Here is a 123,904-nt window from a genome sequence, read left to right as displayed (position 1 = left end):
AGCTCCCATCAGTATTTCCCTCTACAGTCATCTGTAGATATTATGATTGTTGGGATGCCTCTTTTCCTAATATTTGCAAAAAATTGTACTGCTGGATGTAAGTCACTGTGCATTTATAGACCTGAGCAAGTATGCTTTAAGGGAACAGCCCCTCAGTTTCCATCAGAAATGCTACCTCAGTTTCCATCAGAAATGCTATTGCTAATGCACATGTTATAAAGAAACCTGTTTTATACCGAAGGATGAGGTTGTTTCTCACAAAAAAAAGTGGCAACAAGTCTTTTATTGAGCCATTTATTTCCCTTGCCTCATCACCCCTTTTCCAACATATGCAGTCAGGACCATGAACACCAAGTGCTGAGTTAGTGAAGTTGCAGAATTATGATTATTTGCTACACACTGCTTTACCTCCCTTGTGCAGGACTCTGGCAAAAAGCAAGAATTGAAAAAGGAGGTCCATCTAAAGGTGAGACATCTGCATGAGACTAATGCATTAACCTACTCACCACAAACAATTCCTGCTGCCTCCTAATCATCACATGAACATGGCCAATCTCCAATCATGATGTCAAAAATGTTGCTTTCCTGACATGTCTGCTCTTCAGTCTGAACCTGCATGCACCCACTGGCAGCTGAGTGCTTCAGAAACAGATCCATCAACTGCTGCTGGGAGCAGAAAGTCAGTCAGTGGCACTCCCTGTTCAAACTGGAAATGGAGATGTTTATTTCTCAATGTTGCAAAGATATATCTAACCATCCACCTCATAAATAATTTTTTTGCTTCAAGTCTGAATCACAAAGTCTCTGGGTCATTCCCAGCCTGGCAGCAGCTGGAAAGATGGAGATGTCCAGGTCTGTGTGTCCTGGTCCTCTGTGTGCAAACAGATGAATCAATGCAATTTTTACTCTGTAAAAGTAAAGGTACTTCCAAACTGGGATCTGCTCCTAAATTTGGTAAACTTTGTTTTTTGTAGTTATCACTGTAGGCAAGAAACTGAGACTGATGCAGAAAAACAAGGATTTTTATAAATCAGATTGTGTTCAGGGGTAAAACAATCAAAATAACTCACAGCACAAGCCTGATACTGTGTTACGAAGCTCGAGGCACTTCCACAGCTATAAATAAACCAGCGGTGTAGTAGCCTGCCTCCGTCACTCGAGCAGTGTGTGGAACTATTTTTACACGCAGGAGCGCTATTTGTGCCACCCCATCCCCTGGGGCATTGCCTCCGGCCACGACTGCAGCTGCAGCTGCAGCCAGAGCCACCTCCCCTCCCGGGCTGGGGACACCTGCGGGCACAGAGCATCCCCAGGGACAGCAGGGCAGACTCACGGGGACACTCCCAGAGAGCAGAGAATTCTCTGAAAAGGTGTCTTAAAAATTCTCTGTGCAGCTTTAAGAAAGACATCCACTGTGCATCGGCACAAACAACCTCACGGCATCACCTCCTATTTTACCTATTCCCAGAGGCCAGCTGCAGACAGATGTGCTTCCACTGATTGGCATCTTAGTGCACCAATGATTATTAACCATTGTTAAGACATGCTGTAGGCTAAAAGTAAGTAAATGCCAAAGGGGGATTTAAATACAATTTTTTTCCCTCCAAGAGTATTTGAAGGGTATTTGAATTAGTATTTGAAGTATTTGAATTTTGCCAATTTCAAGTAATATATTGAAATCACTTCTGCTTTTGGAAATAATATTTCATTTTTCAGGTGTTGGGGTCTCTTTTCCCACACCGGTGCTTGAAGAAGGAGTCAGAGCTCTTCATTGCTCAGTCTCAAGGTTGTTTATTGTATCTTTTCTATAAAATATTTTCTCCTGTCCAGCTGAGGTCCATTCAGCAAGACAGTTCAGGCATTCGGCCTGCCCCAGGGTGGTGTTATGTCTCTATGCTAAAAACTACATATACAATGTTTACAATTACTTTCCAACACCTATCACCTATGTTAGACAGTGAGCTTCTACTCTAAACCAATCTGTAAGTGCCAACATCACAGCAGAAGATGGAGGCCAAGAAGAAGAAGGAGAAAGGCTGGACATGCCCAGATCCCTCCATCTTGCCCCCTGGATCTCCATTCTAAAAAACCCCAAAATCTACTTTTTCACCCCATGATAAATTCACTCTCATTCTACTTAACTGTCGTGGCCTGCAGATCTGCATCTAAGGTTGGTAACTGGCTGCACGGATCATAATCAAAACCACAGGCATCTTGGGCTCTGTGCCAGGGTCTCTGAGCCCCCTGGCAGAGGTCTTGGCTGCTCAGGATGATAGTGGGACCTTGGAAAATGCTAAAGATAGATTCTGAAAATGTTAGGCTTTGTGTTTTCTCAGATCAGTGCATTCACGTAAGCAGTATGATAAATGATATAATTGTTAGATGTGATGATTGTTTAGTAATTAAATATAATTATTATATAATCATAGGAAGAATCATGAGAAACTACACTGGGAACTTAAGAGAGCTATGTTTAGCTAAAAATCTATGTATACAATAGAACAATATAAGTTTAATAATTAACATGTAAGTTATATAACGATAGAATATAAAAACGCGTTCCTCTTCAATGTATGGTGGGATCAGATCTGAGGCGAAAGCACCCCTGATTCCCAGAGCTCTTAATAAAAGCACCTACATATAATTGCCTGTGTGATTATATGTCTCCGCACGCTAACAAGGACAGCCAGAGGGATGTCCTGGGTCCTGGCATTTAGGTATCAAATTAAGTTCATTATTCTTTTTTTAGTGATACAAACTTGTTTTTAAGACAATACAAATTCAACTCTTTTCTTTCTTCCATAAAACACGATTTTGCAAACATTTTTGTAATGGCAGGATGTTAGAAATGAGAAGCTCAGCACAGTTTACGGAGGTAAGATTTGCTCTGACTCAGAATAGAGTGGGAAGAGATTCCAGCACAAAGGTGAGGTAAATCAATACACATCACCTGCTATAAAAATACAAATTCTACAGTGATAAGTGACGAGTAAACCTGGTTCAGATGCAAAAGAAATTACTGATAATTTTTTTTGTAAGTTATCTGAAGTAACAACATTGTTTAGAACCAACAGATGCCTTTGAAGCATTTGATAGGATCAGCTGTCTTGTAAAACTTCTTAAGCTAAATAACAGATTCTGTACTAACATCACTATCTGCTCAAGACCACAGATAAAGTATATAAAGGATGCCACAAAGCAAGGAAGCTGATTTCCAAATTGCAGTCTCACAAATCATCAAAATCACCTCAAAGTACCCTTCAGCTAGCTTGCTTGTGGCCTAATGTTTCTGTTCTTCACCTTTCAGACTCATAAGATAGCTTATGTAGCTTAACTAAATTCATTATTCCAGTCTTATTTTTTACTTGATAGCACCTCCCACAAGGATGATGGTGATTTTTGAATGGAAGATTAATGCACAAAGAACTTCTCATGTTTTGTTGGCAGACTTGAAATAATTTGATAGTTCCTTCTGGAGATGTTTATTTGAATACCTGCAAGCACTATTTAGCTTTCAAGCTACTCTTTGTGTCTCTAAAACTTTGTGATAGAAGTTGGAAACAAGAACTCCTAAGTGTGTCTTTATTTCTTTGTTATGATATTAGAAGAACTTGAATCTAGAATGGAGAAAGAGCCCATACAGTATTTCTACTACAACCTGAAGAAGAAATGGTGTTTCATGGCTCTGAAATTAAATCTAACTTCAATAGATTCTCGTAGTTCACAACTGAAATCTGGTTTTAAATTCTAGCACAACTTTGGCATTCAAAGCACGGGTATTTTAGTATTTGTTCAGTCAATCCTCAAAATCCACAGTGTGCCATGAAGATATAGAGCATGAAATATCATTATCAATGACTACAACAAGCTGTACAGTGCTACCTTGTTGAATATGAGCACACTATTGGCCTACTTTACTGCAAACAATTTCAAATAAAATTGAATCATCACATCTATTGCCAATGTAAATATAAAATAAGTAGGAAAGGAGACTCAAATAAACAGTGACTAACTGCAGAATAAATGCAAGCCTGAATTTATTGTTCTGTTTAGAATGTATTAGTTCTCTGCCTTTACAACTTCAGGAAGGCATCCAAGTTGTACCTACCAGAAAATTACTCTAATGGCTGACAAAAGGCTGGGGAGAGGAGTATTTGTGAATCTAGATCTGTGAAACCCACTAACTCCCCTGCTAAGGCAAAAAAAGCAGGTTCTGGATCATGACAGAGATGTGCAGACCTTGGAAGTTCTCAGGAAGCCTCACCACTGTCTTCAGTGAGCTCTAAGCTAAAAAGTTTAAGAGGTATAAAAACGAGTTCAGGATGAGGGGAAGGGAGGCAGTGGAGAACAGGAGGCATTGCACTGGATTCCAAGTTTAAAAATTGACATGGAGAGGGAAAGGGCAGTTAGGGTTTGCGCACAAATGAACCAACAACTCCCAGCCAAATGAAAACAAAATGCTGAAAAGTCAAAGATTCTGTGCTATTCAGAAGAGAATATTCCAATATTTTAGGTGTACAGTTGCAATGTTGGCATGGGGGTACATGGAGTGGGATGGAAAATCCATGTTAGGAAGGCATGAGAGCTAGTACTGGGCAAGGTGATGGCTCAAGAATGGCACACAGCAGTGTGAGAAGGGAGTTCTCCATGGATGAGCTGTATCACTGGGTCGGCTTAACATGTGTATGAGTGGGTTGATATGCCACAAATTCTTAATAACTTCAAGAAAAGAAAAAAGCATTTCAGATGGTGTTGAGGGAATCATTACTATAACCTCAGGCTATCCACAGTCAGATAAATCATTCAAATCCTGGATCATTCATACTCTTAATGTGTTACTGGTTTAGACATGCTACTAGTTTATAGAAGGTTAATGTGGATTGTTGGAGAATTAAATTCACTCCAAGTGTTTTCAACAGCCAGTAAGAAAGAATCCTTATTGTAGAAAAAATCAATTTCAACATGACAGGGCTCCTTTTTTCTTTTTCCTCTTTTAGATTATAATGTGCCAATTTATAGAGAAAATATACCAGTTTGCACAAATTCCTACCTCTTTGGTGGGAAAATAGAGGAGGGATTTATTTTTTCACCAAGCCTTTTCATAATTATTTTAAAAAATTATACACAACATTATTTTACTTGATTACTTAGTTATAACTTCACAGGACAATTATTCATCTTTGAGGAAAATGCAATAAGCATGGATGATTTATTCAACTTATTTGATTATTTCTGCTAAGTCTAATTCATTATCCCTGTCCTACAAAATATAGGGAAAAATTTTAAAATTAGCTATTTCTTTCTGAAGGAAAATATCCCAGTACTAAAGTATGATGGATTTTATACACTGGGTCATATATCTATATGGTCTGTATATATTCAGAGCACATGTTTGAAAATTGAGCTACTTTGAAATGAACACTGATATATTCTTTCCAGAAAATTACTAAAAGCTGATCTGTAGGTAAAAAATTATGACATTTATAGGCAGGGTGATGTGTACTGTGGAGGTACTTTCATTGGATTAGTGCACACTGCAAAAGTAAGTGAGATAAAGATATATAAAAGTAGTACCTTAGGAACATTTTTTTTTTCACTTCTGCATTTACACAGGTACTCCTCTGTCCAAGTGGCTGGAAAATTATGGAGTAAACTGAAATTACAAAATTCTTGAATGTTTTAGTAAAACTATCACAACACAAACACACTTTCTGAGTAACTAACTAGAAACCATGTATTTTGAGAACAGGGACATCATTAGGGAAATCAATCCCAGTAAAACCATCAGCATTAGGTGATCAGCCATTATTCCCCACAGGAACGTGTAATTTCAACTCTGCTCCTGTTGAGGTCACAACTGCTGTTCTCCATAGGGCAGTGGTTGTATTTACCCTCCTGTCATTAATCCACAGACAGCCTTTGGATGGGACAGTTGTTGAAAAGGCCTCTCCTATGTACAACATGACAGCTACACTGACTCTTCAGCTTGGGGAAGAATTCATAATCTAATGAATGTGATCACAAATGAGAATTATTTCTCATGGTCACTGCGTATTTTAAGAAAGGTCATGGGATCTTCAAATCCAGCAGCTGCTCTCCTGGACTATTCTACCTTATGCTGACAAACAAACAGAAGCTGTTAAACAGAGAAGATTGCTGAACTAGCCCGACCGTCTTGTATTATTTCTCCTTACATTTGTGTTGAAAAATATATGTAACTCCAATGTAACAATTTTCTTTGCTTTCTCTGATGTAACTATCTTATGCAGCTGATTTGGGATGATTAAAACAGCTGGTATACTGTCTGCATTCAGACACATCTGGATGATTTGATAATTAGAAGACTTCATACTACTTTAAAAGAAAGAAAAGGGATTCTGATAAACACCCCCCAGAAATTCACTCCTTTCTGGAAGCTCATGTGTTAATAACTCATATCTAAATAGTGTTTAACAATTCTAGTAGTATACTAACCTGCCCAACAAGCGCTGAATTTTCCTAAGTGAGGCTGAGAAAAGGCAAAATTAAAGCAAAACCTTAAAATGTTGTAGGAAGCATTAAAATTTATTACAAACAAGTAAAGTAGAAGTGTGAAAGAGCCTTAACTTCACAGATCTTATAAAACGAACAAAAAACCCTGTGCAGCTTATCGAACAAAAAACCCTGTGCAGCTTATCAGCATAAACAGCCATGAAGAGCTGGTAGAAAGCTCAGGTCAGGGCTGTGGAGAGGAAATGCTTTTTTCTGTGTTGCATAATTACTTGCAGCACTTGAAGATTTCATCCAGTTTGTTCATGACTTTTTTGTGTAGATTCTGTGATTCAGCAGTTTGGAAAAGAACGTATACCTGTTTCCTACAGGATAAAGCATGGCAAGTGATTTTTTGCTTTGGTTTTTTATGCATTTTAGAAGCGACTGTGGTTTTGGTTTTCACTATTTGATCACTGAGGCAAGGGGAAGAGAGAAGCATGAAAATACAGTCAGCAGAGCCTGTGCAGAGGGAATAGTACAGACTTCACAGAAACAGCAGATTCCCACCAACCATAAATTTTGGAAGCTTTTGGCAGCTTCTGCATTTCCCCTCATGCTTGAGAACATTTCAAAGGCAGTATTACAAAAGAAGACATGTTCAGTTGGAAACTGTAACTGGGGCTCCGGGGAGAGGGAAGGAGCAGCGCCCGCTGCTTTGAAGGACTCACTTCAAAGCCTTCCCTTTCTCCCTCTCTGCCAGGTAAGGATCACAGCCGGCTCATGAGGCACCGCCTCCCCATTTAGACAATAAGGAGGAGGATTAGTTAACCTGAGACTGCTTTACCAACCTGTGCCTCTGGCCTAAATACCAGAGTTAAGCACCAGGGCTCTGTGAATGCAGGACTCGAGGCAGGAACTGGACTGATACAAACCCGGTGCTGGGCAGCTTTGGCTCTAACCAAGTGCTTTACAAACATAGAGCTGCCGTCTTGCACCTATGAATTATGAATTTCTCAATATATTCATGGGATAAGTTTGTCACATACCACAAACATGAGGTCACAGAAAAGACCTAAGTAGTATCACCTCCTTAAAGCAATAATTACCATGACTAAACAGCAGCATCAAACCTACTCTTTTGCTTTTTCCCTGGGAGGATTTTCTTGGCTAGAAACTCCTGCTACATGCTGATGTTCACCTTGTCCTTACCCAATGGCATGCCTAGAGTGCAGAAAAGAAAATACTGAAAAAAAACCACAACCAAACCTCAAAATAAACGAATCTTGGCAATAAGTAAATGCTCAAATTTACAACTATTTGGGATTTTAAATCCTGGTATTGATTTTTCTTTCCACTGTTTAAAACTTCATTTTTCCCAGGGAAGTAGAGAAGGGAGGAGAAGAAAACTACCACTGTTTGAATACTCCTTTTGCTGAGCCTATCATCTTTGTTAATAGCCTGTAATGAATAACTCACTCAGGGATAAACATGCTACCATTATTATTTTGTCAGCAGAGTCAGTATGATTCAGAGGAGAGCAGTCATATGACTGTCACAGTTCCCAAATTGTGAAAAGATGTGGGAAAACAAAAATTAGCAGCTGAGAGAGAAGGCTTAACTTCTACTACTATGAAGAAGTGGGCAGCCTGTGGCTGATTTGGAATACACACACACACAAAGTGAAAAAGGAAATATTACTATCCAACAGAAACCATTCTAGAGCAGACAGGTTTCTTTTTCCTGAGAAGCCTTAGAATGACAGAGAAAAATTACTGTAAGTTAATCTATTTATTACACCAACTTGGCCAGAAAAAAACCAGAGATCTTTGACACACAATTCCTCTTAGGGTCTGAAATCATACTGACTTTAAAAGTGCTAACATTGTAAGAGTGCATCCAGGCATGACAGCTCATACTTCCTATGTCAGACTTTCTTTTTGCATATCTGTCTTTTGAAACACGTGATAAAAGAGTCATTGCTAATTAAATATCTGCACACAGAACACTGCCATGGCCAGAAGATTGGGACCATTCCTATAGATACCAGTCAGACACCACTGACATCTGCTGGTTTCTAGAAATCAGGCCTACTGGGGTCAAGACAAGTTGATTCTGGGCTCAATTTTATTGCTTATCAAAGGTCCCTTTGTGTGAGCTTATGTGACAGGGTTCTCCAGCTCAGGAGGGAGGAATGTTTACCAGCAAGCAGCAGGCTGAGGAGATTATTACATGCTGAGAAGCAACATGTGAAAATCTCCCAGGACTGTTAAGCTCTGGAGACCAGTCTTTCTGTTAAATCCACCAGAAGTGATAAATTCAGAACACCAGGAGCCTGCTGGCTGTGTACAAAGCCACAGCACACATGAATATCAACCATGGTTTGCATTAACTTGGATCATGCACAAACAGGTAGTGGTTGCTACATGCAAACAAAAACCCCACAGGATTACACATACACACCTGATGAAGCAAAGAGCTCTTCAAAGGACTTTGTAACCTGCCTAGGAGCCAGAGGTCCCAGGGTGGGGACTGACCTCCCAGTGTAACACTTGTGACTACTCCTACAGAGGAGTCATCAATGTTAGACAGTGTTAGACATGTGTGGTGTGAATAGTTATCTGCTATTATTAGCAGCTTCAGCAGCAAAAAGCCTTCTGTTCCTAGGGATGTGTATGTTTCCCAACTTGATCTACTATCATGGAAAGGGGAATTTATTTACAGAATCAAACATCCAACTATTTTATCAGTTATTTCTTGGCAATACTAATTCCTCCATAACTAGGACTGCTGCCGCCACTGATTTAATTTCTCAAATGACTTGTTCAGAAAAATACTTTCAAAACCCACTTCATGCAAGATCTTACTTCCAAGACTTGAAGGTTCAGAAAATGGGACTCCAATAGCGCATGACAGAAACATGCTTAGCCAACTTAACCATTTTTCTAGTCCATGCAATTTAGACTTCTCATTTGAACACCAGCATGCACAGACATTAATCATCACAAGAGACCAAATAAGTAGGTTAACACCTTTAGTTGCTTTTACCTCTGAAAGGCAAGTTTAGCAAAGCAAATACCTCTAAACAAAATGTCTGCTGCTGCCACTTGAAGATAAGATTCTAGAGAGCCTGAATCTTTGTTAATGTCTGCTCCATTTTAACCTTGTCCCTGGCCAAAACCCACACATATCAGCAGAAACCTTTCAAGTGTTTCCAGGAGACCTTTAGATTTTGGCACATAAAAGTAAGGCACATATGCAGTACACCTGCATCACTACCACTGAAAGTTGTACCATGCTATTATGCATTACTAGACAGTTGAAGAACTGCTCCCAGGAATCCTAGAGCTGTTAGGAAAGTGTTTAATGACCTCATCTGATGATTTACAAAATAAGCATTCATGCCTCAGGAAAGTCTCTTTAGTAGGAACATGTTGTCACTATTCTACTCTAATAATTTCACTTCTACACTGCTGTGATTTCACTGTTTGGTTCTTTAAAGTAACAACTCCATGGAATTAGAAACAGCCAACATTTGTGTTTAGCAGCTTTTCCTCATTTGTCCCACTCTGTTTTTTCAACAAAGAGATATGAACACAAATGGAAGTTTCTCTTTAAAGACAGACAGACCAACAATAGTTAGTTATGAGAGCAGGCTGCTATGTGCTGACAAAAATCAACTGCTGGACTGTTTACTCTGCTTTGCAAATTCTCCTTCAAGTGCCCTGGGCTGAACAGTAGCTTTGTTGCTCTGAAGGTTTCTGCTCACATGGCTTAGCAAGGTCCTGCCCTTAGATGCAAGCTACAGGATTGCACCTTGAGATTTTTTGCTTCATTTAAGTGTTTATAATCAGGAACTTCTGGAAATTCCAGTGACAACTGATTGCCAAGCCCTGACAATAGCTTCTTAAGCTTTGACTATTGCCTGACTGCGGCTTAACAAAGAAAGAATTGTAAATACCCTCAACTTTCTCATCCAGTAAATACTGAGATTCAAATACCCATGACAATTTCTTAAGACATTGTTGACATCTTAATAGAAGATTTCCCTTTTCTGTAGCTAAAAAGGAGTAATTTAATACTTTGAATATCTCAAAAGGGAAGCTATATCGCTAAAGTGGGTTAAGGTTACAAAGTACAGTTCTCTCTCATTTACTGTTTTTCTAGGCAATGTTTTGCATTTAAGGTGCATCAGTTTACTCCTGTTGCCAGAATGAGAAGTTGTCTTGGACTGAAAAACATCACCACTTAATGCTTCTAGAGGACATACATACAGAAGTTGAACTTTCTGATGAGACAAAATAAATTATTCTGAAACATCAGTATACATTTGGGTTAATAAATATCTTCCACTTTTCCTACCAGATTTTTATTGTCAGACAGAGATCATGTTGGAGATGTCAACTATTAACTCTGTTTAATAGAGAAAATGAAAAGCAAAGATGTCAACTATTAACTCTGTTTAATAGAGAAAATGAAAAGCAAAACTCTGACAACTTCAGAAAAATTCTGACAAGCAATAAGAATGTTTTACTTATATAAAGCAGAGATAAAAGGAAGCAAATTACTGTGATTTGGGATTTTCTAAACTTTCTGCCCCTCATGAAGCTAGTGGGAAAAATTTGATTAGAAATTACTATCTCAGTAAGTAGTACAGGCCATTCTCTTCCTAGAAGCATAAGGATATTTCTCAAGCCAGCAAAAGGAGGAATAATAACAGAGTTGCCTAATATTATTTAAACTACTTGAGATAAGCCAAAACCACTGAGCAGCTAGCATCAGCAGACAATCATCTGACTCTGGGATTGAGCAAGCCAATCTCCTGACTCTGAAGCTAAGTTAACATCCAAGGAAGGCCAGGATTTACCAGTGAGACTAGCCCTACCACTAAAGTATGTGGGAATAGACCTCTCAAACCTGAAGCAGCTTTATCATGTAATGACTCTTCATGAGTTCTTGAAATTTGGTTAAGAGGTCTGATCTGGTTCTCCACCTCCAATAAATACTCCATAAATCTGAGGCTGGACTCCAGAAGATAGGACTCAAAGGTACAGAGTTTTGTTCCTCAAGTGATATCACTAAAGTTATTTAAAAGGTTTGACACATGAAGATAAACTGTCTCTTCTTCGAATTTGTCAAACTCCATACTCAAATTATGAATTACATTTGGTTGTATAACTTAAATCCTTTCTACACCTGCTTTAAGATTTCTAAAAAAGGCTTACCTTTTACATGTATAAGCAGCCATCTTTCAAGTTCAATAGAACTATTTTAAAGAGTATACACATTCATTTTTTTTTCTAAAATAATTATTTTATAGTCCAAGTACTATGATTTTGGAGTAGGAATTATTGGAAAATACCTTAAAAATATATTTTCAAAATCTGTAACAAAATAATGACTCAATCTAAATATTAAATTCTTCCAATAGTCATCAATTAAAATACCAGTACTTATCTGTAGAAACAACACAGAAATGCTATAGAATACAAAGCAGTGTAAGTATCCATGAAAATATAAATATTATTTAATGGTATAACTTTAATAAAAATTTTTTCAAAATAAATTTAGTCAATAGTTTCTAGGACTTGGCCAGTCTCCACACAATCATATCTGAACTGAGCTGAGCTTCTGCTATTTTCAAAGCAGTTTTCTGGTACAGGGCACCATTCAGTGTTTGGTTCATACTTTGCACACTCTGTTCCCTCTCTTTCTGAAGTTGCTTTCTGAATTGCTGGACTCCTTCCTCAGTGTCCAGTAAAGAAGCCAGAGGAGCATTGATTTTCTTGCCAGACTCATTGCCCCACGTCAAGCTGTTTCCAGCTTTAGTTTCTTTCAAGAAAAGAGAATTCTTCAAGGTGAGCATTTCCTTTTCCAGAGCCAGTGCTAACTGTTCAGTAAGTAATGCTTTGCTTCCAGATCTCAGGAGTTTTACACTGAAGCCTGGAGGGAGAACTCTAGTGAGGCTGTGAAGGCACTGGAACAAGACAGTCAGATTTCTGTAAAACAAAATGATGATGGCGTCAAAAAAAGTATACTCTGTAGTTTCCCCCTATCGCAGAAACATCCTAGCCAGGTAAAAGATCAATCCAAACACAGGAATAAAAGATACAGAAAATGCAATCACAGCCCATAAACATGGGGGTCAGTAATGATTAACAAAATGGGATCAAAAGTGAATAGTGAATAGTCAAAGTGAATAGCAAGTAAAATCACATTTCAAAAGGAAGCAAAGTCTTAAGAGTTAAAATTTTACTGATTGATTGCTTAAACATTTCAGTCTTTCCTCTTACATAGAGGAAATCAACTCCTAATTTGAGGAAAAGACTGAACCTCACTACAAAATACACTCTTACCAGTTACACCTTTTCTTTTTTATTTTATAGCTTGAACTCTTCAAAACAGCAACATTTGTCAATATCCCAGAAGTACTTTTTATGTTATAAGCCTTAACCAGCTAAGTCATAAATTGTGGCAGCATTACTAACTTGCCTAACCTGGTTTAGGAAATATTTGTCCAAGAACCTGCATAAGAAAGGACATCAGTCAGACTCTTCAGATTATTTCCTTTTCATAATCATGGTAGATAAGAAATAAGTATAGCAGAAACATGTACAAAATGAGACTACATTTATATCGCAATACTAAACTAAAAAATTACTTAGCAATAAATTTAAATTTAATTTAACTTGGGGTTTGTGGTTTGGGTGTTTTTTGTTTTAATATTAATATATAAATATTTAAATATTTAAGTTTTTTTTTAATTAACATATTTTGAGGAAAAAAAATTAAAAATTACACATTATACTAAGAATAATGTAAGAAAAAAAGAATATAAAATTATGATGCAGCAAAATGAAGAGAAGGAATAGTACCAAGCAGGTATTAATGGAGACTAGACCTATTTGTAATTCAATGTTCCAGCCCAGACAAAATTAAACAACTCAGTTCAGGCTCTGCCATAGTTCTGATCTGAAAACAGGTCTGTTATTGGTGATTGTTACCATATTATCATAGTGGCAGCCTATTGGTTATTATTTCAGCTGCTGTTTATGGTACGAGTAAGAAACAGCACAAAAATAAAAAAGGGCATATGGAAGATGAATATAAGCTATGCTCTTCAAGTGATTTTACCTGCAATATATTGTTAGAACTCCTTCAAATGGATTTTTCAGGGCCCAATTAAAAATTGTACCATGGACATTTCCTGCTTTATGACAGAAAATGTTGTCCTGGCATTCCTTAAATGGCGTGCACTCCATTTCTCCCAGTAACCATGAACTGACTGGAGTCAATGTGCAGTCACAAGACACAATCTGAAAGGAGAATCTGACAGACGCTGCAAGGACAGCAAGTATATCCTCCATGGAACCTGCAAGAAAAAAGGTATTTGAACTAAATATTTCGATCATGCTGCATGCACTAAATGAACTTTGATTTTTGGCTCATATTCCCAGTTTTTTTGTGAAGGATTTGCACGTGACTTCAGGCATTCTTCGGGAATTTTCTTCTCACCTAAATTTTTATCCCTACTTCTGTCAAGCAAAACAGTTGATTAATGGAGCACCACCAGTATAATGAAAGCTCTTAAGATAAACATCACCTTGCCAAAAGAAGACTATTAATAGCCTGTGATAGTAAAATGACATGGCTTTAGCAGTGACAAAGCATTAAAGGAAGAAAAATTAAAATTCATTGCAAACAATAAAAAGGATATTTCATTACCTGAGCAAAAGCCCAGTTCAAAATCAATTCAATTAGGAATATTGAAAGAAATGAAAATAAATTACCTTAATATATGTGTAGATGAGGAAGAGTTTCAATTACTTTGGTATTATTTAAGAGGTAGTAGTATGTCAGAAAAAAGCTTCTGTATCTAATTACAGAATCTTATTTATAGAAAAACCATAGGCTTCAGCATTCTGTACTCAAACTTCAAAATTGTCCTTTCCAGATACCCTTCATCACCAAAGCTAGCAAAACCTTACAGCAACTCACTAAATATTTTTTCCAGTTTGAAAAATGTTCCATCTTCTATTTCCCCCAGCTTTAATTCCCAAAAAGTCTGTGCAGCTTGTGTTCAGACAGAAACTTAGCTAGGCATCACCTAGAGTAAACAGAAGAATATATATATTTATAAATCCAAAGTATATAAATCCATTTACCTGTACAGTAACTATTATCCCTTAGCATCTTTATTGAATATCTGCCATTTGAAATATCTTCCAGACTTAACAAAATTTTCCCACAGAGTACAGTAATCTTTTTGCTCTGCTGTAAACTATCATTCTGATGGTTTTGCTTCCTGGCATGCAAAAGAACTACACAGCACACACGATGAAATGCCAGTAGTGGTGAAAGGCTGGTGACAGCAGTGACTGTCTTCGCTCCATCCAGCTGAATCCTTGAAGATCTCTTAGGAAATTCTTTTTTCAGATCATTCTTGCTATGCAAGTCCAATTTCATCTTTTTTGGAGGAGGTTCAATTTGACTTGAGGAGACTGCCAATGCTGAGAAGGCTTTGTTCAGCTTAATGATTTTACTTTGACACTTGATAATTGGAGAAATCGAAGAGAAGTCTTGATCCATCACTAGAGATAAACTGACATCACTCAGTGACCTGTGAAAATCCATACAACATGACTGTACTTCCAGTTCACATTTTTGCCTTCTGACAAATAACCACAACTCTGCAGACATATACAGACATTTAAGACATAAATTCCAATACTATTCCAGATTAAGTCATAGACTTTGCAAAGAGGCTAAGTCCTTCACATGACTGCTTCATAAACCAAGTAAAAAGATTTTTCAAAATGTGGACTGAATTTTTGAAGAGCTTCTAGGAGTCAGACGCCTCATTTCAACCAAAATAATCTGGATGTTTAATTCAGACAGAAAAAGCTGAAAAGTCTATGTAACCTATAAAGATACTCTGTGACATTTATGGAATTTTTTTTTAAGATTTGACTTTCTTTTTAAGAAAAAACTGCAGAAAATATCAATTCTGCCCTTTTGAGGTCTAGAAACTCTTCTGACACTCTACATTTTTATAGATATTCAAACAAAACTGAATGCAGAGTAAAATAAAAGGTTTAAGATACTATTACCTTGAACATGCAGCAATTTCCTGAAATGTATGAACTACTTTATTTATTCAACACAGGGCTCTTTCAATGAAATCCTAATATTACTGCTCCAGATCCTCTCTCAATGAATATATTACTCTGTCAATCAATTCAATCTCAAGATGTCAGTGACATTTGAAAATCTTATGAATGTCTAATTTTCTTTACAGAGAAGTATCACCACCTCATAAATCAATCTTTGATATCACTGCAGTCTTGCATTAGTAGGAAGCATAAAAATAATCAATAAAGAATTACAGTGTTAAGGTTGGAGATAAAGCAAGTCCTTTTCCCCACAAACACAGGTTGTTGCACACAGTACTGAACTGGAGCTCAGAAGACCCAGGTTGTGCTGCTGGCCTGTCAGGTAATCTTGGACAAATGGCTTCTCCACAGATCTTTTCTCAACTGTAAAAATGGGGGAGAGGCTAGACTGTTGCTGGTTTTTAAAATCTGCTGAAGACTTCTGAAGTTATAAAGGAATGAAGCATTTCACTTAAAAAAAAAAGCAAAGGCATCATCATCAAAGCTAAAAGAACAAACACTAAAAAGGCAAAAAACAGTCTTTTGCCTCAGTGGCTCTTAAGAGAGGCTGTCAAGAGGATGAGGTTAACTTTCTTGTAAAGTTACAGCAATCTGGCAGTTGAGGAAGAATACAGCCACAGCTCCAGCAGAATGGCCAGGGGGGCTAACAGGTCAGCTCCCTCACAGCCACCTGAATGATTTTCAGTGGCATCAGTAGTCTTTGAGCTCAGCCTAACACAGCCTCAGCTATACTGCCTGTGGGAACATGGGTCAAAAGATAAGTTGTGACTCCAACAAAGTTTACATTACACAATTCACGTTGTAATTTTATATTTTATGTAATCCGCTTTTTTCGCACTGTTTCAACTTAGTTCCCTCTCTGTAAGGGAAAATGACATAAGTAGTATTTACAACTAGAACTGAGTAATTAAAATAAATAGAATAAACAAATAATTTTAAAGATGATACAAAAGCCCAATCAAATTATTTTGAAGGTTTAAGTATTGTGTGGTTGATTGTTCCACATAAGTTACACAAAATACAAGCTGTGCAAGCATTTTGATTAGGTACTTGACTAGAAGAGTTCAATTCAAAAGCTAAGTATTAATTAGCTGGTAAGAGAATTTAATATATTTTCTTTTGTGCTTCTTGAAGCAAATCAATTAGGAATGGCAAGTAGCTAACAGTAAAGCATCAGGAACTAAGCTAAGACAGACCTTTATTTACAGCACATACTGATGTCAGCATTGTTATGTCAACATGGACTACAAAGAGCCATAATCTTTGCCAAAGAAGACTCTTTTGTAAAAAGTCTCCAGTAATGTTGCAATTATACTCACACAACTGATTTCTGGCTGTATAATGTATTTTTCTGCACAGTGCTAGAGAGCAAGCAACCAGTAGCAAAAATACTGACAAAGCCACATTTAAAACACTTTATATGCACATGTTCAATATGAGAAAGTTCAAATTTACCGCAGAGCTTAACCTACATATTCATTTTCTATAAAACTACCAATGAAATTATTGGATAAGTGTATATACTCACAAATAAAATGATTCAGTTAGTTTTACTCCGACTACCAGGCTGTCACCCACAACACGCTGCCACAATTCCTCTGTGAAGTGTTCTGGGACTTCAGATGCCGATGATGTCTCTTTACTAAGAGAATCAGGAGGATTTTCTACATCATCCCAGAGGGAGACAAGGCCTTCCTTATAGAAAAATGTGGGTTTTTAGATAAATTAGGCAGAGATTTTGGGTATTTTTATACTGCATTACTTTGTGTTTTACCACAAGTGACTGCTGGAAGAGTTTTTAAGATAAATAAAATGAAAGATATATATAAACTAGTTTATTCTCTACAATAAATATAATTGAATTTTCTTAAAACACATTATATCATCATGTAAAGTACAACTTGTTCTCTCCTTGTAAAAATCATATATCAAAATCTTGACCTGTCACACAATTAATTGTCCAAAGATATAAGGTGCTAGAATTTATATTATTGCATTTAATTGCTCAATACTCTGTGCAAACCCAGAAAACTTGAAAGATGTCACAACAGTAACTGAAAGAGATCAACTCCATTTCAATTGAATGAGGTTTCTTTTGAGCAATGTATTAAGATTTTCTCAACCTCCATCACCTTCTCAGCCCACAGTTCACTCTGCCCCCATTATAAAATCAATTTTGCTCACACAGTTCTATGACAACTCCCTTTTTGTAACGTGAGATTTCAGACAGATATTCGATATCTAGGCAACTGTGGCAATTAGAACTGTACACTCCCCTCGTGTTTGTCACTAACTCTGTAAGAGGTTACTCCTCCATACCACTCAGTTGTCAGGAGGTATTGTGCACATCAATTTCAAGCAGAAACAACTAAATTTACTCCTAACTACATATATTGGCAAGTTAAGAAAAAAACAGACTTAAAGAGCAGATTAATGAGTTTTGATAGTGGCAACCCCTACAGGCAAAAGGGGTAAGTGGTTGATGGCAGCACCCTCTACAAACGGCTTGGCAGAATTCAGAAGCGATCTCTTGCATTTTACCTCTTTTGAGTTTGGTAGAATATGGGTTCTTTCTTCAACAAGATCTATTAATGCTCTGCAAGACTCAAGAATAACCCTCTTTTGGAGTCCTAAATGCTTCTGCAGCTCTTGAACAGAAGTCCAACCAGCCTGTAAAAGATAATCATTAGATTACTGCACATAAGAAAAGATATTAAAGCTATCAAAATATCTTTTCAGCTTTCCATTTTTATGCAAGAATCACAAATAGCATTTCTAAAAAATGTTCAAGTCATGCTACTCTGCTGTTAAAATATGAATCTCAGAATCTTGGTCTTTCAATATTAAACCTAGAGTTAAAGATAAATATTAGGGTAAACTTTATCAAATTACATAGATATTCAGATATATTTCCATAGATATATTTCTGAGTGATATCTTTAATTATTAATCCTGCTTCACTTTTTCAAGAAGAGCAGTTTCATCTTCTCAAGATTTATATTGATTATTGGTCAAGTAAATATTTTGAAGAGTTGACAGATATACAAGCAGACACACATGTTGGCTGTGTCTCTGTTAAATAAAACACAATGAAAAAATCCTCCAAAAAACCAACCAAGGCAAACCAACCAAAAAAACCCACAAACCAAGCAATAAAGAAAGAACATCAGGCCAGCTTCTCAGGTTTTAAGAAAGCTCCTCAAAAGCTATTCTCTGCAAAGGAACATCCTGAGAAGTCCAGTGCTGTCAAGGAGAGAACTGAACTCTGGAGTGCAAAACCAAACTTCTTTTTCACCCATCCCCTGAGAACCACCCCCCCCCAAACACATAACACACATAAATCCATTATAAGCCCAAATAAAAAAGCAGATCTTTTAAGTAAAGTGATGTCCTCTGCTCAAGCTGTACTGGCAAAGGACATTTAGACCAACAGCACTCATGAAAAGTTTTGCAAAAAAATTGTCACCTATCCAACTGTGAATCTAAGCACCAGATTCCAAGCAATAATCCAGGGCCAGACTTGACTCAAGAGATGAAAAGGAAGATGAGTCTACAATATCTTCCTAATTTAGGTCATCAGAACACTAAGCCATCATTCACTCTCATTGGAGCCAACTCCGGTATAAACAACTGAGAACCAGAAAGCAAACAGGGAAGGACAGATGTCGAAGGAGTCAAAATGGCCAAACCTTCACTGTTGTATCCTTGCTAACCAATCTGGCTTTTGCAAGCCCTTTTTCCGCCTAAAGCACAAGAAAAAGACCTGAATTCCACCACATAGCAAACCCAAGACTGAGTTGTGTTCCCCTCTGTCACAAGTAACAGGCACATCCTTCCTCCTGTATGCCAAGTTGTACTGCACTACAAGCATCAGCAGGAGTTACAACTTTTGTGCTGTTAAACCAAGAAAATAAAAGTAGATCACCTTAGAAGAGAAAATAAACATGAACATAAAAACAAGGCAGTCCAGAGCCAAAGACAATAGAGCTGCGAGTAAATCCAGAATTAACAGTCCTAACAAAACTGTCAAGTAATGGGGGGAAGAACAGACCAGCGGACATAAAGACACTTCTTTATTTCTGCCAAAACAATCAACTAAAACCACGAGAAACCCTGTAACCTCAACTGTTGCAATGGAACTGCAGTACTCTGCCAAAGAATGCCTTCTTCAGAAGAAACCAAAACACAAGTAAAAAAAAATTCAAAGGAGAAAAGGCTGGATTCAGGCCCAAAATACTGTATACAAAATTAACATAGAACAATTCAAAATTGATCAAGCTGATCTATTTTTCAATTTCACTGCCTGCAAAATGCAGTTCATATATATTACTAGGTATAACTTAAATACAACTTACATATCCAGTGGACTATAATTCATTCCTGCCAAAGTTCTCACGTGGTTAAGAAAACAGCTGTGCAGATGTAAAACAAGGGTTTAGCAGCAAGGATGCAAAAGGGCTGCATCTGCTATTTTATCTTGCTCTAAAAACACAAGATTCCATGGAGACTGTGAAAACGTTGATTTGATTGCAAATTTCTAGAACACCTTTATTTTGATGATAAATATCAAGAGGCACCACTTCGAGACTAAATAACCTTTGAAAATTCCCAAGCTAAGCAGAACCCATGCAGTATTGCTTAAAAACAAGCATCCTTGAAATTCAATTATATATCACAGTATAAAAATCAGCAAGAGTACTTCACTGTTCAGCAAATATAATACAGAACAATAGGGATTTCAACAAGTTAGTAACTGTGAGGTTAAAAAGAAATATCTGTACCTATTTCCAAATTCATAAACTTGACAACTTAAAAAATTTACAGCATTAAAACACAGTAAATTTCCAACTGCTTACAATGCTTGTGCTAGCACATGGCTTTGAAAATTAGAGATTAAAAAGATCTAAAAGCACAGAAATGTTAGGTCTTGGGAAGGATTCTGTGTCTGTAAGAACTATATCAGCACACAATAGATATAATATACAACCAGTAACTTGTTTCCAGCAGAACCAGTAACCAGTGCAAACCAGATAATTCATTTCATCCTGACGCAGATTCACAGAGCTGTACAGCTGGAAGCCAGTTGGTGTACTGAAAGAACAAAGTTATGGAACATAGAACATACAGCTGTCAAAGGCAGGGTGGACAAGCTCATTAGATTCGGGGAAGGAACAGCCAATAAGAAACAGAAACTACTTTCTGCTTTGTAGAAGAGGAAAGTAATGTAATGAGTAGTACAAGAAGTCAGTTTTAAAATATGACTGTCAAAAAAGGAAAAAAATGCAGAAACAGAAAAAGATACATTTGGAAGGAAGACTGCACTTCTGTTAAAGCCAATAGGCCTCTAACATGCAAGCTGTAAAAAAGTAGGATTGGAAGGGACCTCAAGAGGTCTTCAAAATTAATCCAGCTTCTATTTTCTTGGTCTTCTAGGAGGGAAAAAACCATTTTGTCTACTGTTCTCCAAACAGCTTTTATCTTTTGGATGATGCACTTTAGACATCTTTTTTGTCATTAGAACTAGAAAAGTCTTTTCTTTTCCAGTCTTATGTCCTCCTTTTATTTATTTATTGACTGGTAAACTATTGCCAATTCATTTGCTTCATTTTTAAAGGCTGGAAATAAAACTGCCACAATACCCTACTTTGTTTTCACTAATTCTCAAGTGACAGGAATCATTACCTCGTATCTAGTCTTTAAAGTACCCTTCCCAAAATAACAATAGCCTCACATCCTTGACTCAGTATGAGATTCATGTACTCCCCTAAAGCTTTTTTTTCTTTAAATGATCTTCCTATTTGTCAATTATTACCCATTTGGTAGAGGTTAATATACACACTGCAAAAGCACTCACACTGGTGAGTATGTTGGGAGGGAAACTCCCAAGTTTCCCCCAGTTTGTTTTATAAATTACTCTAGTTAAAAGAAAGATACATTTTAGCTTTATCATACATCTCAAAACTGTCCTTATAAAACCATTAGTAACAGGACCACGAACATCAGAGGTGGTGAAATAAGCACTGTCACCAATTGTGCAAATACACTCACTGGGAACCAGCCACTACGTGACCTGAAAGTTCTGTATGTAATGGGGAGCAAAAGAAGTAAACCTTCCAATTTTTTAAAGCTGGTATTTAAACATAGTAAAATGACTGCTAAGGAGCTCTGATAAGACAGCTTCAGCATTATCTCAAACTTTTAATTAAAATTAAGTTAGACCACTACAATTACCTAAATGCACTTATAACAACTGAGAGACCTGAAACACAGATTACTACTGATTCAAGAATAAATACTTAACCATGTTGACCTTTTCCCTGAACCACTTCTTCAATAATAACAGTATCATTAGCCTCACCCTCTAGATAATGCAATGAAACAGAACAGTAATTTACAGAAAACATGGAGGCAGAACTGTTGAGTACAAACCTGTAATCTTGTTTCAAGGGCTCGGACAGTAAGCAAACCATTCTCTTGCAATCCTTCTGCAGCAGGAACATCATGTTTATAATTGATACCACTCTGAAAGAGGGAAAAAACAAAATCAAAACCCTGAATGGATTAAAAAGCTGGTAAGGTACAGGCTATTACACAGCATTATAAAAATCTGGGAGAAAATACAGCAAGCCAGGAGAACCACACTATGTCTTTTAAAAGCAAAATCCTGTTTTCTGAAAGCAATTAGAATTTGATAGTACATAATGGAAAAACCCAATTTTGAGAAGATAATTAACAAGCACTATGGCCTTAATTAAATTAAGGGTTCTTAGCCAAAAGGTAACCATTGTGGCAAAACTATTATGTATGTAAAGCATTTTCAGCTGCATTAATTTCCCAACAGAATGTTGATACAATCATAGAAGCAAAATAACATCTTCAGATAATTTAAGATTACAGCAGGGAATATTGTATTCAAACTTCAGGGCATTTCACAGCACACATCCAATTTCACTTTGCATGAATACTTTAATGATTTGTTGAGATTTTCTTAATTTAGTAAGCACAGACTGAGTAGCTGAGAAAAGGCAAGCTCAACTTACTGCATAGTTGACCTGCCCAAGATCTGTTATTTTGAATGTACTTAACGCGTCTGTATTGGAGTCATCCTTAAAAAGCAGTAACAGCTGTTCACTTCCAGAGCCAATAAAATCATCCACCAGAACACACTTCACTTTTTGCCATTTGGAAGCCACCTACAGTAGAAGAGGTTTCAAAACACATTTATTAGAATAAACCTTGTATTTGAGATCTCACTTTGGTGAAGCTTGCTTTCCATTGAGAGAGAGCCTATTCAATTGTGTGAAATACAATAATATTTAGAAGCTTCAGGCTCTCACTCTCACCCCATCATTTAGAGCCTATGTAACTCTGCGAAAAATTAGCCATTTCTCTTTAAAGATCACTTTCCAGATTACAGGCTGCAGAGAAGATGACAACTTTTCAGTGTATTCAAACACCTGAACAGCTGAATGTTCTAACATTTATTTAGAAGCAGTAATAATTGAAGATCAGTTAAAGGCATAGTACCTTTGATATTGAGAAATATCTTTGTTTCACAATAGACTTAACTATGTTTGAAAGTTAAAGACAAATGTTTATAATAGTGCCAGCAACTAAATGGTACAAATTTTTATTTCTTGACTTATAAAAGTCTTCCTGGGAGACTACTACAAAACCACAACAGAAACTGTGTCTCTCCTGATTTTAAGAAACAATAGCAAGGCCTTTTACTGTCATTTTCATAAAACAATATTTTCTAGGAACAACTTTTTGTTATTAGGAATCAAGGTTCAAAAAGCTTTAATGTTCTAATGAGCAGTTAATACTTTGCAATGATATGAGGTTACTTCTAACATAAATCATCCAGGCACACTCATAACTGCCTAACTTCAAGTTTTCACACTACTGCAGTTTTCAATTAGCAACAGAAGCTTTGGTCAGATTCATAAATATATTACTAAAAGAGAAAATACAAGCTTCATTTTCAGATATATAAGCAAGCAATGGAAGCAAAACAATGTCATACTTTAGACAGGTTATTTTCCCAGCAGCAACAACAATAAACAAACAAGAAATCTAAAGAACTTAAACATGCAGGTTTTTAGTTGCATGACTTTCAATAAGACAATATATACAAAAAAGACTGCAGTAAAATGGAACTGTTTAAAGCCAACAGTACCTGTAAGCTGTCTCTCCTCTGTACAACACAGCTATTTCCAGAGGCAAAAGACACAGCAAACAGCAAATCTCTGCTGCTGGTTAGAGCTGGTGTTACTGAACACGGCTTTTCGTAAGGAAGCTCACAAACACCTTTAGGGGCACCATTTTGGAACCAAACGAGCTGGTTCTTGTGGGTTATGGCAACAAGTGATATTCGGAGCTGCTTCCTCAATCTCTCACTCCTGCAGACGTGGGCAGAAGACACCACTCTGCTGTAGGCATGAGGCATGAAGCACGTGCCACTCAGAAACTTGTGTGATTGAATTGCGTATCCAAAGAACTCACTGCCCCAGATGGCTCTGTCTGAAACAGAAAACCCATCTGGGTCTTCAGTCTCTGGCAGGCAAACAGTTCTTATCCCTAAGACAACAGTGCCTTCATCCACAATTTCACCTGTCCACACCACACAGGAAAGATGAACAGGGACACTTTGAACCACACAGGTGTTGGAAGAGACGTAGAACAGCTTGTTGGCATGTCTCCACAACAGTGATGGGCCAGCAAACAACCTGATGTCTTCTTTCAGCTCATAATCCAATTTAAAATAAAAGGATGGCTCAAATTGGTTAGAACTGTGAAGCAACAATAAAAAATATTTGATACTGTTCCGTTTTTTCTTCTTCATCAAAATGCAGGGAAGAATAATCCCTGTTCTGGAATCTGTTGTGCAGCTACAACAAATTATTTCAATTTTGGAGTGACTGGCTCCCATGCTGAATGCTCCAGAAGACTTCTGAACAAACAGCTTAGTGTCTCTGTTGAATGCCATCCTTCTGACACATAAATTCATTGTTTTTTCATCTGCTTCCTCTGCATGCTTTGGTTTTGACAACTGAAATACAAGGACTTCACCGTTGTAGGACAAGAATTGATCTTGCTCACCCAGAAGCATCTTGATTTATCTTTATGTATATTCCTCTACAAGAAAATCACGTGTCCCTATTTCTGTCAGGCTTATTCCTGTGTGGAAATTTTAACCTTTCTGGACATTTTCCATCTACAAAAAGCAAATAAGAAAAGAAAATTAAATTGGTTTGGGACAAGCTGAACTGAACCTTAAGGATAACTATGCATTGCAAAGCAATAACACAGAAAAATTTGATAATGAAGCCAGTGTATGCTTTAATCTCACAAATTAATAATGAAGTTAAAAAACTTTGTACTAAGAGATTTACCTAATAGAAATGCTTCTTTACCAAAGTATGAATTCTGTGGTTATCAACAGCTACACAGTGTAATATAAATGGACAGGAATCAAGCAACACACTCACAATTCATGTGATTGTATTGAAGAAACCACGAATATAACTGAGCAGACTGGAATGTAACTGTGCTTTGAGTTCTGATATTCAAGAGCCTTCTCTGGGGCATAGTACTTGTTAATAGCCATACTTAATTTTTTGTTACAATTATAAGGCCTCGAAGGAGAAAGTTCTCTGAAGAACCATCCAGTCATTTCGCGGCCAAGCAGACTCCCTCCCTCTCTCCCTTCTCGCCCCGGGAACCCCGAGGGAACCGCAGCCGTCTCACCAAGCTCCTCCACTCAACCTGCAGGACCCGCAACGACCGCTCAGGCCACGATACCGCCCGCTCCCGCACAGACACCGGCTACAGACAAGGGCAGCGACCGCGGTTCCCGGCCGGCGGGGCCGCTCCCGGCCGTGCCGTTCGCAGCGGGGCCGTGCCGCGGTTCCCGGCCGGCGGGGCCGCTCCCGGCCGTGCCGTTCCCCCGGGGCCGTGCCGCGGTTCCCGGCCGGCGGGGCCGCTCCCGGCCGTGCCGTTTCCCCGGGGCCGTGCCGCGGTTCCCGGCCGGCGGGGCCGCTCCGAAGCTCCCGCCGCGGGGAGCATGACGGGAGCGCGGGCAGGGGCGGAGCCATCGCTAGAGGCGGGGCCTGCCGGGCCCTGGTCTCCCTGAGGCCCCGCCCCCCTGGCGCCGCTTCATCCCCTTTTCCCGCCGCTCCTCGCGTTGCCGGAGCCGCCTCAGTGCGGGCGGCGCGGGCGGACCCGGTGGATCATGGCTGAGGTGAGTCCCGGTGCCCCTGCCCCCTCACTGCTGCCTTCCTGCCCGCCTGACGGGTGTTCTGTCCCAGCCGCCCCCGCAGCCGCTTGGCGCTGGTGGTCTGGCAGGGCGGGTGGCCGGGCCCTGCCGTACAGGTGAGGGTCGGGGGCTGTCTGGGGCCCCGGCCTTCCCCTTCCTTTCATGGCCCTCCTGTTCCATGTTTCCTTTCAGCAGCGGCAGGATAAGGGGGCGCTGATAAGCGAGACCCGGCGGCGTTTCGAGGCGGAGTACCTGCCAGGTGAGCGGGGGGCGGTGGGCGCGGGCTCTGGGCCTTGTCCGCTGTCACTTTCCTCTCGGGGCTCCGGGTGTCCTGCTTTCCCAGGTCTGGGAATGTCTGTGCCTTTTCACAGAATCTACTGGGTCGGAAAAGGCCTCCGAGATGATCGAGGCCAGCCTGTGACTGAGCACCTGTCAGCCAGCCCAGGGCCCTGAGTGCCACATCCAGGCTTTCCTTAAACACCTCCCGGGACCGTGACTCTGCCGCCTCCCTGGGCAGCCCATGCGAATATCTAATCGCTCTTTGTGTTAAGAATTTCTTCCTAATGTCTAACCTGAACTTGCCCTGGTGCAGTTAAGGTGTCCGAATCCATGGCAGGGTCCAATGCTCGGCAGGTTTCTGTGCTGGCTCTCGGTGCTCTGTCTGCTGGGTCGCTGTGTTGGGGCAAAGCTCTTGCTGCTTTTCTCTTGCAGGGTGTTTGGTTGGCTGGAGAGTGTGGCCTGGGACATTGCTGTGCTTGGTGTTCTTTGGGTGTAAAGCATGTCAGGGAAGGGAGAATGGAGGCATTCTGACCTCACAGAGTTTGTCAGAGCAGGAGTTGTTTTTCTGGAGTAACTTGCACTTGAATTTCATGCAGGCCATAATTAAGGTCATGCTGCATGTCCAACTCGGTTCTTAAGTGCAGGTGCATTTGAATTTGTAAATGAAGGCCGGGAGATGCTGGGGATGCCTAGGGGAGAGGGAAGACTGGGGAAAGCCTGGAGTGGTTTCCTTTTATTTCAAGGTTGATTTGCATTGCTTATGTTGGAGGAATGTAGAGTATGCTAACAATTGTAGTAAACAGTATGTTTCATTGTGACTATCTAGAGACTTTTTACTAAAAACATGCTTCTGTGCAATTTTTACTGCAAATACAGTAAAAGTCCACTAGTTGTGTTGCCTGCATCTCCTTTAATATGAGCCTCAGTTCTGCAAACAAATGCCTTGCTTTGATGTTTCTGATCAGAACTGTTGAGGTTACCTTGCTATCTATCACTTTTATGTAAGGGTTATGTGCTTCTTCATTGTAGTGGACTGGATATGTTTTTGGAAAACTTTGGAAGTCTTGAGGGTGGTACAACTTTGCCTCATATGGTTGCTCTGCTAACTTTCATAAAGGAGATTACTTTGGCCTTGTTAGAGATGACCTTTATTTCTGATGACAAAATTTTTTAGAAAGTCTTGAAGTAGAGCTTATTTTACCATTTAATATTTCTAAGTGAATAAAGATATCTTTGTAAAACTTAGGCTTGAACGAGTGGAGGCTTATCTTCAAGTCTAAATTTTTCTGCCTCTTAATGTTTTCGATTAGTGTATATTTTCATATGGTAGGTGATTCAACTTGCTTTGTATTCTGTTATCCCAGAGTCACACTCATAAATAATTTTTTCAGAAAGCCTAGGACTGCTCTGGGACAGTGGTTGTGGAAAAGGGATATTACTCTTTCAGTTGATCTGCTCCTTAAAATCTTGGAATTCCAAGTTTCTCTAGTTTTGATGTCTCTGTTGGGCTGGTTGATACAGCCATTAAATAACTGAATACTGTTGCAAGGTAAGCTGTAATCCTATTTGCAGAATTTTTGAACACTATTTCTCAGTAAACCCATTTTTGGGTCATGGTTTTAGGCTCTTGGCCCTTTCAAGAAAATAGGATTAAGGCTTTTTGGAGTTTGTGTTAAGATTCTGCACCAATTTTAGGAATGCCACAAGCAAATTAATGTTCTCATGACCACAATCAAGAGTGAAAACCACAGGATTTAAATTTTGTACTGGTCTATCAGCCTTTACTGTGTGTGTTCTAAAACATATTCTTTTATGCTTCTTAATCAAAGGAATGTGGGGCTGCACGTATGCAGACACCCTCAAACCTGTGACTTTGGGTGTAAAGGTGCAAATGATTGCTTCATACCCAGGAATTTTAGTCTGCTTTCAAAACTAAGGGCACTGTCAAGTTACACTGAGAAGCTGATCCTTCCTGTAAAGTTTAGTGTGGTCATAGAATTGTGGGCCTCTACAGAGCAAACTTTATTCTGTTTACAGGTGAACTGCAGGTGTTTAAGTTGGAGAAAAGTTTTCAGCCATTTTTTTGGTTTGGTTTGGTTTTTTGGGTTTTTTTAATGTGTTTTTTTTTTTTCCTGGAGGTTGCGGCTGCCACTGTTTAGTTTTCCCTCTGGGGAAAACAATATAACTGGTTATTCTAGAAACAGTAATTCTGATCATCAAAAATGAAGTGATTCTTCCATATTCTGTAACTCATAGTTACTAGTTTCCTTCCTGCCCCTCCTCATGCAGGAAGATTTGGTAATGGTCAAAATGCTGTGATGGCCTTACAGTAATGTTTACTTTTGTTATGAAATGAAAATTTAGAGAGTCTTTGAAATCGTATGGTTTCATTGAAGTTATTTATTGGCAGAATACAATTTTTGGTTTAAAGTAGAATCTACAAAAATATATAGCTGACTCAGAAAAGTCTAATATTCCAACATGTATTATAATTATTATAATAATATGGATAGTTTTCAAGGTTAGGTGGGAAAAGTTCTGTTCAGCAATTGGAAGCACCATAAATCTGTTTTTTTGAATTATACAGTTGTTTCATTTATGTGACAAAATCAGAAGACCTTGATAGTCAGATACAGTGTGAAAGTGTCAGAGAACCTTACTGGTTCATTTTCCCAAAATTTGTGGGAGAACTTTCTTGCTGAAGTTATTCAGCTAATTTGGCCATTGACCTGGTCTAGAAGGAAAGCTTGGCCACTGTTGGATTTTATCTGCAAAACAGTATTTATTATTAACTGAAATCTTGTGGTGTTTTTTTCCTCTTCAGTTAACTTTCTAGCTGGATTCTGAAAACAACTTCAGTTCTTGTGAGGAATGTGTGTACCAATAATGAAACCCTTGTATTTGAAAGGTTTATCTCCAATAGTGCCCTGTTAGCCCAATAGACTGGCAAACACTGTCTCATGTGGTAGGCAGACTGCACTTTGTCTTCACTGGTTTTGGGCCTGATTTTTGTTGTGCCTGTTTAGATTCTTTGTGACAGTTGGTGACGTAAATTATTTTACTGGTGAAAGGAACAATGGAAACAAAAGATTTTTTTTCTAGCACTGACTGGCACTAACAATGTTTTCTAGCAAACAAGCGTGTCTTTTTCTATAGTGAATTTCCATTCCTTAGAGGATTTCTAAAATTAGCTTTTATTTCTGGGCTATTACTTTCTATTTTAATGTTACAGTGGAAATTATTTACAATCAAGTCTTGTTTGATTTTTTTTTCAGTAAACTAGTTTTGTTCATATTTTGTTTTGTATATTAACTGTTTCTAATTGCCTGTTATTTCCTGGCCCTCCCCACTTACATCCTTTTCCTTTCTCCTTTAGGCAACTCTTAATTTTCAAAAAAGATTTTGCAAGAGAGGTTTCCCATCCTTCAAATTTAAAGGATTAAATTTCACAATGACCTTCTTTAAGCGAGTAGCAAAGGTGTTTTGTTAATCATATGAGCTGATTGCAAATAAATTTTTAGATATATGGGACACTCTTAAAAATCAGTGATAAGACTATTGTAGAAGACTCTTAAATTAATGTTTTGCATACTTGCATGTCTTTTTATGCTCTGAAAAGTCTGTTTCCACTGGTTCTTAGCTTTCAGGCTGAGACTGGTAGAAGGATAAGATGGGAAACATACTTTTGTAAAAGGCTCTGTAACATTAATGATTGAGCTTTTTATTGAAAACAGTCTTTATAGTCACTGACAGTGTTCAGCATTGCTAAAAGTTTATTTCACTTTGTGAATGCAGATATTTTATTTGTCTATTGCTTCTTGAGGTTATTGAAATGATTCCTTATTGGATGGAAATAGTGTTTGGTTTGTTCTTTGTCCCTGTCCCTTTATGGCTACTGACCTTCTTAAATTGTTTCTGGTCTTGCTGATTTTCTCATGTAGCAGCTGAAGGCACATACCTGAATTGTTACAGTACTTAGTTTAATGTTTGGCATCAACAGCCAATTAAAATGGGTTTCCTCTTGGTAGCCAGAGTCAGAGAAATGATTGTGACCATTTTAGACCAAGAATTGTTGTCTGGAATACCTTTAAGACAGTAGTTAAATTGAGTCTCTTTGTGTAAAGTAACACTTGACATACTTTTCTAAGTTGCTTTTTTTTTCTCTGCTTTGTACAATAAAGTTTTTGGGTTTGTTCTCTATTAAAAGATATGCAGGTGCTGTCTCTACCTAGCTTTATGTATGGCTTGTTCTGTTAACACTACTTTTCTAGATAAGAGTTTTTTTCTGAAGGGGGAGGTCATTCAGGGTTTTAATTCTGAACTTCTCTGGATTAATTTAGTGCGTGACTCAGCTGTGCTGCCTAGTTTTGAGTCCTGTGGTTATTCTTCTATATTCCTGCTGAATATTCTCAAATTTGTATTATTTTTCCTAAAGCATAAACACAGAAGAAAACACAGCAGCAGAGCACTGTTCTCCTGGTAATCACAGAACAGGTCAAGTTGGAAGGAACCATAGTGGCTTGTCTGGTCCAGCCTGTTCAGGCAGGGTCATCCAGGAGCCCAGGGCACAGGTTTGCATGCAGACAGTCCTTGGATGACTCCACACCATCTCTGGGCAATCTGTTGCAGGGCTTAGTCACACACTGTGAAGAAGTTCTCCCTCAAACTCAGGAGGCACTCCTGAGCATCTGTCTTTGCCATTGCCTCTTGCCCTGTTGCTGGGCACCTCTGAGAAGAGCCTGGGCCCGTCCTCTGCCACCTCCCTGCAGGTTCTGACAGACATTGATGAGGTCTCCTCTCAGCCATCTCTTCTCAAGGCTGAAGAGGCCCAGCTCTCTCAGCCTGTTCTCGTTAGAGAGGTGCTCCAGTCCCTTAATCTTCTTTGCAGCCCTCCACTGGACCTGCTCCAGGGGCTCCTGGCATGGAAATTAGATGTCAGTGAAAAAAAGAGTAATGAAGAAAAGGGATTTTACAATTTGTGTCTCAAAACCTAATGAAATCTTCTAGTGGAAGTATTGCAGTGAAATTTGTGTGCATTTAGTTTTGTGTATTTCTGCAGTTGTTTTCAGAGGTGTTCTCTGGTGTTACAGAAGATTCTTTATGTTGAAACATGGTAATTAAGTGGTAGAGTTTCAATGTGCTCATGGAAAGGACAGAAGTCCTCACTAAAGAAAAAAAAAAAAAAAAAAGGAAGGCAAGTAATATAAGAAGTTGATGTTCAAACAGCTTTTTTCTTCTTCCAGTCTTTTCTCTTGACCTCAAATGCACAATGAGAAAATAAAAGTGACTTTAACCAACTATTTTCAAAGTAAGGTTAAATACCTGGTCAATTTTGCTCACTCAAATTTTCATGAAGAGCTTTCAGCTAAAGGAATAAAGAGGGTTAATAATGGCCACATCTCCTTGCTGCTGTCACTCCCTTATGTGGAATCTATAATTTGGCAGATTATGCTTTTTCTTACTTTTTTGGATCTGAGTCTTGCTTAGTTTCTACAGTTTCCTGGGTCAATGGAAAAGTATTGAAGCATCCCAGTTTTGCCTCTTCCATGGCTGTGGAACTATTCTATGATACAGAAAGGTTGGAGTGTCTTGGGCTGAGGGAGTGACCAGGTTTCCAAGCCTCTGGACTATGAGATGTTACACAAAAGTCTGGCACTGCTGCTACACATGTGGTTTTCAGTGGCCCTTTCTGAACAGAAATATCTGGTAGTGCTGTACCTTGTGTTACCTTTGGGGTGAGTGCTGTGTGTTCTGAATACCTTACAAAATTCTGTTCATTATGGACTCAGTTACAGAGCTGTCTCCCTTCCTGAGGTGAGGGTGACTAAACTTAGTGTCTCAGTGTCCTAGTGGCAGTCCTGCAAGTGTGAAGAAGCAAGCACCTAATTCTCCTTTGAGAAAAGCATCAATATATGGTTACAGGTGTCTAAATGGGTAGGCTTGGAGATTGTCTGAGGTAAGTTACTTCAGTTTATAGTTCCACCTGAATTTCCATATGGGTGCCCCTCAAATACTGTTTCTTTTTTGGCCTCTTAGTTGTTGTGCAGGATGTATTTAAATTTTTTTGAGAATCCCAAAGGTCTTATTTTAACTGATTCTCTTTTAACTCCAGAAGTTTCTAATAATACAGCACCCAAGTGTTCCATGAATGATTTAAAATTAGAAACATTCTGATTATTTCACAGTATATTTTGAAAACAAGTTTCCAGATGTCTGTAGAATTATGTGGCATGTACAGATTTGAAGAGGAATTCCTCCTCTGAACTGACACATTTTCAATCACTGGGTTCTTGGAAAGACTCCATCAATTTTATATCACTCTGCTTTTTGTGTATGAAATAAGACACCTTTGTTTTGTATTCACATTCTCATTTTAAATTTTACTTATTTTGTGGCAAGAATTGGATCAAGCAGGTAAAAGTCATGTAGTATTCAGTACTCGGTACTGTTGTTCTGTCAGTCTCAAGCTAACCTGATTCAAATGCTGGCATTCTGCAAGTGCTTGTGGATGCAGGATTTGACTAGCTGTTTCCCCTGGTTTTAGGGTGTTTTGTAGCATATATGTAAATTCAGATTATGTGGGTCTTGTTGAGAATGTAGAGAAGAGAGGGAAAGATGGTTTTTCAACTATCCTTGTCTCTGAATGCAGCTTGCTTTCCATTATGTTGGAAGTTTGGATTCAACATTTTCTCTGTTTCTCTTTCACTTTCATTTTCTTAAAATACTCACAAAGTGAAATGTCTATGTTCTTAAAAATATTCTCTCAGTTCAGAGTTTGGGAAAACTTGTTAGTGGCTGAGAAATGTGTTCTGAGGTTTGTTCCATGTAATGTTATGTCAATGGTTTTAAATTACAGTTTGATACAAGGTGCACAATTCTCGCATTTTGACAGTTCTGCTCTCAGACAGATACTGAAAGCAAAGAGAGTCTCAAAAAGTGGTATGAAATGTTATCCTGTTAGTTTTTACCTGGTGGTGGGTTTTCTCTTTAATTACAGAGCACCCTAATCCCTTAGATAAATAAGATGCATATGGGACTGATCTCAGCAAAGTACTTGGCTGATTAACTGCAGTCAGTCATAGCTGGAAGCCAGTGTGTGTTAGAGTTTATCAAACCAAGGTGAAGTGAAATAGTTATCTTTAAGTCCTGCTTGCTTTTCTCAGACAAAACTTCCTAAATCATTGGGGAAATTACACATTTCAAATGAGCAGTTGAGATTACAAAATTTCACTCCCAGGATTTTTGCAGTTCATCTGTGGTTCCTCTAGAGCCACAGAGAAGTTAAACACTTCAGTTTGGTGCTGAGTGATCACTTCACTGGGCTCAGAATATAGGAAATCAGCTGTCCACTGCAAGTATGGAAATGAGAAAAGAAACTTCAATAGTTAAAAAGATTTTAGTGGATTTATAGGCTTTTGGGCAGAGGAGAAAGTAGAGGACTAAGATTAAGGAAAGTGGGATTAAATTCTAGGGTTATCTAAGGAACAAAGTGAAGTAGTGGAGTGTGGGATTAAGGGAGGGGGAAATTTGAAGCCTAATGAAGAAGGGAATATGGTAGATGATGTATGTGAGAAGCAGTCAGATGTGAAGAGATGCATTGGGGAGTGCAACTACAACTTAGTGAATAGACACATTTAAATTGGTATATTCTTGCAGTTATATTGACTAATTTATAATAGAAAACAGTAAAAATTTAAAGACAAGTAAAATAGATATTTTTGCATGTAGGCCAGTAAAACAACAAATTTTAGCAGAATGTAGTGGTGTCTTTTTCTTAACCCCTTCCTCAGAGTTGTCTGACTGAAATACACATTGCCAAACCATTCCTTCACAGTTCTAGATAGTTGTAAATGGCTCTGAAAGCAGTTTGTTATTGACAGAGGAACAGTTCTTTCCAGTTTGTGAAAATTAAATCTCTTTTATTAACAGTCTTAATTTTTTTCCATGGTAATCATGAATTTAAGTGAATAGTTTAAGAGCTTATGGTTTTTTATTAGTTAGCAGAGATGTGTATCAGCGTCTGTTGCTTTCAGAAGCCTGTTTCTATTATGGGCTCTTGATTTACATTCTATTTTCACCAATTTCTCAGAAAAAGGATCATTGATTTTAAAAAACAAGCTCTTGTTTAAGTGTATCTACAGTAGAAATAGGTCCCCTTAGCATTTGTTTTACTTTCCTGTTTAAAAATAAAAAAAAAACAGAACAGCAGTAAGCCTTGTTTCATCTGAAGTACTTCCAAAAGCATGTAAGCCTCTTATCATGTTGCTAATGTGATACAAGAAGATACAAGAAGCCTTAGAGGCTTTTCTGCTACTCTGGAATTGCATGTAGTTTTTCTTGGGTAGGGTAACAATTTATTACAAGTGTAAACTGTAATTTTTTTAAATGAAAACAATTCTGTTTAATGCAATAATGTATAGTGCATGCTCAAAACCAAGGATTTTATGTTTGTTGTCAGACATTTTATGGTCTAACATATTGATACCTGTAAGTTTGAGAACTCAAGCATGTACTTCTGATGTTTAGTATACACATTCATCAGTACACAGATTCTATACTATATGCTAATTCATGTTAATTGCACAAAACTTGTTTTAGAAAAATTACACCTGTCCCAAATGCACTTTGTTTTTTTTGTTGCATAAGGATCACAGAAAATATTTTTCTAGTGAGGGTTGTCAGTGAGAATATTTTTCTAGTGAGTAATATTGTAGTGTCGCTAAATATCATTGCAGCAGATAAATTTATCATGCTGTGCTTTGTTTCCTAAAATTTGAAACTGCAAGAGAAATCCTATGTACCAGGTAGATGCTTATAGACATAAACTTAACAAATCTCTGCACGTTTCTGAAGCAAATGCTATAGACACTAACTTATTTATTTCCTAGATAAATCAGATAAATATGATTCTAGAGATGTGGAGAGACTTCAGCAAGATGACAAATGGGTTGAAAACTACTTGATTTGGCGTCATGATGTTGTGGATGATACATTAAAGATGATTGATGAAAGCTTTCAGTGGAGGAAAGAATACACAGTTAATGGTAAGCTATGTTATACAGTGATTTTGAAGGTGTGTGTTGCTTTTCTCTTGAACTACCACTGATCTCTATATGTAGTTTCATTAAGTACCTCTTAAAGGTTTGCAAGTACCATGGAGAGCTGAGCAAGAACTTTCAAAAAATGGAAAAGAAGAGAAAAAGTATTTCTTTTTATGTTGACCAGTAGTGTCTCAGTTTTGTTGTGGTTCCATGTGTCCATTGAAAGGATGTTTAAGGGGAAGGAAGGAAGGAAGGCAGTTATCTCTTGCTTTGTCTCTTTGCATCATAGAGCTCTAAAAAAAAAAGCAAATAACAGAAAGCCTCACAACAAACAGAGCTGTCTTGTTCATTGTAATAGCACTGGTCTGGTACATTAAATAAAAGATCTCATTTTTGTGCTGTGTAAATATTTTGAAGGTGAACTCCATCTACAGGACTTCACTCTCTGAAGGATAGAGCATGGTGGGGAGGCTTCAGATATGAAAAAAATAAACATTTGCAGCATTTTTTTCTGTAGATTTTTTCAATTATTCTTACTTCATAAATAGATTCTACTCTGTAGCATGGGAACAAGATACTGAGAAAATTTGAAATCTTTACTATTTGCATTAGTTTAATAAAGGCCTTGGAAAGTGGCTTATAAAGATGTTTTGGGGGTTTTTTGGTAAACGTTTCCATTTTTAGTGACTTCTGTTAAATTACAATGTGATTATTAATATGATTACTGAAATAATATTTCATTTGGTTTTGCAGACTTGTCAGAATCTGTCCTTCCAAAATGGTTATTTGAAATCGGTGCTCTCTTTCTGCATGGATATGATAAAGAGGGCTATAAGTTATGTAAGTTATACAAAATAGTCTATTTTCAGCCTTTAATTATTGTTTTGTTTCCAGCATTTTATCATCTTGAAAAGTTAGCATTTTAAGAACAGACATAGATATATATTGGCTACTTTTTTTACTTAAAAAGGTAATTGAGTTATAAAGTTTTTATTTATCATAGAATGCACTGAGTTGGAAGGGACCCAGCAGGGTGATGGAGTCCAGCTCCTGACCCTGCACAGGGCAGCCTCAGAATCACACCATGGGCCTGACACTGACAGGCTTGGTGATGTGACCATTGTCTTAAACAAGAATATAGTAGTTTAATGTATGTTCTGTGTTTGAATAGGGGTTTCTCTTAGTCTTGAAATACAGTCTAGCTAACATGCTCTATTTAAAAACATTTGTTTCTTTACATGAAACAAGTTGCTTTTTACTTTAGTTTTGCAGCTGGAAGTAAAAGACATGGAGAAGAAATCTGGTTTTTACTACAGCTTTCCAAGTTTCAGGGATAAGAATATTGAGCATATCTAAAGTTATTTTCAGGCCTGTATAACTTAGATACTGTAAAGCCAGTAAAAATGGAAGCTACTCTTCACATTACTGCCCTGAATATTAATTTTCTTACTTCTTGTATAATCACTAACTTGGATTCAGACATTTTTATCAAGTCTTTACTTTGAATTATGCTGGTGGGTTTTGGTTTGTTTTTCATATAAACTCAAATCTCTATATGACTTAGTTTCTTTTATTCCAGAAGAATATATGCTAGGCTTTCATTTCTACAGTGGTGTTCACATCCTGGAATTTAAAATTTTATTTTAGAAAGATCTGTTGCTTTTTATATAATTCTTAATGCACGTATAAGTAGTTTTTCAAAACACATCAACTGCAGTGCTGTAGGAAACCTAAGAAGAGAAGGAAACATTAATTTTACAGCCATACTTATAATATGTGGTGAACATAGTATTGTCTGAAGACCATGTGATTTAATTTTAAATTATGAAATACTAATCTAGGTAAATAGTCTTTAAATACAGAAAAAGTGCTTTTCCACTTTATTGTTTCTTCTGAGGTATAATTCGTTGTATTTTCAATTTCTAAAAAATTATAGTACAAAAAGTGAGAAATGTGGGGGCGTGAAGAAGTGTGCAGTTGTTTTTCTGGCTGTTCAGTAGTCACAAAATCAGGACAAATATAAAGTACAAACTCACATGTTAATACATTTCAGTGTATCCTCTGTAGTTATTTGGATGATGTTTTCTGTTTGCTTGGATCTTTCCTTCAACTTTTGTATATGTTTTTGTTCAAGTTTGGTTCAAAGTGAAGCATCATACAAGAGATCCTAAACAGCAACTTGACAAAAAGAAACTGGTGGCTTTTTGGTTAGAACATTATGCCAAGAGAGATCATGGAAAGCCCTTGACAGTGGTATTTGACATGGCTGAAACTGGAATCAGTCACATAGTAAGTATTGTCGCTGTCTTGTCTTGATTGCTTTTGGAATTATTTAACCTGTGTTACAAGAAAAAAGGAAGTCACTGTGCAGTCATTGGCACATAAATAACTTAACAGTCATTGAGATAAGTGATATGGTAGAGCTTTTTCCCATGATGTGAGCAGTTTCCAAAATCTTTTGTTACATATTAAATTTTGTCTTCTACAACACGCTGAAAACTTGCTTTTAGTTTAGTGGCTGAGCTAGTTTAGATTGCACGGTTGAGATCTTGCCTATCCATAGATATTTATAGATTTAATCTAGCAACTAAAAATCTCACAGATTATCTATAGGTTAAAAAATAAAATGTATTTCTATAGAATAATTACATTTTTCTTATCAAGTGCCATGCTGTCCTGTTATTACAGGAATGACTGGAACTTGTATCTTTGTGCTTTTTTTTGTGGTGGTATGGCAAGAATTAAAGTAAGCAATAAACCCCATCCCCAAACCCAACTCCAGAAAGGTCGTCTAGATCTGGCATAGGCAAGATTATTAATGTTGTATTGGGACCTTGCAGCTGTGCAGTACAGGGCCACCAGCTTATGGGGAGGTAATTTGACAAATAAATATGGTATGATTGTTTTGCAAGGTTGGTGCTCCTACCTGTGCAGGGAGAGCTGTCTGTTCATGCTCCTAAAGATAATACTGGAACCACAGTTTTACGTAGCAGGAGTAAAGGATTGTAATAATTTCCTTGATGTGAAAGACTGATTTGATTTAGGTTTTATGGATTATATCCTGAAGTAGCTTACATATTTGAGACTCCCAGAGACAAAATCTCAGCAAGTGCTGTCTGTAACTGTCCCATTGTACAGTCTTGCTTTGTAGTTAGTATGTTTATCACACAACAGGAATATTTTAAAAGGCTATTTGTAACCATGTGGAGTAATTGATGAATCTGTCACAAAACTAAAACAACGTGAATCTCTTGAGTTCTCTTCCAGAGCATGCCTCATTCGTTTGTTCTGTTGCTATGGACATATACTATATCACTTTTATCACTGATATGCAGGAGATAATTCTGATAGCTCATGGCTTGTTGCACCAGTTTAGGTAACTAGAATAGATGCAGTTATTGAATAGTCTGTGAAATCTGCACTTTTAATTCCAGACTTTCCATCAAAATAATGGATCTATCTCTCTGCTATCTGATAGTGCTGCTTTTGGATAGGCAGCAGAATAGAGAGCAGCATCGTGATTAATGGAGATTCTAATCATTCTAATCTATCATTGTGTTTGTTCTGTTAAATGAACGATATTGCATTTGGTACAAGCAATAGACACTTGAGATAAATGCTTCTATTAGAGGCCTCCTTCTGCCTGTAGAGATGTCAAGTTAGTTTCTAGTTTCTGAAGCCACTTAAAAAGCTTTCAGGTTGTGGGTGGTCCCTTTACACAGTGTTATTTTTTGGCGGGCTTTTTTCACTGTGTCCACAAATGTTTTGGTAGTGTGCTTACATCACCCTAGGAGCTCCTTCCCCATTGTTACTGGCTGAGGCTTTGGATCCTCAGCCAGAAATGCTCTGTACTGTTTCTGAAAGTACTAGTAGTGGTCATTTCTGTTTAAAGGACTGGGAAGAGTACTCATGGCAAGCTTCCCACCTGAGTACCTTATTGTGGCAAGGTATCTCTTACTTTATTTCTATACCTGTTTCATAAAAACACTTCCTTGCCCTTTACTGTGTAATACAGTTCCATTATACCTGGATTTTGCAAAGGAGACTGACTGTACTATTTCTGTACAGTTGCTCATTGGATAGAAGCATCCTGAAAATGGGTGGTATAGAAGCAGCTCTTTTGAGCACTGTCTCTGCTCACAGTTTCTCTGCATGCTACCAACTAATACTAAACCTAAAAATTCTCTTCAAAGGAAACTTATTTTTTTTCCTTTGGAAGTATAATACTGAGTGCAGTAGTATATTGAACAGTATGTAGGATAATTACTGAAGGGAAATTTCAGTATATTGAGTACTCTTCCATCTGTCAAGCTTCTCTGGTGCTAAAGGTTTCTTTCTCCTGTATTTTTCCTGCACAACTTAAGTCCTGTTGAAACTCTGCAGCAGTTCAGTTCTCTTAGTTATTGCAGTGATCAGAGGTCTATTGACTTGTTTCCCTTATTATAAGGGGAAGTTGACCACAATCTTGCAGCAGTTTAATGGAGGAAAAAGCCTTGCGATGTGTTTTGAGGTTATTTGTAGTGTATATAAAATTTGATCATAGTTGACTACAATATATCTATCTTGTGCTTTTCATTAAATGCCTTAGCTAAGCCTGCACTTCGGCTTGCTTTGTGTTTATGCTGTGATTTTTTTTTAAACTTTTTTTTTTAGGACTTGGATTTTGTCCGGTTTATTGTCAACTGTTTTACAGATTATTATCCAAACTTCCTCAGTAAGTATTGGTTATTAAATATTAAGCATTGTAGAGTGGTGTAACAAGAGCATTTAATAATATGATAGAAGATGGGGAACATAAGGAGTTTTTTCATGTCCTTTCTGGGGTAACTTCATGGAACATTATTGTTACGATGTTAGGATATTCATGTCCTAAAATCAGTACAACTTTGTTTTGTGAATAAACTTTACTTTCATCAAAAATCAACTGTCTTTTTGTGAAGTAATGATGTTTATTACTAAGTAATAGTTCGTACTATGTTTATACCTGGTAAGAGCTATTATAAGCTCATAATAGAAAAGAATTGACCTGTTTTCCTTTGCTTGTTACTTGTGTAGAACCTGTACAAACTTTGATAGTTTGTATCTTTTAGGAGTCTTGAGTGGCCCTAGAAATTTATGGGGGGCAATGGTTTATTCTGAATATGAAAGTGGTGTGTTCTGAAAATTATTTATTCTGAAAAGGCATTTTTGTGTGCACACTTCAAAAACTCTGCATACTTGCCTGCTAGTTTTCTGATGCACAGGCAAACACTGCATAGTTTATGCTAGGTCATCTTAAATATGTTGTAAATTTTAGGTGAAAATGGCTGTGAATGTTGAACTTCCATACAGCAACTGCTTTAACTCTGAATATTAAATTTTGGCTTGCTGATCAAAATTCAAAGCTTTTATCAAATATCAAACTTAAAGGCAAGTGCAACGTTGTTTTTTGTACTTTGACATTCAAGAGAAAAAAAATTGGGACACCTAAGTGTTTTCTAACCTCTATGGCTAAATAAAGAATATTTGGAAAAAATAGATATACAAGACTTATTTGTTTTTTTGTAAAGTAAGGGGCGCTGAATAGATTTGTTAAACTTTCTTCTTTTCAGTAGCTGGTTTTCTAGATCAGGTTGAGATCTTGCCTTTCTTTGCCTTATTTGTGAGATGAGTTATTAGTAACAAAATGTCAGAAAAGTAATGTCCCAGGAAGTACATAAACAATGTATAACTTGGAATTTTAGAAACGTTAGCTGTCTGTTTGGAAACCAGGTAATAAATAGCAACTAGTTCATACAAAATTGCTTTTACAGGGAGGTAAACATGAAGGTTTGTAAAAGTGAAGATTTACTTTTTACATGAACATTATTGCTGTACTTGCTGTTAAATAGAGAAATAACCTAGCACTTGGTATTCAGATTTTTTTTTCTTTTCAGCAAAGATAGTAATATTTGAAATGCCATGGATAATGAACGGTAAGTTGGATTTTTTTTTTTTTCTTTTCAGATTGTGATAACTTTTAAAATTTAACAGCATAAATAAGAAGCATTGTTCTACTCTGTGTAGATACAGATGAATAATGGAGTTTGTTAAACATGCATCTTTAAATATTTCAGTTTAAAGGTTTCATTCTTTCAGTTTTTCCTTCTGTTATTGTATTTTGGATCATATTTTACATGAAGTCTGTATTCATCCTGTTGTTTTCAAAGGTTAGGAGATCTTGATAAATAATCTATCCTTGAATGCTGCTAACTAGAATCCTTTCAGCAATCCTGTCATTAGCAGTGACGGTGACTTATAACCAGCTCAAAACTACAATACACAGTTTAGGATAGATGCCTGACACTGGCTGCTGATGTGGTTACATTTGTTCTGATATAGATACTTTAATAATTAGCTGTAACTATAATGTACAGGATAAATACACTATTCCTCTGTTGTTGCCATATGAATACATATTTTTATGTTGGCCTTATATTTTTCCTGCATATTCATGTTTTACTGTCACTGAAATAACAGTGGTCTTTGTAAATGCTTCATAAATCTAAACAAATATCCTTTAAATCAGCCAGACATTTCAGCAAGAAAGGGTGTATACATCTTTCCCAACCTCCCTAATTCAGATTTGGAAACACAATTGGTTTTACCTGCTCAGTACTTCAAGGGCTAAATTCTAAGACAGCAGAATTGTCAGTTATTCAGAGACTCCTTCCATTTTCTCTGTAAATAATACCTTTTTTCCCTTGCATTGCTCATTCCAATTATAATAGATAATAACCTGCTTTAAGAGCAGGTTTTGCAATATTTTGAGGGATGTAACTCACTTGTGTTATGTAAGATCTACCAATACACTGAAAAAAACCTACAAAAACAAAATAACAAAATTGCTTTCCTGTTAACTCATGTATACCTTTTGTTTTGTTTGGTGTTTTGTTTTTTAAAGCTGCTTTTAAAATCGTGAAGGGTTGGCTTGGCCCAGATGCAATAAGCATGTTAAAGTTCACAAACAAGAATGACGTGCAGGAATACATCAGTGGAGAGTATCTGCCACCTCACATGGGTGGAACTGTAAGTATGAAATGTCATGTTTCTGTTGTGATAGACTGAGACACCTATATTCCATATGTGGGATTGAGGGTTGGCTCTTCACAGAGGAGAAATTTCTTGAAATGGTTTTGCCAATGATAATTTCAAAATCACAATAATGTAAAATAGGTGAACTTCATGAGAATTTGATATCTACATTCTTAAGTACTGCTACTATTTTTTCTGAATTACTCATCCCGTTATAAGTCACTGAAAACCACTTAGTTTTTCAGGCCTTCAAGAAAAATTATCTAAGTGTCATTGTACTTTTTTTGCTCTCTGGTGAATTAGAGATGGTGTGTGTTTATGAAACAAGTTCTATGAACAGAAAGTAGGTTTCATTGTCCTCTGAGACTTCTAGTCCAGCTCCAGAGCTATGATTCATTAAAGACAGTTATATTGTAGCTATTTTTCCTTTGCTGTCTCTAGGGCTGCATTTTAAGACATGGCTATAGAAGTTTCTTTTTGAAGAGTATAGTAGAGCTCCAAAGTGGTACAAGCAGCATCAGTTTAACAGAACCAGAATCCAGTTCTAGTGCAATCTAAAGAGTGGAACAGCACAAGCATCTTGCACAACAGGTTTCACTTTTCACAAGGCTAGTAGATCAGTATTGCATAACCTTTAAAATAAAATAGCAGAAAAATTATTCTTTAAAATATTAATAGGCAATTTCTGGTAGTAGAATAAGCCCACTTCAGGGGAGTTACTTTTCATGGTTCTTTTTTCAGCTTTTATTTTCTGAAGTACTTTTGGCGTTATGGCAGCAACCATGTGGAGAAAAGGAGGGTTGTGTTTCAGCAATAGTAGGGGAGGGCATGTTCCTTTGTATATGAATTCAGGGCAGTGTTATTGTGGCCAGGACATAAGAAACTTGTTTGGGGAACATAAATAATGTTACTTTGATTTTCATTTGACTGAGATTAGAAGCCTTTAAAAAGTGCATGTGGCTCTTGAAGAAAAGATACCCTTTTTCTCTGTGGAGAATTGCTGCCCCAGCTTCCAGTCTCACATAGGGACTTCCTCATTTGGAAGAAAGCTGGAATTATTGCACAGCAGGAGTGGGCATTGAGGGAAGGGCTGATGATGTCTGAAGTGGCTTCAGTAAGGGATTGAATGTTGTTTAGCAGTGGTTCTGGGCCTGCCTCCTGTGGTATTGTGCTATTGTTGCAATAGAGGGACAAGTTATTTTCCTCATTAAAACTGAGTATCTCCTACCTGCTTTTTAGACTATCTTGCCTAATAGTTCATTATGTCTTTAAAGAAAAAACTTGTGGTTTTGCTAAATACCCTCCTGAAGCATCTGATGGAACACACAGAGTTATTTGTAATCCTACCTTGGGCCTGAAAGGTCTGATTGCTAATTAGTGATTGTTGATCAAGCTGGCTCCATGTTGCCCATGTGAGAGCATTAACAAGTTTCAGAATCATGGGGGCAGCTTATCCACATCATCTGCCTGGGGTAAAAAGTTGCAGTGGCAGAAATAAAGTAATAGAATAGTAGTAAACTTGTCTGACAAGAAGTCCAGGGGTTTTAACAATTTCAGCAAAGCAGTTTTATCTCTGCATATTAAGAGCCCTATATTTTGAACCAGCACATGCTTTGTCCAACTACTGAGTTTCACTTGATGGGTGTTTTGAGCTGGTAACCTCAGAACTGTCAGAATTTGGAAGAATTGTTAGCAAATACCGAGACTCCAAAATTGTGCTCTGAATTTTTCTTCCCAAGATTTTTTCAGTGTATGCAGTAAAGCAGGTTCTTTGCATCTCTGATAGCAGGGAGTTTTTCACTGACCAGACAACAGACAACTTAATGCCCTTTCTCAGAATTTAACTTTTCTTGATGTGATTAACTTTGGCTTCTCTTGAGGCAGCTAGCTAGAGTACAATTCACCATTATGAGTATTGTCAAGCCTGGCTTTTTAAAATACTGTATCTGACTTGCAGAAATTGATTCCTTCCATTTTTCTCTCAAGTGTTTGGTTTTGTTTGTGTGCCAGGTTTGGTTTTTTTTTTTGCCCCCTTCTGATTTTCTCTCTGTCATCTTTGATTTCCACGCATTTTGTTACAGATCTTTATACTTACCATGAGCCTAATGCCAGTGAAGGGCACAGCATATCTGCATCCTTTGCTGTGTCCCCTACCAGGCTTCACTTTTGAAGAGCCAGATCTTGTCTGATGGATGCAACTAGTGGAGCAGATCATTTGACAGGCTAATTTGGGGTGATAACTAGATTCCACTGCACTTATGTTCTTTGTATTTCAGAAGAATATTTAGAGACTAGTTCTGGAAGTAACAAAAAAAAATCCATAGAATTAATAGTGTTGAACTTGGGAGTCAGTGATTACTTTGCTTAACTAAGGGAAGCGTCTGTTGGAAGCCTCCAACTTCAATGTCTCAATGAAGTTATCTTTAAGCATATTTTAAGTCTGTCTCAAGGTCACTCAAAAGATGAATCAGAAACTTTCCACAGCTTTAAAATCCTTTGATTGACTGTCAGTCAGCTGTGGAAGAGGAATATTACATGCTTTATTTTAGACAACTAGTGGGCAAAGGTGTCTCCAGAGTACCAAAAGCATTAAAACTAATTATGGAAAATAGAAACTTGGGTTTTGCAAGACTTTGGAATAGGAATTGGGTCTAAGTTCCATTCAAGTCCTCATCAGTCTGTTGGCTGTGGCTGTTACCATATTGCTACACATCACATATGTGGCTTTGAGTTGTTCTTGTCCATAGCGCACAGAGGTCATTTACTTTATAGCAGGTTTATTTTGGTAGAGCTTGTCAAAATTGCCCAGGCCAGATCTAGGAGCAAGCTGATGCTAGCCAGCCTGGAAAATTAGGGTTAGGTGCTCAAGAGCCACTTGGTAATATTTTTCATTTAGTAATAAATGTATCCTAACTCAGTGTTTTCTGGCTTTCCTGTCTGTTGTAGCACACATTCTGCCATTTCCAGCTGTTGGAACAGTCCAGTTCTTAAGGCATACATATTTCTGACTGAGCAGGGAGATTTGTCTCTTCAGTAATATTTTCTGCAAGACTGAAGTACATACCGTGTACACTTTGATACAAGACATGAACACACAGTAGGGTTTTGATATGTTGTTTTGCCCAGTCTTTCTCTGTCAGAAAATGGATTTAACAAGGATGAATTGATTGCGATTCTCTCTACTGGTGCCAATATTGAACAATGTGTGCAACTGCTGTGCTCTTCACCTGGGTATCTAAATTGATAGCCCACAGGTTTTCTTGGAATTACCTTAGATAGATCAGTGGCCTGAAGTTAAATCATGCCAAAGCTTGCATATGACTTCATGGCCACTGTGTGCATGTCATCTTAGAATATATCACTACTATGATTAAGACACCTCTACAAAAAGAGCCAAAAATAGTAGCATGTATTCTCTAGATCTGCTATAAAAAAGAGCCATAAGTTTATAGAATGGATGTATCGGGCATTGAATAAGTGTCTTGTTTACTTGGCTGAGGTTTTCACCCTGTTAGTAGATATGCCCATGTCACTGAAACGTAGGCACTGTGATAGGAAGTGTGGGACTTGGAACAGAATCTCATCAGTGGGACAACTCAGCTCTTGAAGCTATCAAGCTGCATGGATTAACAAGGCCAAGTAATATGTGCAGCAGAATTAATTTCCCTCTATTAAGGTCACTTTGTTACATGCCCTTCATCCAATGCTGGGAGGGAATGACAAGGCTTTGTTGGTTTGGGTAAGGGGAAGCTGGATATTTCTGTCAAATGTGGGATGTCAGTATTCTGTAAGACTACTGTGAGATTTCTTGTGGACTGGAGTCTTCTTTTAATAGTAATTTAGTCTAACTGATACCTAAAACTTGTCCTTCTGGTCCTTAATAGGATATTGTTTGAGCGAGGGAATACCTGTTTCATTCACCTAGAGGTCTTTGACTGTTGCTGCAAAGGAGTAGATGAGATTTAGACCTTGATTATAGATGAGCAGGAAGTATACTTTTGAAACACCTTTTTTGTAACTCCCTGCTGAGGGAGGCATCATTTATGAAGCAGGGCCATTGCTCCATTTTGCCTCACAGGAGTCAAAGCTGTGTTATTTTTCTCCACTGGAGAAGCTGACAGACTATATCAGTTTACTTAATGCTTAAAACTGCTTGAAAATGCAGTAGGAACAGAGATCCCTGTTCAAACACTGCCTCTAACATTAAATGTAATTAAAAAAATCTGGAGAATATTAAGAAAATTTCCAGTTGGCAAAAATTGTTTTTTTCTGATCTTCCAATGGAAAAGGTACCTTTGTTGTAGAATCATTGAGGACTTAAGTATTCTGCTGCTGCATTACTCAGATGTCTTAAATATGATCTTTAAACAGATTTGGCATTCCAAAGATTAGAGGTCTGAATTGCAGAATATGCTAGAGGTCTGCACACATTATGTGAAACTTAAGGGATTATTTGGGGTTGTTTTGGGCTTTATTTCTTTTTTTTAAAGTGGCCATTGTGAAACTAACATGCAAGGAACTACTCATGTTTTTCATCACTTTTGAAATATTTTCAGAAGTAGCTGTCATAACTTTTAAACCACATTTTTGAGAACTAAGACAAGAACTTCAGCAATTAGACTCTGAATGCTGATCCTTGATAGACCAGCTTCTGTAGTTCTGCTGTGAATATAAATACAAGTTACAGTTTACTGGCTTTGTTGGATGACTGTATTTATTTGTCTATTGATGATAAAATAGAAATTCTTAGTGTCAGCTTTCTGCAGGGGTGCAACTTGAAATGGATAAATGAAACATAAAAGTAATGTGAAACAAGAAACAAAGACAATATTTCCATTTAAAAAACCCTAGAGAAGGCACTTCTAATCCTCTTGAATAACCCGTCTTTTATAAATCCTTATCTTCCAGGATTCTTTCAAGTACAGTTATCCTCCATTGGTTGATGATGATTTTCAAACTCCTTTATGTGAAAATGGGCCCATTACAAGTGAAGATGAGCATGAAAGTAAAGAAGAGATAGATGCAGACACCAAGGAGACTGGGGAGCTGAATGAAACACAAAACCTTAATCAGAAAAAGGTATCTAAGTGAAGATTTAGGCACAGTGGGACAAGGGGCATACAATTTTGATTACTTGTCTTTGTGCTGTATGTTTTTAACAGTTTTTCTGTCTTCTAATTTAGCAAAAGAACACAGGAAAACTGAAAAATTATAGTTGCAGTTTCAACCTTGACTCTTGGTCTGTTAAGACAAGTTTCATGCTTCAGAATGCATAAAATGTGCACCAAGTATTTAGTCTGTCTCTTGGAATATAGTGAGTTGTACAGCAAAAAGAAAAAGGTTTCTGTGTTTTGTTTTCAAAGGTTGTCTTTCTGGTAGGTTTCTTTTTAATCTTGGGATATTTAGTGGTGATCATTTTGAAATAGATCTAGTTTTCTCTGATGCTTATATCAGTATGTACATGAAAAATGTTGTTAAATATTTATGCACTATTGGATGTTACTTTGTTTTCTTAAATTATTGATAAAATCTCAACATATACATTTTTTCATTTATTCTCAGGAGAAATTGTATTCCTACTCCATCAATCATGTTTTGCAACATAATCTTCCTGCAGTGTTGTTTATCCAGAAATAAAGGCATTGTTTTGCCCAAGTTTATATGAAGTGATATTTAGGAATATGCAGTAATATTAACTGGGGATATTGCTCTTGAAAATAGTAGAAAAAAATTTGAAATTCAGTACTTTATTACCATAATTAATTTTGGAATATTACTTGCAAAACTTCTGTTTAGTGGAGTAGAATACAGTTTCATTTACCATTACAGATTTGTCAGAAGAATTTGAAATGTGCAGCTCATTAAGTAGTCCAGCTGTTATTTGCAACTCGGCCAGCTTTAAAAAAAAAGATAATTTCACTGACCTTAAGGTCAAAAGGAAGCATTACATAACCATGGTTAGACTCAGTAGCTTGTTTTCCTTGAGGCACATTTTAGAAGCTATGATTCTCACATACAGAAACATGGAGAATTTCTCCTCTGTGTGTAAGTTGCCTTTTGTGCTTAATAAGGCTCAGTGTTTGCTGGCTTTTAATTTGCTTGGGTGACTTAGCTTTCCACTTAAGGTATTTTAGGTTTTTTACTTTTTTTACTCTTGAAATACCATAAAGCATATAATTCCCTTTTATTCAGTGTGACCAAGGTGCTACTCAATCTTTTTCAGTACAGGGAAACATGAGGGATAGACTTGGTTAGTAAGTGCCTGTCCTGTAGGTGCTTCCACTTTTGTGTTCTACAGTAATATTTTTTCTGGTAGGTTTATGTCAAACAAAGCCTAACATATAACTAGTGCAGTGTATTTACACACTAACATTTTTCTACCACTTTTATATAATTATTAAGAAAGTTCCTGTGTGGGATCTTTTTATATGGCCTATTTCGTATAAAGTTTTGTATTCCTTTCATTCCCATACTTCAAACTTGCATGAACTGAGTTCTCTTCATGTCTTTTCTCCGTATTAAGAGTGGAATAAAAAAGGAGACTAAGCAAACTCTTCAGTCAGCTGATCTGGAATCATGATATCACTAATTCTTTCAGTCTTCTGTACCCCCCCCAAGCACCTCCCCTGTTTTGCATGTATTTTCCTAATGCTGTAGAAGAAAACCCTCAGAACCTAAGATGTACCTGCAGCTTTGAAAACACCAATTCAATCAGCATTATTTCTTTTATGTTCTGCAATACTTCAGAGTTTCATCTAAGAGCAATGAAGATCTGTTTAGCTACCCTGCAATGCAATGAAGTGTGGAATTGGCACTGTGTTTTCTGTTACAGTGGTACAGTGACTGTATTGTTTTAATCTGTTTTAATTTCAATTTGCAGTGGATGAATAATACCAGTGCTCTCTAATCTTTGATGTGCTATAACTTAGTGTGTCTGGAGTGTTCAAAAACAGACTTGGCCAGCAGGAAAATATGTGGGGGAAAAAACAAAGCAGAAGTTTTGTTTCACACACATTTAATGTTTTATGTAATTTCTATTGTAAATCATTTTATTCAGTGGACTTCAAGCACCTTCAGGGAATGAATATATATAAGGCTTGGTCTATAATATGTAAACTGTTGAAATAAGCCTCATCATATTCTTTGAAATGCCTGCATGATTCTGTAAGATGTAATCCAGGTTTCTAGTTAATCATTATAACTATCATTTTTACTCAGATGAATTCTATAGAACAAATTTCCAAATCAGAGGAAACTGACAAAACAGAGGTCAAATCAAAAAATGCAAAGAAAGCATTAACCACTTTTAAAGGACCTTTATTACATATCAGGTAATAATACTTTTCTTAAATTTTCTTTTTACAGTGTTCCTTGGACACTTGAGTACTGAACTAGTTGGTTTTCAAAATAAACTTTTTTCAGACTGTTAAAAGAAAACAAATTATAAACAACTATTTAAGATGGATTTTTACAAAGCTCAAAGAGGAGTTTTTCTGGTTTTACAAGTTTTCAGTGAATCTTGTGGTGTCACCAAAGATTTGTATACTTTTTGTACAAATAGGTGTATATTCCATAGAATTTTAGAAGTGTTTTATTTATATTGAAAAACCATCTGACTAAGTTAAGCCTGTCCTTATCTGTACTGAGAGCAGTGGTTTGACATGTTTTGATTTCATTGGCTCAAGGAAAACCAATGTTTTTTCAAGACAGTTTTCACTGTCAAATCTTGCTTGAATTCTTTTGGCTTACGATAGTATAAATGTCTACAGTAATAATTTCCACCAGTTAAACTTGATTAATGGGTCCAATTTATTTTGTGTGGAAAGGGCTCTATAATGACATATCTACTCAGAAGGTTTTGTCATCCAAGATGCAACATCTTGCAATTATTTTTATCACTAAACCAAAATAAAGAAATCAATTAGCCAATATCACTTTTTCTTTTCACTGCCTTTTAGGTTAAGATGCTTGTTTAGAATTTGATTTAGATGTTAACTTTTATTTTCACTTTCAGTTTGCTATTAGGTGAATGAAGAAAATATCTAATTTTTAGGTAATTTCTTAGCTAACTTTTTAAGTGCTGTAATGAATTAGTTTTGGAATGAATTTTAATAATGACATGCTCATTAGCATAAATACATTTTATATGTGTAAATTTTTCCTAATTTTGAAATGAAGAACCTCCTCTGTATAGCCCTAGTTTCTTGTATGGCAAGGCAAATGTGTAGACTGCAGAATTGTGATTATAAAAGAACGTTGAACATTTTCTATGACAATCACAAATGCTAGATGCGTATTCCAACCACTTTTTAATTAAAAAAAGAAAGGAGCACAAATCATAAGCAGACAAGAAAAAAAATCCAAACAAGCAGAAACACCCCCAGAAACTTCCTTTTTTTCTGTTAAAATACTTCAAGCTGTCATTGAATAGAAGTAACTTACATGGACTGCAACACATGTAAGAGTATAGTCAAGTATAGAGGTGTTAATACTTGCAGCTTGCTGTCATGGAAAATAAAATACTGGTGTCTCCATTGTTCTTGCTGTTTGTTTTGTTTTTTAAGTAAAATCCTGAGTGCAGCTGTTGCTCTGGACATTTTACTGGAGCTGACTGAACCAATAATATATGGTACCATTCATTACCAGTTGTAGGCACCTATCAGAGACCATAAGCTCTGCCACCCTGATTAACTTGCACCCTTGCTCATCTCCCAGCATTACCCTGTGAAGGGAGCAGCCTGGAGCCTGAGCACACAGCTGAGGCACTGCAGCCCTGGCACCAGAAAATCGTGGACCAGAACTGGGTCCTCGTGCTCTTTTGTTTCTTGTATTTTTAGTCATGCTTATGCGTCAGCTGTCTCCCTCATTTAGACCACAATTGTGTTTGCCTTGTATACCTTACAATGAAAGGCTGCCTCTGACTTTCCTCCTCAATAAATGAATTTGTTTGGTCAGACAAAAAGCAGCAGTTTCCTTGTACTGTCTGGTGGAGAAGCAGCTTGTGGTGTGTTGTAGTACAAGAATTTCTAGTACAAGCTGGTTATGTCACACACATCAGAGTAAGGAAATTCCTGCATCTGTGAAAGTTAAAAAGCTCGAGTGTTTGTTTAAACAATCCACCCTCCTAATAGCTACATGCCACCTACCCCCAATGCTGTGGAACTTGATTTCACTGACAAGAACCATAGAGCCATGGTCCCCAGGGTTTTTTGGTTTTTTGGTGGTTTTTTTTGTTTTTTTCCTTTTGCTCAATGACCATAATTGGTAGAACAAGAAAGATAAGGCTCTGGCAGAATGTTCCTTCCCTTGATCATGTTTGTGGCTTCTTGTTTCATTTATGGTTCATCTTGCAATTGCTGTTAACACAGCTGCAGTAGTACAGTATTAAGATAGCTAAACTATGTTGTAGCTACAGCCCTTCCCTAGCACTGGTTACTTCAATTGGCAATTTGGAAATGAAAGAATACTGAGAGGAGGAGGGAATTACCCTATGAAGCAGTTTTAAACCATCCATTTTCTGGTTTCTGGCTTATGTGGCACACTTCCTTTTCCCCACCACAAAAGAAGTATCTTTCTCATGTGGACTGACTAATGCACTGTAAACCACCAGCAGCCCAACATCACAGTCAGCCCCAGAACCTGCTTTCAGCATGGGCGTTCACACTTGGCCTACAGCACCAAGGGCATTTCTGCTCAGCTCATACCCTGGGTTAGGTAGGAGAAGAAGGATTGGTACCATAAAAGGAAGTCTTTTGAGGAGGAGGTCAAACTAACATGAAATTGGCATTCCAAAAAGAGGACGTGGGAAAAAAAATCACGTGTTTTGTAAAATATATGCAGTTCAGTAGTGCAGAGTAGAATGGCAGTTCTTTGCGTGCTCCTCATGTGACATAATGAAAGTTCTTCGCTTGCTACTCAAGTTTCCTTTCAACTTGTATTATATGAGCATGCCCTAGCTTTTACCTACTAGTGTTCATTTGAATGCTTATCCAAATTGAGTTGTGTTAGTTTGATGTGGTTTAAAATATCTCATGCATGACTCTCTTAATTGCACAAGAATATTAAAAACAAGCAATAACTTTATTTATGCATGTGGTACCACAAGTATGTGAAGACTGACTCATAAGTACAAGTGGATTCAGCTGTCGTGGTTGAAATGATTGCCAGTTGTGGATATCTGCCTTCTCTTATGTGTGCACTATATCCATGACAAGGATGGATGTTCGAGCTTGAAATTCCTCCCTGTCTGTGACACTTTATACTCCTTAACATGAGCATAAATTAAAATCAGCGATGCTTTCCCTTACCACACTGCCCAAAGATGCAGTAGCTGATTGTGAGTATCTGTTGGCTGTTCCTGCTGTTACAGATGGCAGAAGTCAAGGGCAGTTATCAGCTGAGGCAGCCAGTTCCATTTGTCATGAGTCAACCCTGAGCTTCACAACAAAATTTCTGCTTTTTATTTTCATAGTTTTTTTTGATGAAAATCTGTTTATGCTGACTGTAGCTACAGATTAGAAAGTATTTTATTTTCCTGGAGGTGTGGTCAAGTTTTTTCTATGATGTATTGTAAAGATAATCTGAAGAAACTAATTATTTTTAAATTTCCTATTAGCCCAGCAGAGGAGCTATATTTTGGATCCAAAGAAACTGGAGAGAAAAAATGTTTGATAGTTCTCACAAACATCACTAAAAATGTAGTGGCTTTTAAAGTAAGTGTTTTATGTGTGGTCTGGTTTGCTAACTGTGTAACTTTTTCTTGTTTTTTGTGAGGAGGAAAATACCATGAAATCCATTTTACAGACAAATTCTTTTATTGTGTAGTGATGTTTGAGGCAGATCAAAGATCTGGCTGAATTTATGCCTACAGTGTACCACCTCAAAGGAGGTAATTAGTATTACAAATCTTTGGAGCACTGACTACAAAAGAGCTAAAGTGATGGTTGGTTTTTTAGTGAGAGTAATACTTTTTGAAAAAGAAAGACTTGAGCATTGAGAAGTCATCTTTTTAGAATGTTTCTTTTAAAATACTGGCTGGAATCAAGTTAGTAATACTCCAAAATGATGCAGATCCATCGACAAATGTCACCATCAAAGGAATTAGTAGTTATATTTGCTTCAGTATGATGAAGTTTACTTGCATCTTTGTGGATTTTTTCCCATGTTTTGCATTCTCTGCACATTAAAATAGCTTAACGTTTTCATATTTTCATATTTATTATAACATGTTCTTGGCTGATTTTAAATATGTATGCAAAAGAAAAATAACAAATGCAAGAAAACAAAGGATAAATGCAATTGACAGGGAGGAAAAGGAATATGCAAGAGTCCTATTATGCCTACAAAATGATGTATTTTAGAGATTTGTTCTAATAGTCAAGCTTTTGAGGATTAAGTTGTTACAGAAGGAGAGAAGTTATGAAGCAGTCGTAGTTTCTGCATGCACTTACTGTATCCTTCATATTTCTTGTTTATAGGTGAGAACAACTGCACCAGAAAAATACAGGGTTAAACCCAGTAACAGCAGCTGTGAACCTGGCACATCATTAGATATAATAGTTTCTCTTCATGGTGGTAAGTAAAACTGTAAAATAGAGCTTGTAAGAAATTTGGGTAAGTAGCATTAGACATGCTCTAGACACTGATGGTTGTGTGTGCTTGCTGGTGTGTGGGACTGACTGATGCCCATGTCTACCTGACTCTTGTATGAGAATGGTACCATTTGTTAGAAAAACATGGGTGTCAGAAAGGATTTGAGTAACTGCCTGTACTGATTTACTGCTCCACTCAGGCATAAGCAGCTGTTGTCTGCAACCCATTTTGTTTCTTGTCTTAAAAAACAAAAAGTCTGAGTGGCACTTGTCTCATTAGTTCATTATTACAGTGGGAGTTTATCTACAGTAAATCAGTTTCTTAAATTGCTGCAAGGAAAGGTGAATTAGCTGGAGAATATGTTCTTTACAAAATTTTGGGTTGTCTTTGAGCTATTAAGATGAAACTAGTTCTGTTAAAATGAACATACATAATTTTGGGAAAATTGTAATTAGAATTATTGACCTTTAGAGAATGATTTCCTAGTTTTTATTTCTAGCAAGTCAGCGTCTGGTGTCCTGCAATAAGCAAGTTCTTATTTTATGACACTTTTGTGCAAAATACTTCTATCCTCCTTGCAATATTTTAATTTTATCTAAGCACACTGTTGTTTTTTTTTTTTTTTTTTTTTTTTTTTCTTTTTTGAGGGCAGGTTTTGCAGCTTCTTTGCAGGATCGTTTCCTTATAATGGCAGCAGAAATGGACCAGTCCTCTGGAGCAGGTGTACCAGAACTGACTCAGTTTTGGAAAGAAGTCCCTAGGACCAAAGTGATGGAACATAGGTAAGCACATGGTTTTCTTAACAGGGGCTTGGGAGTTTTTAAGCTTTTATTATTTAGCTGATTTATAGCACTTGTGTAATCATAATCAATGAAGGATTCTCCAAATTCACTTGTGTGGTTACTGACCAAAATACATTGCTGAGACTTCTGCTCTGTTTTAACTGATTAGATGTGGGTTTAATGTATAAAATGGTATTCTGGATGGGCTTTTCTTTTCTTTTTTTCTTGTTATTCTCATGCTGAGTAAGAGTTAAGTGGAAAAAATATGAATGCGTGTGACAATACACAGGAACAATTGGTTTTTTAATAAGAATGTGTTGTTTGAGTTTTCTGAAAGGAAGCAGTCAAGGAAAGCAGACATATAAAGGCAAAACTATTTTCTAGACAATATTAAAAATGTTCCTTTTCTACTAGGGAAAATTAGAATTTTGTAGAAAATTTCTGTAAAACCTATCACATGTTCATATGTGTATTTTTGATATTTAGTGGTGAAAAAGTAATCTAGAAAAATTGCTAGAAAAATACATTTCCCCACAGACTTTTTAAAATGCACCTGTTGCTCTTCTCTTCCATCCAGTCACATTGGGTGGTATCACTGAACAGGTCTAGGAAAAGTTCCCTGCAGATTTGACTGGTTTTTTGCCATAGATTGTTCCTGGAGTTTTTCTCTATGTTTGTGGGGCTGGTTTTTATGGAGCTGCCTTTACCCCCTCATGGCCAAAACTACCATCGAAAAAGTATTTTGCGAGTCTTGATGCCTAAATCTTGTTCTGTGTTTGCTTCAAGGGCTTATCCCTTACTTCCCTTTTGATTAAAATCTACATCATGTGAGTGACCTTGAGCTTCCTTGCATAAGTGGTGCAATTTATTTGGGTTTTTTTTTTAAGACAGACCCTGAAACAATAGAGAGAGGTTATTTGATTACAAGTGTGCTGTGTACATTAGTTACTCACGAATACAAACCTGACCTTTACTTTTTGGTAAACCTAGACTAAATGTAGTGTAATTATAATTACTGTCTCTTAAATTTAAAAGTGCGGGGACTTTATCTTCTTAAGATGGATTGTTTACTCCTAATTATACAATGTTGCATTAAATTTGTGATTTTTGGTGTGTGTTCTTGTTTCCTTTTTACAGGCTCAGGTGTCACGTCATAGAAAGTAGTAAGCCCTCTTCTCTGACATTAAAAGACAATGCATTTAATATTCCAGCAAAAACTAATGAAGATTTACATATACAGGTAATAGCATATTCCTTTGTGCTGAATATTCAGCAAAATTATAGAATATGCTAGAGATAAAAAGAATTTTTACTGAACCTTTTTGGTATTTTGTGAATTATACTATTTGAATGTCTCAGCAATTAAAGGTAACTACATCAGTGATAGTGATTTAATTATTTTGTTTAATGATAATGATTTAATAATCATTAAATTTTCAGTGCAGTTTGCTCATTCTTCTTGTGTATATACAGATCTGACGTATCAATGAGCATCAGTAGTATCTTTTGCTTCTGAGTGTAAAGATGTCACCTGCTTGATGCAGGCCTTATTGGTTATCCATAACTTAAGATTTGAAGCTCCTTTAGTGGGAGAGATTCCTGAAATGTGTAGTGATAGAAAAGGTATGGCTGAGAGACCACTGAGAGAAGGCCTTTCCTTTCCTTTCCTTTCCTTTCCTTTCCTTTCCTTTCCTTTCCTTTCCTTTCCTTTCCTTTCCTTTCCTTTCCTTTCCTTTCCTTTCCTTTCCTTTCCTTTCCTTTCCTTTCCTTTCCTTTCCTTTCCTTTCCTTTCCTTTCCTTTCCTTTCCTTTCCTTTCCTTTCCTTTCCTTTCCTTTCCTTTCCTTTCCTTTCCTTTCCTTTCCTTTCCTTTCCTTTCCTTTCCTTTCCTTTCCTTCTTTTTCTTCTTTTTCTTCTTTTTCTTCTTTTTCTTTTCCTTATTGCCAGAATAGCTCAAAATTGCCAAGTGCTTTCAAGTGCAGTAATTCTGACTTAATGAAACTGTTCTATTTTCAGCTAACTCATTTACTGCAGATTAATAAAAGACTTGAGGAGCAGATGAATCGCTGCCTCTGGTTCCAGCAGCTGTCAGTTGTTTTATCACTGCTATCAGTTACTGTTGCTGCCTTCTGCTTCTACCTGGCATATGCCCAGAGAAGCTAAAAAGAATTGCTGTGCCCTGGATGTGCTGCTGCCTGTCATGGCTCTTTGGAGTCAAAAAGATTGCAGTGCTGCACTTGGATTCTGGAACTGCCAAAATGAGGTTTGTGAGCCTACAGCAATGAACAAGGAACAGTTTACTGGGGAAAAAAAAGATAGAAGAAATGAATGACCAGCAAACAAAATTACTGAAATTATTGTCTAAGTTGACACTTACAATAGGGCATGAGGAAGATGTTAAATCTAGGACCTATTTTCACTGTACAACTCAATAAAAACTACTGAACTCGAAGGAGGATACCAAATACAACATTATTTAAGACTGTTGTGCTTTTTTTTCTTCTGTTCAACTACTGTAAATACAATATTTCATTTCTTTTCATCATATTCATTCTTACATTCTGAATCACTCCCATAGAAGATGCAAGCAGTCAACTTAGTGTATTCCAAGGTTAATCTGTTTGTCCAGGAAAATTTACAGAAATTATGTAGTACAGGTGGATTTTTTATAAAATCAGCATATGTACGTACACATAAAGGACGATATTTGTTGTTAGTAATTATTTTGATAATTCAGACTCATTGCTCTTATTGGTTAAATTCCTTATTTTTTGCGTCTTCTAAATGAAAAGTTATTGTAAACATTTCTTAACAAGAAACATACGCACAAGACAAGACACTATTCCTATTGTCCTTTTTTTGGAAAGAACTTCTATTCAAATTACAGAAGGAGTGTGGGAGCTGACTTCTTTACTGTGATGGCCTAATATTGGTTCATAAAAAGGCTATTAAATAGTGTAAGAACTTACTCTGAGCTGTGCAATATGGTTAAATTACATATTAAATTATGAAAAAAGCAAGTCGAATCAGGAAGATTAAATACACTTGAAGGCAACATAAAAGTATTATATTTGCCATTTCACAGAAATTGTTGTGGAAATGGTGCATGAAGCTAGAAAGAACTTTGCTAACAAGGATTCTTTGTACTCATTGCTGTAAATATGTATATTAAAATGATGAAAACTTAAAAGGAGACTGATGGTATCTTTCATACTTTTACAATTTTCACTCTTTAGGAGATTTAAAAGAATTATGTTACTTGAATTAATTTTTGCTACAGATTGGCTTTGTAACAGATTTATTGGTTTTGTCTGCTGACTTCAATAGATGAGAAGTGATTGTTAAGGAAAAATAAAGGTCATACTCTGCTTCTGTCTTTTTGCTTACAGTGTGTTGGTGATGTAGGATTATTTCTAGAAAATAGAAAAAGGCAGTTTAAAATAATAAACAGATTAACTAATAAAGCCAGCAATATGATTACTAGAAAAATGCTATGTACAAAGCAAGGCTGCATAAATGTTTGGTGCACAGTCATCTGTCCTCTCTTAATTTATACAATGGTTTACCACATCTGCTTTTTCTTAATTTTCCACTAATCTCATTTCTGCCTATTTTGTTTCTCAGTATTTTGTATTCCTAATGATTTGACAATTATTGTTAACTGCTTATAATGAAGATGTTACTTGGGTTCTTTTTTATGTGCATGCAACTCAAATGCTTTGCTTACAACGAAATGGGTTGTTGTCTTAGTGAGAAAAGTAACAAAGTAATTTGTAACCTTAAGTTAACAATAACCATGCTATTAATATGCCAGTTCCTTAATTTGGATGGATTGAATAGCACTTTACTGTAAAATTGCTAGAAATATATTCTTAGAGTCTCTGCCAATATGAATATTTTAATGTTTTGGTGCTTTCATATATTTTCAGTATTTTATTACTTATTTTATTATTGGTATTTTCTTTGTATGAATCAGATGAACATCTTTTCTATTTTAATATATTTTAGAAAAATACAGTTAAAAAATAAATATGAGGAAATACGTAGTCTTGAATGTTTAGTCTTTTAAAAATAGCTGCATCTCCTGATGTTTTTGCTTTCTTGTTAGTCTGCAGATACTTCATATGGGAGAGGTGAATAGGGTGATGACCCATAGTCTGTTGGGAACAGAAGTTGTGGTGGTGCCTGTCAGACAAATGTGAAATAAGTGACAATGGTTTCTCGAACAGAATGCCTGACATAATCACACGGGCATGGTACTGGCATGTCAGTGGTACCATGGCACAAGGGATGCAAGTCCACACAAAGTGACTAGGGGCTTTTAACTTGACATGGACAACAGTCAATTTGCATTTTTCTTCTTTGAGAACATTACTCTTTCTATCATCACAGCGTATTTTCCCAGTATTTTCAAAGCTTTCAGTTGTTAGTAGTTTCAGATTTTGTGTGACAGTCCTTGGTAAAGGGTGTCACTGCAGAAGGTTTTGTGCTTAACACACCCTGAAGTTACAGAGTAACATGATTTGATACACAAAATCAAGAGAAGAAACAAAACCAAATTTTTTTTTCACACTATGGGAAACACAGTTTATAAAACTGAGGCATTTTAGAACTTAGACAATTCACAAAATAGGATTTGATTACATGAACTATCAAGAACTAAGATTTAGTTTTCCTTTCCCTCATTGTAGATTCGTAGTTAATTTAGGCTTTTACAGACAATTAAGAGACAACAAAGATTGTAATCCTAAAAATTAGCAATTTTTGCTCCAAAAGAACCCATACTCTTTTTCCTAGCAAGGAATTTTTGTACCCTCTTCTGAGCTTCATTGTTCTACTTTCCTATGTAAAAGATCAGACATTTTGTAGAAGAAAACAACAACAACATGGGGATGAGGGGCAGCAGGAGCAGGGATTTTAAATTACCTTTATATCTCATCAGTGATTCCCTGCTAATTTGAAAGAGAGAGAGAGAATGATTTGTCTCCATTGTTTGCCTTCAGAATCTCAGTTCATCCCTATTTCCAGTGGCACTGGCAGCATAAGGATGTGAGTGCTGTTCTGTTGGTAAGCTCAGTGTAAGTTCACTCATGTTCTGTGGCTTTGTTGTGAAAGTGGGCATTCAGTCAGGATAACAGCATTCTGCAAAGCCCATCGCAGGTGGCTGTGAGAATTCACCAGTTTGGGTCTGCTATAGCCCCCTGGGGTGTTGTGGCCCAGACATGAGGGGCCACAGACTCTACATAGACATTATGTGTATTGATTTAGGAAGAGCTAATCACTTCTAATCAGCCAGGAAGAGCAGGTTGTGCCCTTATTTCTGAGGCTAAATAAGACATTTCAGTCAGCTTCTGCAGTGCATGTCTTATTTTCCCTGGAAGATGGCTCACTGAGGAATTACCAGCCCGGTGCTGTGCAGTTGCTACATTTCCATTATGTTTGTGCTAGCACAGGTATGTGGATGGTAAGTGATGATTCCAATTAGGCTTTTCAGTATCCCTGTTTCCTTGGCACATTTCAGCATCAGCAGCTTCTGGCTCTGTGCCTCCTGCAGCTGATGAGAAACAACCTCCCTCTTTCAGTTTTCTCAATAGTTTCAGTGCCACTTTTCAATTGGAACCTCACTATTCTTGTTTTTGACACTTCTATAGTGGTTGCACACAGTAATACAATATACATGGAATGCAGAGACATAGCTCAAAACATAAAGCACAGGAAATCCATCTCTCCAGAGCATGACAGGGGTGAATTTTCCTTCTTTGTGGAGGAACTGACTGAAGTTCCATGAGCTGGCCTCTTCTGGGCCTGATACAAGCAGCTTCCAGGTAGATCTGAGCAATTACTGCTTTGCTGCTTCTGAGCAGAAGCACTGAAATTCCCAAGTTATATGAGCAAAAAGTAAGCAGCAGGACAGACTTTTTGCTGGTAGGTATCTCATCTCCTGGCTTTCTTTATTCCCAAAAGTGGTGCACCAGCCTATCTGTTTGTCATGTTCTAAGTCACTTCTGTTTTCCTGAACACTGAAGGAAGCACAGTGTGCTCAATTATTGCTGTGTGATTGCAGCTGATAGCACTTGTTGGCTTTAGATTGCATTAGGCAATTCCTTCTGGTGTTAATAATGAGTCCTTATACAAAACCCTTTAAGGGGAAAAAACCCAACTGTTTAGCAGTTGCCCATTGTTGTCTTCACCATAACCTGAGTGTAGCAGCAGCCCACCCAAAGGACTGCTACACTCTTTCTCATGCCAGTTCAGGGTCTCTTGATCTGTTAGTAATTCTTTATTCAGCTCTAATTCTCTTAATACTAGTTGTGCTATGCTGTATTGGAGTTGTTTGAAATGCTGGAAAACCTGGATATGAAACAAGAGTTTGTAACTTTTGGTTATTTATCTTTTATTTTCTTTAGGCAGCAATAGCATGTACGCATTATTTTACTGTCACTTGGTGGTTTTACACAAAGTATTTTTGAAGGTTTTCCTTTCTCTTAAAAATACCTTGTTAGAATGGTGGTTCATTATGTATTTCATTCTTCTTGATTATTCCATAAGGTAGGCCAGCACCTCATGGTGATTCAGCTTGCAAGAAGCATCAATTTCTTTGAAAGTATTCAAAAATTTTATTTTTTTTTTTATTTTTGCAAAAGCTCAGAACTTCCTTCTGAATCTACACAAGTTTACTCAACCAAGGAGCAAAAATCTTGGCCTGTGGAAACTTCCCAGAAGGAATAGATAGTTGGATATGTACTTTCTGTTACAGACCCAGCTACAAATAACAGCATTCATCTACTCATACTGTTCCAACACATGTCTCTAGGATACTGAGAAGGAGCCACAATAAAAATAAAAACAAACAATAAGCTTTCATTGCTGCTCAGTGAGAAAATGGACCCCATAGGTCAATGTTACCCAGACAGTCAGGAGCACAAAGTGGAAAAATGCTACATAAGGATATGGTCTTCCCCCAGCAGTCTATTTAAGGGGTGTCTCTAGAGTAAGTGCCCCCTAATTAGGCCTCAGGACAGGGATCAAAAGCAATCTTGACAGGTTCTGATTCACTGTGTTTTCCTTAAGTTTGCGAAGAAATGCAAGACAAGAGACCAAAGTCCAAGCCTCCACTATCAGTTCCACCATAAGCACAATCCTATTTTGTGTTTATGATGAAATCTAAATTAAAATATCCTCTGGGCAACCATGATGTAGTCTAATAAAGCCTCTGCGGCATTTAATTTTTCAAAATTGTAACTTTCTTATATTTCCTCAGCCCTTCATCTGTTAAAGTCATTGCCAGTTTTATTTTTGACAGCTTGGAGCTATATCTGAACACCCATTCTTCAAGCTGCAGGGAAAATGACAAAAACAAGGAACACCATTTAAATAAACATAGATTACAATATTAGTGTGAAAAAGAAGCATTAATAGATTATCTTTTAACTATTTTTTGTCTAGAATCCTACAAGTGATAAATTGCTAAATGGAAAAGCCTGGGCAAACACCACAGATACTTCATTAATCTGGTGCAACTACAATTTATAGATTGATGCTTGACCTCCTGGCATCTGAATTACTATAATTTCCATGCCCTGCAGTACATTTTCCTGTACCCAAGTAGCATTTATCGTATTTTCTTTTTTTCTTACAATTTTGTTTGGAATTTAAACTTGCTGGGCAGTTCTAGCAGGCATTGTGATTCACGTGATATGTCCTACCACTCACACTGGATGTGTGTTGAAGTGGAGAGTAGGTGTTAAATCATATGTTCCTAGCCCATACTGAAAGCAGACTCCAGTATTCCTGTGCTGGCTGTCCCATACTGGTATATGGATGAGGAATATGGGGAACTGGTACAGCCACACAGTTCTCAGAGTCTTCAGAGACAGATTCATTTAGTCCAACAAGTTCCCAAATTGAGGAGAAATTGCAAAAGCACCAGAGAAAGAAACTACTTCATTTCACTTCTTTGCCTAAGTGCATCTGGTGGAAGACTTGAAGAATTACATGATAAATAAAAGGTGAAATAGCCAAGGGATTGCCTACTCTAAACTGCACATTGAAAATACACAGTAGACAAGTTGATTTTATGCTTTGCCCATTTTCAGTGAGATTTACCTTCCATTAACCATTTCATTTTGGAGAAATATCTGAAGTTCCTTATTCACATAGACGCCATCTCACAGCAAAAGTGTAAGTGGAGCATATCACATTATGATCAAATCACAAAGTAACTCATGTGGAAAGTTGTATAAATGTACTTTAATGCTTTGCTTGACTGCTGCTCCCTGGGGCAGGGGGGAGCCTGCAGAAAGGTGCTACCATTCTGAGAGTTGCTGTGTGGGCCACAGGGGCTCCTGGGCTGCAGAAAGGGACAGGCATGGAGGGACAGAGCAGGAACTGGAGTCTCTGGGGAGAGGAAGTTGAATTTCCTTGATATGATGCAAAGAGAACCATGAAAATGTTGCTCCAGTTAGAGACAGACTGGAGGAAATGCCCTGACCTGCAATCCAGTGACACAGGGCAGGGAATTATTGCTGAAACTTTTGTTACCACCTGTCTCACCTAAAACCTCTTCCTCTCTTATAATACACCAATAGAGGCTGAAAACAGTGAAAACAGTGTTCTTGGAAGAGTGGCCATGCAGAGGAGACATACAGAGATTTACATCAAACTCTGGATAATCTGGAATTCAGTCATGACATGCAGTATCACAGTGCAGGGGAAACTCCTGCTTTCCTTACAGCCTCCAGGACCTTTTCCAAGCACTGTTTTGCCAGCATGTGTGAAGTTTCCATTTGGAATGTACCCAGCAGCAGATGTCCTAGCCTGGCTCTGCACATGAAAGTCTCTGCACAGGCAGAGTGTGCCCTGTATTTGTTGGCCCCATACAGGACTGAGGCAGAGGCTTTCAAACTTGCCATGGGGGGGGTGCAAGAAAAAGAGACACCTCATGTTTGCTGCATGCAAGCATAAAGCAGCTTTGCTGTCCAGCAAAGTCATCTCTGTGTAACAATGAGCAGGTGTCCATGTGAATGCCCTTGCAGGGAAATTTGTTGTCTCTCAAAAGAAAATACACATTAGGGTTTTTAACCATATTCATCAATGCAAGGATCTTTTTCTTGCCAAACTATCTGGACCAGTGGGCAGAACACCTGGGTTACAATGCCCCAAAACACAGCCTGGCTTTACCAGGAGAAGGGCTGCTCTTGTGTTTTCTCCCAAACAAATTTCAACCTGGAAGTGGGATGATGCTTCAAATACAGCTCTGTCACACCAGCAAAAATGGCCTTCATACAGGTATAATACTGGACAATTTTTAGGCTGAATAGTGAGTTTATCCTCAAGAGAAGTAAAAGGAGAAATAGGGGACTTTTTAGTGACCAAATTGCCATTTTTTTCAGTATTTCCCTAGTATCAGTGCAGGCAATAACTAGATACAAAACCTGTCTGTAGAGGACTACAATTTTAATTGCAAGAAAAACTAAATCATATAAAAACTGTAAGTACTGCAGATTGTATGACACTTCTATCTAGCTCAGCTAAAAAGAAAATAATAGTATTTAGTAGTAATTAGCAAAGCTGGTAGTACCTGTATTGATGTAATTCTCATCAAGCTATCATATGAATGGTCAGTTTTCAATTTTACAGTAAGGGAAAATAAACTACAGAAACGCCTCAATTGCTGGAAAGAGAGATATGCCTGAAACTGATGCTCTTCTTAAGTAAAGAACTTGATACCAGAAAGTAATCTTAACCTAAAATGAACTGATAACAAAAAAAAAATTAAGCAAATCACATTTCTAGGTTTTTTATTCTACATTAAAATATTTTTTCTTAATTTTTTAGTAAAATTTCTAAATTGTGTTTGGCTTCTCTAGGAAATGTATAGTTTTGCATCAGGAAAATGAGTTGCCAACTGTCTATCTGGAGACATACTTTTCTGGAGTAGGGATCTGTGTCTTCTTTGAAGTTAGGGATATGTTGTGCTGTTATTTACAATTGGATTTCCTTCCAGAACACATCTGATAACCCATAGCAACTCTGCCAGAAGCTGTGGGAGAAACTGATAGACAATTCCCAATATAGTTTGCAACATAGTGCTGGAGGATAAGGGAATCAAAATATTATGGAGTTAGAGAAAATATTTGATTGCTAAAGGCAGTATGTTGATAGGATTTAGACCTCGAGGGCCCTGTGTAAAGGTGGTAGATACTCCAAGAATTCTGGGAGTTGGAAAGCAATTTTAGGTTACTGAATGTAAAGGACAAAATTTTTTAGCAGCTGAAATGAAAATAATAAGCACCTCTGTTCCATGTGTCTCAGCCAAGGGGCACTTGGTGGTGCTGAAGGGAAGGATGGGGGCTACTGGCCCTGGTGCATCTTTGCTGGCCATGCCTGGCTCAGGAGGCAGGAGGTTGTGTGCAACAGGAGCCCAGCAGGCAGGGAGTTGCCTGCAGTCTTTTCTTTTTCTAATAGCTCTGCATCATACTTATGTAAATTGTCCCATAATTGCTAGGTGATCAAATGTATCAGCTTAAAAATCCAAGGCTGACTACAAGGAAGTGTTTTACCCAGCCTGGGAAAGCCAGCTGGAGAAAGGGAGTTCCTGAGAGCTGCGTCACAGTAGGGCTGTAGGGGAAAAGCAGCAATTTTCCAAAATCCAGGCTGAAATAGATCTGAACTCTCCTATCAGGTCTGCTTTGCAATCTGATTGTATAGGAAGAAGAAACATTAAAAGGCCTAAGCCTTAATAAAAACCCAGAGGAGACAGGACTGAGCTCTACTAATACCATATCTGGAAACATTCTATGTAGATATTGCATATAATAGTCATTTTACTGCCACAAAAGAGAAATTTTTTTTTCAGATGACTAAATTTTCAAGGAGTGATGTGGAACCCCCGAGTTTTAGTGCTCTCTTTCCCACAAGCCTGGTAAACAACTGGGATTACACTTGCACGTACGCTAGTGATATACTGATGTTGAGTGGTCTGTCAGCGCAAATCAGAGATTTCTTGGCTGTGGATAAGCACTATTCATAATTTATAACAATCATGATGCTGCTGAATGCAGATCTGTTTATTCTTCAGCGTGAGACTGAAAACTCTGGAATGATGAAGAGCTGTTGGGTCTCCCATTGCTCAGCACTCCGACCACAGGCTCTGACCTGTGTGAAAAGCAGAGGAAATCTCTCAAAGGCATGACAGCCAGTAATGTTCTTTAAGTGGATTGATCTAAATTAGACAGATGGGATTTGCACAGATGGAATAACCAGTGTCATTGGCAAAAATTACTCCGCTGCTTTAGTGGAAATGTTTAAACCCAGAGCTGGATAGTTCTCTTGCCACATCCACCAGCGACTATTTGTGCCAAGCGAGTTCCACGAATGTTTTAAATGCTGCTCTCTGTTGCATCAACAAAGTCTGTGTGAAGGCATTTCATTTCAGAGAGATTTGCAAAAATGACAAGCTGAGGAAATGAGTGCTCCTTTGCAATCCTTGTTGGCTGTCAAAGAGAAAAGCTCTTGAAAAGTCTAGCAGCTAAGAGAACCAATGCTAAATTTTCTGATGGAGAGTGAATGTGCTGAAGACTGCTGGCTACTTGAAGATGAAGAGTGGATAAGCAAGTTGGCTTTGCTCACAGATATTTGTTTTTTCTCTTTGTGAGCTCAATATGAATCTCCAGGGGAAAGATTGCCTTTTGCAGTGCTGTGTAAGGTAGTTTCTTCTCTCATGAAAATATGTAGACTTCCACATAGCAATATAAAACATTTTTGTTTTTTCCCACAAACTTTAGGAAATGGAACTTCTTCCTCTTAAATTCATTCAGATCCAAGCCTGAGAATTCTGAGGCAGAAAAGAACCGTTTTTGTTTACTGCCTCAGACATGGGTGCTCACAAATGCAGAATGCTGGGATGGATGGACTGCCTGTCTGACCTGGCATGGCTGGGAGAAACTGGGCTACAGCATCAGGAGTGAGTATCTGAGGCTCTACTGCATGGAAAGCTGGCCTACCCAGTAAAGGCACTGGTCTTCAGTCTGTGGAAAGCAGATTAGAGTCTGTGCTCCATTCCAGAGGGACTGCAGTTCCTCCAGACAATCTGCATCTTCTTGGAGGGGAGACTCCCAGTGCACACACAAAAAGGGAGGGAGTTTCTTCACACTGCTGCAGGTTTGCTGCCATGCCACAGAGAGCTTAGCGCTCACTGCATGTCCTGCTGCTTCCAGAGCTGGCAGGAGCTGGAGTTCTGCAGGGCAGGAGTGGGGCTGTAAAACAGGAACTGAGAGGACAGGGGGAAAGGGTGGAAATTCTCAGCCCAAACTCACAAGAGATCCATGCCTCTTCCCATGTCAGATGTCTCTTGTGCTCCCTGTGGAGACAGGAGGCAAGAGGGAGCTCCCATTTTCCCTTTAAGCAGCCTGACCTGACCAGCCCTGCTGGTGCTTGTGCCAGCACAGAGCAGTACAGAAGGTCCTTGGGCCCAGGATCGAGCTGAGCTATCTCAGCACGTTTATTGCTGCTGGATCTGGGGATGCTCATCTCCTCTGAGGAATTCCTGCTTATCCTTTCTTGCATTTGACACCTAAGGAGTCTCCCCTTCACCAGACCCTGAACAAACCTTGCTCTTCTCATATCAGCTCATAGTTTTGCAGAAATCAAGAGTAGCATCAGGGCTGTTGCACATATTCTGTTCACTGTTGCACAGGTACACATGCATACATCTGTATGTCTGTCTCTATTTATCTGTGCACTTCTATTTGCATAAGTACTTTATTTTTACCCATTTCAACAGACTCTGCAGCATAAATGTCAGTGGTTTCTGACATTTTCTATCAACAGAAAAAGAAAAATTGGGAAATAGCTGTCTCTGAAAATGCTTTTGTCATGACACCACTCTAGTTCTGCTGTTATTATATGAGAAAAGCATTCAAATCCCTTTTCAAGAGACTCATAACTGAGCCTCACATTATCTTGCTGCTGTTCAGGAGGTACAGAAATATGCAGAGTGCACCAGACACAAAACATGACCTTTTCTTCCCCTTGTCAAATGCAAACCAGCCTCCCCCCAAGCAGCTGGAGAGCTTTGTAGACCAGCTCAGAAATGTGTGTCACCAGCGTGAGCAGCTTTGTGCTGTGTCTGGGCTGCTCCCCCTGGGAGCCCACAGCAAGGCTGGTGGGAACAGGTCCCTTCAGCATTCTAGGTCTAACAGGGTTGCAGTGATGACAGGGAATCAAACAATGCCAGGGCCTCTGAGACACTCACAATTCTCACTCCACACACGATTCTGGCTGCAGCTGAAGGCCTTCAGTTCATCTTCTGCTGTTTCAAGAGGCAGCAAGGACAATCTTATTGCAGGCCCCTAACACGACAGCTTTAGCGACGAGACAGGTTCAAAGGCATTGGGGTGAGGTGGTGATGTGTCAAATGGAGGTGAAAATATTTTCTCTTCAAGGGGTGAAATGGAGGGCAGAGTGGGGAGAGGGAATCACAGCAGCAGCCAGGGAGAGCCTTTGGACACAGGGATGCAGGCTGGAACTGACAACTCCTGGGATGGTAAGAAGTTGGAGGAGATGCCTGGAGGTCAGAAAGTGAATTTAGGTCAATGAATCAGTCTGGTGTGTAGGGGTGAGCACAATCACAGGGTTTTCTTTCCACAGGATTCCCATTTACCTGGGATCCAAGGATGGAGATTCCAACTGTGTGAGGAAAGGCCTGAGCCACACAGAGTTGCTTCACATTAGTGTGTGATGCAAACACTACTGAACATGTCTTGTAAATTTTGTCTCATTTGAGAGTGAGTTCAAATTTCTTTATTTCAATACCTCAAACATGACACTTATATGGGAAAATTTTCTTCCAGCTGCACAGACTCATTTATAATTTAAGTTTTCACCAAATTGAAATATCATTCAAGTTTATATGAATTTAATGTACATTGTGGAGGGAAAATGAAAATCAAAACATTGAGAAGAGGCAATATTACAGTTCTAGGGGTTATGATCTTTCCTCTGACAACTTGACATCATTATTTGCAAAGTCATGCACATCCTAATAGCTGAATATATTTGGATGATCTGGTTACTTGACAATCCTAATCAGACACAAGGGGATCTAAGCTGTAACTGCAAACATATATAAAAACTAATCAACTGAGCCAGCCTGGGTTTCCCATAATTTATAGCTCAGATCTATCTTGCTTCTCTTGCCTAAACAGGGTCATGTCTGTTCTGTCTCTGATTGGTACTTTGAGAAGAGTGTATCCAGCTAAAAACAAACCAAATAGAGGTTGTGATTTCCTCTGCCTCCTTGTGCAATTTCCCTTAAAGGTTGTGTTCAAACCTGTTTCTTAAACAAGAGTGTTTATAACAGCATAATGATTCTATCTAAGCCTGGCAAGTGATAGGAAAATTACAGCAGAGACCTTTGCACTGGTACTTGGAAGTTATTTCACATTACTGTTCTTGTGGATTCTTTATCACTTGGAAATTCAGGAACATGAAGTTTGTTGTCTTTGGGAATGGCCTCTGCCACCCTTGTCAGGTATTTTCTGCTTCCTGGCAATCTTTAATATTTCCTGGACAGATTTGCTTAAGCGATTTACTGGTGTTTTAAAAATCTTCAATAAAGGTTTTCCTCTTGCTTGCTCTAATAATAAAAGCTGTGTCTTACAGTATTTTTTGTGAAACCAGTGGCCATTCAAGATTTTTTTTGCATTGCTTTTGTTTTCCATTTGCAATCCCATTAGTGTTCTCTGGATAAGGAAGCTGCAGGATTATCACTACAGTTAATTTCACCCCCTAAAGCGAGGATTTACTGGGAAACTCTGAGCATCAAATATTTGAACTGAACACAGAAAATCGGTCAGTTGAAGAGCTGTTCTCCATGGGGTGCTGGAGTGCAGCCATCCCTCTGCAGGTTGGACTCCAGGGGTGAGCCAGGTGTGGAGCCTGAGTGCTCCAAGGATGTTCCACTGCAGACTGGGATGCTGTGGGAAGAGGCATGAGACAGGGAAGGAGCCACAGGGATCTGCTGGGCCTCCTGGGGTGGAACAAGTCTAACTGGAAAACACGTTTAATGTTGATGTGAACAAAACACAGCAGAGCAGCCAGGGCAGCCACAGGAAGGCAGTGGGTAAGGCCAGAGCTGCCTCCTGTATCCCCCCACCAGATGGGGAGGGAGATGGAGCACTAAACTCACAGACATCTCACAGAGCCACCCTCAATAAAATCAGTCCCTTGTGGGTCTGAGTATGACTTCCTCTGGTGCTTCCCTGCATTTAATACTCTTTTTTTTTTATAGTGAAAATGAAATTGGGGGCATTAAACCTCTTCCAATTTGGTTCTTATAATAGAAGTGTCAGACTTCAAAGGAGTCATTAAAGGCAGAGCTAAAAGCAGCCACTGGGCTCAGAGTTGATGGGAAAAGAAGAAAAGAAATATAAAAGGTGTGTGAGAATATGTGTGTGTGTATGTGGAAGGGAAGCAGAGACGCAAAATGACAACAATGTAAAATGTAGTGAGAACAAGGACAGCCCTTCCCTTTGTGATAGTCATAATGTGGCAGAATTTGATGTTATTGAGTGAAAGCAAAGTGTACTGGATTTCATGATCAGAAATATTTGTCACTGAATCAAATTCATAAAAAAGACATGGTATGTCTCTCTTGGATAAGAACAGCATTCAAAATGTGAATGTTAATGTAAAAGCACGATTGTAGCACATACTTGAGCTTGTTTGAAATTATACTCTTAGTCATTATTTCAATGATCTTTCAGTATTTGGAATGGCTGGCTAACTGCAGCTTGTAATTACACAACTAAATCTGATGGTGTACTTCCTTTCTTCAGTGTCCAGACGTTGTTCAGAGAGAAATCAGAATTAACAGAATCTATCACAGAGCTCAAACGAGAGAGTAAATATGGCTAAAGTACAGCTAAAATAGGAAAAAAGTGATATAAATCATGTAACACACATTTCCTTTTTTTTTTTTAATAAAACTGTGCAAAATTCCATGTCCTGATGCATATAATTCCTACTTCAAATATCTCCCAGCATGTTAAAAGTGCTGGTTTTGATGCATATTGCCAGATAACAGACAGAAAATCAGAGAGGAATAGTATGAGAAATAGGGATGCCAGCAAGGGAAAGGGAACTGTAGAAAAAAAATTTTGGTATTACACAGATATGTATAAACCAATCTGGCCACAATATGTGGGAGAAAAGAGTAGTCTGGGTACCATACAAATAACATGTGTGGAAATATTGAAAATAACTGGGTATTTTATGCATGCATCATTATGTGTGTAATTAGAGAAAGATGAGGAAAGAAATTCAGTTTTCCTTTGCCACTGATATAATGTCTGGACTGCCAAAAGGCCATGCAATCAACATTACTAGCACAGACAGGATTGTAGGCTGGGGCAGCACTATTGAGACAAATAGGTAGGATATTTTTACTCACCATTTTTAAAATAACAGGAAAACTGATGGAAAACTCATTGGGCATAAGATAACAGCATCCTTGTGAAAAAAGAAAAGAGACCGGGTGTCAGTAAGGCTTTGTCCTGTGTTCCTGTCTTAATTTTATTGATTTGTGTAGGATACAGTAGTTTTCAATCTTGGAAGAGAAGGAGCTCACAGGGCACTTTGAAAATGACATTGGGCCAAGAAAGATAAAGGCAATGTCATCAAGAGATCAGACCAGAGGGCTGCACATCAGAAACCTCTGCATCCATTACTGTGACTTCTTGTGAGACCTCACTGAGCTTATTTCATCTCCGTGTTCTGACTCCCACTTTTCCCGGATATCACCTTTGCCAGTAGATTGTGTTGAAACGTTTTGAAAAGTGCAGAACTTCAACTGATTGCAACTTGATAAGAACTCCTCTCTTTTAGGACACATACTGCAAGAGATGGTAAAGTCTAGTCAGTCAATATGGTCAGAAGATTTATTTCAAGTTACCAAGATCTACAAAGGAGGTCCCCAAATTCCTGGGGTGCCAAAGAAAGTTCCCTGGTCATACCAGGAGTAACTATATCCAGCTGCATGTTACAAAAAAAGAGGAGAAACATTTCCCAAGGTTTTGCCAGCAGCTTGATGGTAAAATTATTGTTGCAACTCCACTAATTTTCCAGGGAAACAGACTGGGCTTTGGGCTCTGCTCTACAAACTGCTTAGGCATATTAGAGTCATTGGTAATTTCTAGATTCACAAGCCTGAAGTAATTTAAAACTTAATTTCATTTTCAGTGACTGACTGAGGTGAATCTCCCAACCTTGTATGAGGATGCCAGTCTTGTCCACTCAGTGTCCTGCTGGCATGGAGGAAGTGTGGGTGACTCTGGTAGGGGATAAAGGAGCATTGAGGCCTTCTAACCTCAAAACAAGTAAGAATGTCAGTTGTGCAAAGTATTTTTATATTTAATAAAATGTTTAGGATGCAAATAAATCCAAAATTTTAAAATGTAGGAATTCTGCAAAAATATGTTCTGTGTATTATGTACAAAATTTTGTACTTATGCATTGTGTACAATAATGCAGTTTCAAACACTGAGTAAAATCTAGGCTTACTGACTAAATGGCATCACAAAAAAAGCACACTAAACACTTGTAACATCAGGACTGCTCTCTTTCATTAAGTGGGAGGAAAACTGTTGTGAAAGGTGCTGCCAGCTGCTTGGTCAAATGCTTAACTCAGATAATTTGGGGAATGGAATGGAATGGAATGGAATGGAATGGAATGGAATAGAATAGAATAGAATAGAATAGAATAGAATAGAATAGAATAGAATAGAATAGAATAGAATAGAATAGAATACCTCAGTTGGAAGGGACCTACAAGGATGATCTAGTCCAACTGTAAGACCTCTTCAGGATAGACCAAAAGGAGCAAGCATGCTCTAATGGGCATTGTCTAAATGCCTCTTAAGCACTGACAGGTTTGGAGCATTGACCATCTCTCTAGGAAGTCTGTCCCAGTGTTTGACCACCCTGTCAGTAAATAAATGCTTTCTAATATTCAGTCTGAACCTCTCCTGGTGCAGTTTTCAACCCTCCCCATGCATCTTGTCACAGGAGCCCAGGAATAAGAGATCAACACCTCCCTCTCTGCTTCCCCTTTTTGGGAAACTGTAGAGAGCAACCAGTTTGTTCCTCAGCATTCTTTTCTCTAAACCAGACAAGCCCAAAGTCTTCAGCCACTACACACAAGACATTCCTTTCAGACTCTTAAACATCTTTGCTGCCCTGCTTTGAACCCATTTGAATTCCTTCACATCCTTCTTAAACTGGACCCAGAACTCCACACAGCACACAGGTGAGGCTGCACCAGCTCTGACCACAGTGGGATGATCACCTCTTTTAGCTGTTTATGATGTGCCCAATGTGCCCCAGGATGTGCTTTGCCCTCTCAGCAATAAAGAAGTGACACCCCCTGTCCCAGACCAAAGGGAGAGACAGGAACAGTCTTGAGGAGAAGCATACTTGCAGATTATCCCTAGACCAGAGTTCTGCTCCCCACATTGCTCTGAACACCAGGCTGCCCTTGCCTTTCATGGTTTACACGGGCAAGTAATTGGTTCAGTGTCTGCTGCAGTGACAGCCCAAAAAGCAGACCCATAACCTGAAAAAGCAGGCACATACAAGCATCAGCCACTACATTTCCAATAATGTCATAGAAAGGCAAGTTTCAAAGCTCAAAAATTTACCCTCTGTTTACAGCTGTATTGTGAAAAAATGTCATCATTTCTTCTATGTATTTTTTTACCTTTTGTGATGTGCTGCTTGGGGATATCTGCTGTCCTACACCTGGATGAATCTCTACTGAGAGTCACAATAAATCATTGATGGTATTGCAAGTCCAGGAACAATTTATTGTCGTCCAAGGATATTAATTTTTATAGTATTGAGAGGTAACAAAGGAACAGGCTACTCTGTGCTGCTATGGAGTTACTTGGCTCATGAGCCATGAACAGCATCATGACTGGAAGTCAAAACCTTTGGGGCCAGAACCAGTGCACGAGGTGCAGAGCAAGGTGGAACCTGTGCCCATTGCAGCCACACTGCCTCTCTGGGAAAGACAGAGAATGTGTTTCTTAATGGAAATTGTTTCATAATGGAATTTTTTAGAGAGAGATATTTCCTTGTACAGGTGGTGAGGTGCTTCCACAAATCTTGAGCAATTGTCTTTTTTAATCAAAAAGGCTGGGAGGCATGTTGGATCATTCAGAGAGTATTGTTCCTTCTCCTTGACAACAGAACATAAACAAAGCAATATCACTTCATTATTTTATTATATAACTAGCAATAAGAACACCAAATAACCCAGGGTAATATAAACAAAGACTTCACTACTTCCCACATTTTAGCTGGCACGCAGTTTTAACTCTATGTGTGAAAATCTGTTTATTCCCTAAAGAAAAAGACAGGATTTGACACTAACAATAAAAGTTGAATTTCCTAATATTTTATACCCAAATGCTTGACCTTAAATTTTTAAGTAACTGTCCTTAGGTATAATGTCAACATTAGCTGAATTGTCCATCTCAATTTTTTTTCCTAAGAAGCCTTTTTTCCCCATCATTTGCCAGTTTGTGGCCGACAGTCATTCTTGACATTGATTGTCAGGTTGATTTATATTAACAGGATCAAAGGGAGAGTTTTCCTAGGCTGTTCCCTGTGGGATATGTCACTTATTTCTGTAGCAACACTGATACAATTTTTAGGGGCTGCTTTCACCAGGTCTATGGCAAAGATGATAAATAACAATGACTACTCTCTGTAATGTTGGTGCTTCTTGACTACAGGTCCTTGTATCACAAAACTATGCTTGTGGAAATCCTTAATGACTTCAGTGAAAACACCTTCAAGTGACTTTTCTGAGTGCTAAGGATAAAGAAAAGGAGACAGAGCAAGGAACAAACTTTGTGACACTTTGGACTAGATTAATTAACTTGCCAATTACTCATATGTAATAACATAAACTTAATATTTTCTCTAATGTCAAATATTGGAAACCTCATGCACCATTTATCACAGGTCTGTGCATCCAAATGCTAAGCATAAATAATTTGTTATATACGGATCTCTTTTAAAAATCCAGACAGTAATTACATTAGCTTATTTGAGAATGGAGACACAAATGTTTCACCCATTCCCAGCTCCTTAATATTCCTGAGAGGTCCATTAGATGTTGCAGTAACTTAAAAAAGTATTGTGAGTCCTTTGATCCTGTTGGATCAGACAGATCATTGGTAGCATGCAATGGTAGAGCCATATTCCATGACTAGCAGAAATAGTATCTGAGAAGCACAACTAGGGGCATAAAACTTTTGAGTTTTAGTATTTTCCTCAATGTGCAGGTGTCAAGTCATGGAAAGGACAATAGAAAATGTATGCCAAGCGAACTACTGGGCTTGAGAAGAATGACAGGTAACTTTAACAAAGGGAATTTCACAGGTAAAGACATATTTAAGACTCTGAAAAATAAAGTAATATTTTCTTAGTATCTATGTATCTGTATTATCATTTGTTTTAATGGAATTGGTCTAAAAATATTTACCTTTACCCTTAGACCATCACAACTCTTAACTACACTATTGGTAATTGGTTTTGTTTGGGGTTTTTTGTTAACTTACATTATTGTGATGAGGCTTTGGTTTTGATTGTGCTATGAGGTACAACACAGATGTGTGCAGGAAATCTGTTTGAAATGCTCTTGTGACAAAGTGCCCAGACCATGGAGCAGCATTGCAGGATGTCCCGCTGTACCCAGCCCGGTCCCTGTGCCCTTGGTGGGGAAGCACAGCTGGCCTGGGGAGCTGGGGCTGTGGCACAGCTGCCTGGCATGGGAGCAGCATCTGGAAGGCAGGATGAGACAAAGCTGTGGAGCCAGGCCAGCACAGGCCACCCAAGGGGTGGCAGAGCTGCCCAGCAGGCCTGGGCTCTGATCCCAGCAGCATCTGCTGCTCATGGCTGAAGTCTCACCAGCCCAGAGATACCAAACCTTGGTAAGAGTCCATTGCCTACATGGAGATGGCTGCTGCCCGTGGAGATGAGCCAAGATATCCAGGATTTTGTGGCATAAAATGGGGTCTCGTGATCTAAGGCACGTGGGACACCCATGTCCTCATGAGGTGAGTGTAGCCATATTTCTCTTCACAGAGAAAAACAAGACACAACTTCCCAAGGATATTTTCTGGGTTTCACATTCTCTGAACCTCAGAGAAAGAAAAAAACAATTTTATCTCAATTTCTGCGCCTCTTCTTGTTCACAAGTGGAATGCACTGTGGAAGATTGTTTACCTGAAGGGAATTGGTAATTGGATTCTGGTGTGAGTGCTGTGATTCAGTGACCAATTGAATCCTGTGTGTGTTGGGACTCTTGGCTGACAGTCACAAGATGCTGTGCAGTGGAGTTGAGTTGGGTGCTTGTGCAGATTCAGTTCAGTTTCAGTGTAATATAGTATAGAATAATATAGTATAACAAAGTAATTAATTAGCCTTCTGATATCCGTGGATTCCTCCTCGTCATTTCTCCCAGATGTCAGGGTTGCCCTGATTTACTGTAGGTGAGCATTAAGGGTCAGGCAGGAACCTCCTGAGACCCATGTTTTGGCAACTAAGTTGTGCCTTGTGTATCTGGATACCAATTCCAAGCACTGCCAATCAGAGTACTGAATTTGCACAAGGAGCTGAAGACAGACATGAGAAATTACATCTTGTTACAGGCCAGTTGACCTTCTGGGTCTCTACCTGCACAGGATTTTGTGAGGAGAGATGAGAAATTCTCTTTTAAAAATACAGACAAAACATATGTAACAAAGGCCTTTTAAAAGTGCAGTAGCATGCTCAGGCCTGCAGCAGCTGTGCTCACCCTGGCAGGTATCCACTGACACACTGCGATAACTGGGCACAACAGGACACCATGGTGATCGAGTGGAAACATTGAGGTTTCCATGAACTCATGAAACATGAGCACCACTGCTCTTGTCTGCAAGGCTTTATCCATTTACAAGCTCCTACCTTCTCTAGTATTTCCTATGACAGAAGACATTTGAATATTGTTAGAGCCTTCACTGAGAGAAAGAGCACAACCAGGAGAGGAACAAATAAATCTTATCAACCAATAGAAGCTTTTCCAGTGGCTAAAGCAGTCTGGGATGTCCCAGGGGAGAGCAGGGGAGCACACAGGAATGCTCTCACTGTCAGCTGTGCATAGCACCTTGTGAGTCCTTGTTTTCCTTCCTCTTTATTTTTCCCCTTATCTATTTTGCAGAGCTGGTGAGTTGACCTCACATTTACTCATCTCTTACTGCAGAGATGAACCATTTCTCATCAGTTACCATCACCCTCAGCCATGCCAGCATCAGTGTACATACCAACAAACTTCCTTTCAAAGCTAGCTGATGTAATACATGGGAGTGAAAGGTAGTGTGGATGTGATGAAATATCCATGTCTTCACCTAACTATCCATGGAACAGCTAATCCAGAAAAAGTGGGGTGTGAGTAATGCCTGCTTGTGTACATTAATTGCCTCAATACCTGAATGCATCCCTTTTATAAAATTGAATTCTGATCATTTCTCCTAGTCAGAGAACATGTCATTAAAATAATTTCTCATCTTGAGAAAACTATGTTTGACAGACTCTCAATGATAATGCCATCTGAGGACTTTTGAAGAATTTAGTATAAAAAATTTCAAAAGAGTACTTGGCATCTGGACAGTGGATTGGTGCATTACAGTGTGAAATGTCTAAATCATGCTGCAGACAGTTTGTGACTTCATAACTAAAGGACAGTAGTTAATATGGTAATAAGCTGCCCTCTGATAATTCTTTACACTAAGTGACAAAACGTTCCTAATTTCTCCTCTGTAGCATAACAGCTACATCACTCCCAATTAATTACAGTGTTTCTCCCAGGAGAGTCAGACTTACATTAATTGTATCATGAATTATTTGGCTTCCCACCACGCAGGAGCTGAGGTAGTGCAACAGCTTAAAACCACCAGCAGGAAAAGGCACTTTGGTTTGTCCATCAAGTGCTTTAGTCTGAGGTAGCAGAGAGGTGCTGGTGTGTGCAGGGTGCTCTGCTGGTGCCTCCCAGTACCCCTGAGGAAGGCACACACGTCCATGAACAGGTGAATTGTGTGCAGTACAGCTCATCACTGCAGCAGCAGCACCCCTCAGCACCCCTCAGTCTGCTGCAAAGGCCACAGTGGGACAGGAGGACGTCTTGTCCTCCAGAGACATTTCCTCTGACTCCTCACAAGCAATATTGTTTGCTCTCTGAGGTGTGCAGAACAAAACTCAGCCTTTCTTTCAAAGTCATAAAGTTAGCAAGTGAAGGGAAAATGCAAAGCATCTCAAGGGAAAGAAAATATCCACCTTCATCTCAAGGGAAAGAAAATATCCACCAACCCTGCATATGAACTGGATTAAGAAGAGGTCTCTGTGGAGTATTATATTTGCAGTGTGCAGTGAGAGTTTCATTTGAAAGACACAGAAAAGGACTCTCTCTTGGTATCATACATATTCTTTAAATACCCCAAGGCTGCCATGCACTCCAGCCATTCATGCACCTGGTCTCCAACTCACAGGGACTCCCTCTGGGCATTCAAAAATTGCATATCAGGGAGAATACCTAAATAGCTTTTTCTTGAATATTCTCCACATTAGCTGTGCAGCAGCAATTTGTCCCAAAAATTGGGTGAAAAGATGAAAATTGAAATATTTGCTAAAGTACACAGGCCCTAGGCCTGTTTCCCAGCTGCCATCAGGCAATGTGAGCAATGATTGAACCTCTAATCCACCTGGGAAACAAGCATCCAGCTAGGAAAGAGCAGCAGCACATCCTTCATTTGCACCCTTGAACTGGTTCCCCTTCTGTTGAAAGGCAAAGGGCTTTCTTCAGCATTACCTAACAGGATGCTTACAACAGGATCCACAAATCCACTCCTGCCCTGGTCTTAAGGGATTAGTTATAGAGAGATCTTTACAATGCAAATTATATACTGAGGGAAATGGAAGTTTTAGTGTTGGTTACACATGCACAAGGGAGTAAGGATTTTCAGGATGGTGCAACTCAAAGAAGCCAACAGACATTCAAGACTCAACTACTACCAAAACAGGATGGACAGAAAATTTCAATGTATTCTTTTTTGAAAAGGTTGTCTTTTTTTGGAAACCTAACTCTAGGTTTTGCACCAATTCTCACCCAAAATCCTCTCATCTTTGACATTAGTTAATGTGTTTTTTTCCCTTTACATGAGCTAATGTGTTTTCTCTTTACATCCTCTGCTCTTCCAAAAATATATATTAATTCATGTTCAGCAAAGGCTGTGTTATCAATTGCAGCCATCTAACACTGCCTGGAATAACACACCTGAGCAAGATGTGCAGCAAGGTTTATGTAGCTTCTCTTTAAAAGCTTCTCCCCTTTCCATCTTGGGAGAAAGAAATAATATTTTCAAAACTATGTGACCAGCCTTGTTTAAGCACTGCACCATGGAAATGCCCAGCAGTTTTACCTCACATTTTTGGATATGAGCAAAACACTGAACTGAGCTCAAACATCCCAGTGTTATTGAACCAGTGGGACTCACAAGGTTTCTGCACCTTTTTTCTTCCCATCCTGTCCTTCACTGGGATGCTGGGACTCCTACACTGTCTGTCACACTTGCATCCAGGTGGCTACTGAGTTGTTCTTCACAGACTGGACTCTCTGTCTGCCCAATATCCAATCTTCCTTTATAAGGCAGAAAGAAAAGATTGTTTCCAATATAATTAGGCACGAAAAAATCACTGGAGATTAAATAGGGACCAGGACTTTTCCTGAATTTAATTGATAAGGTGGAAAGCTCCACAGCTATCTATAATTTTTCTTTGGTGTTTTGCTTTGTTACAGGTCTGGCCTACTGGACTCCTGTTCATCTATATTCAGAGTTTGGCCACAATCTGATTTAGACTGCCTATCCCATACTACCACTGATGGGAAAGGAGAATAAGGGGGAATAATGAGTGCATATCATAGTCTAGACTTGATATGAAATTCTAACGTGCCCAGTGCAGCAGACACGAATCTATTGTATATGTGACATGGGTCAGGTTTGAATTTATGTTTAGGGCTGGGTGTAGTATTGATATCAACTGTACCATACAGCTATTTGGTTTAGGAAGTCCTGTAAAGCCTGAGTGAAGTTTGGTGCTGGAGGGGAAGAATGGCTGATGGGCAGCCCTGCAGCAACAGTGGATCTTGTGACTGAATCATCTTTGGGATTAGGACTAAAATTAGGAAAATTGAGGTATAGGCTTAACCTTATTTTTAGACTTTGCTGGAGGGGAGCAAATAAGCTAAAAGGGCAAGAGAAAACTGAAGAGTAAATTGAATTGCTGTATCAGCCCAGGCCTGCAGTTCCACTGGACTCAAGTTAGGGTTAGTGGTGAGGAGCTTGTCCTCCAAGATCACCAGGGCAGTACATGACATGATGCCATCAAGGCTTAGTAGCATATCTCAAGTTCTAACAAAACCTAACTGCAAACCCAAGATTATGGTCAATGCCAGGTTACCAAAACATTGTTCATCCTTGTCACAAAAAAAAAAAAAAAAAACCACCAAAAAAAACCCCCAAAATAAAAAAAAAAATTGATGCATTCTGTTTAAACAAAACCAATTCTAAACATGAATCTGAAATCTGCCTCACCCTAAAATAAAGTTTCTGTTATGAGCTACAGGAAACACACCCCCTGGCCTGCCCTAATGGACTGAACAGTGTGGAACAATCAGAAATGCTTTCTCAAAGGATTCCTTAATCACAGCCTTCAGGTACAAACCTTAATCTGGCTCATCCCCTTTGTACTGAACTCTGTTTCTGCATTCTGAAATCTTGCAATTTTGCTGTTTGGTTGGCAACCTCAAGCTCAACACTATGCAATTTTTTATGCTGCCAGAGTTTGAGGAGTCATGAAAGAAATTGTTCTTCAAGTCCTTTTATCCTGAATACTGACCCAAATCCCACAAAAGTCAAGACATTTTTCCCATGCCTGGTAATAGCAGTACTAGTTTGAAATGTTCTCATAAAAAAGCAGTGTTATAACCTCCATGGACTGAAATGAGAAACAGAGCCATAAATCATTGAAGGCCCCAGGCTCAGTTTCTACGAAACACTATTAAAAAAAAGAGAAAAGCTGATCTCATTGGTCAACCAACCTTTCAGAATTCCACCAGAAAAAAGAAAACAGACTGGTCTTGCAGACTTGTTACCCTGAGATCTTTTCAAAATCCTTGACACTGTAAGGCTTACAATAGGTCTCTGGACACCCTGGATAAAGATCTAATGAGTCTTTGGACTCCAGTCAGGACAGAGGTGGAAGAGGTTGAGCAGGTTGGTTAACAGGTGGTTAGTCTTAAGGGTAGGTTTTATTTGGGGTTATAGTCTTTGTGTAGTGTCAGGGACTCAGCAGACACAAAACCACCTTGCTTTTTAACCTCATTTGTAATAAGCCTATATATAATACATCCCAGTGAGTGCTCTAGGAACCCCTAACAACAGTAAAACTGAATCCTATCGATTTTTGAAATATTAAAACTTTAAAAATTTATTGATCATGAATCCAACAGTTTCAAAAGTATTTCTACACCAGTTGATCCTACTGCACCTGGTTCTCATTCTAACCCAGCAGCCTCTAGCAGATTCTGGATATTTGTTCATCTCACCATCATCCACATTTAGTGCCTAACTTTGCATTTCACAATTCCCCTGCTGACAGCAACCTTTCTGGCAAGTCTTCACCCTAAACCAACCCCATCCTTTACATTCCAGTGACTATCTTCAGTGCTAAGATTATGCCATTTTTGCCTGTCAATATCTGCCTTGCCAGGTACCAGCAGCAAATCTGGCTCCTTTACCTTTGCTCTCTCAAATCCTAACAACATCCTGCAATGGCTGTGAATCGTTCACCCACAAAGAATCTCCCTGCAGTTGATCACTTCCCTTCAAAGCAAGCTATAAACTGTATTCTTCAATTCTGCTGGTCTAAACCTTTGCTTTTAAAGCTAAACCTAACCTTTCCCCTAACATCAGAGTCTGGCAATTCTTGCAAAAAAAAAAAAAAAAAAAATATATATATAAAATAAAATTTTATTAAGCCCAGACACATTCATGGACAATGTAGAGTCCAAATATAACATTGCATCTTCTGTCTTTGCCATTAAAAAATCTCCCTCTAGTCCTAGCTTTAGGTGTAAAGATATAAGGCTGACCTTTCATTAAACCAACCTAACACAAAGCTCTTTTCATCTGTCAGTGGAAAACCCAGTGACAAATCTGGTGGCTCAGCCCTTTTATCACTACATGTGCTCTTAAATGCCTTCTCTGACCTTTCTTTAACACTCCAGTGACTCTTGTTAACATCATTTAATTCACCCACACCACACCTCATCCCAGCTTTACCAACCTTCCATTTTCCATTATAATCTAGCTCCAAACCTAGCTTTATATTTTCTCTGGGCCAGAGCCTAATCTAGTCCCAAATAAAGTCTACCTTTAATATTAGAGACAAGTGACAGGCATCCTCAAAAACCTAAGCTGATCAATCACATTGGCATGGCCTGCCAACAAGCCTCCTTCAGGCTTGGGCTGCCTGAAAGCAGGATGGGGATAGTGATGTATCTCCAGTCTTAGCCATAGCCCATCTTGGAGCCAACCAAAAGTTACCTGTATTTGTCATTATCCAACATCACCTTTTCTCTGCAGGCCTTCCAAAATCTACCAAAAAGTTCTCTGGGCCTGTTGCCCCTAAGGCTGAACTAATCTAAACTCAAATGCTGTCTGACTTGAACATTGGTAGGATATCTAAATGGAAATAATCCCTGGAAATAATGCCTTCCAAACATAGTAAACTGTTGATGGTTGGTAACAAATTTGTGTCATCGTTTCATGGTAGCTTACACTCTAATTTTAACACTTGTCACTGTGTCACTGCCTTATCTCCAGCCCCTTCTAAAGGCTGAACACATCATTTACACTGCTGGCAGCAGATCTTGTAGTAGGCCTGCAGACTGTTTGGAGTCCAGCACCAATGTTACTTTTCCCCTTTTTCTGGCCACTATCTCATTCTATCTCCAAGCTCCACTTTGGGCATAACAATGGTGCAGAGTCCCTGGACTGCTCACAGGCCAGAAGCTGTTCAACCCCAACAATGAGCTGGACTCTTCTCCCTGTCTGAGCCCCAGCCAGTGTCAGTACTAACAGCACAGGCCTTTGGCTCTTACCAGTTCTGTGGGACAATATAAAAACCCCACTGGCTGTTCTAAATGCAGATTCAGGTCTCATTGGCTCCTGATTTGGCAGCAGCAGCAGGTGGTACAATATCTAGGATTCAGGATGTAGTCTTACTGTAGGTGATGCAGACACCTACCATCAGTTAGGGGATCTGACGTGTCCCTGCTGACAACAAAGCCCTCCATACCTAAGGTAAGTATGTACATATGCCCAGGTCACCATCTGTGGCCACCAGACTCTGAGGATCCAGAGCAGGTAAATGGGGAAAAAGTGACTACCTAAGAACAAATCTGTACTCGCAATGATCTCACATTCTACTGCAGGATTTGTGAGGCATGCAATACTATGACCAAGGTGATCCTTAATCAAAGCAGGCTCAGATCCCTTACCCAGAAGTTCAGTGGCCTGGATTGCCAAGCAAATTGTTTTCTATCTGCCATCTGTATGGCAGTTGTCTTCTGTTAAGTGGGCAGTTTTCCTTATATCTACCACAACTACTCCTCCCTCTGGGGAGACATCTGCTGATAACAGCTATTGAATGTTACGGCATGGCTGATAAGAACTACAGCATCCCATTGGGAGATGCTCTGCCCAGAGGGAGGAGTTAAGCATTCCTACCTGGATATAATCTTGAGGTTCTGGAACACCAGCACAGCTTCTCCACTGGATTTCCCAGAGGAACAGCTGCCTCTTCCACTGGACCTTCAGAGGAAGACTACACCTTTCTACAGTATCCCTGCTCCAGCAGAATCACACCTGCCACTCCAGGAGGACTGCAGCCACAATTCCAACTGGACTGCTACCAACACCCTGACCAACAGGGTGTCAGGTTGTATTCTACCTCAGTCAGTGCTGTTTTAGTTTACTACATTGTTTATTTTATCTTTTTATTTTCTTCTCTAATAAAGAATTCTTATTCCTGCTCCCATATTTTTGCTGAGAGTCCCCCTTAATTTCAAATTTATAACAATTCGGAGGGAGGGGGTTTGCATTTTTCCATTTCAGGGGAGGCTCCTGCCTTCCTTAGCAGACACCTGTCTTTCCAAACCAAGACATTCAGTCTACAGGCTTTGGGCTGCTGGGACAGAGGACACTCTTCATGTGAACTTGGCATATCAAGCCCCCAGGGCTGTGAGGCGGATACATACGGTCTCTGTGTGTGAGAGTGTGTGTGTGCACCGTGGCACACAGTGGTTAAAGGGGGTTATTTAGGGTGGTTTGAAAAGCTGCCTGTGGCCTAGATGACAATTTTTTTTCCTAAGACATATCATAGGGGAAATTTTGTTAAGCAACATCTTAACCTCTGTGCATAAACCTATATCTCTCTGTCATCCACAATTGAAAAACAAGTTAATTCATTTTGTCGCAACAGTTTTGATTGCCTCCACCACAGCTGACATAAGTGTTTTCACCTTTCCTTCCTGGAGGCAGAAGCTTTGCTGCCATATGCCAGGTGTCGATGCACATCACCCACATCCCCAGCAAGATGTGTATTTGAAGTGGCAGTGTAAAGAATTGACATTGGCCACAGGTAATCTCTGTGTCATGGCTTTGGCATGTCACCTGTCAGATGATGCTCCTTAATGGAGCCCGTTCATTCTTGCCAGATGGAGCACTGATGCAGACATGAGACCCTTGCACAGAGGCAGCTTGGTGTTCAAGAGGAAGAATCATCTGGGAGAAGGGGGATTTTCGTTTCCTCAGAATGAAGGAAACAGCTAAGCCCCGTTCTTGCTGAAGTCTCTGGCTGTCAGCAATGATGCTGAACTCTGGACTGAAACCAATGTTACTGCTTTTTCTAAAAAAGAAATAAAAAAATAGATAAAATGTGTAATTGAAACAGTTTTAGTAAACTCGGAAACTCAAGAAATCAAAACAGTGTCATGTAAATAAGGAATTTTGGTGTTCATGACAGCAGGTAACTTCTGTTGAATGATGGAGATATTTGCCAGAGTGAAATGGTTTATTTTTATCATAGCTCTCTTTCTATTACTACATTCCCTTTTGGATTGGAGGATTATATCTATTTTGGATTGGAGGATTACACCAATTTGTTTTGCTACATATTCAATAAAAATAAAATCTAAAATGACAATTAAATCCAAGAAAGCTCAGCTGGAGAGCATGCAAAATTCCTCTTTTCTAATTAAAGTCTGTGCAAACCACAGCTTTACAGAAGCACTGGGGAGGAAGGGAATAAAAGGAGCATGTTCCCATTAACACATTTACTGTTGCTACCTTTCAGGCCAAACAAATTACCACAGAATGTTAACTCAGAGCTTTAGCAAGCAGCAAGGTCTGCACAGTATCCCAGTTCTAGGAAGAGGAGGAGAAAAGTGAGGCTGAGTATGTGAGGGTGACATGTGCATCTCCTGCTGCTGGGTGCGAAGACCTTGCCACATTCCCTGAAGACCAGTGAAGTTTGTAGGAACTGAATTCAGTGGGCTTTGGGTGAGGCCTATGATGTGACGAGGAAGGCACAATAAAGACCAGATAGTCTCCCTCTTCAGTCTGGGCAGCAGCAATTGGCAGATAGAACTGCTGTTTTGGAGCCAACACATATGAAACTGGGGGACTGAATAGCAAATAAACCCAGTGGCTTTCTGTGATCACTCCATGGCAGGCTGCTGCCTTCATCTGCTCATGGTGCTCCCAATGTAGCCACAGAGGAAAGCCACTGGCACTCCTTAAAAGCCAAATAAATAAACAAAAATGCCAACAACCCCAGCAAAATCAAAGAACTCTCACAACATAAGAAAGCAAAATCCAGATGGGCAAAACTGTGAAACGAAAAGAGGGAAGAAAATGAGATGCATGGAAAAAGTCCAATGAACTGCATGGATAAAACTTTGCACTGCTGCAAATTGAGTGTGACAGGAAAAAAATCAGAAAAGGATACAGGCTCTATATTCCTGCAGAACAGGTTGCAATACTGAATCTAGGGACAAAACAGGTCACAGACTGCCCTTCCATATCAGTACTTTATGGTAGGTATGGATACACCAGTGAACAATGCTGGATTGTTTTATCTTAAACCCAAATTTACCTCTTTTGGCATCACAGCAGAATGTCTTTTCAGCTGGCTGTCATCAGTCTGATGTGGTAAGAAGACACTGTTATTAATGATAGGCTCTATTGCTAACACCTCAGTTTGCCTTTAGTGGACAGACAGAACAAGATGCAGTTTCATATGGCTAATGCATTTTACATAACCAGTGCCAAACTGGATCTGCAAGTCAAGGAATGATTGCAGAACACCCATCTGTGATGCTGCTGCCCTTTGAGCAGTCAGCATTTCCTACCAAGTGAAATCAATGGATCCACCCCAGGTTAGCCCTACAGGCTGCAGAACTTCTCACATCAGTCAGAGAGGTGTTTTGCACCAGTAATTTTACGATAAAAATGTTCCAGACAGTGTTCAAGCAACACTTTCCCACTGGAAGTGCTTGGTAGCTCCAGGATTTGTGCCTCTAAAAGAAAAACTAAGCACACACACTCATTCTGACAGAGGCTATTAAACTGCACACCTGGCCACCCACAGCTGTCTGTGAGGGAGCCAGAGCAAAGCCTGATGGAGGCACACAGCTATGAAGGGCACAGGCTCATCTCTCAGGCATCTTCTCTCCATGGACATGCAGCTTTTCTGGGCAATGTAACCCTGGCGGCTGCAGGAGAATCCCCCTAAACTGGTCAAGGTAAAGCTGTCTCTCAAAACAAAGATATTTAAGCTGACAGAAGTACTTGTCTGCCTGCATAATTCGATATACACTGTGGGTTTTGCTGGCATGCCTGTCATGGTGGGGAGAAAGAAGTTTTTTCCCCCTGCTGTTTTCATTGATACTGAGCTGTTGGCTAATTTCAAAGTGAAGACCACATTTAGGATTGCAAAATTATACTCTGCTTGAGAGAGCCTCAAAAAGGATGCCTCAAGCATAATATTGGGATTGGTGCTGATTAGCTGGTCGAGACAAAAATAGTAATGAAGCCCGTGAGCTCCAATGGAGGGCCTTTGCTGCTTGTCCTTCTCTAATGGCGTGCTGGCACAAACCACCTCTCCCCAATCCAATCTGCTGGTCTATGCATAACTCCAGTAGTTAACCTTGACTGTCTGAAGAACATGGCTTTAAATTTGATATTGTGTTCATTTCTAACCTTTGCTGTCGAAAAATATTAAATCTTCCCTCAGCCACTTGCTTTGCATGGTGAAAGACAGATGGTTGTGTTGGATCATTCCACAGCAGAGCAGATGTTGTAATCGAGGACACAGAAATTCTGCCAAATTAATTAGACTCTTCCACTGATCTGGATAAAAAGAACAGCTCACTGGCATTTCAAAGAGGTCTGGGTTATAATTTATGCCACCCTGCCAGGTTATCTTGTGAGAAGTATAGGTATGATGGGGTGTTCTTCTGTGGCATCATATCAGATTATTTTGAAATAGAGTAGAAACTTGGTAGGCGGATGTCAACTTTTTAATACATTATCCTAAAATTTATATAGGAAAATAATATTGAATTAGCAGGGTAGAAATCTGTATGATATATATGCTGCCATGTCAAATATATTTTTATTCTTTGGGGAACTAAATTTCCTTGTGTCTAGCGTTTTAGCTTACTTCTTTGTCAGCTAAATTTGCCACGCATAAATCCATGAACTATGAGATAAGTGCATTTTTTTGCAGAATGTCACAATCTTTTCCATTAGATCCATTAGTAGTACTCAAGGTTTGAACATCTTTTTTGCCTTACCAGAGAACTGTTTCAGAACACCTTGATTCTTGGCATAGGGAAAACGTGTGAGGAACATTGCAAGATTTTTGAAAAAAAGGTCTTTTATAGAGTAGGTAAGGCATGTACAAGTATGGTATTGCTGAGCTGCACACTATGAAATAGTGTTCTTCCTTGTGGACCATATTTCCCCTTGGTGCAACATGGAAGCAAATTCTCTTGGCAAAGCATTGGTATCCACAGGAAGATACTAAGAGTATTTGAAAAAAACTTGGTTCTAGAAATAAAACTTTGAGTAAGAAACTCACTGAGAAAGAGAAAGGGTCCCTGTGGTTTCCCTGGTTAGCTCCTTGCACTGTTAAAAGGGACCTGTGCACACAGATAAGTGTAAGACTTCTATATTTCTATTATGGCAAACAGAGGGACTTCATTGCAGAATTGTACTTGCATGTCACCATTTATGGGGTTTTTCCTCCATTAAGACTTAAGACACCTATTTTGATTACTATAGAAAAAAAGGTAATGTTTCCCAGTACTGTCAAATCTTTAATGCTAGAGTACATAAATAACCTTGGTTATTCTAGAGAGAATTTTTTCCTTACTATATATTTCTACAATACTAGAAAGAAATAAGTAAAAAGCCCATGTATGGCATTTTTTTATACCAGAGCACTGTTCTTTCTGTTTAAAAACTGAAACTAAAGGGCAACACTTTCAAGTTGTGCAGTTCCATTGATTTTCATAGAACATTGTCAATTAATACAAACTAAAATCTGGCACCTAAATTCATTGTCAAGCTACATAACAGTGTAAGCATGTCTGTTAACATGGCAGACAGTGCTTAAGTAGTTTCAGAAGCTGTGGCATCAAAGACATGTCTAGAAAACAAAAGTTAATGTTATAAATGTTGCGAAAATAGCACCAAGTGCTTGATGCTGTGGCTTATTAACTTTTGTTGTGTGTCCCATCTGATTCTCTTGGGAAATTAGGAGCTGTCAGGGATTTCTTGAGGAAGTATCTTATTTTACAGAATCCTATCCTTTCCCCTGAGCATGACTGAACCAAGCCAGGACAGTTTCCTTGCTCCTCGAGTCTGTCAGCAGCTGCAGCCTGTGCCTGGAACAGCTTAGTAGGGCCATGCCCTCGGGGTCCTCTCCAAGTTCTTTGCCCATCCTCTCTTGCTGACCACTCTGCTTCCCTGCACGTGGCTCCATCCATGCAGTTCCCAAACTTCCACAGCTGGGGCTGGAAGAGATTCCTGCCCTTCTCCCCAAGACACTTTGTGCTCAGCCCCTCGTGGTTGCAACACTGTTCTCCAGTCCAGACTCCAGAAGGGAAAAAGGTACCTGATTTCCTCTTGATTCAGCCAGAAGGAAAGCTCTTCCATCAGGTCACATCTAATGCCAGCTGTAGCCCAGGAGTCGTGGCACATTGCTGTCTACTGCTAAAGCTTTCAGCATCACAGTGCTGTCATCCATGGTGGAGCCCATTTCTCTGCCTACACTTCTGCCATCTGTCCAGATGCACTGTGTCTCATCTTTCATCCAATAACACAGAAACCTCATCTGGCTGCAAATTCAGAATTTGTCTAAAAGCATAAGCATTGGTTAAACTGGACTTTGAATCTGCAGCTCTTTCGTATTATCCCTACAGTGGCTAAGGGATAATATGGACTAATGATTGAATTATTCCCTTCTCCTTCCTCTGGTAAAAGAATCTATGAGCCAATACTGCCCAGCCTGCTGCACACACACAGAGTGCCAGCATCTTTTGTTAGCCCTTCCTAAAAGACATGTCTAGTTCTCTCAGGGAAGGTGTGCCTTCAGGATCATCTCCAGCTTGAAGGAAAAGGGCCAGGCTTGAATTTTGCACTGTTGCACTCGTATCTTTTTGAGGAAACAGATCTCAGTTTGGTTCCCCTGCTATTCCTCAGGTTATTCCTCAGCAGCATGAGATCAGCATGTAGCCCAATACAGGTTATTACAGGATAACACTTTCCCAGTTATTCATCTTGTCTTAGCCATTAAAACAACCCTTTGGGCAGCTGATCAGTCTCCCCAATAGTTTTACTCTGCTAACTCTCCAGGCGAAAGACTGCTATGAAAATACACAGCTCAACAAAGTTAGTTGCACTGTCCCACATCCCTTTTTACTATATAATGGCATTCTAGGTTGTAGCTTTTAATGCAAATTAACCCCCAAAAAAAACCTGAGTTGCTGAAGCCTGTCTGAAGATAAAAGACTCTGAAATGAAAAGACTCCAGTACAGAAAGGGAACAACACAGAGGGAGGTGTGCTGGCCTGGGCAAGAGGCTGGTGGCAGGATGAGGTGGTGCTGCTGGAGCCACCTCGCCCCAGCATTTCAGACAAGTTAAAGGCAGCCATCTCATCCATGAGAGGCAGCCATTCAGTGAAGGCAACCACAAAGACAGGGTTTCCTGTTAAACACACAGTACAGATTGTGAAATGATCATATGTAAATCAATGGAATTTTTTTTCATATACAGTCATGAAATGGTAATTTTTTTTCCAACTCCTTACTCTGCTGTAAAATATATGAACCATGCCAGCTAAGAGCAGCAAGACATTTTCTTCCCTGACTTGGGTCTATTGTATGCCTATTATATATTCAGGGAAACTGGAAGTTTACAGAGGCTTCCTAGAACAGGAAGTGAAAGGTATATCAGAAAATATTAGTGCAGTGCGAAGGGCTTTCTTCCTCTCATACATTCAGTTGTAACTAGTATATCCTTCCTGGTACCATGGTTTGGAGCAAGATATCACACCTTCATTTTTGTAAAGGAAAATCTGCACCTAAGTGCCAGTGTCTTACTGGACTAATCCATTATCAGAATGCCATGGAGCTGATAATGCTCTGGGCCACAATCCATCATGGAGCATGTGCACTGTCTAAGTGTTTCTACAAGGTCCCTTAATAAGCAGAGAGGGTTTCTGCCTTCCAAAAGCAAATAAATTTGACATTTTTTCAAGAGAACATGTTTGGATTCTTCTTCCTGGAATTACAAAGAATTTTCAGGGAGATGCAGAATTTATATTACATCACTATTTATTTTATGATGTAATTTGAGGCTCATTTTAAAATGAGCTGTTCCAAAATCCAGATCTGGTATTAAACATAAATATTTGAAAACCAGCTAATTAAAAATGTAATGCAAAATGTCAGAGTTTCATATAGTGAAAGATGTGAGAAGCTGTGTTCTCTCCCTATTTCTCTTACTTCATATATTATTATTCTCAGCTGAATGCCTGAGAACAGAGATACTTTCAACTAAATGATGGTCTTGTGCAGTGGGGATTGTTAGCTCTATTTTGTTCTTTTTCACTTTCTAGGTCAGAAGAAACTCTGGCAGATACTTGAAAAAAGATGCCCTAAAGACTGGAATGTGCTTTGTCTTATCATTCATTCTGGATACATAGATAAAACTGAAAAAAAAATAGCCAAGTCCTGAATCCCAGCATGGAGAGAAGCTTACTTTAATTTCTCTCACACGTTCCTGCTGTAGCATATCCATGGCAGGGGCTGATGCAGGGACCCCCAGCCTGCTGCCAGCAAGGTCAGTGAGCACCAGGACCCCCCAGCTGCCATGGGACAGGGCTCCTTTCTGGTCCATTTTCTGCTGTGGGACAGGGCTCCTTTCTGGTGCAATTTCTCTGCTCCAGAGCAAGCTGCTCCCACCACCCAAACTGGTTTGGGAATCAACTCGTGGCTCTTGATTCCTTACTGGTTTCACACCTGGCACATCTGTCTGCTCCCCCAGCTGGTGAGTCATGCTGCTTTGCATTCTGTGCTTGGCTGTGCTTATGCTGGCTTTACACAGTTGCAATTCAATTGACTCCAGTGGCATTACTCCTGAGGCTAGTGAGGGATGGAGATAAAGGCATCTTTACTCCAAGATGAATGCAGATATGGATTCACAGCCTCCTCGTAAGGCAGCTGTGGAAATGCCATTAATTAGGCTGACTATTCTCAAAGGATGCTTATAAAAAATGCTGATGTATCCACAAACAATATTTGGTTCCTTGACTTCTTAAGGAGAAAAATGCACCCATAAAGGAGTACTGATTCCCTGGATAACTTCAATTACATAGAGCATCCTGCTGCTCTGGATTCCTGTCGCTGACAGATGGTTTTGAAGACTGCTTAACTGAGTCTAGTACTGAGCTCCTGGCATACCTGGGACAAAGGATGTCTTCTGGTATAAAGGTTTCTGTGTGCACGTGGGTTTTTTGAGATGATGGGAGGCATTCTACATTTCTGCTGTGTCCAAATCAGAGAGCACTAAGCTCTATGGGAACAGGAGCACCTGAATCCTCCAGCACTGATAAGCAGATAAAAATCTGCTATGATAATGTCTTCCTGGGTACAGAGGCCTACTGGTTCCTGGACAGGCAGAGAAAAGGAAACAGATCCACCAGCTCAGGTGTGTGCCTGTCAATGAGCTGGGCTTTCCTCTGCAGATCCCTGGTCCTAAGGCCTGTCAGGTTGGATCCTGCAGCCACAGAGATGTACCTCAGCATTGGGACGTGATGCTGTGCTTTTGCAACATGAAAAACATCTCTGGGTCCCTGGGACTGAAAGGTCTATTTCGCTGAACATTGAACTGATGTGTTACAGTTCGTTCCTATCCAGAGGAAATTCTCACTGGCGTTAAATGGAAGAGAGATTGTAAAAGTAAAAGGTCAGGACAAGGTAAGGAGTGATCCTTTGGCAGAGCCTGGGCCAGGACTCAGGTGACATTAACTCCTGTCCCCATTCACTAGGGCAAATACTCAGTTTACTTCACATGGCTCTTCAGACAGGAGACATCAAAGCACCAGACACAAGTGGTTTGCCACTGTACAGCTTTATAAATAGTTCTGCTTGTTCCATAACCAGGTGCCAAACTAATTATCTGCCAAACTGCCAAAATAATTATCTGCTCTTTTAAAGTGAAAATGACTCTTTAATATTGTGTTCTTGTGACAGTCAGTCATAGGTACTCATACATTGCTACTATGAAAGAAGAACTGAGGAAGTTAGGGCAACATTTGCAAATTTGAAGACTTTAAAAGACTTCTTTCTTCTTTTTTTATTTTTTCTCCCTATAGGTCTAGTAAGTGCTACCAATAATCAAAAGTGCATTTAAGAACTTATGATATCTTCTTCTCTCAAAAAAGGATAGAAATCATATATGGTCCACGGCAACATTTTTATGGTAATATTTACTATTGTACACGCACCTACTTGAGGGCATAGACACTGGCTGGTGTATTGATTACTCTAGAGTAAGATGTCTTCTATTGCTGAGATCCCAGAAAACTACTGGTCAGCACTAGGAAGTTATTTCCCTTTGAAATTTTTTGTTTTTCTCCTCAAGGCCCCACCTAAATGATGATATTAAGGAAAATTTAATGATGAGTGTTTTTAAACCCCATGGTTCATCATTTGTTCTCCAGGAAAAGATCTTGCCTTTGATGGGGAACAACTCCAGTAAGGACTTCTGAACTCACTGAACTCCAAAGGATGGAGTTACCCAACCTGTTAACATCATGGAGTTAGCATCATGATGCATTAACATCAAAAGGGGAGCATTTTGTGTGAATAACACATGTCAGGAAATATCAGCAATCTCTGGGCAATGGCTTAAGACAAGTGTGATACTCTGGGGTGATTTTTGAGGCCAGGTGAGGGACCTGGGATCACCTCCCCAAAGGCTGTGTATTGCATGTTGGGGAATTCCACACCAGTGTCAAACACTTCCCCTTTCAACCCAAACAACTAATTTCTATAGATTGCATACATGGTCTTCCACAGACTCAGAAAAATGGGCTTTGTACCACTTATCTCTTTTTGAAACGCTCTAACATGTTTTAAAATATTTTCTTCTATAAATACTTTTATTCAACTGGAGTCTGCATAAGTTCAATTTAGTTTTATCTAAGTGAAACTTTTTCCTTTGAGTGCATCCTTCTCGCATGCTGCAGTGCAGTGTCCAGAGAGCTCATTTTGTGGCACCTATGCCCAGCGCAGCAATTTAGCCATGGAATAAGAAATGCTGCACAAATTTACTCCACTGAAAGTCTAAGGGAGTGTGGCTACATCACACTGAAGTTTATTTCAGACACACTTCCTCCTGTCATCTGTGCATTTTGGGTTTGCTTTGTCAGATCTTATTAGTTGTTATTACAGAAATCACATCAAATTATGCTGAAATTCATTCTCTTGTAGAGGCAGAACCTTCCAGAACTCAGCATATAATAACACCAGCATCACTAAGAAAATGGCCTGCAAGCATAACAGCAAAACAAAAACATTATTCTATTAGTCAACTGGGCCCAGCTAGATCAGATTAATAGATTCAGAATTTTTAGAGGTCTGTTAGCACTGGTTGAAACCTCTTGTGTGGCAACTCAATACATAAACCAGTCAATTTATTTTCACTGGAAAAGTTGTCCTGAACCTATATTACTTAGAAAGTGTTAGTAATGAATGTTCTTAATTTGAAGCTGAAATGCCTTTGATCTCACAACAAATTGAGATCCTTGAAGATGAAAGAGGTCCCTGCTGTTAGATAACTGGCAGAGCCTGTGAAAATAATGAGCATTTGCAATGAACTACTGAAAAGGGACTCCAAGCTTGGAGTGGGTGAATAAGGATATCATCCATACAGTTCGCAAAATTGCCTCTAATGATTTCTCACATTAAGCATTGTTTGAGAAGAAGGTGACAGGTTGATGTAAAGGATGAGCAGAAAGGACTCTCCCCCAGACTGCTCACTGTCTGACTTGGCAGGCACTCCAGGGTCAGTAGGACACAGCCATGCCCAAGGGGAATTGGGTCAATATTCCTGCAGGTTCCACCTCCTCACCCACTGACAGCCTGGGAGGGTTTGCTTTGCAGCGATGCCAAGGCAGGCAGACTTTCAGCCTGCAGGTCTGCTAGCAGCACGGTCATCTGGAACATTCTCTTCTGTTCTGCTTGGAAAGCCTTTCCTCCTTGCATGCCACCGAGTTGCTGCCCTTTGTTGATGGGATCCTGTCAGTGAGGCAGGCATGCTGGCTGGAAAATGGGTTGTTACTAGCTTGGGCCTGTCTGGTGCAGCTGCTCCGTTCATGGGCTCCAATCATCCCAGCCACAGGCTGGGCTCACACCGCACATGTCCCCACTGCCCCAGAAGAAGCCAAACCCCTCTGGTTCATCACAGCCAAGGGACCATTTCCATCTTCATCTGCCTCCACCACAGCTGGCCTTGTCTCTGCCATCACCCCTGTGTCCCTGCACTCCCAGGGCAGTGCAGCCCAGCATGGGTGCTCCCTCAGAGCTGCCCCTGCTGCTTAAAGCAGTGCTGTGAACTGGAAACTATTTACAGTGAAATTGTCTTCCTGCTTTTAAGGAAACAATCAGGGTTTTTCTTGCCTTTGCTGTTATTTGAGCAGAAAGTTCTCTTCAGACCAGGGAGAGCGGGGTGCTATGCAAGTGTTTGTGCCCTTTCATCACACCCAAATATTGCTCACATTTTGCTCAAGAATTCATGCATTCCTCTTGTTCATTCCTCCCTCAACATTGCAATTCTCAATTTATGATGGTTTATTTTCTGTGACAGTGGTCACAAGGGTTTTCAGGTGAGGTGAGAGACAAGAAGGTTGACTCCATGTTCAGAAGGCTTGATTTATTATTTTATGATACATATATATTACATTATAACTATATTAAAAAGAAAAGGAAGGAAAGGTTTCCAGAAACTAAGCTAAGCTAAGAATAGACGAGAAAGAATGAATAACAAAGGCAGCTCACTCTGTCCGAGAGAGCTCAGTCCTTAATTGGCCATTAAGTATAAGCATCCAAGATGGGCCAATCCAGACGGACCTGTTGCATTCCACAGCAGCAGATAACCATTGGTTACATCTGTTTCTGAGGCCACAGCTTCTCAGAAGGAAAAATCCTAAAGAAAAGATTTTCCACAAAGAGATGTCTGCAACAATTTTCCTCTGAGATGTCCAGCATGGAACTTGCAGGTCATGAATACAGGCAAAAAGAGAGCACTTGTAGCCAGATTTGAGATCTGTGAGGACTGTAGCCTTTCTTTTGGTGTTATTTTGGCCCCCTGGGTCCTGGGAGCTGTTGAACCTTTTCTCTAACACACCAAAGTCTCCAGCCCCAGCGTATGCCAGGGTTTGAGAGGAGGTCCTGTGATAGCAGCTTCACTGATATCTTTAGTAGTTGCTGCTCGTAAGAGTGTCCTTTGTAATAAATTAGAGGACTTTAAAATACTTTTACTGTCTCCAGCCCATCTACCAGCAAATGAAATATGCACAAGGACCTACCACTGCCAACTAAAAAAAGTAACAGAAAAATGCAGAAAACTTATAAAGGAAAGGAGGTTCTTGTTCTGAAAACACCCTTTTTAATTTGTAACGAAGAAAGACAAACTGAATGTCACAGAGGAACTGAAAGGATAGGTGATTCCTGGATTTCCATCACACCTTCTAGTGTATTCCTGAAAGGACAGAAGCATTGCATCACCCTTTTCTCTTTGTCACAGGGAATTCACTTCTAGCATTGCTCTTGCTCTCCCTTCAGTAACCTCTCCCTGCCATGGAAATATGTGGATCTACACACACAGACTGGATATATCCATATAGCCAGCCCCATGTAGCCCAAAGGAGCATATGTATTCACACACACCACGTGGTGTACATGCTGGTGTATACAATACTCAGAATACCCCAATCAGACACCCCTGGGGAGTGGCACAAGGGATTACCTCTCAGGAGATGGACCCTGGCACTGATGAGCCATCCCAGAAAGGTTCAGGCTGTAGACTTTTCACACAGGCTCTTATGTGCCATTGCCTAAAATCAAAAGAGAAAGAAACCTTGCAACAGTGTCAGAATAATAAATTAAAAAGCAGACCTTTATTGGAACCTTCCAGGTGTCCCAGTGGTGATGGGCACAGTTGGCACCAGATTTCTAGAATTTTATCAGGTTAATTAATTAGGACATCTAACAGGTACATCCAATAAGAGATTCAATTGCCCCAGTAACCCACTCCTGGGTTGACCCCTTGGAGTTGGTCCAAGGGCTTCTTTGCCCCTCTTCTTGTTATGACTTCTCAGATTCTGGTTAGAAAACAAAATGTTCTTCTTGTAGGTTCTCTTCCTGACAATGAGACCAACCAGTATTTCAGGAATGCATTACAAGGTTAGCTTATTGTTCTAAAATCTAGGGGCAAATGGTAGGAAAACCGCTGGAGCTACAGCCATGCATTAGCAGTCTACAAAGCTACAAATATATGAAAAATATATAAAAAGCTTAGGAACCAGCCCTAGGATTGAAGGCCTAATAGCAATATTTCAAGTTCTATTGATACAAGATGGCTTTGGCATTGACTTCCCTCTCAGCCAACAATACTCTATTTAGTAGTGACAACCCCATTTCCATTGATATAGGCAACCAGGGCAAATGAATCACCAGTCTCTACATATATAATTGTATTGTTCTTGGTCTTGAATAGCTGAAAATAGATGGGCATGTTTTATATTCCAGGGCATGAAGCAGGTAGATGATGACTGAATGCAGCTGGGAATTCATCTCACCTAGTTCAAGCAACATGTATTATTCATGTATAGTCAATGACAAGGATGAGTAGTCAAGCTTGAGAGTCCATTAAAAAAACAAATACAGATCTGTGCAAGCTAAATTGGTTGGAGCTACTTTGTGTTTTTCCAGACTGTGGCTACAATGAGTGGCTCTGATGAAGTCAAAACTCGTGATCCTTCTGAGGAGCCTTTGGGATTGGAAGGCTGGTAACAGCGGGGGACAGAGTCCTCACACATAACAAAAGCTCTGAAGACAGTAAGGCATGACTGCCCATGGTTGCCTGAAGCCATTAAATTTAAATGAACTGTAAATAAAGTTAAACCTAAAGGACTAAAGAAGGTCTAGAACTGTCAATTCAATATTGGCAATGGAGCAGACGTGTTCAGGCAGCATCAGGTTCTGAAGCTATCTGTGAGGATCAGGAGGCACAGAAAATCCACACCAGGGGCAATGACTGTTTTTCTTCTCTCTGGCTTTCAACTGATATTCACTCTGCACAAGTCAGAGCTTGCTTGGCATCTCTGACAAATGTCCACTGGCACAGAGACACAGACACATCTCTGACAAATGTCCACTGGCACAGTGACTGCATCCAGTTAACCCAAGTTAACCCAGCACTGCCAAGTCCACCTTGCCCCTAAGAGCCACATCTACATGTCTTTTGAACACCTCCAGGGCAGTGACTCAGCCATTTCCCTGAACAGTCTACTACAACATTTAACATTTTTACCCTTTTGGTGAAGAAATTTTTCTTCATATGCACTCAAAACCTCCCCTAGCACAACCTGAGGACATTTTTTCTCACCATATCACTTGTTATTTGGGAGGAGAGACTGACCCTACACCTTGCTACAACCTCCTTTCATGTTGTAGAGATTGATAAGGCCACCCCTGAGCTGCCTTATCTATAGGCTGAACATCCCCAGCTCTCTCAGCTGCTCCACATCAGACTTGTGCTCCAGAGTCTTCACCAGCTCCATTGCCCTTCTCTGGACAAGCTCATGCTCCAGCACCTCAATGTCTCCCTTGCACTGGAGGACCCAGAACTGGCCACAAGATTTGAGGTGTGGCCTCCTCATCACTGCCAAGTACACAGAGAAATTCACTGCCCTGACCCTGTTGGATTTCTGGTCCAAGCCAGGATGTCACCGGCCTTTTTGGCCACCTGGGCACACTCTGGCTCAATGGCTGCTGACCTCCAGGTCCTTTTCCACAGGGCAGCTTCCCAGCCACTCTGACCCAGCCTGTGGCACTGCATGGGGTTGTTGTGACAGAAGTGCAGGACCTGGCATTTGGCTTTATTGAACCTCATACAACTGGCCTCAGCCTGTCGATCCAGCCTGTCCAGATCCCTGTGCAAATCTTTCCTATCCTCCAGCAGACCAACACTCTTTGACATGCAAGCAGAGCAGCACCTGACATCTGTGCAAATGCTGTGGTTTGTGAGTTTTGTGTGACACAGAATGAGATTCAGCTGCCTCCACCAAGGTGTCCAATGCCCCTTGAGATGCTGTATGAGACCACATTTCCAGAGAGGTCTCTGCCTGCTGCTCCAGACTATCAAAGGGACTATGAATGCCCTGTGCCATATCTGCTGGCTTAGCAGAGATGTTTCAGATACCCTGGAGCTGCCTGGGTTAGATGTCTGGGTTTAGACAGATGATCCATCCCCCTCTACCTATGCCAGCCACTCTGGCACTCTTCCTCTGTGCCCTGCAGCAGCAGACATGCTGTACCCAAGCTGAAGACAGGATAGAGGGGAGGTGTCTGTGAGCTGGGGGCCATGTACAGAGACTGGAGTGACCCACACCACATCACCTTCTCCAGAGGAAGAGCAGTTATTGTCCACTTCAGTCTCAGAATGCTCAAAGGGGGCACATATATCAGGAATTGTAGAGAAGTACAGCAAGCCTTAAAAAATAGCCAGAGTTGACTTGTCAGGAAATTTTTAAGCTTTTCTATATTCATTATATACCAAAGGTCAGACATAGATCTTGCTGCAGGTTAATTCCTGTGTTAACTTTGTGGGAAGGGAGTTTATTTTGAGAATAGGTCTGGCAGATGGATGAATATTATCATCAGTCTGTGTTAATTCTTAAATTCAGAGGACAAAAAGAAATCCCTCTCTGGTTTGTAAAAAGACAAGAAATATGTAATATTACAGCTCTTGGTATGTTCTTCTATCAGCAGTTTATATTTTTTTCCCTTAATTCCCCTCCTCAAAGAATTACAAATCCTAAATAAATGCCTGGACCAGAAGTCACCCTCTGTCACAACAACTGGCCCACATAGGAAACATAATTGGATTCACTTTACAGTTCCTTGAGGAGGTAAGAAATTCAGAATATAATTAAGCTGAATTAATCTGTTTGGCATTAACATCCCCAGATTTAGCTTTAGCTAAAATAGGATGTTGTGTCTCATCAGATAGAATTTAGGCTGTCTCAAATCAGCCACCTGTAGTGCTGAGTAAATGACAGACTGAAATTCTGGATGCTGGCTCAGCACACACTGATTAGGGCACCCTTCAGAGACAGGGGATGTGCTGTGCAGAGTCTCTTGTGGCTGCAGAGTGAACGTGAACCCCACGGGTGCCACCTGCCAGGTCAGCGCCTCACAGCTCAGCACAGCTCCTCACCTCCTGCCCAAGTTCCCTTCATACACATAGCTGGGCAAAACAAAAGGTGTTAGCACAACCACACTGTTGGCCAAAAACAACAAGTGGGCTTCAGTCTCCAGCAGCAGGTACTGCAGGTGCCCTCACCATGCCACAGATATATTTTATGAAAAATCCTTTCATTAAGATCTTTTCTCCTGAGAAGCTTCAGCTTCTCCATGTTTTGCTGCTTTGGAATGTGATTTGGAGAATTGTTTACCCAGCATGTGAAATTGTTTTTACTTGATGATCAATGACAGCCACCTGTGTTGAGGCTGTGGTCAGTCACAAGATTTTATTATCATTCCAGTCCTTTCTATTCCTTTCAAGCCTTCTGATGAAGTTCTTTCTTCTGTTCTTTAGTATAGTTCTAATATATAATTTTCTTTTAATATAATATATATCATAAAATAATACATCAGGCTTCTGAAACATGGAGTCAAGATTCTCATCTCTTCCCTTGTCAGGGTTGCCTGCAAATTCAAGATTTGGTGACCCTGATGAGGGACACTGTCACACTCACCACAGTGCCTTCCTGGGCAGTATCTGTGTGTCACCACACTGGGCAGGGTCCCAGGGCAGACTGGCTGGGAACAGGAGCACATGATGTGTGAAAAGAGGCTGAGGGAAATGGGTTTGTGTAGCTTAGGAAAAGGAGCAGGCTGAGGAATAGGAATGGCTGTAGTCTTCAACCTCTTGAACAGGAGATGATGGTGGATGGTGAAGACATAAAACTCACAGGTTGCAACAAGAGAAAATTCCATCTGGATATAAGGAGAAAAGTGTTTACAACAGCTTAAAACTGAAGCAGCTTATGCAGTGGAGTTGTGTCATCTCCATCCCTTAAGATTTACATACCTCACTTGGAGAAGGCTCTAAGCAGCCTGACATAACTTTGAAGTTGGCCCTGCTTTAAGCAGGCAGATGGACTTGTTCACCCCAGGAGGTTCCTTCCAAAATTAATCTTTCTGTAATTTTATGATTTATTTATGCACACCCACACATACCCTCAGTGTAATGATTTTGTGTATTCTAAATTATTTCACTGAGTGTTTGATGATTAATGCATCGTGATGCCTTAAACACCCACTTACCTGTGTAAATGCCCATATCCTCATCATGTGTTCACCATTCCCAGACCTGTACCAGTTTGAAAATCATCCCTGATCTTTTTGATAACTGGCAAAAATATATACAGCTGACTGCAGAGCAGGCTTGATTCATCTGAGTGATGATCTTGTTTGTCTCAGCCTGTTGGCCCCAGCCCTGCTCCACAGCAATCAGCCCAGGTGAGCAGGGGCAGCAGATGCCCTCCTGTTACTCACCACACTTTGCTCTGTGGTCAGCAGGCACAAGGGGAACGTGCTTCTGGGATTTGTACTGGGGCTGGCTGGATAGAAATGTGATTCCTGAGACCTGGCATGCACCTTCAGCTGTGCCTGCCAGCCCCGCAATGCTCAAATGGTGAAATACTTGCGGAGCACTTACCCTTCAGCCGTGCCTGTTAGCTAAGATGATCGATTTTGACATCTCCCTGTCTGAATAGTTACTTGCAAAATATCCTTTACTTTGTGCTTTGAGAGGTAGAGGGAGCAGGATAGGATGACAATTTCACACATCCTTTGTATGCTAATAATGGAATACTAGGAATTTCATAATATCTGAATATCATCTTATCTGGATATCTTCTATCAGCAGTTAATATTTTCCCCTCCTCAGAAAACTACAAATCCTAAATAAATACCTGGATCAGAAATCATCTTGTGTCATGACAACTGGCCCATATAAAAATATGATTGAAATTCACTTTACACTCCCTTGAGGAGGTAAGAAATTCAGATTATGATTAAATGTCTGTGAATACCTGACTGCTGGCAGATACTAGCAATTAAAAATCTGGACTAAGACACTATTAAAAAATACGACGGTAATGTTTCAAAAAAATGCCTGTGCCTACGTCTGAAGCAACTGTATGAATCCAGGTAAAATGTTTTCTCAATAGGAACCAACCATAATTCATCCACTTAAGAATGTAAAGCAAAATATTTTCAAGAGTCATATAGTGATTTTCCAAATATTTTTTTCCCCAGAAAAATTGTAAAATATAAAATACCTAGGTGAAACATAGTAAAATTCCTAACAAGGAAAGCAACTTGCTCCTTTGCAAAATGTATTAATGTAAGAAGAAGGGTTCAATTCTTTTTGCTTTCCTTGCTTTTTTTCTGTACTCTGAAGTACAGCTACAGAATTCTAGTGCTTTGGTGACCACAAAGGGGATGGAAGATCTCTATATACAAGGCAGCACATGGAGAAGAGAAGGGGCAACAGCAGAAGTTGCCCAGGGGAAGGTTCCATCTCAATACGAGAAAGAATTTTTTTACTGTGTGAACAATCACTGACTGGAGCAACCCCCCCAGGTGTGTGGTGGAGACTCTGTCACTGGAGGTTTTTAGGATGCATTTGGACAGGGCAATAGATAAATGCCCTCTAGGCTTCCCTCCCGTGGAAGGCTGGATCAGCTGATACCCAAGATTCCTTCTAGCCTGACCTGTTCTATGATTTTATAGTTCTACTAACTCAGAGGAAAGTAAGCCATAGCAGTGTGCCTACTGAGGCTAAGGATGCTAAAACACATTTTTCATTTGAAACAAAGTCTAATAAACAAGGCATAATGTGACTTTCTCCCAGTGAGCAAAATTCTATCAATCAAGCATGTTTGATCCTCTCTGCTCACTGAATTTAGGAAAATAAAAAGATGATGATCAGATGAGCAACTGTTGAGAAAGAAATTAGTAACAGCAAGACATGAGTATAGAATCTCACTTTGATGTAGGTAATACATTTTCATTGAAATAAAAGCTGCTTAAATACATGTGTTTCTATTCTCAGAAGAAAGAACAGTCAACACAGAGAGCTAATTCCAGCACGATAATGTACTTCCAGGGAATAATGGAATTATTTGATTTCTGGTGAAGAGATATAATTATTTTTTCAAGAACTTTTCCTGGATATAAATCATGTTTTGTAGCTTACTGATAGTCTGATCACTAAACCTCAGCTTTAGACTTGCCTTCACATGCCTGAGGAACATCTCCATGTTTGTCCCTCTGATCCTTTGGATGTACAATCATTAGCTCTTGCTCAATGTGCCTAAATCCAACCCCTGTCTCCTTTCTCCTAAGTTCTCCTCCAAAATTTCTTTCTCAGTAATTACATTACAGCAGATACTCCTGTTACCTGCTCACTTCTGCAAGCCAAATCTCACCTGAGGTTCTTACTCCTACCTTCATTTCAGAACCATTGCAAAACACCTGAACCTGGCTGCTGGTGCCCCCCCACTGGCCAATGCTGCTCTCCTCTCCCCACACCTGCAGGATGCTCCCCTGGCTCTCACAACCCATCCTTGCTCTGTCTGTGCACACAGAAATGCAGCTGCAAAAATAACTTTACCCCATACTTTGACCTTGTTGCCCAACCTGCCAAGGTGCAGAGGGCTGGGAAGGACCAGGACACGAGATAAGGCACGTGGTCAAGGTTGCCAGGCTTAGGCAGGACCTGGGCAAGACCCAGAACCAAATCACAGCTTCTGTAGAGGGCACCATGCTCCATTTCCTGCAGCTTTTTCTCAGGCACAGAGAAATTTTTACCCAAAACTACTCAGAAATGCTTGATGTGTTTTTAGACCACCAGTGTGCTAAGATTATTGTCTGATATGCTGACCAATATTGACTTATTTTATCTTCGTATTCTCCAGACTGTCTACATTTCTATATTATCACTTCTCCCATGTTTCAATGTCCTTGGGCTAGATCTGAGCTCTTTCCTGTCTTTGTATAGCATTTATCACAGTAGAGTCCTCCTCTGTGGGCAATGTTTTTAAACACTTGGGCCATATAAATAATAATGCTTTATTGCAAATGTTAGGAAAGCATCTCTTTGAATGAAAGCCAGGCATGAAATACAGGCAAGTCATTCTCAGTGATCTAGCTCTGCATGTGAACTTTCCCATTTCAAAAAGGCAATGCTCAGGTGTGGGTTGTAGGCTTGTGATTCTTCAAAGCAGCCTGACTGTGGAGATTTGTGCACTTCTTAGTCCTGCTTCTCTTCCAATCTGATGATCATGGAGCAATAGCTGAAAACATTTGATAGCACCTGGGAAGCCCAGCTGGGATTGGGTCAAGTGTCAAATAGATACACTGACTGAAATCTTGATATCTGCAAGTCAAAAAAATTATCTTTGAGTACAGCAAAGGCAAGACTTCACAGAGTGAAATTCAAGCCAGCAGTCATGAAACATTGCAGGAGAGAATGGATGAATTGGTAAAAGGTGTGACTGAGAAAAGATTATATCAGCTACCCCCTTTGTAATTTAGAAAAAAAGAAACAAAACTCTTGTGCCAAGGAGTGTACGTGTTTCATTTGGAGATTTGAGTTGGGATGATGGAGGCAAATATTTTTAAATTAGTATGTTTAAAACTTTGCAGAGCTGACTGAAACCAAAATCTCACTTTCCAAGTGCAAAGGGCCTTGGATGCCTAATGCCCATGCATGTCCACGGGCACCTTGGAGAGTTTGAAGCATAGGCACTCTTGAAAATATTTCTTGGTCCCTTTGGAAAAACTTGGCCCTTTTCTAGACAGCTCTCATTGAAAATCACTATTACATTATTACTTTGGAAAAGTCCTCACTAAATTGCTTTATAGCATGAAAGAGAGGGAAAAAAACAACACAGAGGTTTATTTTTCCCATCCATTTAGAGAGAAGTGTCACTGGTCACAAAAAGATCTATCCAAGAACTTCAAAGAGTGAGTCCAGCACCAGCACTGACCAGGACTGCATGTTTGTTCTGCATGAAATATTAATCTGGAAAGCAGATACTGGTGTTCCTGATCTTGGATGGGACACAGGTCTCCTTCTGGCCATGTTAACACACTGTATTAATTTGATGATTATACACTCAGTTCACCTCACAGTTCTTTGTGGCATAAAATGTAGATGCACATTACAACCCAGGAGTGCAGAAATGAGAGACATTTGCTATCAAAGGTAGTTTGATATTGTCCCATGCAATTACTGTCTTGGTGCTTTCTGCTCATTTTATACTACAGTTTAAAATAAGACACTAAAATGTTACATGTTTCATTAAGGAGGTGCATATGTGGAAAATCAAATTTGAAGATTTTAAGGATGCATCAACATTCAGATACTCTGTTGCTGGCTAGATGGAATTCGCTCATAAAAATGACAGCAAAACACACTGTCTCACTCTATTATTCATTACTTGATAGAAATTCAGTCCTGAATAAAGGCTAGCTATAAACTGGAAAAAAAAACCACAAAAAACCAAAACAAAAAAGCACCTAAACTCAATGATGCCTCTTGTTTCAGATTAGGGCCCTGTAGACAAGTCTTCAAGAGAAAAAAATGGTGAAAGCCTTGCTAAAAGTCCAAGAGGAAGTGTCCTGGCTCCCAGACTGGTGGTCCCATGGACAGTGGAGGCTTGGGGCTCCCGAGCCTGCAGAGCCCCTGGGTGAGCAGCAGGTCCCACAGGCTCCTCCTGGCCATGGGGCAGGGGGAACCAGCTCTGCTGGGTCTAGGGACAGGCTGGAGCAATGGCTGCTGCCAGACATGGACCATGGCAGGGCATCCAGGAGGCTGATGGATTTTTGTGACTCTCCCTCAACACTCAAGAGCTCTGAGCACTGAGTTAACTTGTCTGATTTTTAGCATTGAGGGGTTCTCACTGCTATCACTGTTAAAAAACACGTTTCTCTCAGCACTGACTGACAAATACATGTTGTAGGCTCCTACTTCCAGACATGTCAGAAGGCAAAGCCCGACTCTGCCTGCCCATGGAGAATAGTAACCATACTCTGAGGGACACAGCTTTCTCTTCATTAAAGGCAGCAGCTCCTAGTGATAAGAAGAAAAGGAACATGACTACATTTCCTCTGCCTGGCCTCTCTGAAGTGAGCAGGCACTGTTTTAACTGGCAGCCATGCCAACCCCTCCTTTTCGTTTTCCAGCAGCCTCAGAGTCTAGGCAGAGCGAAGGCACAGAACAGCCAAAATCTGTGTCCACAGGTACAAACATAAACCCAGCCTAAGCACCAAGATGGCATTACTGCATTCTGAACTGCCTCGGCTCCTTGCCCTTGTGTCTGCAGAAGGTCTGACAAGCGTGTCTGTGTGTCTGTCTGTGTGTCTGTGTGTCTCTGTGTCTGTGTGTGTATGTGTGTTTGAATAGCAAAGCTAAAGGCATCCCTAGGGTTGCCAGGCCTCTATCACTTTTCCCTGAGCAGCAGTAAATAACACTGATAAACCACTCACAGCTGGGCTGTGGATGTACCTGGAATGGGAGCCTTCCTCCCACTCTGGCAAATCCAAGCCATGCTTCAACTACATTTCTGCTTTACTAGAGGAAATATAATAAGGTGTAAAGACATGAGCAGACCTCAGCCTGAAGCATTGACCTAATAGAGACCTCAGCTGGAGCTGGACTATGCTCAATGACAGCTGGATATTTCTTTTTTGTTTATACCTGCTTTTTATCTTGTTTGTTACTTGGTTTTTGCACAGCTGAATTATTTCCACTTTTTATCCTCCGGAGAAACATCCATTGACTGCAGTAAGATCTTGCTTCAAGGAAGATGGTGCTGAGCAGAAATTATAGCTGCTGTGGGGACAGAGTGTGTTGCTGTGCCCAGCTGCTGGCTGAAGCCAAGGTATTTCAGTACAGGTTTCTGTTTTTAGGGCAGTAGAAATCTCTGATTATCAGACATCTGGGAGGGCTGGGTTCATTGTGTCTTCCCAAGAGAAGGGGAAGGGGTGTGGGAAGGTCTTGCTGCTGCCTATAACCCTCTAATAGGAGATTACAGACAAGACTGAGCCAGGCTCTGCTTGGTGGTGGGATGAGAAGCAGGGAGCACAAGCTGCAGCAAGAGATATTCTGATTGGGCAGGAAGAAGCATTTTGCACCACAAGGGTTGCCAGACACTACCCAGACAGTTTGCATTGATCTTCCCCACAGACACTGTCAAAACATGACAGGACAAGCCTGTCAGAGATCTGATCTAGGTTTTACCATTATGAACAGAGGGTTGGACTACCCAGCCTTCAAATCCCTCCCAGCATGAACAACCCTGTGAATTTCTCCTTAGAATTCTAGATACAAGAGATAAGAAGATCACTTTCCAATAAAGCTGCGCAAGCACTGATACACCTGGGTGAGCATCCAAGACAGCGTTGAGGGAATTTTTATGCAGGCAAATGCTTTTTTAACTTGGCAGGTAGTTTCTCAAGATGCCCTCTCAGTGACATATTTGTCATCATCACTTCTGACTTTTGCCATCAGGTGCTGCTGGGAACTGGGAGGCATTTACCTGGGGATGCATCACTGCCCAGAAAAGAATCTCTATCTTTTCCAGCTTCCAGGCCTGAAGTTACTAAACATGCCTTGAACCACCCCACACCCCCTATCTCTGGGAAAACATACAGTAATTGGAGGCTAAACCTTTCACTGGAAGGTAAACTACAACAAGTTTGATTTGGGCATGGAAAATGCACAAGGATTACTGCACCTCAAATCTGTGAGTGACATGCATGTGGTTTGTGAGTCTGGGGACGACATTCATACCTTCTTACATCCCCGTGTTCAGAGATGCTCAGTGTCTGGGCTTCGATTCAGTGGAAAGTTAATTAAAAAAAATAAAAATGTTATATTTTATATTTTACAACTTCGTGAGAATTTTACAGCCACAGATTTTTAAGCTAGATATTTTAGGTGGTTTAATTATAAAAAAATAATATACGTAATATACATAACACTGTCAAGCATCTACAGGTTAGGACTGTGGTTGTAGATATGGCAGGTTAAGTAGCTTGAAAAGTCATTCTTGCTCTCACAAAGCTGAACACTTGACTAGGCCACAATATGATATAAAGAATACTGGATTCATCTTGTTCTTGAAAACAGATATAAATCTTTTATTGGAAATGCATTAAAAAAGTGAAATTAAGCAGAGTTCTGAACATTTTCATACCTAATTATAATGTTAATCTCAACAATTTCCATTTGCTTCTCCCCATTTGTACGCTTCCTTTTTTTGACAAAATGTCTGAACATCAGACTGTAGGTGACTTGCTGGGATCCGACATCTCAAAGGAATCCCCAGTCAGTGGACTGATAGGCCAGCCTAACTAAACATTATGATTTTTAATTTCTTCAGGCTAAAGATAAAAACAAACTGATCACTTGAAAAGTTTATTTAATCATTTCTCTGGGAGGGTAGGCAGGCTCAGTGGGACTTGCCTTCCAGGAGGTGCAAGGTTAGGGGAGCAGTATGTGTAGGTAATCCTAGAAAGCAGAGAGAGGGTACATCTGGAATGGTGGATTTGGGAGGGAGAGCAGAGTGTCTGCCGCGGGGTGCCAAATGTCACCCTGCAGCTCCATTTGCGCATGGTGGACATTGTTGAACCTGCATATCTCTGGTGGACTTATCCAGCACCTGAAAAAAGTGCAAAGCATGATTTCAGTGGCACATGATGCTTAACATCTGAATATGGTGCATGTGGTGCTATGGAATTTCATGGGAACACAACTGCCTCATGACCAAACCTGTGAGCTACACCACACCCTGGGGCACCAGTGTGAATCCTACAGCACTCTGGAATAAAACACTTCTGCAAACAGCACCACTGTTACACAAAATCAGGTTTGCATGTTTTAACCACTTTTATTTCTGTCAGTGAGGGGAAAAAATATCAGATGAGGTGACAACATCCGCCAGATTGTGACTGTAGTCTGCTCTCTTCTCTTCACAAGTCTTGGGAAAAAATAAACACAACAAAACAAAACAGAGAATTCAGGCAGAAGGGCTTTCTCATCAACCAAAGTAATTGCTCCTACAATGTGCTTTCCATGTTACAGATTTTATACTCCAGACATCTTTGCAACAGTAGGAAAACAGGTGACAGATATAATATGCTTTAAGAAGTTGGAGAATTAATGACTCCATGATTTTATGTGTTTGGGTGTTTTTTATTTTAAGTCAGTCCTCTTAGGAAATTTTTGGCTTCAGGATCTTGCACTTTATTTTGAACAGATCATGTAAAGTAATCTTGAGACAGCACACTAACCTGGCACTGCAGTAATGGGCTTAAGGTGAGGCTCAGTAAGAACATGAAGGATGCATATAACATGAGCTCATATGGTCTAAGCCTCTAAAGGTTTATTAGATGCAGAAATAACTTTGCAAACCCAGGAGGAGTGTCTGCAGATGAATACATCAGTATTGTGTACCAGACAGTGTACTGGGTAATTTCAAAGTCACAACTGCTTTCTGAAATTCTGTGTGTTCAAAATTTACACCTCATTAATATTTATACTGGAGTCTGATGAGACCTGCAAATATTTAGTGTTTAACTAGGAAATATTTTAATTAAGGAAATGTGCTTTTAAGTGCTATTTTGAGTTCACCTGGCAAAGACTGGACAAAGCTTGATGTTTCTAATTATTCAGGCTGACTAAGCACACTGAAGAGTGTGCTTAGATACACACAGAAGGTGCTGTCTGACCCCAGCTGACTGCTCACGGAGACCACAGTAGATGAATGTCACTCAAAAATTACATTTGAAATCTTTCTTATGCTCAGACTTTGCATTTACTCATTGTATCAATGTCCCAATATCAACTATGCCAGAACCTTTTGCATGGCATCAGCTCACCAGGGAAGATCTATAACATTGCTTTGCAAGGTCAGGTCTACCCAAGGAGCTGTTTCTAAGAACAACCTCAAATCCATCAGTGTTGTTATCATCGACAGGTCACTGACAGCCCTCAATGTCACAGCTATCAAGATAAGGGCCAGTACCCACATTTCCTGTCAAGGGATTCCTCCTAATACCTAATAATCAGCACAGCCCTTTCTGGGCTAGCAAATAGAGCAGACGTAGAAAATGGGCTTGTGGGAATGACTGAGAATGAGGAAGGCTTTGACCTTTGTTGATGGAGAAATCTGGAAGGAAGGAGACACATGTGAATGGGCTCGTATGTGCCTAATTGTACACCACAGGACACACATCTTCCCTTCACCTCTCAGAATGCCGCCCAGGGAAGCTGTGGATGCTCCATCCCTGGCAGTGTTAATGGCCAGGCTGGTTGGGAACTAGAGCAGCCTGGGAAAGAGGGAAGGGATCCTTCCCACAGCAGGGGGGGTTGGAATGATGTGATCCCTTCCAACCCAAATCATTCTATGATAATATGGAAATACCCAGGTCTGTAAGTCAGGTCCAGAAAGACACAAAAGCAGTGGATTCCTATTTAATTTTCCAATCCTTGGTTAAAGTAACAGAGGTTACAGCATATATCTATTCTGTGGATCTTGTCTGTATCTTCTCAGATATATTGAATGTGTGTTAGAAAGCACATTTGAAAAGACAAATGTAGTCATTTCTTCTAGTTAATTCCCTTGGTAACAATGTACCTAAAATTAAATTTACTGGGCTCTATAAAGAAACTTATCCCTTTTCTTCATTTTTAGTTACAACAGAAAGCCCACAAAGAATGGTAGTATCTGCAATTTTCCAAAGAGGCTAAACCAGAAGCTATTAGGGACCTTACAAGATGCCTACTAGCTGCAAACCAGCATATTATTTTAGCATTATATCCTACAGCTCCTACTTGAAATGTGCTAGAACATCCATTCGCATGAATAAATTGGGCACAGAATACAAATCTCACAGATTTCTGCATAGCATGGACTTTCCTGTTGAAAAAGGAAGGTTAGATGCATGCCCTGAAATACAGCACTTCCACAGGTAGGAGCAGGTGCTTCAATGAAGTCCTTGTCACAGGTTAAGTGGTAAAAGTTGCTACTGATTAATATTTAAGGTAAATGCAGATTAGGACGGTATTTAAATTGGCATTAAGCATCTGCAAATTTGATATGATGATGATAAAAATAGCAGTAATAACAATAATAATAATAATGATGATGATGTAATTTAACAGATATTATCATGTCCCTAAACTGATGGCTGAAATGACACATATTTACACAGAAGTCTTCCCAACCACTCTGCTTTTAAAAGTCAAATGGAAAAGGAATAGTATCCCAAACTGTAGTTGAAACAAGGATTCAGGGGCATTATGTTATTAATGTGAGAATGACTAAAGTTACCAGTCAGACAGTGGACATCAGACAGAAGCCATGGCAGGAGTGGTGTGTTGGAAACACCATGTGTTAGCAGTGGTACTGCTGTCACTTTTGTCCTTGCAATGAATTTACACTTAAAAAACTAGGGTACTCACTCTGTGTTTAAAGTAAAAGCTTCCAAAAAAGTGGCTATTGAATGCTCATAGGCTCAGAAAGTTCAGCCAAATATTTACTGAGAAACATTGCCTGCAAGACAAGCTTGTGAACTAGAGCTCAAAAGTATTTGGGACCCAGAGCACACACTGGAGTGAGAGGTAAAAATTTCCTTGTTTTCCATGAGGTTGTAACTGGACTCTTGACCTTCAGTTCCCCAGACAGTGAAGGCAATGAACACTTATAGGATAGAGAACAAAACCAGTCCTCTTGGCTCTGACCAGCCAAGGAATGCTTATTCTATTAAGTACAATGGAAGAGTACATTTTGAAACTTTTTTCCATTAATGGGTCCTGAATAGGATCCCATAGAATCCCACACAGGAGGTATGAGCACATTGCTTGACCATTTTTTTTCTTCAGGAAACCCTGACCACAGCAAGACACACAAGGACAAAGAAATTGCTCCCAGCCTGCTCCAAATCATAGCCAAGGCAGCACAGCCTGACCTCCTGTTACAGGGGAAGCAGAAAGAATGCCCTCCTTTTCTCCAGAAAAATGCAGGACAAGAGACTTCCTTCCTTTAAAAAAAAAAAAAAAAAAAAAAGAAGCAGGGACTCTCCTTCCCACTGAGCAGAGGGGTGGCAGGTTTTATTTGGAAATCCTTTCTCAGCTGTGCAGCAAGTCACCCACAGCCCTGTGAGTTGTCTGTGCTGCAAGGGAGGTGTCACCGCTCATCAGCAAGGCATTACCTTGCAAATCAAATCCCATTGTAAGCTCTGACACCGAGCTGCATATGTAGTAAAAAGCAGATAAATTATTATCCAAGCTCTGTACATCCCACTGGAAAGCTACTTTTGGGAAAAGTTGTTCTAGTAGAGATCTATATTAAAGATAGGAAACTATAAAGAAGACATACAGTTACTTCTTGTTCTGTAAATCGCTGTAATAAAATTTAGAGACTGGCAAATGTGCCATATGTGTGTGTGTGTGTTAAGAAACTAAGAAACATTTGTTTATCTGTGTTCTGCACCTTTATATTTTCTAGGTCTGAAGCCATCTGAGCACTGTTTGGCTGTGCTAAATCATTAGCATGTAGATAAAACAAACAGTTTCTCTTGGAGATTTGACTTTAGCTTTTTAGATGTTTTGTGGCTTTTCCTTCATCTGGAATAAGTTATTAGGGCATAAACAAGATCTTTTTTGAGCCTGCAAAAACATATTGACAAGAATGAACATTCTTACTGGAAAGTGAGTTTATTTAGCTAACATATTAGAAACGACAAGGATGAGAAAGGAATGTGTGACATATACATAAAGAACGTAGAAATATAATGAATTAATCACTGGAAATGTTGAAGCTATATTTTAGAGGTCATGCCAATATTTTAATGACTTCATTGTGGCTCAAGAGTGGTTCTTAACCAATGTGTTACACAAACTGCAATAGTAAATTTTACTAATGCCCACTCTCATATTCAGGCAACAAACTTTCATTTCCAGGTACCTCAAAAATAATTAGTGTTTATATTCAGCAGCCCTATTTAGAGCGTGCATATTTAATGCATGGAATTGTCTGTGTCCTGTCTCTTCTCTATTATTAACAAGACATTAAGTAAGAGCAGTCAGAGTGCCCACCTAAGAAAGGTGAGATCTGGGGCTCAGCCCCAGCAGAGATAAATATTTAGTGTGCAGTAGTCACATTTAATATTCATGTTTTACTAATTTAATCTGTAAAGGAGTGAGAGGCTATAAACCTCATCTTCCATGGGAGGCTTCCAGCAGCCAGATTCTGGGATCTGTACAGTCCTTTTCTCTGACTCAGACTAGAGGTAACCTTTTCCACAGCAGCAGATTAGCATTAGCACGGTAAACCTTGGACTAGATTTTCCTGAATGCCTGCTTACTTGGACAAGAGCTATGTTGACCAACTAGACAGGGGCAGGGAGTTGGCTTTCCAAGGACCTTATCCATGCACATTTTGGATTGTGGTAGCAACCCTGTCTTTGGAAAGGTTGGAGAGTGTAGGTGTGAGCTTTGGAGCTGTGCTATGCCAAACTTTAGATAATTTTATTCATTAGTAAAGTTGCAGCCATGAAACCCTGGTCTCACTTATGGATGAGAGTGAGGTTCTGATCCTGTATGTTATCTTGCAGAGCCCCAGCTGCATCCCCACATCTTTGGCTAATGCTGTAAAATTTTCATGTCTCAGCTGTGTTTTGTGACCAGGGCTGCATAATGTACAGATTATCTTGGGCTGCAAAGTCACAGGTCCCTGCAGTAGGGCGGTGAGCCCTGGGAGCTACATCCCTCCTTGCCACTTTTCTTGTTTCATCCAGTTTTCTCATTTATTCCATTTGCTTCTATCTAAGATAAATCCTTCTTGTGGGATACCAGATAAACCCATGGGTTGGGGTGTTTGATTGTGTGGACTTTGGGCACACAGTGCAGGGCTGAGGACCCTCAGTGGTGCTGAAATTGGCAGTGCCAGGCACTGCAGTGCTGGGCTCTGCCATGTGCTGGAGCACATCTCAGAACTTGCAGTGAACACACTGTATTGACATAAAACATTTTGAAATATGTGGAGTAATGATGGAGTTGCTTCCTGGTTTTCTTATGAAGAATCAGACATATGTGAAGCACCACAAAGTCCAGTCTGCATTTGGGGTGTGATACTCACATACAATTTCTTTCTATTTCTCCTCTTATTGCATAATCTGATGTGTATCATTCCACATGATATCATGATAGTGCAAATGTAATTTTGTTAGACCATCCCCTAGGAGGGAGGAACTCTGTAGACCTTAAAAAGAGCAGGTTTGGTCTATCAGCTAGGCAGATAACAAAACACAGGCCACAAGGAGAAGGGGAAACCCTTATCTTATTTAAATTTGAGCCAGAGAAATAGTCTCACAGATGCATGCCAAAATTTTGACTGGTGCTTAAAGTTCTGAGTTCATTGGTACAATGGTGGCTGGATGGAGTCTCTGACATCTCATTTTCTTTACATTATGTTGCATTGCACAATCTGTTGTTGTTAAGGTAAGACCTCATTGTCTGAGTTGCATTTTTTTTTCAAATAATGATGCAGCAGCAGATACTACTGGTATACTAAAAAACACAGGATCACAAAAGCCACCCATACAAATAAACATTATCTAAACACCTATAAAGCCCTCTCAAAGTTGGTACAAAATGATCGGATAATAGCTGCATTTTGGACAACTAACCAGATATTGCTAAAAAGCTGCCTGGTTGTGTGTGTCATGAAGATGAAAAGTTGAATTTGTTAGCAATCTAGTTAGCACTGCATAAGAGAAACAAAAATCAGAACCAGAAGCAGCATTTTTACAGTGAACTGGCAGTCTTCTGGTGTGTACTCAACACTGTGCAAACCCTGACCCAAAGTTCTTGTTATAAAGTTTCCTATTTATAGTGAACAAGCAGAATTTACAGTTTAATTTATGTTTTATGATTCATAATGTCGAATATTAAAGAAATGAGAGTATTACTGAACTCTTAATCTTTTTTAACCATCAGATTGGGAAGTTTTTTTTAATACATGGTATTGACTGATGTTGTTTGCCTATTTGATGATTAACTTCTGAAATCAATTTGGAGCTAACTTACAGCAAACTGGCTTTGAAAGTAGATCAAAGAAGGATTTCAGAATTACTTTATTGTATTTTCTGTCATGCTGGTGCAGTAATCTGAATAAAGAGGATTTCAGAAGATGAGGGTGATTTAAAGGGGATCATTGGTAAGATACTACACAGTATTTACATCCAACAGAAAGAAATAAGTTGATCTCACATCTCATTTGGACACTGAGGAAAAAATATATTTTCATCATAGATTCTGCAGGTAACAATAAAATAGAGACCACATTTCACAGTAAGAAAGTGAGACATCTAACTTAATCAGATTTTTTCTGCTTCTGCAGAGCGGGAGCTAAAAAAGTTGTGTTAACTGCAAATAAAGCTGCAGTAGGTACCATTAATGATATTACAAAATCTGAGAAGAGTAGGGGCTTTCCACATAAAAGTGCCTTTAGAATAATGCATTGGCTGACTTACACAGATCCTTTCCCTAATGCAGTGCTCTCACTGACATCTTAATTTCATTATGCACTGACACATTTAATGAATGTTCCTACTGCACACAGAAACTACCACTTTGATTCTCAGCCCCATGGAAAAAACTTCCCTCTGAGTGACTTGAATAATCTTGAAAGAAAGGGGGGTTCATGCCCTGATGTGCTGAAAAAGAGACCTGCTGTCAATCTAAACTTTAAGGCATGGGTTGTTGCATGCCAGGAGTGTGGTGGACCGTAATAAAACTGTGTTTGCATTTCAGATGACACTTCTATATAAAAGGAACACCTATAAATAGTTTATGGAGGGTTAATTAGTGTTACCAGCATGTTACAGACATAAATAGATAGATACATGCACCCCAACAGAAGGCACAGGTAGGGAGGAGATACTGTTTTAGACAGCCTGTTCACCTGATGGTCTTGCTCCAGCTGGCTACAGCAATTTATTAAAATGTCTATTAATAATGTAGATAGATGGAAGCTAAATTTATATACTCCAGCTGACTGCAGCATTCCTTACAGAGATTTGGATCACTTCAGTGTGTGCTGGGAGTAAAAGTCAGGCCACCTGACAGGGGTGCCAGGGCTGCTGATTTACTGTAGAGCAGAGGGCAAGCCCAAATCCTGCTGGAGAAATGGGCTGCAAGAGCACAGCTCCATGAACACAAGCATCTCTTGTGCTCTGATGTGAGACAAGGCTCTGCTGGAGCACGGTTTCTGGTCTCTGGGCTGGTGCAGCATGATGGCTAATAAAAATTCATGGGCAGTTCATGGAGCTCTGGCTGCAGGGACTTCAGTCAGTCCCTGCATCACTACAGTACAGACATATCCTGCCTTTCCCTAACCCAGGTGAGCTGCAGTGTGATGCAACAGGAGAGAGGCTGGATGCACTCACCACCAAACAGCCTCTGACTATCTGCTCCTTTGAGGATAAGAGATATGGATGTGAGCTGCCTGAGGGTGAGGATGATACTGAATCCAGTTTTTCTAGTGTATGCAAAGACACTTGTAAAAGGCAAGAAGAGCAATATCTTATTCAGTTTTCATTTGCTTTGGGTCACATTTCAATTCAGGGCTTAATGTCCTCATCTCTGTGCCTCCACACTAAGACAAGACTGGACTTTCAAAGTATTTTCAGTCACTTAAAGATGAGCAAGATCCAGCCCTCCCTTAGCATGGGGCTGCTCTCTCTATCCTATAGTACCAGTTCAGCAGTAGTGCTGCTCAGCATGAAATCACCTCCTAGATTAAATCAAATTTTCTTGGTTTCTAGGTGTACTTATTTCCTACATATCACAGGGCAGGACTGTTAGCTATAGGGTAAGTGGGGTGGGTGTGTGTGGGGTAGAGAGAAGGGAAATACAGAGAGAGGAAAACAGGCTAAGGTAGCCTGGATCACTGTCACTCTCCCAGAACACAGCAGCTCCTGATTCTCTGGATTTTCCAACTGAACAGGGAAAAAGTGGAAACAAATCTATTTTTAAATGAATATGACAATTTTACGCTTTCACAGCTGTTTTTTGGGTTTTTTTCTGTCTATTGCTAAAAGTGGTTCTGTGATGTCTACCTACATAATTAACCTCTTGCCCATTTCAGTTTTCCTTTGCAAGACTGCATCTGCTGCTGATACATATGGCTAGGATTAATCCCATTTAAAATATTATGTTAATTAGAATTTGCCATTGACCTTTCACTTTCACATAGATTGTGGCTTGAAGGAATCTTTTTCACTTATTACATTATAATTCTGCTTTGTGATGGCTGTGTTGTTCCTTTCAACACACCAGCTGAAAAGTTCTCTCTCCTTTCTGTGGGATATACTTTGGTTCCCTGCTCTAAAGGGACCTCCAATCAATCCTTCATTATTTTCTGAGGACTACAGAGAGGATAAAGACAAGATTTTTTGAGTCTGTGTTTTCTGTGCTACCCTGTTAGAGGAAAATTCATAGTACAAATCCAAATCAAAAACATACCTGGCATCACCCGACTCCCTCACTCATCTTTTGTGAGTCTCCCCCTCCTTCTATCACTGGGGCACCTCTGTGGCTTAGTGAATGGATTTCTTCTTGGAAAAACCTTAAAGCTCCACCTACAGTGCCTGTTTTGATTTGCAACAGAAATTTACAGTGGGAGTTGAAAAAAGCCCAGTGACAGTGGGAAAATGCACAGGCTGGGGGAAATTAAGAGAAATTTTTAATTGTTGCTATTTCTTTGCTTCGAAAACAAAAAGGAGGTGCCAATATTTCAAAGTGAGAATCAACAGGGAACTTAGCACTCAACACAAAAAACCCACACAGTGCTGAAACACAACAAATTAAAAGGCAGACACTACTCAGAGAAGCAAGTAAGTTACTAGGGAATATCTCTGTAAGATATAAATGTAGTTCAAAAAGCAAGAGAGTGCTGCTTAAATAAAGAAGCAGGAATTTTTGTCTTTCCAATTATACAATAAAGTGACAATTGTCACAGGGATAATCTGGTTTTGGAGAGAAACAGTGAAGGAGGGACATATATTTTGAGCGATCAGCCAAGCAAAATTTGAGATGCAGTTGCTAGGATCCAGATTTTGATCTCATCATCAAGAATGTGAGTTAGGAATAAGAGCAGTGGTTTACCTAAAGAATCCTGGTGACACTGAAGAATTATTGCAGATTTTTATGCCACCACTACAGTGACCACAAACTGACCACCCATGTTAAAACCTTTAGAAAGAGGGGAGGGTCTCTTCACAATCATAGCAAGAGTCCTGCCCTGCCATACTGTGCTAATTAAGGAAGAGAGCTTTCGAGATAAAATTTTCAAACAAGTTGTGTTGAGCTGATGACAGGCAGCACAGAGCTTTTTCTCTAGCAAAGCAATGCCTATTTAGGTTTTCCAGTGTATGCAACCATCCTGCAAGTACAGCCACTTTTGTGTCTTCAAAGAACAATAAGCAACCTGCATCCATCTGATGGTTAGGCAAACTTTAATTGCTTTGTGATTATCAAAACACTAGCTATCCTTAAGAGACCTAAAGGGTGCTCTGGACAGACTGACTACTCAGCAATGGAGCCCGTACAGACAGTCTAGAGGAAATCAGGTAGGAAAATCTACACATTAGAGCATTTAATTCATATTTCAAGATTCCCTCTGTACTTCAAATTTTGCTGAGAATTCTCCTTCAGGTAAGGACCCATGCTACACGTTCATTGCTATTCTAATTCAAGATTTCATTTAATATTTAATGGCTAACAAAACAATTTGGCTATCTTATTTGTATTACTGCTGTAAACCTTAAGAAACTCCAGAATTATTTCAGCTCACATCAACATAAACCTACAGAACTCAACCCTTAGCATCTGAAAATTTATGGCAAGTAATTCATTTGGCATGAAATGATGCTACTTAAAGAATTCAGTGTACCCACATATACAAGATTTCCACAAATGTTTGCATTGTGAGACCTTACATTTCCATATTTGCTTGTATTAATACTTTGTGTCAAATAAATTTGCTTGTTCAGTCTTTTATTTTGTGTAAATCTCAGTGTGTATTATGTAACTGCTTATTAAAAACACAGGTGTGAATTCCATCCTAAAGAGACAAAGTGGTTTAAAGGTGTCTTCTGTTTTGATCCCATGAAGTTAAATTAGAGACTTCATAACATTTGCAAAGGTATCTAGATGGCTTAGGAATTTACACCTCAACTATTTAAGAAAAAAGATATTTGGACCATTGGTATACATCCTACACCTTGTGACATTCACATAGGCACTTTGAAATTTTTAGAATGCCTTATGGCATTCTAACCCAGGTTTTGGTGAAAGATCTGTGTGGTATTTGTAGTCCACTGAAACAGGTGTCTAGGACAAGATTAAAATAATGCCAAAAATACTGAAAACCCGTGAATGGTGGAGTATTCAGAAAGTGGGGAATCAAAGAAGGATTTCCCAGGGTGGGATTTTCTCCCACAAAATGGTCTGTGAGTGGAGCAGCAGGACCTTCACTGTGTAAGCCCAGCAGCACCACCTTGTGTGTGTGTGCTCACGTTACTCCTGTATTACCTGGAGGACCTAGTGAGGTTTGCAAGCTCTAGTGCACATCCTGCTAGAGCAGCATATTACATCTTGCATAGAAAAAGAAATAAATCACATATATGGCAGTAGCAGAGGAACTAAAATACTTCTTATAGCAAATGATCTTTATGTGCACACAGTATGGATATGGGCATGCTTCACTCCACCTCCAGGACTGTATTAGGGATATTTTCACAGGGTAGCATGTGCATCCCTGCAGAATTCTGTTATATTCTTACAATGGAAGTTGAAACTATATCAGTCTGTTGTCATTATAAGGTAAGTTTGATCCATAAATAAGTTGTGAGCTACTATATGAAACGTGTTCCAGATTTCAGTACAGAAAGAACAATTCTATTCTCCTTCCTAGATCATGACATAAAACTGTGCTCCTTTTTCTGTTTTCAGTACTTTCAAACTTGTCTAGTCCAGCTTACACTCAGTACCTTTAGAGCTGTATTAAGGATGACATTTGCAGAATGAGGACACATAGTAAACCCTGGTAAAAGCTGTTTTCAGAAACAATCAATCTGAAAATAGAAAAGCCTAATGTGGACAAGACTGATAAAGCCTAATGTGATGAGAACTCACACACATTCATACTGAGAAACGTCTTTGTTTCTATTTCTGTAATATGAAATTTTTCTGGTTAATATGTGCTCAGTTTGTGTTTTCCCCTCTCAAGAGGATTCCACAATCAAGATTCTGACTTCACAGGGACATCCTTGAGTCATCTAAAAATAGCAAGAGAGATAACGTACTCCTGAGCTTGCATCTAGGGTTTATACCTTACTCTGTAAAAGCTCTTCCTTGCTTTGAAGGACAGTAAGGTAACAAGGATGCTTAATGTAAGTTGTCTGAAATATTTTACCAAATATAAATATATACCTTGTAAATGTTGCACCACTTCACTTTGGCACCCAGTACTACTAGTCCTGAACATGCTCTGCATGTCTGCCTTTGTTGTTTGGGGCAGAAGAAACTCGGTAAGAAAAAACTGCTTGAACTGTGTTATGAATCACAAAAGTAGAAAAGGCATGAAAGTAAGCCCTACTCCTTACAAATCATCTCTGCGGGAAAATAATTTTGGGTGATGTAACTAGAAGAGTACATATGCAAAATGTGGTCTTAAAGAATCAAATAGCCAGGGAGGGGTTTATTTTCTACCATAATCTAGTTCTCTATAAATTTGGGCAACATACTACTGGTTTCACTACACTCATCTGCCAAATTTTTTGACAGTGCTGCCTGCTGCTAAATCAGTATTTGCTGTTGGGTAACACTCTCTGTTTCTCTACATTCAGACTAGAAACAGATAATACCTTCCTGCTTGACAGCATCATTCAGATATTCTACAGAAACTAATCTGTATTTCTGCAGTGATTTCACAAGGCACCCCCAGAGCTCACAGCTCTCAAGGGAATTAAGTTACACAAAAACTGCTTTGTGGCAGTAAATTCCATTCCTCCTTCCCACATGTGGAAACAGTGGTCTTGGAGAGACCATCAGAGCGCCCAGAGCAGAAGGTAGGTTCTGTGGCTCCCAGCACTGCCTGGCAATAATTCTTGATTGATGTCTGTAAGAAAGTTTTGAAACAAAGGTCTTTACTGTTTTCACAAACATTTACCACTGTATTCAAATGTATTTATGGAGTGCTAGTGATCAACCCTTGCTGGGCTGGCTGGCAAATGGCTGTGCCAGGTTGTGCTCTCACCCCTGCAGTGACTGCAGATGATCACATCTGAGCCAGCTCCAGCATCCTGGAATGGTGGTAGGCAGGAAGCTGATGTGGGAAATACTGAGCGCATCCTGAGCACACACTTGGGCAGTTATACCCTGCTGGTGTCTACACAGCAGGACTGATGGCTTTTGCTGACTGTATCTAGCTAATTACTAGCTCTGGCTGCAATCCTTGTGGTCACAGAGCTGACTGCTGAACAGACATACCTCAGTCAACACTTCAGCTTTTACCCAGTGAAAGTGGCAGGTTACTAAAGACTCTTCTGTCAGCAAATTTAAGCCAATTAGACCTAGAAACTCTTCCAAGTTGGTCAATTTTGTTTTTCTGTTATTGAATAAACTCTAATAACATTATCAGGGCAAGGAAAATACAGCTACTTGCTATTGAAGAAAATTAAGAAATTAAATCTACATTAGTCACTGGAGTGGTGAACACTTCTGAAAACAAATATTAGTCCTTTCTTGTGAGAGGCAGGTGGTTACCAGGAATTTACAGAAGACATCTCCTTTCATGTCAGTAGAGCCTCCTTTTCTTTTCTAAGCTGCACTGTTGGCTAAAGCTGAAAATGGGCAGTTGTCAGTGACAGATTTAAATTACTATTCTTTCTGTATTGACTCTGAAGACTTTTGACATGATGGATTAAATCATCGGAGCTCTTTCTCTGTTCAAAAATAAACTCAACAGCAGGAAGCCTGTGTATCCTTGCTCCTGTGTTACCCACATGAGGCCCAGCTCACACTGTTTACTCCTGCCCATTTCAACATTGAAAATCACACCCTGCTCAGCTGAAGGCATGTCTGCCTTCCTGCAGTCTGCACCATACTTCATATGAGGAAACTGAGCATCCATATCATTAAAAGTTATTCAGAGCCAGCTACAGAAGACACAAGGGCACTCTGGTGTCCACTCTTCCTGTGCATAGCAAGAAGCCTGCCCAGCAAGCACTGCTGCATTCCTTGTGTTTGCTGCCTGTGTTTGCCCCTTGGCCGTGGGAGCACCAACCACCACCTCCCTGCTTGGCTTGGCTTCCTCAAGCTGTCAGATTAAAGGCACTCTGACTGCTGGTATATCCCACCATGCACAAAGAAGCTCAGAAGCACCGACCCCTGCAAGGCTTTATAGCTAGCTTTCAGGCTCCACTTGACTGTTGTACAGCAGAAAACATATAATGCCGTCATAAGTGCTGAGGATTGCCTTTGCTGAATCAAAGAGTCTGTAAATAACCTATTCTTGAACACCCAAAACTCCACAGTAGTTATGATGCTACTCACCAAAATGGGTTTCTGACCCTTATTTCATTGATCTCCTTCTTTCAGGCAGCATTGCTAAATACAGAACCACTTCATTCTGCAGCAATTGCAAGGGTAGGTAAACTCTGAAACTATTCCCAAAAGGGGGAAGGTCCAGAAGGCAGTAGCTAGTTTGCCTTTGGGAACACAAAATCCCTCCTGACCAACCTGGCAGAGTTCTCTTACAACCTGACTAGCTTGATGGACAAGAGGAAAACAGTGGATGTTTATCTTGATTTTAGAAGGCTTTTAACACTGTTTCCCATACCATTCTTATGGTAGAAATTAATGAAGTAGAGACTAGACTCAGAGGTTTCTGATCAGCAGCGCTAAGTGCAAGCAGTGCCCAGTCACTATTGGTGCCCCGCAGGGATCAACACTGGGAAAAATACTGTTTAGTATCTTCATTAATGACCTGAAGGGACAGAGTGCATCTCACGAAGTTTGTAAATGTTGCAAAACTGGGAGGAATGACCACTGCAGGAGATTCAGCCTTGACAGGCTGCAATGCTGGCCAGTGAGGAATCTCCTGAAGTTCAACAAAGACAAACGGCAGAAACTACCCCAGGCACCAGAACATGCTGGGGGCTGATCAGTCACAGTGCAACTTTCCAGAGAATGGATCTGGGGAACTGGTGGAGAGTAGTTGACCATGAGCCAGCAATGTACAAGTGCAATAATTTTACTGTAAAGAGTTACACAACCCAGGAATCTTCCTGGTCTCTGCTTAATTTGCCAGAAGAGAGGTAGTCCACTATTCTAAACATGCCATGTCTCAGGAAATATTTCTTATGCTCATGTTTGACCATTTGCTTGAAGTGTTCTCTAGTAAGACTGTTATAGAGAAAAGTGTATTACTTTTTAATAAAAAGGTCAGTGATTTCTAAAAACAAAAACAAATGCACAACAACAAATGCAGTTTTGCCAAGGGACTTTCTTCCTTCACTGCTAATATTTCTTCTTTGGAATATTTTGGAAAATCTGTTCTTTTGTGAATAAGGGAAAATCCTAAGTTGCTTCCAAACAATCCTTTTTATATGAGACACTTCAAGATATATATAGACCATATCTTAAACTTTTTCAGTTCCCAAATTTCTCTTCCTCTCCTCCACTAACTTTTCTATGACAAATTAGGAATAAGCTTCCCGTGTCATTTCAGAAAAAAATATCTGCTGCTTGGTGTGCTCTCACAGAAGTGTAATGAATTTAGAAAGACACTCTCCCAGCAACCTCAAAAGGTTGCTGAATCCTGCTTATATGTATGGATGTAAGAAGCTACACAACCAATTCACATCTATACCAAGGCAGACCTGAGCTAAAGAAGTGCTCACAGTGAGAGAGCACAGTGCTGGAGGCAGAGCTGTGAATTGCTTTGTTTCTGCAGATTATGCAAAACAACTGTGTCAGTCATACACAGTGGTGGATGGAGGGAAGGGTAAGCCTGGAGGAAGACTGGAAAGAGCTATGAGCTGCCATCAGGACACTTTATTTGCCCACAGTCCTTTAGGTTTTTT

General features: G+C 39.4%; 2 protein-coding genes across 3 annotated transcripts; one reads left to right on the top strand and one right to left on the bottom strand.

The window, feature by feature from the left end:
• Window positions 1-11,996: 11,996 nt before the first annotated feature.
• Window positions 11,997-25,517, bottom strand: FANCB (FA complementation group B). The gene is made up of 9 exons (XM_030950488.1): window positions 25,392-25,517; window positions 23,821-24,858; window positions 22,682-22,834; window positions 22,071-22,163; window positions 18,183-18,311; window positions 17,170-17,336; window positions 14,634-15,088; window positions 13,603-13,840; window positions 11,997-12,467 (listed from the first exon to the last, which is right to left on the bottom strand). The coding sequence occupies exons 2-9, from the start codon at window positions 24,751-24,753 to the stop codon at window positions 12,050-12,052; spliced, it is 2,586 nt and encodes an 861-aa protein (XP_030806348.1). The 5' UTR covers window positions 24,754-24,858; window positions 25,392-25,517; the 3' UTR covers window positions 11,997-12,049.
• A 269-nt stretch (window positions 25,518-25,786) lies between these two features.
• Window positions 25,787-58,687, top strand: MOSPD2 (motile sperm domain containing 2). 2 transcript variants are annotated; one of them, XM_030952938.1, is made up of 15 exons: window positions 25,787-25,884; window positions 26,092-26,158; window positions 35,067-35,222; window positions 35,973-36,059; window positions 37,354-37,508; window positions 39,873-39,933; window positions 41,135-41,173; window positions 42,142-42,266; window positions 47,181-47,351; window positions 49,491-49,603; window positions 52,888-52,984; window positions 53,750-53,846; window positions 54,517-54,646; window positions 55,784-55,886; window positions 56,661-58,687. In XM_030952938.1, exons 1-15 carry the CDS (start codon window positions 25,876-25,878, stop codon window positions 56,805-56,807), a joined length of 1,557 nt encoding a protein of 518 aa, XP_030808798.1. In that variant the 5' UTR covers window positions 25,787-25,875; the 3' UTR covers window positions 56,808-58,687. The 2 variants fall into 2 exon arrangements, with proteins under 2 accessions (XP_030808798.1, XP_030808800.1); XM_030952940.1 differs by having other exon boundaries at window positions 25,823-25,884; window positions 26,095-26,158.
• The last annotated feature ends 65,217 nt before the right edge of the window (window positions 58,688-123,904 follow it).

Source organism: Camarhynchus parvulus, chromosome 1 (assembly GCF_901933205.1).
Source record: "Camarhynchus parvulus chromosome 1, STF_HiC, whole genome shotgun sequence".
Taxonomy (NCBI): Eukaryota; Metazoa; Chordata; class Aves; order Passeriformes; family Thraupidae; genus Camarhynchus; species Camarhynchus parvulus.
The sequence above is the reverse complement of the archived record's forward strand: the minus strand, read 5'-3'. Positions and strand labels throughout refer to the sequence as shown.

Coding starts and splice junctions, on each gene's coding strand:
- MOSPD2 (XM_030952938.1), top strand. Junction 39,934..41,134: donor TTATTATCCAAACTTCCTCA/GTAAGTATTGGT, acceptor TTTTCTTTTCAG/CAAAGATAGTAATATTTGAA. Junction 47,352..49,490: donor AAAACCTTAATCAGAAAAAG/GTATCTAAGTGA, acceptor ATTTTTACTCAG/ATGAATTCTATAGAACAAAT.
- FANCB (XM_030950488.1), bottom strand. CDS start 24,753: ATGCTTCTGGGTGAGCAAGATCAATTCTTGTCCTACAACGGTGAAGTC. Junction 22,835..23,820: donor AGAGGAGAGACAGCTTACAG/GTACTGTTGGCT, acceptor CTTCTACTGTAG/GTGGCTTCCAAATGGCAAAA. Junction 13,841..14,633: donor GGATAATAGTTACTGTACAG/GTAAATGGATTT, acceptor TTTTTCTTGCAG/GTTCCATGGAGGATATACTT.